At 42.2% G+C, this 111,872-nt stretch overlaps 2 protein-coding genes across 8 annotated transcripts; one reads left to right on the top strand and one right to left on the bottom strand.

Annotated features, from left to right (window-relative positions):
* Positions 1-3,015: 3,015 nt before the first annotated feature.
* On the top strand, positions 3,016-61,798 carry JHY (junctional cadherin complex regulator). 7 transcript variants are annotated; one of them, XM_025465178.3, is made up of 9 exons: positions 3,016-3,120; positions 5,815-6,248; positions 19,588-20,107; positions 36,782-36,892; positions 44,872-45,530; positions 50,243-50,537; positions 57,349-57,429; positions 58,250-58,378; positions 61,341-61,798. In XM_025465178.3, the coding sequence occupies exons 2-9, from the start codon at positions 5,911-5,913 to the stop codon at positions 61,536-61,538; spliced, it is 2,331 nt and encodes a 776-aa protein (XP_025320963.1). In that variant the 5' UTR covers positions 3,016-3,120; positions 5,815-5,910; the 3' UTR covers positions 61,539-61,798. The 7 variants fall into 7 exon arrangements, 5 of the variants coding, with proteins under 5 accessions (XP_025320963.1, XP_025320964.1, XP_048965813.1 ...); XM_025465179.3 differs by having other exon boundaries at positions 3,040-3,148; XM_049109855.1 differs by lacking the exons at positions 3,016-3,120; positions 61,341-61,798 and adding exons at positions 4,901-5,077; positions 60,212-60,837.
* A 14,808-nt stretch (positions 61,799-76,606) lies between these two features.
* On the bottom strand, positions 76,607-80,376 carry BSX (brain specific homeobox). Its single transcript, XM_025465793.2, has 3 exons — positions 80,115-80,376; positions 77,922-78,118; positions 76,607-76,846 (listed from the first exon to the last, which is right to left on the bottom strand). The coding sequence occupies exons 1-3, from the start codon at positions 80,374-80,376 to the stop codon at positions 76,607-76,609; spliced, it is 699 nt and encodes a 232-aa protein (XP_025321578.1).
* Positions 80,377-111,872: the final 31,496 nt, after the last annotated feature.

The raw sequence follows: 111,872 nt of genomic DNA, 5'->3' as shown, positions 1-111,872 counted from the left end.
CTGGGGTATGCATAGCTTATGATTCAGCAATTTCACTTGTGGGTATCTATCCCCCCAACTTATGTGCACCCAAAATGGAAATAACTGAAATGTCCATCAAGAGTAGAATGGTTAATTAAAATGTGCTATTCCATACCCTGGCTTGCTATAAAATAGTGACAATGAATGAAATACAGCAGCAACTGCAAGCTGCTTTGCTTTTCTGAACATCTCTTATTTTTGTGATACTTCTATCTCTCCACTTGCTGGCAGTGGCTCTCCTCTCAGTCCTCGGGTCGTCTTTTCTTACCCTCTTCTAACTTGCTTCTAACTTACCATATACGTCAAGGAACCAGACAATTAAACCTGCTAGAGTAACACACAGGATGACCACACTTCCAAAATACTGAAAATTTCAGCTTCTATCTGTTAATAGGAATTTTTTTAAATTCTTGAGTATATCCTGGGCTTAAGTGATAAATTCTCTAATCATCCTAGTTATGTGCCAAATAAGAGCATATCTCTACTACCAGGCCTAAGAGGGCTACACTTACCTACCCTCTGTTCAAGGGCTAAATTATAAGGGCATTGTGGTTTTGCAACATTTACTGAGCATCTCTCTCTCTCCTTTTTTTTTTTTTAAGATTTTATTTATTTATTCATGAAAGACACACAGAGAGAGGCAGAGACACAGGCAGAGGGAGAAGCAGGCCCCATGCAGGGAGCCGGACACGGGACTCGATTCCTGATCTCCAGGATCACGCCTTGGGCTGAAGGGGGTGCTAAACCGCTGAGCCACTCACTGAGCATCTCTTAAGTGGCCCACACAACGCTAGTCCTTGCTGTCCCGGAGCTTATCATATAGTAAGAAGATGACAGAATTTATACAAGTAATTAATAAGTAATACAATATGACACATGTGCATGTGTCACGATGGAAGCAGGTCCTTGGGTATTTTGGGGCCACAAACCGAGGGCTATTAGTCTAGCACAGGCTTTGTCAAACCCAGAATCATTAACATCTTGGACTGAGTGGGCTTTTGGCTGTGAAGGCTGTCCTGCTCATTTGCAGGATGTTTGGCAGCATCCTGGCCTCTACCCAGGAGATGCTGGTAGCCCTCCCCTAAGTCATGACAATAGAAAACATCTCCAGACACTGCCAACATCTCCTGGTAGACAACACTGCCCTCGGTGCAGAACGGCCATGGTCCGAGAGTCAGGAGGACGGTGGTGGTGGGACTATCAGAAATTCTTCCTGTAGGACATGAAGCTCTGTGAGGTGGTGGAGAGGGGTTCAGCGCAGTCCCGCATTACTAACCTCTTGCAGGTTTAGTGCTGGGTTTTGTTTTGTTTTTTTTTTTATTCGTTTTTCTCGCTTTTCTTGTGTTTTGGTTAGGGTCAGGTTGACAGCTTCTTCTGAACAGATAATGTGCGCAAAAGCACCTTGCAAACCCTGGGTAGTGTTACTCATATGTAAATTATCATTATTACAACCCTAACCATGGATAAAAACAAGGTACTTTATGGCTTTGCTTTGTGCTGTTCTTCACGATTCCTTTTAATTGTATTTATTCATTCATGAGAGATGCATAGAGAGAGGCAGAGACACATGCAGAGGGAGAAGCAGGCTCCCTGCAGGGAGCCCGATGCGGGACTCGATCCCAGGGCCCTGGGATCACACCCTGAACCAAAGGCAGATGCTCCTCCTTGACATTTTTTTTTTTATAAAGATTTTATTTATTTACTCATGAGAGACAGAGAGAGAGAGGCAGAGACACAGGCAGAGGGAGAAGCAGGCTTCATGCAGGGAGCCCAATGTGGGACTCGATCCCAGGTCTCCAGGATCGCCCTGGACCAAAGGTGGTGCTAAACCGCTGAGCCACCCGGGCTGCCCCCTCCTTAACATTTTAAAGATCCCCTCTGTGTTGTTGCTGTATTTCATTCACTGTCACTATTGCATAGTAGGCCAGGGTATGGAATAGCACATTTTAATTAACCATTCTACTGTTGATGGACATTTCAGTTATTTCCATTTTGGGTGCACATAAGTTGGGGGGATAGATACCTACAAGTGAAATTGCTGAATCATAAGCTATGCATGCCCCAGCTAAATTCAAACTATTTGCCAAAGTGCCTGCACCACATAACATTCCCATCCGTAGCCTGTGAGGGTTCTTCACCCTGCATCCTCTCCAAACCCCAGCCCTGTCAGAGATCTTAAATTCTGCTCATCTGATGAGTATGGATAAAGAGATATCCACCATGGTTTTAATTTGCTTTCTTCTGATTATTAATAAGTTAATCATCTTTTCAATCAACCACAAATATTGATCAGGCTTTTGTATTTCGTTTTTAATATTCCTGTCCAAGTCACTTAATCATCCTTTCACTAGATTTTTTTTCTTAATTTGTAGTTCTTCGCCTATCCTAGCAGTATTTGTCGCAAACATCTCCATCTATATAAGTGACCCGTTTTCCTTGCTTTCCAACGTTGGGAGGTCAGGGCGCCCTACCGCAGCCTGGCTCAGAGCTCGCCCGCCTTGAACGCGGGTATTACAATAGGTTCCACCCCCCTCCACCGACAGGTGACGTCACCGCGCCGGCCCCGCCCCCGGACAGCCCCTTCCCTGGGTTGGCCCCGCCCCCGAAGCGGCCCCGCCTCTGGACAGCCCTTCCCCTGGGCTGGCCCCGCCCCTGAGGCGGCCCTTCCCCTTGGCTGGCCCCGCCTCCTGGAGGCAGCCCCGCCCCCAGACAGCTCATTGCCTGGGCTGGCCCCGCCTCCTGAGGCAGCCCCGCCCCCAGACGGCCCATCCCCTGGGCTGGCCCCGCCTCCTGAGGCAGCCCCGCCCCCAGACCGCTCATCCCCTGGGCTGGCCCCGCCTCCTGAGGCAGCCCCGCCCCCAGACGGCCCATCCTCTGGGCTGGCCCCGCCTCCTGATGCGGCCCCGCCCCCGAGCTGGCCCCGCCCCCGAGCTGGCCCCGCCCCCTGCGCGGAGCCCCGGGGCGGGCTCTGTTGGCCGCGTCTCCAGGGCAGCACCTGGAGCGAGCGGGCGGGGCGGCGGGGGGAGGCCGGGCGGTGGCGGCGGCGGCGCGGGAGGATGCCGGCTGCAGGGGTCGCGGTCGCGGAGCAGCACTGCGCAGGTGACAGGCGGTTGCCTCCTGAACGAGGGTGCGCGCGCCGGGGAGGGAAATGGGGAGGAGTGGGACTGGGTGGGGACAGCAGGAAACCTCCGGAGAGAACTGGACCAGGACCAGGAGAACCCCAAGGAGCCGGCGCCCGACAGCATTTGGGGCCCCGGCGGGAACGGGGGCCCAGGGGGCGGCACCTGGACAGGCTTTGGTGCCCAGACTCCCAGAGCAGCCCTGACTTCTGATGATTAAGACCTGCCCGGGGCACCAGACCCCCACCCCCAACCCCACCCCCGCCACCTGTCCCTTCTTTGACCTTAAAACGCCTTTGCTGCCTGGTCTTGTCCATCAGGGGAAAAAAAAAAAAAAAAAAAAGGCAAAGAGAAAATAAACCGACCGCCCCTTATGGGCAGCTTCCGGGCAGTAACAGGGCAACTTTTTCTCTGCCTTTCACCTTGGCCAGAGCAAGCAGGGCTCCTTCTCACCTACAGAGGGAAATTCGTTCCTCCTCCGGGTACAGAGGACAGGACCCAGGGTCTGGAGGGGAGCCCGAGGGAACCGGCCGCGTCTCAGTGCCTGGATACCATTGGCGACATCCCAGTCAGCCTTGTTTTCTTTTGTAACGAGATTGCCAGCCTCTCTGGGTCAGAAACTTCAGTGAAAAACAACTGTGCCACTAGGGAGCCACACTTATTACACTTAAAATGCCTCCTTGCTGATTTATTCAAGATACCAGCTTTTCCTTCATTAATCTCATTCCTCTATACGATTAGGGCTCCACCAAAGCCCCAGCTTTGCTAGTGTTTGGCTTTGTTCTCTCCGCACTATTCCAGATTTCATTAATTACAGCAAAATTGTCTTCTTCTATGGACTTTTTTTTAATGCGTTAACTCTAAGAAACCTTAGTCTATCTCACTTAAGCACCATTGGAGGGGACTGAATGATTTCATGAGCAATCCCAAATTGGAACAGAATGATTATTTTAAGCTTTTTCTTTAACATCCCAAGTACAGTTGTGCTCGCTTCGGCAGCACATATACCAAGTACAGTGACTTAGGCAGTAAAACTCTTACAGATATTTATACAAACGCTTTGCGTTAAAAAGGTCAGTACTTGGTGGCTTTGCTGCTTTCTAAAAACACCCTAAAAAAGCAAGAGTTAATCTACTTAATTATTACTAAAATAAGATAGGGTGCATTATGTATCCTTAAAATGAGATGATACAGCAAAGCAGTCTGTACAGTTAATATATTACTTATATTATTTATAGTTACAACACTAGCTTGGGGAATTTTGAATTAAAAAGAAAACCACTTCACATATATATATATTTTTAAGATTTTATTTATTTATTCATGAGAGATACAGAGAGAGAAGCAGAGACACAGGCAGAGGGAGAAGCAGGCTCCATTCAGGGAGCCCGATGTGGGACTCGATCCCAGGATCGGGGATCGGGCCCTGGGTGGAAGGCACCGCTAAGCCACCCAGGGATCCCCACATATATTTAAATCTGAATGCCACCTTTTGTCTGTTTTGCTATGGTACTTTAAGACATCATTAGCAGTGCTAGGAATAGGAATAAGTTTGTGCTATTTAATTAAAGCTAGCTTTGACAAAAGAATAAGAGCAAGCCCTTAGAAAATGTTATAGGAATCTCTGATGGTCAACGTTTCTGTTGTCTGACCTACAGAAAAAAAAATTGCATAAAGGCCAGTGAGATAGAAGACTGAGCAAAATAGAAATGCTACAGAGAGATGAAAGGAAGCCCAATCCAAAATCCTCTCCTTTCAAACTGATACAAACTTAGAGTACCCTTCCCATAAACCATCTCCTGGGTCTTTATGACAGCCCTCTGAGACAGGGAAGACTCACTTGGAATCACACACTTAAGCGAGTTGAAGGGACCCTAGCTGTTACTCAGGCCAATCTCTCACCCATCCAACATTCTCCAGGATAACATCCCTTTCAGGTAGGTAGATATCCAGCCTCTGCTATGAACCACTAAGTGGCACAAGTCACAAAGTGTCCAAATCTTATGTTAAAAGGCTTTAATCATTGTTCTTTTTTTTTTTTTTAATATATATACTGAGCTGAGGTTGATCTCTGTGTGAGGTCCACCAAAAGTACACATTCCTACCAAGTAGCCACTGGGGAACCACAATATCTTCTAAAAGATGAAACCAGCTAATGTAGATCTAGGAACAAATAGCCTCCCTCTTTACAGTTCCAACTATGGAAGCTACTCTCTTCCTATCTCCATCCTTTACTTTTCAAAAGGTTGACCCTGAACTTGTTTTTCTCTATCCATAAATACTCCTGAACAGGCATATTTATATTGGTGCCCTGGGTATCTGAAATAATGCCATAGAAGTACTGTCCATAATTAACCATTTAGCTTTGTCCAGGCTTGTCTGTAATAGGCCCTTGGAAGGTTAAAAAAAAAAAAAAAAAAAAAAAAGAATCCAGCCATTTGATTTCCTCAATAAAGCTATATTTGATTATCAGGCTGTTTATGAACTCCACATCAGATGTGCTTCTGTAAAGAGAAAAACACAATAGTTTTTCCAATAGACCTTCCTCATACAAAAGGGTACATACAAAAGGCTGCTGCAGATAATGTAACAGGGTTCTGCTCACTTAAGTGTTTGATTAACATTGAAATTAGAATTCAGTAGTTACAAAGTGCATAAATTTTTTTTTTTTTAGGTAATGCTTTTGTGAACCACAACTTCGAATATTCAAGCCAACTGCTCCTAGCATCGAGGATATTTGAATTCACATTTGTATTTGTGTTTTTACAAGATGAGTCATAGTAAATTAATTCCCAAGCTCTCAATTAAATCTCCTGTTCATCATGCCAACTTAAAGGTCCAGTCCAGAGAGCCACCTTTTAAGAAGGACTTACATCTGATTTCAAAAGATTCTTTGGAATCTGATTCAGGAAGCTTCACTCAAGAGAGTAAGTCCCAGTCTGAACTTGAAGACCAAATCCAGGACAACAGTATGGAGCCAGACAGCTTGGAGGAAGAAAGCCCTCAACAGGAAAGCCTGAGTGAGACAGAAGAGGAAACAAGCAGAAAAGTAGCTCAGAAGAATGGCAAGGAGAACGTCCGTACCCAGAACAATGGCATAGACAACAGGTAAGGAATTGGCTTGTGTAAGATAACAGTGTGATCATCACTGGTAGATCACAAGGCCATGGTAATGAATACCTTATAATGTGTGTGAGACAGATCCCAAGCAACTAAGGATGGCTTGAAGCCAGGCTTTTTGCCATGTTTTTAAATAAAAAGATATGCGAAAAACAAGGATAGGTATTAATAAGGGTGTATGTACTCCTTCTGGTCCTTATTTCCTGTCCATATTCCAAGTGTCTCTACTGCTATGACTTGCCTTGGGGAAATCCCAGAAAGCTTGCCATAGAAGAGTGCCATGACTTGGAATCAGGGGGTGTTGATTTGGTCCAGGCACTGCTGTTTAGTGTATAATTTGGAATAAGTCACTTAACTCTTTGGTGGCTCACTTGTGTCACCTGTTAAATTGATCTGGCCTATCTCCCAGGACTGTTATTAATGTCAATAATACACTCTGGGAGTATAATCCTACTGTACTACCTCCTGGGGCTTATACAAAGATTTAATTTCTAATAATCAGTATTTACAAGGTGTTGACATTATGCCATGAGATACCAAAGAATATAAGAGAATATAAATTAGTGCATTACTCCATTTTAGTTAAAATACTAATTATATGACACAGTGTGGAAGAAGTTAAAAGCCATTGATTAGAAAGACGTTTCCGTGTGGTGACAAAGTGCGTAGTCTGGAGTAGACCATCTGGGTTCAAGCTGTGTGAGTTGGCCAAGTCCTCTTAATCTCTCTGTATCTCAGTTCTGACATCACTAAAATAGGATAATAATAGTTACTTCACAGAGTTTTGAGGCTAAAATAAATTAATATATACACAATGTATGTAGGGTGGTGACTAGCTCTTTATAAGTTATAGATGTGTTAGGTTTTTTTTGTGTGTGTGTGTTAGGTTTTTTTAAGATTTACTTATTCATGAGAGACACACAGAGAGGGGCAGAGACACAAGCAGAGGAAGAAGCAGGCTCCCTGTGGATGGCCTGATGCAGAACTTGATCCCAGGAGCCTAAGATCACACCCTAAGCCAAAGGCAGATGCTCAACCACTGAGCCACCCCGGTGACCCGATGTGTTAGGTTTTTCTAATGGGTAAAATATAAGGGAAGTTTGTTAAAAGGCCTAGAACCAAGTTCTAGGCAGGCAGGGTTTGGGAGAGATGGTAAAATTTGGAAACAAGAATCGAATTAGAGTAAAAGTGTGACATGTTCAAGCCCCACTTGGTGGCAGAGGATTTGTTCCAAGCATAAGTAAAGAGGACAGCGTAGGGGCCTGATTATAGGGGCCATCATGTGCAACCAGTGCACAACCCAGATAGGGTATTGAACATAGTACCCTACAACATGTCCCAGCAAGGCGGTTAAAGCAAGAGCACCTGCCAGAGCCAGAATTAGACCCCAGTCCCAATCTTTTTCTTCCTTTCTGCTTTCTCTCCTTGTTCCTTTCACTGCAAATATTATTGGGCAGAATCAAGCTCATTTGCTTCTTAGGGATCTCAAAGTACAGGGCAAGTGGTAATCGCCATGACCAAGGTGCAGCCATAGCACTGGGGGAGGAAGAGAGGCTCAGGGAAGCATCAGCCAGACAGCCACCCCTGCAGGGCCTGGGCTGGGTGCAGCAGGGGGAGAGAATACAGATTCTTGGGGGGTCCTGCGAGAGGCAGCCGAGTTTAGGGAAGATTATCCTGCAAACCAGTGCGTTCTGAATTAGAGGGTAAACTCACAATGGACAAAGAAACTGCCAGATGGTAGTCATAATTACAACAATGACAATAATGTCTCTCTTTAAAGACCCATCTATAATTTCATTTAATTCTTCATTGTCATCCCTGCCAGAAAAATGCTATTCTCATTTTACAGATATGAGAAATGAGGGGAACAGAGATCAAGCAACCTGTTGAACGGCATAGTGCTGGTGGAGGATATCTGTGGTTTTGTTGTTGATGTTGGTTTAAATTACAACCAAATTCTAACCTAAAGAAAAATACAGAGGGGCGCCTGAGTGGCTCACCCAGTTAAAGTTCTGCCTTCAGCTCAGGTCATGATCTCAGGATCCTGGGATTGAGCCCAGAGTGGGGTTCCTTGCTCAGCGGGGAGTCTGCTTCTCCCTCTGCCCCATCCCCCTGTTCATGCTTGCTCTCTCTCTCAAATAAATACAATCTTAAAAAGTACAGAGAAAAATACCATATAACCCTTATTGCCATATTTGTTTCAGATATATATTTTTCATTTATTTATTTTAGAGAGAGTGCACATGAGTGCGAGGAGCGGGGGGGCGGGAGAGGGAGAGGGAGAGGGAGGGAGGGAGGGAGGGAGAGAGAGAGAGAGAGAGAGAGAGAGAGAGAGAGAGGATCTCAAGCAGACTCTATGCTGAGTGCAGAGCCTGAAGTGGAGCTTGATCCCATGACCCTGAGATCATGACCTGAGCCAAAACCAAGAGTTGGATGCTCAACCGACTATACCATCCAGGCGCCCCTCAGATATATATTTTTTAAAGACATAAAACATTACAGATAAAATTTCCATGTTCCTCTTCTCAAACCCATTCCCCTTCATCTGCCTCCTCAGAGATAACCAGTTTGTACACTTACATGGGTGTATATCCTTCTTAGGAATCTTTTATTAATTCGCTGCATAGGTAATTTATTGTTAATGGGGCAGGGAAGGGAGAGAGAAAATGAGAATATGAATTGATAGGGCTTGTTGACAGATTGGATATAGTGGCTAAAGGAAGAAGAGAAGCCAAATGTTATTTTAAGGTTCTCATAACACCAGCTAGCATTTACAGAGTGTTTATCATGAGCCCGTCTCTGCACTAAATACTTTATGTGCATTATCTCATTTAATCTGTATGGCAGCCCTGTGAGGAGACACTAATGGTCCCTATTTTATTTTATTTTTTTTTAATTTTTATTTATTTATATAGTCACAGAGAGGGGGGTGGGCAGAGGCACAGGCAGAGGGAGAAGCAGGCTCCATGCACTGGGAGCCCGATGTGGGATTCGATCCCGGGTCTCCAGGATCACGCCCCGGGCCAAAGGCAGGCGCTAAACCGCTGCGCCACCCAGGGATCCCCAATGGTCCCTATTTTAAAGGCTAAACATGAGGCTTAGAGGAGTTATATGTACACCCATTTATTAAGCCAAGTGAGTGGTGAAGCAGAAAACTCAGGCAGTCGGACTCTATGCTTTAAGCCATGTTTTTATCATAACTCTGATATAAGAGAGTCACAGTCTCCTAGGTAATAAACGGTAGTAGTTTTATTGCTTTCCACCTCCCCCCCACCCCCCGAAACAAAGGCATAGGAAAAATGTTTTGCAGTAGATAGGCATTTTTGTCTGTAGTTTCACAGTGGAGAAACCAAAGCAAGAGTCCATTAAAGCACCTCATTTCCCCAAAGTTGAGTTTTTCACTCTTTGAGTCCAGGGCTCGGAGCAGACTATCCCTGGCGCTTTACCCAAGGACAACGTAAATGCCACTCAATGTATTTCAAAATAAAGAAAAATACTTATAGAAACCAAAACTATGGTGAGGGCCTTCATCTTCTGATTCAGAGATCCATAAACCTTGCTGTTTTCCTTAGACTTATTTGCCTTAGAAATCATTAATGACAGACCATCATCCTCAGGGTTAGAATGGCTTTTAGCTCTAATAATTATTTGGCAGTGTAGTGCTTGAGACATTGAACATGAAGATGACCAGTTCTCCACTACAAAGGAAAACAGAACCAAAGCATTTAGCCAAATAATGCCTCAAAAACATTATTCAGGTTATTGGCCTCTTTCACCTACGTCTTGGCAACCTTTCCTACGTGCATTGTTGCTTGGCTCTGAGTAGTTTATTAGCCATGAAACAGACGAATCGATCTCAGACTCTCAAAATGAAATTCAAGTAGGCTTTCATTTTTGTAAGGTAGATGGCATTCTGGGAATTGTAGTTCAAAAAAATTAGTCAAAGCCTTGCCTTAAAACCATGAAAAATCTCTTTCTTCTTGCTGTTGTAAGCAAGGATTTTAAAAGCTGCCTGACAAATCACTTGAGCCTTACTCTTCTGTTTTGATGTTACTAGAACCTCCTCAAAGCAATTACTCTCTTGTAGCTCACCAAAGTCAAGCCATAGTTCAATGTATATAGATTAGAGAAAACCTTTTACTTAATGGAAATTGGAGCAGCATTGACTACAGTGAATGAATCAAGAGTGGAGAGAGGATCTCCACGTGATAATCCTTAAACCCCACTCCACAACTAGCCTTAGGACACTCGGCGCTGGCAAAGAAAGAGATCAATGTAATTCCTCAAGCATTAGAAATAACCTCTTCAGTCCTAGGCCTCTGAAACCTTATATGTTTAAAAAAAAAAATCAGAGGGCAGCAGTACAGTACCTAGGATATGTGTTTAATAAGAATACTTAAATGTAATTAGCTACCATTTGTAGAACTATTTGCTTTATATGTACTATCTTATTTATCCTTACAAGAGCCTCTTATGCATTATTATCCCTATTTTTTTGCAGATAAGGAACCGAGGCTCTGACATTTGTGTAGGTGTATGTAGTTACTAAGTGGCAGAGCCAGATACTGAACTGAATGAATGCTCCCCTAACCAAAGCCCGAGCCTCTAATTATAAGTCATCTAGCTAGGATGATCAGGGTTGATCTAATAAAGGATTCCAGTTTACCATCTAGCAAAAATTAAGGCTATAAAAATTTTGATATGGACTAAACTGAGGCCAAAGTAAATATTCATGGAAAATTATGACTTTTTAGTAAAGTAATAAACATTTTTAAAGGATACTCTGCCTTCGGAATAAACCAACATCAATCTTATCTTGCTTTGGGAAGCAGTGTCATGGTAGCCTATATTCCCCAGTACCTCTCCTGGGAAAGAGAGAGGTTTTCATTCATTAAGGTCTGTAGATGGCTTTTGTATCATCTGGGAATGATAGCCTTCACCAAAGATTCCAATTCTAATAAACCACCTTGTGCCAGAAATTATGGGGCAGGAAACAGATACAATGAGGAATTCTTCAATGATAATGCTCAGAACGGTCTAAAAGAAGGGGACTCAATAATAATAATCTGCATTTTTATTGTGTTGTGGTACAGGATTTTCCTCCCAAATGCTTCTGTATATATTAGTTCTGATGAATAATACAAGAATCAGGTGAAGGGCTCAAATAGCAGCACTGAAAAACCAAAATAGCTAAGGGATAAAGACAGCCTTCAAAACTCGACATTTTCATTTCCCTTCAAATTTCACATTGTTTTGTAGAACACATTGGAAATAGGAAGCTGAGGGCAGATTTTCTATTACAGGTGTTGGATTTTTTTTTTTTTTGCACTGGTTAGAAGAGTAAAGATGACACCTGAGGGCATGTTGAACATTCTAAGTATTACTAAGAACACTGTGGGAGCTTCCAGGAACCCCCATTCATCCCTGTTGGTATCTAGAAACATTCATCCATGTTGATCTTTATGGACTCTATTAAATATTCAATTTAGGGCCATTGGTCGACCAACCACTTCATATACATTATAACCTGATTGTCAGGCTTTCACATAGTATTTGGGGGGTAGCTGCTAGCATTTTAGTTATTCATTTTTGATCATGTGGGAATGGGTATTATCAGAGAGGTGACTTTTTGTCGGAGGCATTAGTCATTTCTATTTTTATGTTCATCCATTTGCTCACAAACTCTGCTGTAGTTAAACCCTGGTGCACTCCTCAGGGCAGGCATGGTGCCATCACAACAGATGAGCAGTCAGAGACGGAAGTCAAGTGTGTGCGTGGGCATAGATTGTGTCTATTAAAGGCAGAGTCCCCCGCCAGAAATGCTAAAGCCATGGTGCCCTGGGGTTTAATGCCCTCAGAGACAACCACTAGTTCCTTTCTAGCTTATTTCAAAATTGGGATGCTTACTTACTGTGTTAAATTAGTAAATAAAGAGTGAGTTCAAAAACCTCACAAAGTACAATTAAACTTACATCTCCTACAATCCTGTGAGTTTATCAAGACAATTAAGAGGATTGTAACTAAATTATTAAAGGACTAGTTTAATTCAAGACCTTAACTGTATCATTTATTTCTACTCCCTGGCAAGTGTGAAAATGTAGAAAGCTTTAAATATTATACATTTTTTTTCATATACTGAATTTAAAATTAATTCTTTTTCCAATTCTTATATGCCACTGCTGAGTTTTGCATGACAGATACAATCCAATTAATAAGACTACGGATTCTTAGAGCTGCAGGGCTCCTAAAGCACAGCCTATTCCCCTTTAATGTCCAAAGGAGGAATCCAAGGCCTAGGGTGGTGAAGAGATTCACCAAAGCACACACAGCTTGGCAAAATCTGGACTGGGACCCACATTTCAAGACCTGTCCTACTGCTTTTCTCATGACATCACAGCTACCTTGCAATTACAATGCTGTCAATATCTGACTTTTTAAGATTTTATTTATTTATTTATTTGAGAGAGCGCGCGCGCAAGCATAAGCAAGGGAGAGGAGCAAGGCAGAGGGAGAAGCAAGCTCCCCGCTGAGCAGGGAACCCATTGCTGGCCTTGATCCCAGGACTCCAGGATCATGACCTGAGCTGAAGACAGACACTTAACTGCCTGAGCCACCTAAGTGACCAATATCTGGCATTTAAAACACAGGAAATTCTATGGGGCACCTAGGTGGCTCAGTCAGTTAAGCATCCAACTTTTGATTGCAGCTCAGGTCATGGTTTCAGGGTCCTGAGATTGAGACCCACATGGATTCTGCACTCAGTATGGAATCCGCTTGAGATTCTCCTCCACCCACTCATCCACCTTCACTTGTGCATGTGCTCTCTCTAAAAATAAATAAACAAACAAATAAATAACTGACAGGAAATTCTAAAGAAAGTATAAATACTAGAAATTTTATAAATCCAAGTCTCCTTAGCCACCATTTCTGGAGAGTGAAAAAAAACATCCAAGATCTCCATGGAAAATTCCTGGTGTAAGTGTCATAGACTCTCACTGAATATGAGGAATTGTGTTTCTACACACTGGGTCAAACATCATTTCCCTTATGAAGATCTAGGCTTTGTTGCACATAAGTGAGGTAACTAGAATGTTACAATTATAAACATATGTTCTTTGGATCATTCCTTTCCATTCAACTCACAGACTGTCCTTGAATCAAGGCTGTATTTATAAGAACATGGGGCAAATATCTGGTTATTTTGCAGCCATAAATCTGTTGTCAAAGACAAAGAAGGGACTCTGGGTTGGAATTACCCAAATTATATAATTGCTATAAATAAAATTCACAAGGTAACAATCCAGTCCCTTCTCTTGAGTGGGTTTCTGTAGACAGTCTTTGGCGTTCAGTTCATTAAAGCAACTTTTTTCCTATTAAAATGTTTAATTTTTTAGCTGGATGCCTACGTTAAATGAAATTTCCTGCATCATAAACAACCTCCTTAAAGTGCATCAGTGTATTTATGGGACCATTTTATTTCACACTTGCAAAAGTGATTTTTTTAATCCTTTGGATTTATTTCATTTGATTTACTTAAAAGCCATTGATAAAAAGATTAAGATGAGCCTAGAATTCAGAAATCCTTGGAAGTAATTGTCAGTTTTATAGTTCCTTAAAGAAGCATTAAAAACTTTACACTTAAACAAAAATTGAATTTACTGTTCATATGCATAAAAGGTTTAATGGCATATAAATTGGGAATAATTGTTCTGTTTAAAAGGATTAAATTAAACCTAAATCAATAATAACATGTGCAGTTTCAATTTAACTGCCTACTTAAAATAAAGTGGCAAATAAATAACTGCTAAATGATTAATAGCAGTGCTTTTATTCACCTCCTCAACAGACAAAATGGCCAGTTATTGAATATTTTATTATGAGTGCAAAGGATGTTAATTGTACTAGAAACATGCTCTAATTTTAGTAATTTTTTGATTGAATGCTATACTAAATATGAGGCTCTTCATTAAATGGAGATTTTATTTTGTTTGAAGTTGAGTACAGTAAGTACTCAAATATGGTCCATTAAAGCCCGCAAATATCATGGCGTATGCATATGAGACCACCCTCCCCTTTCTCTCTGCATCCATGTCTTATCGAGGCATCTGAAGAGGAGACCTGGCATCTGTTGTCTGAACAGTAACAAAAGAGTTGTGTATGCATTGTCTGTGTAACCTTTCTATCACATGGGGAGGGAAAGAAGTGCATGTTTTGTGTGCAGATGATTACTGATGAAGGAGCACTTCACACTCATTTTGTTCCAGTGTGTTGACCTGGACCACGAAACCTAATTGAGCTTCTTAGCACACAAGCTCAGTACAATGGGGTCCTTCAGTATCATGTTCTATTTCAACCATTAGATTCGTTTCTGTGAAGTATTACAGCGTCCCATGCCCGTGATTTTGCAAAACATAACCTCACATTTGTTTCAATATAGAGTTTCCATCTAGAAAGGGGATGGAGGGGATACTCTGAGATGGTCATTGCAGGTGTAAACAGTGCAGTGTAATTAAAGCTCTTAGAAGAGCCCCATTTTCAGATTCAGATCTCCTCTGTATACATTATTAGAGTTTCTCTTCACACGATTGGTTCAAAAACATTTTTCTCAGCCAAAGCAATTCATTTTTTCCAATCTGTTCCAACACCCTTTGTATTTTCTAGGTTGCACTTAAAACACCAGTCTTTCTCCCATGTGTGATATACTTCTACAGGCATTTAAGAACAGTAATTTGTTGAGGCCAGAAATTACAGCTCTTTCTGAAGATCTAAAGTAATTTAATTCTCCCTGTTTTATCTTCCTCCTCATCCTTTCACCAGGTTCTTAAAATATTTCATCACATGGCTGAAATTTCTTAGTCCCATTTCCGAAACCACAGTTCAGATTGTCCACAGGTGCCTAAGTCATGGTAACAAAAACTGGAGTTTTGAAGATCAGTGTTACTTCCTTCAGGCCACTAAGATGCCACTTAGCGCATCACAAGACAACTTTGTGCCCTAGAAATAACTTAAGCCCTAGGGAGAAAAGAATCCCTTGAGATCCATCGTCAGGAAGCACAATACATGACAACGTTATGTCATGGTGACCGAATGTAACACATGGCAAGCAAAGAACGGTGACAGAGGCTTTCACAGCCAGGCTTCATTGGATCCGTACTCTGTGTCAAGGACACAATTCATTGTAAGCATTCATATGTATTAGGTCACTTAATCCTCTCAAGAGCACTGTGAGACCTATCTGTGAGATCACTGTGAGACTGTGATCCTCATTTTATTGATGAGGAAGTGAGGGCACAGAGAAGTTAAATGACTTGCGCATGCTCACACAGGAACTGGTGGCACCAGGGGTTGAGTTCAGACAGTCTGATTCCTTGTCCCGAGACACTCTGCTGTACCATTTCTCAGAACCAAAAGACACCATATCGTTATTCAGGAAGGAGAGCCCCCCAGAGATTCCGTATAACTGAGGGAAGTCTGCAGTCATGATTAGACATTATGCCATTTTCAGCAGGTGCTGGTTAAATGTGATGACCACTGTGAGTGCCAGTTTTCTGCAGTGTAACTGAAGACACAGAATCAGGGAAACCATCTCCTTCAATCCTTGAAGACTCCCTTTTTTAAAAATAAGATTTATATATTTATTTGAGACAGGAAGGGGAGAGCAGAGGAAGAGGGAGAGGGAAACTCAAGCAGACTCTGTGCTGAGCGTAGAGCCCAACACAGGGCTTGATCTCACGACCCTGAGATCATGACCTGAGCTGATACCAAGAATCAGACGTTCAACTGACTGTGCCAGCCAGGCAACCCTGAAGACTACCTGTTTTTTAAAATAATAAGCATTCTTCAGCCTATTGATTCTTTTGTGGGTTTATCATAGGATCATAGAATAGAACTAAAATGGACTATGAAATATCAACTAGCAATTGAATCTAGAAGTAAGAGGTTAACATAGTTTCTGTGATAAGCTTATGCCCCCTATTTTAAAAACCCTAGTGCTGCATTTCTTTAAACATCTCATTTATTACTTGATTATGAGAGTTGGTGCATAAATCCTATTTCCTTTCTAGCAGGTAAGGTCCACTAGCCTGCTTCTGTTTTGCTCGCTATGCTTCAATGCCCAGGCCCCGGGGAGCTGCTCAGCACATATTTGTTGACTGGCCGACTAATTCACTGACTCACAGACAGGCCTTGCCCACGACCACCTATGGGAGTAGCTGCACGAAACAGGCCAGCTCAGCAGACAGGAGTCAGGGCTGACTGCCAGGGTTTATGTCCTGACTCCACCACTGGTTAGCTCAGTGACCTTGGGAAAGTTGCATAAGCTCTCTAAGCTCCAGTTTCCTCATCTATTAAATAGGGATGATAATTCCTTCTTAGGGCTCTTCTAAGGAAAACACTGGAGATTCACTGTCAGCATTGCCTAATTGGCATGCAGAATATGTGCTGTCTCCCCAGTCGGCGCTCCACATCCCAGCCACCCCCCAAGTAGCAGAGTAGTGATCCCCAGTGGGATGCTCACTTTCAAAGGCTGCCAACCTCTGCTTTAAGGCATACAAAGAAGGCTAGTTATTCTAAAACTTTACCAAAAAAAAACCAAGCAAACAAAAACACCTCCATAGATAATCCCCTCCCCAGATTCATCACTTGGGCTCTCCAGAAGTATTTATGTCTAATATCTCTGCTCTCTAATTAAATTATTTTTGCTCAAAGCCAGACTCTCAAGTGAACTTAGATAAGCCAAGTTCCTTCAGAGAGTTTACAAAGCCTTTCAAGATCTCACACCTGTTTCACCCTGAGCTCTCCTCAATCTTCCTTCCATCTGTACAGAATCTGTTCTTTGAAAGCACCACGTTCTGTTTTACAAGCTCTTCCCTCAGCCTGGCATACACTCCCTGTCCTCTGTAGCCGTAGGTCTCAGCTAAACCATCACTTCCTTCAGAATGCCACCCTCTAACCTCCAGAGATGGGATTGGAGGTCCCTCGTGAGTCTCGGTCACCCATGCTCCTCATCAGGACACTCATCACTCCCATAGGAAATTGCTTGTTTTCTTGTCTGTATTCCCCACCAGGCCATGAGCCCATCACTGTTTCGCCTGGCTCAGTACCGGCTCAGTACACACTCAGCAGAATCACTGAGTGAGCTAGTGAATGAGAGAAGCTACATTCTGTGAAACAGAGCAAATGAAGGACAGGACCGTTGAATTTACTTTTTTCCTTTCAATGTGTATTGGATATGGGGAAACAGCATCTTTCTTTATTTAAAGAACATCTCATGCTTTTATTTGCTTGAAGATCTAATCAAGGTACCCCTTAATCTGTTCTCCCCCACCCCCGCCAAACAATCACAGTTGATCTTTATATTTGACTCATTATAAGATGAACCCTGAAGTTATTTGCTAATTTGGTCCAATGAAAGAAGCTTTTCTGCATGTTTAGATTCTAATTTGCTACTATTGGGTTTTCAAAAATCAATATCTGATGCTACATTTGTGTTGACCTGAGTGATTTTAGAGGCTCACTTACTTAAGAAATGCTCATTAACTCCTCTGTCCGTAGCACGGGGTAGAGGACTAGGGCAGAGGTTAGGGAAGTGTGTAGGTTAGGAAGTGTCAGTGCCTGCCACCCAGAGGCAAAGTTACCATGGTGAAAGGTGAAATAAGCACAAATACAGAATATTAATTAAGACACACTGTCTCATTTCAACGTTTATGCAATCCTGAGAAGTAAACAGAATCTTACTTATCCCTCCTTACAGACAACAGAAACTGGCTCAGAGAAGGCATGATTTCATGTACTGATTAGGAAAGGACAAACCCAGAAACTGAGCCCAGATCTGTCCAGTCCCAAGTCCAGATTGTGCCCTATTGGACCATTCCATGTCCCCATAACATGCCCAGTGAGACCCATAGAGTCAAGTGAAAGGCAAGGCCAAACATAGTGTGAGTTCATGAGCCAAGACATCACACAGGGAGAAACCTCCTCCTCCTCAAAGCCCCAGAGACCAATAACCCTGTGGTGCTTAGGGAGTGGGGCGAGTGGTATAGTTTGATGTCTGACTTCCCAACGAATGTGCACAATCTCCATTCCAGCATTTTGCTGGAAGAGAATTATCATTTTTCTTCCCTCAGTGGAGAAAGCAGCACAGCCTACTCCAGGAAGCTCTCCATCTTAATACGTGAACTAAAAATTCAAAATGACAGTTTAGCAAGGCATGGGAGTTTTGTCTTTCCACTCTCATTTTTGCCTTACATCAAATCAAAAGAAATCTTGGTCCGCATTAAGGGAAGTAAATTAGCAGTAGGGGCACCATTAGTTTGTTTACCCAGCATAAAATTATGTCCTCTGTAAACGGGAATATCAAGTAGCATAAAAAGCCTAGGTGATTTACATTTTCTTTTTGATTAGAGGATTGCATCTACTATACTCAAGGAAGGAAAATCTCTCCCATTTAGCTTTTGAAGATCAAAGGGGCCATTAAATATGCCATATTATCAGCATTTTTTTTCCTTTTTTTTTTTTTTTTTTTGGTTAAGACCAAGAGGTGCTTTACAGATTGAGATTGTCATGAGGAAAAGGGAAGACTTTATTTGGGGTCATAGGCACTGATTGTGGACTAGCCCATGTCCCTATGGTAGGACCATATGTTTAACCTTTTGCTGAAATAGGGCTGTCCTACAGCTTAGAGCACACGCTGACCTGTGTACTGTCTTATGTGCCTCAATCCAACAAAACAAACGAATATGAACGAAAAGCTTTCCAAGTGAGAAACCATCTGATTCTAAAGATTGGGGATCTTTCTACAGCACACATGATAAAATCTACAAAGACACAATGCAAAGCAAAATCACTTAGAAGGAGGATGAACCTAGGTAGGCATTCCACTGGGATAAATCTTGCTTTCCCTTACAGGAGGAGCAGACCAAGGAACGTATTACCCAGGCAATAATGGCATTTTCTTCCTAGATAAGCAGCCAGATGTGTATGTCACCAACCAAAACACGCAGTTTTTTCACTAGCTGAAGTCCTTAAGGTGTGCATAAGTAATAGCATCCCTTGAACCATAGTGATTCACAGCTTGTGTTTTTCAGCTGTTTTCTGGCATTTATAAATTATTCCCCATTTTTACTTCCTAATTTAACAAACTCAGAGAGTTAAGAACTTATGCCCTTATGTATACTGTGTAAGCCTAATTTGAGCCTCAGATATACCTTCAACACCTAGGTAGTAAAAGGAACATTGTAGGGAGAGATTCAAGTAAGATAATCAACTAAATATAACAAGTAAATTCATTTTGATTAAGGACCTGACATTTCCTTTCTGCTTTGGGCAGCCAACGACCACTAGAAGATAAATATTCAGACCTCCGATATGACCCAAACTGGAAGAGTAAGAAAGAAGAGGGGAAGTTGCTGACTATGGATGCATTGCCAGAATCTGTAAACAGCTCTCCTGAAAATCTGACTTTGGATCCATTGTACCCTTCCAAGGAAACGTCAATGGAACTCTCAGAGGAAAAAGGGGAACCCAAGAGTAGCCCACAGAGTGCTGCCTCCTTACTTGGCAGTGAATTTTTAAGCCCAAACTATGAGCGTGGTGCCCATCACAGCCAGCCATTTTCAGAGCTGAGCGACAGTGATTTGGGGGAGAAGTCAAGCAACCTCTCTCGGTACCTGAAGAGTTCAAGTTCCCATAATGAGGTTTTCCTGCCAGGATCACGTGGCCCTCGGCGAAGGAAGTCCAAACAATATTTTGTGGAAAAAAACAAGCTGACTTTGGGATTACCTACTCCTAAAACCGACTCTTATCTTCAACTTCACAATAGAAGAAGAGGGGAAATTCTCCCAGAACAGGTATGTAAGTGCTACTTAATAATCTCTTCCATGCACTAGACTGGAATTTGCCTTTATTTGAAATGGCTGGAGATCACTTCCGTTGAGATGGTGATGTCATTGTAACCATGTGGCTAAGTAAAACAAATGTCCTATATCTCACTCCTCTTTGAAGAATCAGAGGAATTATTCCACTTCTTTTTTTAAGATTTTATTTATTTATTCATGAGAGACACACACAGAGAGAGAGGCAGAGACATAGGCAGAGGGAGAAGTGATATGGGATTCGATCCCAGGACCCTGGGATCATGCCCTGAGCTGAAGGCAGATGCTCAACCACTGAGCCACCCAGGTGTCCCTATTCAACTAATTCTTAAGAGCAAAATCAAAGCCATCAATGTCTTGCAATGCTATAATTCAATTATTATATCCAATATATTTTCATTCATGGGGTAAACGGGTGACGGGCACTAAGGATGGCACATGATGGGAATGAGCACAGGGTGTTATACTATATGAATTTATATTAATATTTATATTGAATTTAAATATTTTTTAAAATTAAAAAAATTCAAGGAACCATAGAATTTTTTTAAAATTTATACTCCACTAAATAAAATATAGGACTGAAGGTTTGATTCCGTGTTAGGAATCGCTTTGTTTCCAGTACAGCACTGGCTTTCAACTCTATTAAAAGTCCCAATACATTGGAGGGGACATGGCACACTCATGTCAGTAACAGCAACACACACAAGTGATTCTCAACTTAAATATTATAAACATTTGGGGTGGTAGCAGGCGGGTGGCAGGCTACAACATGTAGTTGTTTTGTTTTGTTAATTATCCAGGTGATTCTATTACCTTTCCAACCACAATTGACAATCACTACACCACCCTTTATTTTGAGCAAATGATATCATTAAACTTTAGTCACTCCATCTATGGAATGAGAACAATAAATGCCCTCTTTTTTTCATCTCATCATTTCAAGAGTAAAGTCTATCCCTGGTGATGGATTCAAAATCCGCTGGAGCCAATAACCTTAGTTCTATTTTATGGGCACTCATAAAGCTCTTATCAGCACACCTCCTAGTGGACATGTCCATGGGCATAAAAAAAGAATGCTAGATCAGTATATCCACCATCCTTCTTAGAGAAACAACTTGAAATTCATTATTTACTAATATGAGGTCATTTTTTAATATGAAGGAAAGGTTATTACATTAACGGGGATGCCTTTTGACCTATTCCAAATTCAAATTGGTATTATTTAAAATGCCCTAACCTGTCCTACCCGGTAAGTATTTTTTGATAAAACAGGAAAGAGGAAGTAGATGAACATTTGTGATTTGCTCTTAATTCAGAAACTCCCTTTATAAAGGATTATGGTCACACCCTTACTTTTGTAACTAATAATAAAACAGAGGAATGGATGTAGTATATTCAGCTAAATTACCAAAACAGACACTTAGCTGAATGCAAACAAAAATTTTCAACATTTGGGGCCCAATTTTAGATGAAAACACACTTTTCATAAAATATTTGAAATTTTGAATTTTGCTTGGTTGCCCCTTTAAAGATATAAATTCAGCACAGTCCAATATCTGTGAAAAATGTTTATAGCCAGTAATTTCTCCTAGACTAGAACAATATTTTTCATTTATTTGCAAATGTGTTCCCCAAAAAAGCCAGTCTAGAAGGAGAGGAAAATAGTGAAGCCAAAGGAAATTTTAATTTCTAATAAAAGTGAAAATAGCTTTATTCTAAACTCTTTAATTGCTGATTTCTTAATTACTAATTTTTCTTAGTAGTTATAACTTCATTTACAAACAATATTGGTGTGAGTGGACTGTCAGTGACTCCACAGCATAATTTTTGGTTATGCCAGCGAGAAAACTTTAAAGCATTTTTGGCTTGCTCAATCTGTAGGCTCATAAATTAGTCTTTGAAGTGGCCATTGACCTTGTCTACCACTCTCTCCAGGTTCAAACGTCTAAGAGCTGATTGCTAATTACATTCAAAATTGTTTCTTCACCATTGCCCAACATACATTTCCTTCATCTTATTCCTATTCTTTTAAAGATAAAAGTTAGTTTGACCTAACAGTGATAGGACATGTGTAACTGTTTCATTGAATTATAATCAATAGCCTAGAACAATGTGTTCAAGTCATATTTATATATGAAGTATGTGCAAGTCTTTCTGTCAGTACAGATTAGAGGTTTCCTTATGGGCAAGAACTATGCTTTGTACCTATTTTTAATTGTCATAGTAACTAGCCTAACATATACTGTAAAGTCTCAAGAAATATATGAGGAATGAAAAATAGACCTCTTCCATCAACTCCAAACTTATTCTCTTTACTATAAATTTTATATGAGGGGGAAATGGTCTTTCTAAAGCAGTGGTTTGAAATCCTGAGAAACTATATTAGATTCACCTGAGAAACTAATTTTAAAAAGTGATTCTTGGCATCACCTAGACCAATGGGCATTTCTGGGTAAGACCCTGAGTGCCAGTATTTTTCTTTTAAAGATTTTCAACTGATTCTAATGTGAAGCCAGGTTTAAGAAGCAGTGTTCCAGACCAGAGCAGTGATTCTATTCTCATCCTTAGCTTCACAATGGAATCATCTGGAAAATTAAAAGAATACTGATTCCTTGGCCTGAAACCCTGAATTTCTGATTTAACTCATCTGGGATACACTGTCAGCATGGGGATTTTTCAAAGCTCTCCAAGTTATTCAAATGCTTAGCCAAGAATGAGAACCACTACTTTATATCAGGGATTCTCAAACATTGGTGTGCATCAGAATCAAGTGGAGGGCTTGTTAAAAACAGATTGCTGGACCAAACCTAATGGTTTCTGATTCAGTAGGCATAAGGTGGGACCCAAGAATTTGAACTTTCTATATGGTTCTGGCTGGTGCCACTTCTGCTGTTGGGCCCACTGATAGCCTGATTTTTTTCCCCTCAAACTTTATGACACTCATGAACCACTCCAGAATCTCATTAAAATACAAATTTTGATCCAGTAGGTCTCAGGTAAGACTCAAGAGTGTGCATTTCTTTTTTAAACATTTTTTAAATATTTATTTTAGATAGTGAGAGAGAGCCCGAGCAGCGGGAGAGGGAGAAGAAGACTCCCCACTGAGCAGGGACCCCCAACATGGGGCTCGATCCCAGGACCCTGGGATCATGACCTGAGCTGAAAGCGCAGACACTTAACTGACTGAGCCACCCAGGTGCCCTAAGCTGTGCATTTCTAATAAGCTCCCAGGTGATGTCAAGGCTGCTGGTTCATGGACCACACATAAAGCACATACAGGGTTTTTCAGAAACCCAATCACAGTTGTGTAAGTCAGTATCCATAGAGTATTGATGTCGTCAATGGCTGATAGATTATTCTGCTGGTTTGGGAGCAGGAGCTAAGAATTGAGGGTGGCAGGTTTCAAAGGTATTGTTTAACATTAAGCAGCATCTATCTGGAAGGTTTTCATGTTTAAAAGTCTATTTTCTCCTCTTAATTTCATTGAAAGAGATGACCAATGTTTTGTAACTGAAATTTTGAAAGGATAAATGACATCTATTGCCAAATGAATGACTCAATGTCAATTACCATTACACAGCCAAGAAAATCAGCTTTTTAATATATCATTTTAACACAAGTATTTATGCCCAGGGTCTTAAGTATTGCCTTTGGGAATATTTGGGAAGTATATCTAAGAAGTTTACAACATTCCAAGAAAATGTCAACTTTTTTTAAAAATAAAACTCAAAAAGCTGAATAAATTCAGATAAAAAATAAGAGCAGGAATAATAAAGCAAGCTCTGGACACTAAGAATCATGAGAGAATCTGGCACTACTATGTAGTGTATTATAAAGCCTCAATAAGTAAATATTAAGATAATATTTAATGCACATATAGACAGAAAAATGGAACAGGGTAGAAAGTCTAGAAATAGAGTCAAATTACATATGGGAATATAGGATATGATCCAATGATTTGATAAAGCAGTATCTCAAATCACTGAGGAAATGATGGGTTGTTCAATAAAACTGGGTAGCCATCTGGAATAAAATGAAGTCAGATCCATACCTCATATCATACAAGTTCCAGTTGGATCAAATATTTAATTTTTAAAAATTAAACTATAAAAATACTAGGGAAAAAAATAAGCAATTTCTCCCATAACCTCAAGATGGTTCAAAATCCAAAATCTACAAAAGATTGATATATTTGACTACATAAATACCAAAAATTTCTGTAGCAAAAAAAAAGCAAAATATAAGGAAGAAAAATATTTCTAATTTATATCACAGGTAAAACACAATATCCCTAATATATAAAGAGCTCCTTAAAATCAAGACCAAAAATTCCCATATAAAAATACATAAAGGCCATCAAGAGAAAAGTTTATACATTATTTCTATGACACATATGAAAAGATGCCCAACCTCAGTCAGAGAAATACAAATCAATACTACATTAGGATTCTTTTTTTTTTTTAAATTTTATTTATCTATTCATGAGAGACAGAGAGAGAGAGGGAGAGAGAGAGAGAGAGAGAGAGAGAGAGAAGCAGAGACACAGACAGAGGAAAAGCGGGCTCCATGCAGGGAGCCTGACACGGGACTTGATCCCAGGTCTCCAGGATCACGCCCTGGGCTGAAGATGGCTCCAAACCAACGAGCCACCCAGGCCGCCCTATTTTTTTTACCTATAATTAAACCAACAAAATTCCAAACATTTGCTGAACCTTTAGGCAAAAAATACAGTCAAGTTTGTGAGATAATAAATTGGTATAATGGGTATGGAGGACAATTTGTTAATATCCATTTAAAATATAAATACATATGCTCCTTGAAAAAGTAAAACATAATGGCTAAGAGAATAGACTTCAGAGCCAAGGTGGCTGGCACCACCACCTGCTGTCTGACCTTGGGCAGGTAGCTTAACCCCTATATGCCTCAGTTTCCTCATCCTTAAAAAAAGATAATAGTACTTTCCTCACAGGATTATGAAGATTAAATAAATGAATAAATATATGTGTGCAGTTAGATCAATGCCTGCTTTATAGCAAACACTGTATAAGTATTAGCAATGATTATTTTTATTTGACCCCACATATTCCACTCCTAGGAATTTTTCCTGGTTATATATGTGCAGTTTTAAAATAACTCCTGTACAAGATTATTCATTACAGCCTTTTTTTCAGCAAAGGATTGGAAACCACCCAGATGTCTATCATGTGGGTAACACTGAAATTATAGTACATCCATAGAATAAAGTACATTGTAGCTGTTAAAAAAAAAAGGATGTTCTCCATGAATGATTATGGACAACTTATCAGGGTTTATTAAAAGGGAAAAATTAAAGATATAGAACAGTGCAAACTGTGAAAAAATGAGGAAGAATAAAGATATATGTATATTTTTTGTTTGATATGCATTAAAAAACTGGGAGGATATCCAGGTGGTTAACTGTAGAGGTTGGGAGGGGAACAGATTGGGGGCACAGTCTTTCACTTTATACCATTATACAGCTCTTCTTTTTTAAAGCCTGCCTGTGGATTCACAAGACACTACATTTTGTAGTAACCCTTGTAATTTCACACCCGTGACAGCTTAGGGTAAGCCACGTTGCATTCTTGTACTTGTAAATATTGGCTCAAAGCAGAAGCATCAGTTTTTAAATTAAGCTGCCCCACAATTTTTTTTTTTTTTTTGCCATTTTTCAGAGATCTGTTGATGGTACAGGTACACTAAAATGCACTGGAAAAATCACCTTGGAATTCAGGAGATCTTTATCACATGACGTGTGAAGCAAGGAACTGATATAAAAACCAACACACACTAGAGGGCACCTAAGTATCACGGTCAGCCAGGAACTTTGCCGGTGAATATTCAGGACTTACTTTTACTCATGATTTGTTCAGTGTTTGTCTGAAACTCATTAGTTAGAATTTGAGTCCATTTATGATCTACCATTAAAAGAAATCTATGTCTTGAAAAAGGAGCTACCTTTCTATCTTGATTCCAGCATGACTTTGAAGACTGATGAAGGTAAAATCTAGCGTGCCCACAAAAGAGCAGTAAGTGCTTTAGACATGTTATTCTTCCCTTGTCCTGCCCGGAGGGAAAAAAAGAAAAAAATCACAGATACTTCGTGAAAGCAAATATAGAAAGGTTATACGGTCACCTATAGTCTTCAAGACAATATAAAGCCCTAGAAAGAATCCACTACCCATTTTGAAGGTCGACATACATTTGTGGCTCCTGCTGAGACAGCAGGTGTGTCAGCCAATAGACCTTTATTGAGCACCAGCTACATGCTTGGTGCTCAGTGCTAGGGATGTAACAGAAAACAAGGCAAAGGAGCTTGGGCTTCAAGGAACTTCTGTTCCAGTCATGTAACAGAGGCAAGAAATCTAACAAAATAATTTCAAGTGCCAATACATATCTTAGAGAATACTGAATAACTTTACTTAATAACACGATGAAGGGGGTGTAGCTAGGATGTCTGAGTACTTGGGAAGGACCCTCTGAGGATATGTCATTCAAGCTGAGATGTGAACAGATGAGAAAGAGAAAACTATGGAATCTCGGGGGGAGGAGGTTTGGTTTGTGCCAGCCCTGGTAGCACAGGGGCAACCGCTAGGGGCAACACAATGCTATGGGAGAAAAAAATAAAACCAAAACAAAGCACCAATTTGGAAGTCAGACAATCAGGGATTATATCCTGACTCTCCAGCATACTAGGTGGTAGCACTTCCTAGATATTTGAACAAGTGATTCTTTAAGTCTTACATTCTTTATCTATTGTATGGGGTCAATTTCTGCCTTAGAGGCCTATTGGGAAAATTATACAAAGCCCCCGACATGTAGCAGACAATAAAGGGAAGCTATTGTCACAATACTGGGCATTCTGAAGCCCTAGGAAAGGAAAGGAATCATTCTGGGAACAGGCCCTTCGAAACAGATTTTTTTTTTCTTTTTTCAGGTCAATAGTGCCTCAAGATGAAAGGAATAGGACTTCAGGTAGAATAAGAAAGTATGGCTAAAAGAGTAGCATTTCAATGCCTTAGTAGCCCAATCTATATGGTATGACTCCCAGAAGACTGTCCACAAAAGGGTATGTGTAGGCACACTTCGCACTTGCCATGTCTATGCCAGATTCAAACTCTCAGAGTGGTACACAAGGCTCTCCGTGACCTAACCCCTTCCTGCTGCTTCAGCCTTTCCCTTTGTCATCCGCACCCTCAGCGCTGCCCCTTGCATCCTCAGGGAACTCACAGATCCCAGAACCCAGCATCTCCACTGCATTTCTGGTCATGCTGATGGACCACTCTTTCTTGCCTTCTTTGCTTAGGAAAACCTTACCCTCCCTCTTGAGATGCAGCTCAAAGGCCTCTGCCTTCTACCACAGACCCGGGATTATGGGATGACCAAATGAGATACTGTATGTGAAAGCTTTGTATATAACATGTAGCCCTACATATTTATTATTGAACATTTGATTTAATTTAGTCTCCTACTGGATAAGACTAATATTTTAAAAAAATTTTTTTAAAAGATTGATTCGAGAGAGAGAGAACATGAGTGGGAGGGGCTGAGGGAGAAGGAGAGAGAATCTCGAGCAGACTCCCCACTGAGCACAGAGCCTGATGCAGGGATTAATCTCATGACCTATGAGATCAAGACCTGAGCTGAAACCAAGAGTTGGCGGCTTAACTGACTAAGCCACTCAGGTGCCCCTAGACTCATATTTAAGTAACAGATTGCTCTTCTTTACTATAGTTTTAGGTTTATATAATTATCTATAAAATTAAGCTATACCTTTATTTCAAGTGATGATCATTCTATTTGGTTAGAAACAGAATTCTTTTTTTTCTTAGAATTCTTCCAGTTTGGTTATATTTTTCCATCTCCCCTCTATTATATGCATAAAAATTATTCTTCTATAAAGTACTCTGTATCTTCATTGATTGGGTTATTTTTTCCTTTTGCCCTGCATGACCACAACAAGAGCACTTACTTATGACAGCATAATTCAAATTGAACTTTGGAGTTTTTTTCTAGTATAACGCATTTCCTAAGGCATTTTTCTGTGCACACCACTCAGCACTTAGTTGGTTTAACTACCAATTGTATGATCTATAGAGTGACACTCCATTAATTCGGCATTACTGCTGAGGGAATCCATGATAAGACAACTTTCCACGTAACCAAAGCATGCCCTTTCAGAAACCTGAACCTTAACATAAGCAATCATTTCTCAGGATGGCTTTCACAAATGTGCCCAGAGGGCCCCACAGGCCTGGCCATCTTCCCCAGGCCATTGTACCTGCTTATGTGGTAAAGTCCAGAGCCGTGGTAATGGGAGGAAGGATGCTCTGCCTGTTTATTAAATGACCTAGTCCACTAGGAGTCTGAGTCATTTTTACTGCTGTCACTGTATCTGCTCTTTAGGAGCTTACGGCCTTATGGGTAGCAGACATTGGAAGAGTCAGCATCAGGGTGCCTGGGCGGCTCAGTCCATCAAGCGTCCACCTCTTAATTTCAGCTCAGGTTGTGATCTCAGGGTTGTGAGATCAAGCCCTGTATCAGGAAGTCTGCTTGAGATTCTCTCTCCCTCTCCCTCTGCCCCTCCCCTCCCACACTCCAAATAAATAATAAACAAAATTTTTAAAAAATAAATAAGATAGTACCTGTAGAAGAGACACGTAAGGTCCCAAAGGAACACAGAAGAAAAACTGCCTGAGTCTGTCAGGGGAAGCTTCACAGAAGAGGCAACCATTGAACAAATTCTTCAAAAGGAAGGTAGCAGATGGTGGTGGGCAACAAACATACTGCAGGCAAAGGGAGCAAGTGTGATGGCGAGAAAGTGTTAAAAGGATTTGGTGTAGGTGGAGCCTGCTGGTACAGTGGGAACCTCTAGGGTACTACTCAGTTAACCAAATATAGTGGTTAAAGCAGATGTGAAAAATGATGACCCTAAATAGTTGATTTTCACAGAAGAATATAAACGTACAGGAACTCACCAGTCTGTCCTAAGGGGCCGAGACCTCTCCTGTCGGTGTGTGTGATCCTGGAGTACGCTCTTGTCCTTTTGCATCAGTTTGAGAGACCTAGGATTTTTACTTTTAATTTCTTAAAGCCAAAGGGAAAACTTGGGAAGCCTTTAGAGAGGATCTGAGAATATAATCTTTGATTTTTTTTTAAATGACTGTTTCCCCTAATCTCTTATATATTTTCCCCCCTAGCCGTCACCTTGCCTTTTGCTTTTTTGGGTCACTCTAAATTATTTTATTTAATTTCCTGAAAATAACAACTCTGTTCACACTCAGATTTCTCCAAATTATCTAAGTTTCAAATACATTCTTAAAATTTCCACAACATGTACAATAAAAATTAACAGGTTACAGGCACTAAGGAGGGCACGGGTTGTGATGAGCACTGGCTGCGATACTATATGTTGGCAAATTGAACTTATATTTTAAAAAATAAAAAAGTCTGTGGGATCCCTGCGTGGCTCAGCAGTTGAGCATCTGCCTTCAGCTCAGGGCATGATCCCGGGGTCCTGGAATCGAGTCCCGCATCAGGCTCCCCGCAGGGAGCCTTCTTCTCCCTCTGCCTGTGTCTGTGCCTCTGTGTGTGTGTGTGTCTCATGAATAAATAAATAAAATCTAAAAAATATTTTTTTAAGTCTTCTGATCCAACCTTAAAAAACAAATAATAAACAAACAAACAGGTTTGCAAAGAAATGCAAAAGCCTCTTGGTAAACATACCACTCAGCTGGTGGACACAGAAATACCAAGGCATCCTAGAGAGTAGCTGGCCAGCCGTGAGCATCAGCTGTGGGCATTAGTTGGGATATCTTAAAGAAGGACTGGAAAGTGCTACTTAATCCAGTGAGTTGAGAAGATGAATACTTCCATGTTGTACCTGTCTAGACTATGAGGATGGGAGCGTGGGTATTTAGGCCAGAGAAACTGGCAGGTGCCTTCCATGCAGGCCCTTGTATGTCACTGTAACCCAGGAGCTATCAGAATGTGGTCCCTGGAACCTGCAGCCTCCGCATCACCTGGGAAATTGTTAGAAGTGCAAATTCTTGGGCCCCATCCCAGACCTCTTGAATCAGAAACTCTGGGGCGAGGCCCAGCAATCTGTTTTAATAAGCCCTCCGAGTGATTCTAATGCATGCTCAAGTTTTAAAACTGCTGTGCTAAAGAGTCGTGCCTTTCCTCTACATGATGTGTTATCACTGAAGGATTTTAGTAATGGAGCAATTTGAATTCTGTGGCCATCCAGAGGTCACACTTACATATTCTTGGTTGTGTTATATAGAGCTCAGGTTACCTGATTAATCAAACACAAGATATTCCTAAAAATCTCTTTCATATTCTTAAAAATAGTTAACTGCTTCATTCATTGGCATATATTTATTAAGAGCTTATTATGTGTCAGGCATTGTCTTAGGTACTCAAGCTAGATCACTGAACCAAAGACAAAAGTCCCAGGCCTCGTGGGGTTAACTTTCTAGTAGGAAGAGATGGACAATAGACAAAATAGTTAAATCAGTGTATTTGTAGGTGATAGAAGGACTAGGGAGGGAGAGAGAGAGAGAGCAGAGAAATAGGGAGTTTGGGTATATGGGGGGGGGTGGATTACAGTTTTAAAGAGATCATGAAGGAGGTGAGAGAGCTCATCATGCAGATATTTGAGGAAAGAATGTTCCTGGAAGACAGAACAGCACATGTGAAGGGTGAAGGCCCAGTGGTCCTGGGCGGAGCAAGCAAGAGAAAGGAAAAGATAAGGCCTGCTTTCCACCTTATTTTGTTGATGGTTGACAACCTGGCTTTATTATAAACCACAAATCTGGCCAGATAAACAAGTAGGGTCTCCGTATTCTGATTGTAAATGGAGAGTTCAGAGCTCAATGTAGACAGGTCTTTTCACTCAGTAATATTTACAGAGCATGTATGTCCGGGCACTTTCAGGGCCGCCCCATGGCTCCCATGAATACCGCTGCTGGAGCTGGGACTTACAGTCTAGAGGGGAAACAAACCGAGTCACCCAGGCCATACCCATTACAAAAGGGAAAGTACAGAGTGCCAAGGCCGTGAGTTCAGGTGCATCTATTGTAACCACAGAGGTGTCAAAGAAGGCTTCCTGGAGGAAGTTCCATTTCAGCTGAGACTGGAACAGCAACAGTAAATAGGATTGGTCAGAATAAGTGAGGTGAAGAGGTGCTTCCCATCAAAGGATGGCCTACGCACAGACCCAGAGATCCGGGTACCTGTGGCCCAACCACAGAACTAAGAAAACACACAATGTGAAAAGAGCAGGAAGTACAGGAGGCAGGGCCTTACAAGCCTTTAAAGGTTAAAGCAATGGAGAAGCACTGAAGGGTGTTAAAGCGGTGGCCAGCATAATTCGTTTGGGGGTTTCATTTATTTATTTATTTTAAAGAATTTATTTATTTATGAGAGACACATGCAGAGGGAGAAGCAGGCTCCGTGCAGGGAGCCCGATGCGGGACTCGATCCCTGGACCCCAGGATCACGCCCTGGGCCGAAGGCAGAGGCTCAACCACTGAGCCACCCTGCCGTCCCCATTGGAGGGTTTTAAAAGCTGCAGGATCCTATATGGACACTGAATGCAAAAATGCAAAACGTAGTCTGCCCAAAGGTCATCAAATTCTCACTGAGCCCATCCGTGTGAAATGCAAGGTGACACGTTCCTCAGGAAGGGGCCAAGTGGCCAACCCGGAGCCAAAATATTTCATGCGTTTTGTCTCTAAATCGCTGCATCCCGAATACAAATCCCCAGATCATTCAAACAGCTGTGCAAAATACCCATGTTAGAGCCGCACAATGGGGGGGCTCCCTGCACCCCCTCACCTCTGCCTCTCTTGCTGGCCCTGTACCCGCAGTGCTGCCGGGGGGCCGGTTTTGACACGGAGCGCAGCGTATTAGAAATCGCACAGATCGCTCCTTAGCCAAGTCAGCCACCGTTCACTGACTCCAGGGATTGGGTCCCGAAGGGAGGGGGACAGAGGGAACAGATGTCCTGGAGCGATGGGAAGCAAATACTACAGTAAAAAAAAAAGAAAAAAAAAATCAGACCCCTTGGCCTGATTGATTTTGGATACATGCTGGTGGTTAATACCATCCGGGAGTCACAGGGAAACTGATCTGTCCATCGTAGGGCTCTGCATAAAGTCTAACAAGACACAGCATCAAGGAATAAAGGAGCGAAACTTCCAGCGACTTCAGAACTTAAGGATCATATGCTTTCTAAATAGGTTGCAGCGTGTGTCTGTGCAGAGCTCTTCGGGTAAAGCCTCAACTTCTCTGTGCGGCGCCGATCCTCTAAGAACCCGCCGAGTTTCTTTGAGAGCGAAGTAGCCGCCCAATCTAGCTCAGCTGTACTCAATCTGAGTCGCTTTCCTTCCTACAAACCCTCACTTCAAAGCAAGGAACATAATGTACAATTTTTTAATGGCTCTAGACTCAGGCACTCAGGCTCTCTGCTCTGCGCCTTACCTCAGTGTAAACACCTAATCAGGATTGCCCGTGCTTCATCAATAGCAGCCAAATGCAATTCGAGAACCGCAAGCCTTTGAAGTCCTCCCAGCAAAGGCCGGTTTTCTAGTCTGGGATAATGACATGCCATGATTGCTGTCTTTGTTGTATCTTTTCAGTAGAGAAGCAATTATAGGCCTCAATTTAACAGAATAGACATTACACAGCTTATGATGCTCAAAATGCAATTTCATTTGATCATTTTCTCGATTTGATTGGTATTAATAGAATGGTTCGCCAAAGGGAAAAAAAAATAGCTGGCAGAGGTTGTGTCCCATTCCACTTTCAAAGAGATAATGTAGAAGTATGCTTTACTTGCCCTGAGACTCTCACTGGGGTGATTCAGACACTGAGTTCCACCAAAACAGCCTGCAGATGGAAATATCCTATATCCTACTACACTCCCTGGGGAAGGAAGCGGAGGACCATGTATTTGTAATTTGGAAACTTCTCAGCAGAGCTATGTGAGGGATCCCATCACGGCGGTCAAACAATCAGTATCGCCAGGGACAGGCTGCATCAATTAAACCAAGCAAGTCCCTTTTACAAAAGCCAAGGAATCAAACATCCTAGTGGCAGATGCAGGAAATAGCCCAATTTTTTCTCCCAAGCTCCTGATAACATTTTTGTCCAAGACATCACCTGTTTGAGGTTTGAAAAAGGATTATTTCCTCCCCTGCTTAGGCAGCCTATTTAGACTTTTTTCCCAACTCTCTAGGCCTTCATTTCTCATCCAGGAAAGAGATGATTTTCCTTTTAAATGAGTGGCGTTTCTGGGGGGCCCGAGTGGCTCAGTGGTTAAGTGTCTGTCTTCGGCTCAGGTCATGATCCCAGGGTCCTGGGATGGAGCTCAGGGTAGGGCTCCCTGCGCAGAGGGAGTCTGCTCTTCCCTGCTTGTGCTCTCTTGCAAATAAATAATTTTTTTAAAATCTTAAAGAAATAATAAGATAAAAATAAATGAGGGATGCCTGGGTGGCTCAGTGGTTGAGCGTCTGCCTTCGGCACAGGGTGTGATCCCGGAGTCCCGGGATCGAGACCCACATTGGGCTCTCTGCAGGGAGCCTGCTTCTCCCTCTGCCTGTGTCTCTGCCTCTCTCTATGTGCCTCTCATGAATAAATAAATCTTTTTTTAAAAAATTAAAAATAAAAAATTCAAAAATAAAAGATAAAAATAAGTAATAAATGAGTGATGTTTCCTTTTAACATCACGGGAGTAAGGGATAGAAATCTTTGCAATAACAAAGCCCAGAGTTATGAAACCTAATACTTTTACAGTCTCCTCGTGTTTTTTAAACCAGGGCCATGAGAGGAGGGACAGAGAGACGGCATCATGGCACATAGTTCCTGACCTTCGGTGGTAGCATTTGTATTTTTAAACTTCCCATTTCAGAGCAGGTTAAGCTGTTCCATGGTGTTGGGAAGTCTTCCTTTTGCAGAGTAGGTAATCTTTCAAAATCTGTTGAGTATTCCCATTTGTAATCAGGAAAAAAATCCCATAGTCCAACAGCACGTTTTGTTCCATGTATTCGCCATGATAATTCAAGCATGAAGAAGTCTTATTTTCATTTTTTCCCATTTCCAGATCAACCTTGAAGTATCTAAACTTCCATACCATATGTTTGCCATATCTATATATGTGAGTCTAGTAATGAGGACAGGTACACATCCAGGTGGAGATAAGAGTTCACCCAAAATAGTCTTTCTCGTGGCCACAGAAGCCACATCGAGTGGTGAGGAATGAGGTTATCATCGGACTCTGGCTTTTTATTTTTTATTTATTTTTTTTAAAGATTTTATTTATTTATTCATGAGAGACACACAGAGAGAGGCAGAGACACAGGCAGAGGAAGAAGCAGGCTCTACACAGGGGGCCCGATCCAGGACTCGATCCCGGGACTCCAGGATCACGCCCTGGGCCAAAGGCAGGCGCTAAACCGCTGAGCCACCCAGGGATCCCCAAGGACTCTGGATTTTTAATATTAAACAAGTATTTCCCCCTCTTTCCCTTATTGAATAGCAATTTGCATAAATGTGGAGTAATAGTTACAAGCAGCAGGAGAATCTCAACATAAACATGACAGATTCTAAATCCCATGCTCTTTCCAGCATTAGACAGCTTGCTGCTTTTCACACAACACAGCCCACCAGGGGTAATTTAATATAATAAATATATGGGTACCTGGGTAGCTCAGTGGCTGAACATCTGCCTTTGGCTCAGGTCGTGATCCCGGGGTCCTAGGATCGAGTCCTGCATCAGGCTCCCTGCAGGGAGCCTCTTCTCCCTCTGCCTATGTTTCTGCTTCTCTCTCTGTGTTTCTCATGAATTAATTAAAATAAAATTTTAAAAATTATTTAATAAGTGTAAAATACAGAATCTAAATTTAAAGGTCTGTTACAGCAGTTTAGAAAGGAGGAAGTCAACCTTTACAAGCCATAAAGCACAGTGGCCAAACGAGTCCAGTGTGGGTAACCTGTCTCAGGAGGAATGGCAAAGAAATCTTTCCCTGGGTCCTGTAAATAGAGGAGGCTTAGCAAAGGCATCATAGTCAGCTGCTAAGATTTGGGGCTATTGTCTGAAAGAGAGATTGACTTAATTCCATTATTTCAGAAGGCCGAGGGATAGAAATTACAGGAAGATATATTTATGCTCTCATAGGGTGAACTTTGTAACATATAAGTGATTGTTTGATGATGCAACAGTATGTTCACCATCCAGGAAGCAGAGAGTAAGAGAGCTAACACTTTATTCCATGGGATGGTGGAAAGGACCAGGTCTCCCACAGAAAGGGAATATTCATAAACCGCTTTACGCCTTCTCTCCTCCTCAGTCCATGGAAAATCTTTAAACCTTTAGTAATAGTAACATAAACAGGTAATTCCTGCCAGAAGAAGGGACATTGTTTAGGCAGCAAATGGATGCATCTCTACCAGGGATGGTACAGAAGTACTAAGCAGATATACTGGATTACCTCCAGATTCTTTTGCCAACATTAAGATTGTAGGACTTTAGTTTGCTTTCTGAAATGCTTCCTGGTGCCTGGACTTCCATAAAGCACAGAGACAACCTAATTTCTTGATTTAAAATAGGTAGCAGGGCACCTGGCTGGCTCAGTAGGGAGAACGGATGACTCTTGATCTTGGGGTCATGAGATTGAACCCCAGGATGGGTGTAGAGATTATTTTTAAAAATAAACTTTAAAAATAATATAAAATAGGTAGGTAATGAAGGCAATGAAGGGCTTCCATAATTTGGGGACCTAAATCCCGCGTAGCTGCCTTCATCAGTGATTCCCAAACCTGGCTGCATAGTAGACCCACCTGGGGAGCTTTTAAAGTATAATGCTCTCTGGGACACCCCAGAGCTTCTGATTTAATCGGTCTGTGATGGGGCCAGGGCACTGATATTTTGTCATTCTAACATCTAACTAAAGTTGAGAACTTCTGATCTATGTTGTTCAAATTCCCCAAGTGCCAACATTACAAATTCTGTAAGTCAAAGATGATATTTCAAAATTGCTAAATAAGAGGCTCTAGAGTTAGACTGCCTGGCTCCTCCACCTATCAGCTGTTGATTCAGGACAAGTTACTTAACGTCTCTGTCCTTCAGTTTTCTCTTCTGCAAAAAAGGGATAATAATAGTTCATGCATGATAAGGCTTAATATAGTACAACTAATATATGCTAAGTGCTTAGGACAACTACTACCACACTATGAACTTTCAATGTATATTAATATTATTTCTATTGTTACCATTATCTTGAAGCCTAGTGCTATTTCATTTCATTTTATAGACTCAACATTAGTTACTAAATCTGGTTCAGATAACTGTTCTAAAATTGGGTCCCCCACATATGTATTGAACACTTAAAGTAAACACTAGTTTGACCTCAAAGCACCAATTCTCACATCAAGCCTATAGGAGAAAACACTATTTATTCTTGTTTTTCTTGGGAAAAATTCAGGTCCCTGAGGTCTAAGATATATCCTTGAACTGAAAATAAAACATAGCCCTGTAGGACCTCTTTCTAGAGTACATAGATGAGTCTCATGTTTCTAAGACTAAAATGAATCCCACTAACACGCTTTATATGTTTATCCTCTCAGATCTACCCCATCAGTGCAACTGACAAGACATCCATTCAGAATGCCAAAGAGATGGAAAATGCTGCCATCAATCCTGAAGACAAATGGCATCAAAGAGCCCAACAGCTAAAGGTTACCTCTAGATTAAACTCTTAATGGGTTTCAAGAGTTACTGTTAAATATAAGTAATGTTCATGACTCACTTTTTATCACTTACAGGTTTATTATTATGCCTGAGAGTAGTTACCCACCCTTCTAGGGCTAAGACTGTTTTTTTCCCAGATGGGCCATTGCTTGCTCAGCCAGCCAACTCTACCCATTTTTCCAAAGGTTCCAAATTTCCTGGAAGAAAATCATCAAATCACTCTTTAAATTAAAACCCCAAATAGAAGAAAGGCATGAAGAAAATGCAGGAGGAAAAAAATTTCAGTTGCATAATATTGTCCAAATGTGCACTGCTCCCAAGTCTGTTTCCTTATGGAGCTGGCAGTCACAGTGTCCCTAACTGATGGGCAACACGATCCCTAAAAATAGGCAGGAATCCCCCAGAGCATCATTGAACCCTCATTTGCAGGATAAGAAAGCCTACCAACCAGGAATTTAGCATGAAAACATCCTTTTCTGGCCCTGGGCTATTCTGACATCATAATATGACTTTAGGGAAGATATTTGCAAAATAGTCCCCAGTGGCCATTTTTTTAGAAGAGGAAAAGTGCTAGCACATGATTTTGTCTCGAACCAGTGTCTGGAGTTACAGGGAGCAGTCACCCTCGCCCCAGATTTTATCCCTGCTGAAGGAGGGGTGAGCCCTATGAAATCACCCAGCCTAGAAAGCCTACTGACACCATCAGTTAGAACTATGTACGGTGGTAAAGGTATAATAATAAAAATAAAGTTCATTCCATTTTCAGAGAATTTAGAAAAGAGGGACTGCCTAAATCATCTTTCCTTCATAGTGGCTTCCAGTCATTCTCAAAGTTGGGAGAGGGGGGACAGGGAGTAAAAACAATTGTTCACCCAGAACTTCCTGAAACCCAGAGGTTGAGAGGATGGGTACTGAAATGTTTGTGGTAATGGGATATAGAGGACAGGGTCTACACCAGACCTGAGGGCGAGACTAGGGAGCTTGGCTAACAGGATGGAGAGGACAAGGGAAACACTTTAGGGTTTTATCATGTGTTACAGCTAACAGACTGCGTCAGAAAACATGGATTTCTGGACCTTCACCTGTCATTTAGTCAATTGAGAACTTTGGGCAAATCTCAACTTCCCCCAAGCCTTAAGTTTCTTCCTTATTAAATGAAGAGTTGCCCAAAATGAATGACAAGATGCATCCCAGCTGCAAAATGCTATTATTCTATGATATTTTTCTCTAGTTAAATTATTACAGAAAACATACTTGAAGCCTGTAAGCCTCTTGCAACCTAGAGCTTCCATAATTATCGTGACAGAAAATTATAGGATCTCAGTCAATGGTAAAATAATCACAGTGCTTGATTCATGGCATGGCCTTTGACAGAGGAGGTCAAAAAATTATGTGAGGAAGAAAATCAGAAGAAAGCCAAAAGAATGCTGTTTATTCTCTGTGTGGGTACTAGAACTCACTTGTTTATCACCCACTTCTGAATGGAGACAAAGAGGGCCACATATCTAAAGATCATTAGATCTAAAATGATCAACGCAGAGTGGCCCATAGGATGCTTCCCTTTCTTTATTTGGAAAGGATTTGTTAACTCCCTACTGCGTTCTACACACCAGCTAGGCAGGCACTCAGCGTGCAAATGCTCCAGGTTGCCTTTCTTTCTCTGATTCAACTACTCAGATCCAGTGCCTTCTTTCTGGTCCCCCCATCCTGCATGAAGATTTTGCAGCCTCTCCCACCCCACCCTCTGCCCCTTCTCTCTGCTACCACTGTGCCTGTGGTCTGGACTAATCCCTTCGGGTTTATCACATTTGGCTTCACCTCATTAGCTGTTTCCTGTATTCCTTTGGTACCAACTATACTATAACCTCCCTGAACATGTAGATTATTTCTCTACATTTGTTAGCACAGCACTTTATGCCCTCGGGAAGTATCTACTGGTTGGTTACAGAAACATGTAAAAATCATGTTGTGAAAATGGGCCCCTCTGAAATTTTTTTTCTTGAAAGAGAACTTTTAGAAGACTTGATGTGTCCCTCAGTAAACCTACACTAACAATGAGTAGCTCTCACTAATAAGAAGTGGCTTTACATGAGATCAAAATAAATCCCACAATGAATATTTATTCAATATTTATTGAGTATCTACTATAGTCCAGGCACTGGGGGTCAGGTGTCTGGCCCGAAAACCATGGTTCAAGAAAAAGAACTTTAAAAAAATAAGGTAATAAGAGATAATTTTTTAAAAAATGGTTCCTACCCTCCAGGAGCTCAGAGCTTTAGCTGGAAGACAACAATATAATCATTATAATGCAATGATAGGAATGTGGGTATAACATGCGGTAGGAACTAAAAGAGCACCTCATTCTGCCTTAAAAAGATGAGAAAAGTCTCCTGAAAAGAGACAGCATTTGACCTGGCCCTAGAAGGATGAATCAAAATATGGCGAACAGACAAATGGGAGCAGAAACCTGAGAGCTTGAGAGACGGGGCGTGTCCTCAGCCTCACCTGTGGCTCAGCAAATGAAGGAGCATGTGTTGGGGAGGAGAGTGGTGTGACAAGGGCTGGACAGGTAACTAGAGGTAGGGGCCCTGAAAGGCTTTCATGCCAGCCCAAAGATTTTAGATTTTATCCAGTAAATGGCAGGAAGCCACTGGCAAATTTTAAGCAGGTTAATGACACGACCAAGCTTACGCAGTAGGAGATTCATTCTAGCCATGGTCTGAAGAATGGATTGGAGGGCAATAAGATTGCAGAGACGGCAAAACCAGTAAGGTGGCATGTGCTGTGGTTCCTGCAAGAGATAATGTGAGAACTCAGGGCGGCAGCACCTGCTCTGGGTCTGTCCCACACTCCACAGACCATTAGCTCACTTTTCAGTGTGGTGGGCAGATCTTAATGCACCAACTGGATGACACTTCCTGCGGGTCAAGGCAGCGCCTGACCCCCTCAGTGCCTGCCTAGAGATGGTCAAGAAGTGAGAATAACCATTTCAGCAAATTGCTTGAATATGAGGTAAATGGGAGAGAGAGAAAGAGACTGGTTTCCAAGTGTCCGATTAGCGGTACTAATGCCACTGAGGAAGAAAAGGAGGGTTTTTGTGCTGGGGGGAGGGGGAAAGGCATGAGAACAGGGGTGGTGAGTCTGAGTTTGGCGGCGGAATGTGATCTGAGCATAGAATTCAGGAGACACATCTAAATTAGCAATGTACTTTTGGTGGAAAGAATCCACTCCCTGGTGGACAGAGGCTGTAGGAATTGTTGAGATACCCCAGGAATTGTAGGTCATGGGAGAAGAGAGGAGGGTCAAGAACAGGGTCCATATTGTTAAGTCTTAAGGGTATGCAGAGGCAGAGAGCAGGAGGTGAGAGACTATAAAGGCCGCCCAGGGTAAAATAGTGTCATGGAACCAGAGACCTGAAAATCTCTAAGAAAGATGCATCAGTGAATAGGATCAGACTCTACAGGGAAGACAAAAAGGTGCCATGAAAAGGGAATGGTATATGTGGTCTCAAAGGATTCAGAAAAAAACCAAGTAGCAATAATGCACACAATAGTCACAGAAATGACATATATACATGTGTGCGTCCATCTACCTATATATGGAGAGACACGCAGAGGAAGATGGAATGTGGCACAATGTTAACGACTCCCAGTAACAGTATTTGGGAGCTCTCCATGCTCTTCTTGCCATTTTTCTGTAAGTTTGAAATAATTTTGTAAGTTTGAAAAAAATGAAAAGGCAAAGAAAATGGTGCCCAGAGGATTTAGCAAGAGGTTCCCCTGGTGGCAGGGTGGGTGGGCTGGTGGGAGTCAGCGCTCTCTTGCAGGGTGTAGAGGTCAGAACCAGAGATGGGAAAGGCGGCCTACCCTTGCGAGATGCCCGACTGCGGGTTAAGAGATGATGTCTAATCAGAGAATGAGATCAGATGACGGATTCTTACTTTTTTTTTTTTTTTCATAGAAGAGATAGAAATACATTCACAAGCAGCAAGGTGGAGCAAGCAGGGATAGAGCAAGGAAACAAGACAGGCCAGAAACAAAGTCTCAGAGCCAATTTAAGCCTGTGCATCTTCGCTTTAAAAATACTGACAGTTGACAGTCATCACCATCACTTTCCATAGAAGTGCCCCACTCATGCCGAAGGGTTTGACTAAGCCACAGCATCCCTCTTCGCTTTGCCTTGCCACATAGATCTTGTCCTGAATTATTCTGGGCTCCTTTCACGGCTTTTCCAAATCCCAATTCCACTGTGTATCCAGAATGGGACCCAGTACTTAGCTGAGAGTCCAACCTTTGCTGGCCGACGTGAAGGAGCACATTCCCAATAGCAGAAGAACCTGCTATTGGGAAGGTTGGCATGAGCATGTTGTCAATAGCAAAAAGAGAAAGTTCTCCAATTAAGTGAAGCTTCGGAAAAACAAAATAGGATGTTTTCTTTCTTGCCACTCTAAAATTACTCTTGCCTTTCTAGGCAAGGCAAAGGAATGACAGGGTGAAAGGTATGCAGGATCTTTGACTAATTAATATCAAAGTCCTTGTAATCACGTCCTAAGTAATCTTCCCACCTTTCCTATTATTATAAGAATATAAGAGCTGTTATTTTGATCTTGCCTCCACCACCATCAATAGAGCTATGCTTCTTTTATTCATCAGAACAGAGTCCTCTCTTACTGATGCTGAAAATGAGCCAGTTAATATGTATGCTCTACATTTTCTTAATATCATCAGATGGAATTTATAACACACACACACCCCAATGTATTTGCGTTTTATTGTTAATAAGCATAACAGACACTTCCCTAGGTCAGAGCTGATCTTGGAGCCCAGGCACAACCCTCAGGATTGATCGGGGTGGCTTAAGAGCAAGGATGGCTTTTGTTTTAAAGCAGATGAACCTTCAGTTGAGACAGAGCATGCATCCTCCCCTCTGCTCATAGCATGTAAATAGGAAAGTCCTAGAAGAGAAACAGCCTCCGCTCATGGCATGTAAATAGGAAAGTCCTAGAAGAGAAACAGCCAGACCCTGCCTTTCACGGGGTTGGGGGCAAACTACCCGCGGATGGCACAGTATGAACGAACGTTAATAACTAAGTACAGATCTTACTAAGAAATTATCATCCTCGCATTAGGCATCAGGATTCCCCAATGCGAACGCTGTACCAATGGCCACTGCTGTGTGTGTGCTGGGAAAACCTCGTGCCATTAAGCAGTTATTCTGAGTGCATGGAGTATGGACTGATTGTGAGTATTGGTAACAAAAGAACCCCATTGAGAGCAGGATGGAATAGAGGATTTCAGGGCTGGTGGAGATTAAGTAGCCTGAGAATGGCTTTGTATATTAACTTGAGGGAACTCAGGTCTTGCGACCTAAAAAGTGACACCTGATGTCTCAATTGTCAGGTAATAAATCTTCAGTAAACCACAGATCTCAAGTAGCCTGCTCAGAAGGTGAGAGAAATCACATCAAGCCTGTAAATGTCTTCCTTTCTGGGGACTGAAATGCCATCTCTGGGCACTTAGACTTATGTGAATAGCGGATTTAACACTTGAGACAATTGAAGTTTCATAAAATGAGGAGTCGTTGGCCCTGTTGACAAAGCACCCTGTGAAGAGTACTATTGTAATCGGAATTGTCAGCAGCAAAGGTATAACATGATTAAAACCAAGTGGTAACCCAAGATTTCGGGTCTGGTACCCCAGGGAAAAAATTCCTGATAGCTTTCTTTTTCCCCCCTCTTTGTTGGTGGGAATGAGGACAGAGAACTGGGTCATGTACAGTCAGATGGCAGCAGAAAAGGTTCCTGTTCATCTATTTTCCTAGCAATTTTAAAAGGCTAACAAATGTTTTTTATTTTTTAAAGACTATTTATTTAGAGAGAGCGAGCACAAGCGAGGGGAGGGGCAGAGAGAGAGGAAGAAAGAGAACCTCAAGCAGATTTAGTATGGAGTACAGAGCCTGACATGGGCTCCATCTCAGGATCCTGAGATCATGACCTGAGCTGAAATCAGGAGTCAGATGCTCAACCGACTGAGCCACCCAGGTGCCCCTGACAAATATATATATATTTTTTACTGACACTCCCAGCATCAATAAATATTCATATATCATAGCAAAGATGGGTTTTGGGGAGGTTTTTTGTTTGTTTTTTGCCTTCATGAAGACTGATGATGGCCATGAAAAGGGCCACTGTGTTTCATTAACATACCTGATAATATTGTAAAATAGAGTTTTCTTCTAGGTCCACTATAAGGGAGGACACTCTTGGAAATTAGGAAAGGGCCTACTGTATATCTATCTGCAGAGCCCTCTTGCCCACATTTCCCCCATGCAGCTCAATATACTGCATGGAAGGAAGAACCTTTCTTAATTGAAATACAGAAAAGGAAGTTTTTCTTTTTTGGGGTATCACCAGTACACAAAGTGTAGAGGTGTTTCATCAGAACTTGGTCAATGCTCCAAAAAGCTCAAATTTTATGGAAAACATGCTCTAAATTTCAGATAAGCCATTTATACTTAAAATCTGACATGCAATATATTATTGTATTGGACTGTTTTAAATTTAACAATCTCAACCTCATTATAGGGAGATGTCATTAGAAATAGAATACCAGGGACGCCTGGGTAGCTCAATGGTTGGGCGCCTGCCTTGGGCCCAGGGCATGATCCTGGAGTCCCAGGATCGAGTCCTGCATCCGGCTTCCTGCATGGAGCCTGTTTCTCTCTCTGCCTGTGTCTCTGCCTCTCTCTGTGTCTCTCATGAATAAATAAAAATCTTTTTTAAAAAAGAAATAGAATACCATTTAATATTATACAGGAATAGGATGTCTTAGTAGTTTTATCAGAAAACTGAAATAAAAGTTGCACTCATTGCAATAATTTGATCATTCTTTGTAGCAAGCTAAAACAATGTGAGCAAAAATATGATTTATTAACTTTAAGGATTGTTTTTTCCTCGAATTATCCAGTAACTGGCATTTTTCAATTAATGTTGCATAGGTAGAGATTTTTTAATATGTTCAGAAAGAAAAAATATGTTACAGTTATATACCACACAGATGCATATGGTCATATTACTATTTTTACTAAGCATTTAATCATTCTTTCCAAAGGCCTCTTAACTCTGCTAGTTTTTCACAAAGTAATGAGTGCTTTATTCCTTGGAAAATATCTCTAAATGGCTTAGCACAATATAGTTACATAGTGTATCTATTATACCAGGAGTACATTTTGTTGTTACAAGACTTTGAAAAGCATAAAGACCTTTCTGAAATTGAAATATTTCCCCCAGATGTTTGATTGCCTAAGTACAGGCTATATTAAGGAACTGAAGCAAAACAACCCTTGTGGCTTCACAGATGTCCTATCACAGTGCAGACTCTTTTATAATCCTCTGAATAAAATCTAATTTGTTTCATCTGGTGAAGAGGTCATTTCTAGCTTCTGACCTATATGAGTAAAAAGATCTGATCATCTAAATTGTATCTCATATTTGACTTGTACTTTGTTGGTAAAGCAGATCATTGATGTGCTCTCTGGTTAAGATTTTTAAAAATATTCAGCTTAGTTAAAATAAACTTGCATATTTTGATGTATATTTGTACTTTCTTTGTATGTAGCCCTGTAAAGGTAAAGCTCCCCCCACCACACACACACACACACACACACACACACACACACACACACACACGGTAACTCTTCATTTTACATTTGAAGTCAAAGACTTCAATATAAAGCCCATTCTCTCTACTTATTTCTAGATAATTCATAATCTGAAATTGCCAGGAGGAACTACTTAGCTAATCACTCTTATATCCTGAAATTAGGAAAGAGCCTATTGTACTCTTTATCTCCTTCCAATATTGTGGTCACCCTCCCAGAAGTCTCAGCTCCTAGTTTGAGAAATACTAATGTAAAGTGAGAAGAGTTCCAATCACCCAATTTACATTAACCAAAGATATCTTTTTAGAATTATCAGGAACACTTGTCTCAATATGAAAGTGCAAAATCAAACAGCGTACCAAGAGGTCAATCTTCTGAAACAACAAATGGCCAGCAACCTTCCAGAAGACCAACCAAGCACAAGATTCGAAACCAGCATAAACGCCCGCGTGGCCGGAAGTCTTTGGTGACTGAAGAGCTGGCTGTCAGTCACAGAAACCAGAAGGGCACTCCCAGGCAGCAACAAAATCAAAATAAGCCTACCGAGACTTCAATAAAGCATGAAACAATTGGAATTATGAATGCGCCTAACAATGATTTACAACACTCAAGTGCACTTAGGAGCCAGGATCCCACAGTAACCTCCAATAAATTTGCTCCACCACAGCAGGCTTTTGACAATGTGTTGTACAAAAACCCTACTGGATATCACTCGGTGAATGTTAAGAAAGAAAGAGGACACAAAGGCCAGGGAGAGAAGAGACTGTCACAACAGCAGCTACACGTCAACACTCTTTCCCATGTGGACTTGAACTACCTCCATGAGCTTACTCAGAGACCAGTGCCCCTGAGCCAGAAGGGCTCCTGGTCTGTTCCTAACATAAACATTAATGGATCGAAGGAAAAGAAGCAGCAACCCAATCAGGCTTACGCAGAAACAAAATATAAGAACTTAGAAATACTATGGTAAGAATTCCCTTTGCTCAAGTGTTTTCCTAGAGAAGAAATGAGAGACCACTGAAGACAGGAGGAGAATGGGGAGGGGGGGCTATGGGGACAGGTCACGGGGGTGGTCACAGGAGAGGAAATGTCACCTAACAAGATCCTTGGCTCCAATTTCTTTTCTTTTGCTTTCCTTTTTTCTTTTTCTTTCCTTTCTTTCAGAGACAGAGCATCAAGTGTGGGAGGAGGGAGAGGGAGAGAGAGAATCTCAAGCAGACTCCCCACAGAGCACAGAGTCCGACATGGGGCTTGATCTCACGATCCTGAGATCATGAACGGAGCCAAAACCAAGAACTGACTGAGCCACCCAGGCACCCCAATTGGCTCTGATTTCTGCCTCAAATAGTACACTTTCAATGTATTTTTCCTGGTCTCTAGTTTTTCAACTGTAGTTAAGCCAGATGTTTAAGAGGGAAGAGAGAAGGACAGAGGGACTGGCCATTAAAAAAATAAAAAATCATTATATTTTGGGGATTAAAAGTAATGTTTGGAGGAAACTATCTCCAACATTGTATTGACCTATCCTAAGGAAATAATTCAAAATACAGAAAAATGCATATGCACAAAAATACCATCATTTACCAAAAGGACAACAATAACCCAACAATAAGGAAAGGTTTAGGTAAATCATGGTATTTAATATCATGTAACCATTAAAAGTTATGGTTATCAGGAAACACCTCTTAAAAAGAAAATAGTAAGGTACAAATTGACACCTAAGGAGTGGGAGCTTTAGTATGTAAAAATATGCACAAAGGAAAAAAATGCACCAAAATATCAATAGTAGTTATTTCTGGCAAGAAAGGTTGGATTATTTTTAATGTCATCTTCATACTTTCTGAATTGTTCAAGTTCCCTGCAATCTAGATCTATTCCTTCTACAATAAAAAAAAAAGTTATTTAAAAAATCACTTCAGAGGACATTTCCTGATGTCTTTCAGTCAAATGTGTTTATCACAAACCTGATATGCACTAAATCCAGGGCTAAAATGCTGTAGAAGATACAGAAGTAGTATGATGCCCAGGTACCTTCCAGGAGCTTACTTTCAAAGTAGGGAGACAATTTTGCATGTCTGAAGTGATGAGAAGACATTTCGGGGCTGTCTGTGTTGGAGATGTGGAATGTACATTCAATAAAATTCAGATTTAGCTTCCTAGAAGAGATAGTGATAGCTAGCAAGCATCCTGGCCTTTCTTTCCTGACTTTAGAGGGAGTGCTTCTAGTATTTATAGGATTAAAAATATTTAACTTTTGGTAGACAGTGAGGGGAGACAGGAAACTTCTATTCCTTTTGCAAGGAGCTTTTATCACAAATGGATTTTCAGCTTTAAACTACTTACATTTATTGTAATAATCATATTTGGATTTACTTCTAGCATCTTAATTTGTCCCTTCGATCACCTACTGTTTCTATACTCCTATATCTCTCTATATATGGATATATAGATCCCCTATTGAACTAATAGAGTTTTGTTACTTTGTCCCTCTCCTGATTTGGAAATACATATTCTCTATTTTGCATATAGTTGACATACAGCATTACATTAGTTTTAGGTGTACAACTTAGTGACCTGACAAGTTTATATATCATGTACGTTCACTGGTAGCTACCATCCGTCCCATTACATTGCTCTATATAAAGACTATATTCTTTATGCTGTGACTTTTATTTCCATGACTTATTCACTCCGTACCTTAAAGTCTAAACCTCCCTCTCCTTCACCCATTTAACCCAATCCCCTACCTCCTCCTATCTGGAAACCACCAGTTTGTTCTCTGTATTTATGGGACTGATTTGGCTTTTTTCTTTATTTTTTTTCTTTATTTTTTATATTTCATGTATGAGTGGAATCATATGGTATTTGTGTGTCAGATTTATTTCACTTTGCATGATGTCCTTTAGTGCCATCCAATTAATTTTTTAAAAAAACTTAACTAGACTAGTGTTAATATTTCTGTTCTCTTCCAGAACATATTCAGAATTGCTGGATTGTTTTAATCCAATCACCCTGCGGGTCATAGAATTTCTGGCCAGCATCTTGTCCAGCACCTAGAACTCTAAAAATTATTGATTTTATACAGTCAATATTTCACATTTAATTGTTTTTTCATGCCTTTGCCTCACAGTTTTTCTTCCATTTTACTCTTTCTTCTTGAAGCAGACATCCTTTGGAAAGTATTTCAACAAGAGTAGGTCACTGGAAACTTTACCTGAAATTCCTTTACATTCTATCTGGAGATATAGTTAAACTGGTAAAAACTTAAACTCTTTGAAAACATTTTTCTGTGTTTCTGTGTGGAAAGTTTTTTGTCAATATATTATTCAGTTTTGTCTTTTCTGTTACAGTCGTCCTCTTTGTTCTTGGTGTTCTGAAGTCTCACTGTGTTAGGTCTAGGTACGAAATGTTTAATCCTGCTTGTGATTTCTAAATCTGAGGATTCATTTCTTTCATAAATTCCACAAAATTATCATCCATATTATGAAATAGTCATAGGCAATATTACACACCTTATGAAGTATCATTTGCCCTATTTTCCCTCTGGGAATACCAAATAGAGGTATATCAAATTCTGTTATTCTAGACTCTATGTCTCTTGAATTCTGTTCCTTATATTCTATCTTTTAGATACCTGTGCTTTTTTTTAAGATTTTATTTATTTATTTATTTATTTATTTATTTATTTATGAATGAGAGAGAGAGAGAACGCAAGCAGGGAGAGCTGCAGGCAGAGGGAGAGGGGGAAGCAGGCTCCCAGCTGAGCAGGGAGCCCAACGCAGGGTTTGATCCTGGGACCACAGGATCCTGACCCAAGCCAGAGTATTTTTCATGGCTAGAATTTTTATTTGGCTCTGATTAAAACCTTCCTGTTCTATTTTCTTTTTTCTTTTTATTTTTTTTAAAGATTTATTTATTCATGAGAGACAAAGGGAGAGAGGCAGAGGGAGAAGCAGACTCCCTGTGGGGAGAGCCTGATGTGGGACTCAATCCTGGGACTCCAGGATCACGACCTGAGCCAAAGGCAGGTGCTCAACCACTGTGCCACCCAGGCTTCCCTGTTCTTTTTTTTTCAAAATGGGTTTCTCAGGGTTTTGATTTCTTCTTTCATGTCTTTAATCATTTTAAACATGCTTGCTTTAATAAAATTTTAAAAAGATAAATGTACATGCTAAAAAAAATCACTGAACTATATATACAATTACCAGTGGGTGAAATTTGATGATATGCAAATGATACCTTGATAAAGCTATTGAAAAACAAAAAAGAGAATGCTAATATTCTATTATCAGAAGTTCTTAGGAATCTATCACGGATCCTGTGTGTGTGCATGTGTGTCTGCAGACTCTGACTTGATAGATGATTTCCTCATACATTCTAAGATTTTGGATGGTGAATGTATGTTTAGCCATCTTGTCTGTAAACACCTAGCAGGCTTGAGAAGGAACGTATCCCTCCAGAGAACTTGTATATTTGCTTCTGCCAGATATGCAGAGGTAGCCCTCCTCCGGGATCCTTCTTATGTTACTTTTTTTTGGTGTTGGAATCCAGGATTACATGGGTAACTATGAACCTCAAACTCTGTCGGGTGGAGATTCGCAAGGAATTTTTTTTCCAACTGAGAACCTAGACCAAGACAGATAGATTTGCTTTGTTGATTCTCAAGGATGGTGACTGAGGTTTTCACTAATCCAGCTTCTGAGGATGTAGCTTCTCCAAGGCCCTTATACAGGCATCTCAGTGGATTCCCTGCCCCACATGGGGCCAAGATTTCACATACCCTGCACCAAAGTGTTAGAACTCAAGTCTATAGACCCAAAACTCCCACAAAGAAAGCCATAGCTTCAGCTTATTCAAAATCTGCTTTTTCTTTAGTTCCTTTTTTGGTTTTGGTCTCAAAGATTCCCTGCCTGTCTTGTAAATTCACCTATGTGGGTGCCTGGGTGGCTCAGTGGGTTAAGCATCTGCCTTTGGCTCAGGACATGATCCCAAGGTCCTCAAGTTAGGCTGCCTGCTCAGCGGGAAGTCTGCTTCTCCCCCTCCCTCTACCTCTTTCCTCCTGCTCGTGCTCACTTGTGCTCTCTCACACTCTCTCTCTCTCTCTCAAGTAAATAAAATCTTACCCCAAAAAATTCACCTGTGTATTCAAAAGGATGTTTAAATTTAATCCAGCATTTCCAGGAATTTTATGGTAGGAAGATCTTTGACTTTTTAAAGGTTGTTTGTTTTTGATTTTGTTTTTTTCTGAATGTACTAAATGGAAGTTCTAAATAAGAGCTAGACTATCCTAAAGAAAAACCAGGAGGCTTTTAAGAAATTAATATATTTATGAAAAGATTAAACTAGATGTGCCTGGTGGTGCAGTCAGGTAAGTGTCTCTCTCTTGGTTTCTGCTCAGGGTGGGGATCTCAGGGTCATGAGATCGAGCCCCGTGTTGAGCTCCACACTCAGCACAGTCTGCTTCGGATTCTCTCTCCTCTGCTTCTCCTGCTCATGATCTCTCACTCTTTCTCAAATAAGTTTTTTTAAAAAGATTAAACTACAGGTCATTATTTTAAGATTTAATTTGATCTGGAGAGTGAATACATCAAATTCATAAAGACTTTTATGGTAAAAGTCTTATGTATCCAGTTTCCATTAACAGATTTGTGTGTGGGTGGGGGGTGTTTCCCATTCAGGAAATTCCATTCTTCCTTGGACAGCCAACCTGTTAGAGCTTCTCCAGATTCACAGCTCAATCAGATAATGGAGCAGCACCAGCAAGCCTTAATACAGCTGACCGAGGTGCAGCCCAGTGAAGGGGCCTCATCCAGCATCACACTTCCACCTATATTGTCAAGGGTAGAAAGTGAATCCCAACTCAGTTCAGAGAGAAGCCAAAGACACCCAGTGAAAATTAGCCGCAGCAATTCCGAAGGCTATCTGCTTCAACTGGAAAAAGGAAGAAAGCACAGGAGAAGCAGCCACATCAAGGTAATGCAAGCATTTTACCAAATAACCTTTTCATTCGATAATATAGATGGCCCTTGGGTTTCATTTCCCCACATCAGATCTACAATAGGGATGGAGGGATGGTCATTACTGAGCCGCTGCCACACTGGGCAGCCCCAAGTCCTCAGTCACTTCTGACTTGATCCCCTGCTGCTGCCTGAAAGGTCCCTCATTCGTGCTTCATCTCAGGGAAGAGTCTACTTTAGCAGAGAAGCAGAGTCCTCCTTTGGGCCCAGGTTAAACACCACACCCTCAGAAATGCTCCTCACATCCTGTCTCAACCCCTAGTCAAGGCTGAGTCTCTCAGCACATTCTCCTATCCGAGGAGACAAAGTAGGGCTGAGCAAGGATGCACGGTGGAATCTTTCCAGGCAGAAATGAAGGCACATGAAAGGAGTCTTTTTTTTTTAAGGTCCTGTGCATTTCTCTACTGTTACAAGAAAAAAAAAAAACCCTCAGGAAAGGTCATTTGCTTCTGTCAAATGATAAGGGGGGAAAAATGGAAAATGCATTCTGTTTTACAGGGCAACTGGGAAAGAGCTGGTCAGAAGCAATGGCCCTGTGGTGATCTGGGTTCCCCAGGAATAGACTCTGAAATGGAGGCCCCTGGGGCAGGAGGCTGAGGAGTTAGGGGGCAGGGCTGGCTGAGGGACAGTGTGCAATGATGCAGGTGCAACAGGAGCCTCTAAGAAGCCCATGAGGCTTGGACTTTGGGAGGGTCTTTGAAGGTAAAGGGCCCAGGCTTTTGCTCCATCACATGGACCAGCCATTGGCTACTGCTTCTCCCTCTTACCCCTCAACCCAAGGCTTGGAACTTTGGGCACAGCGGTTCCATCTGGCTGAGGACAGTTCTTAGGAAGGGAACTGATGGAAAGCCAGAGCACACAGCAGTCCCAGCAAGTGGAAGAACCAGTGTCCCAGCCCAGAGGGACATCCACTATAAGGTCGTTTTAGGGAATCAACCTTAGTTCAATTCAACATAGGTGTTGACTTCCTAGTAGGAAATGCGGTAGGTGCCAGCATGTAAGGAGGATGAGCCATGACCCTTCCTCACATAGACACACATGAAAATGGCTTCGGTATAACATTGCAGAAAAGGAAAAAAAAAAAAAAGAGGTATGTGTGGGTTGCACAGAGGAGCTTGGGTTGACATCCCAACCTGGGGGTCGGCCAAGCAGAGCTTCAGGGGATAATTCTGAGCTGAGTTTTAGATGATCAAGAGTTAATAAGAAAAAAACAAAAGAGTATTTCAGGCAAAAAAGAAGAAGAAAAAAAAGCTTAGTCCCTAGAGAAGAGGAGATCATCAAATGTTAGCTTCCTTTTCCTTCCTCTCTTAGTAATGTAATTCATGTCTCACAGAGAAGAGGTGGAGAAACGAACCCCAGTGACAGGGCATCGCCGGAAGTCTAAGAGCATGAGAGGGTAGGGAAGGGGAAGGGGAAAAAAAACAAAAAGAACTTCCAGTCACTGCTACCCAAAGCCCCTTTCCAACTCAGAAAATCTCTCCCTCCTTGCTTACTTCCAGGAATGTTACAACCCACCAGCATCCATTTGCTCGGTCCAACACCTTCACCCTACATCTGACAAACGCACAGAAGTGCTCTTTGTCCCTTGAGCTATTCCAGAAGCTAAAATGATTTAGAGCCGAGCTATTTGTATAGAACAGCAGGTAGCCAGGGCCCCAGACAGGGGGAATCATTATCCAGGTCATGCCCATTTGCTAGTCACAGCAAATCTTGTGGTTTCCAAGGGAATCGACTTGAATCGCATTAAAAATTTGAGGATTTGTAAAGCTAACAGGCCCAAGCTCCGTTCCCCTTCTCCTGGCAGCTCTGATGGGACTGATTTATGAACACGGAGCATTGTCCACGCTGTTAAATCCAGACGTCAGGCAGCAAGGGACTGATGCAGCATTAAGGGGTGACCAACCGCATAAAAGTATTGCACCCCCCCCCCAGAACAACTGCTTCAGGAGTTGTTGGACAGCTGAGCCACAGTAATTAACTCATGTGTCTGTTGTCACAGACAGTCTGGGTATTGCTGCTTGACGGCTCCTAAGAAGAGGTTTATTTGGATTAAATTTAGCAACCACAGAGCAAATTTCCTTCACTCGCTGTTCCCCAGTATCTGAGGCATTGTTTTTTGCCCTGCTTCTGAGTCACTCTCACACTCATACATCTGAGGAATGTTCTGGAGGAAGGCCCTCCCGTGTCCCCCACAGCAGGGTACAGCATTTCAGAGTTGAAACAAGTCCTCCGGGCGCCTGGGTGGCTCAGTTGGTTGAACGTCTGCGTTTGGCACAGGTCATGATCCCAGGATCCTGGGATGCAGCCTGGGGTCCAAGCTCCCTTCTCAGTGGGGAGCCTGCTGCTCCTCCTGCTTGGGCTTTCTCTTTGTGTCAAATAAATAAATATTTAAGAAAAAGAGAGACAGAAAGAAAGGGAGAGAGACAAAGAGAAAGAGAGGAGGAAAGGAAGGAAGGAAAGAAAGAAAACAGGTCCTAGCAGGGCCAATCAAGGCCATTTTCAATTCAGGCACACTTTGCCCCAAGTTCACAGTAAAAGCCACTCCTCTAGCTTGAGAGGTGGGATTAATTACCGGCAGAAACGTGCCATCAGGAAAGTCTGGTGCCATCCTCTGCTGAAGGGACCATCAACCTTGAACACCAGTTCAGGGGGGTGGGTCTGGTCTTCCAAATCATCAGCCCGGGCCCAGGGATGGTGAAGGGCAGTTTGTGCAGGTCTCCTGCAAGGACCAGCAGCGCGCTCCATCAGGGGTTTGCTGAGAACAGGACTATATTTTCCCTCTGTTCTTGGGGACCTAACAGGACTATCATTGTTGATTTAATTTTCAGGGGAGAGGAGGCATGCTACTGTGACCTTTTAGTCTTGTAACAGCCAAGGAAAGCTAAATCAAAGTAAATTCTGAGGATTATTTTTCTATAAAAGCCTTTTGAAGAGGCAGAAAGTAGATTAGTGGTTGCCTAGGGCTGGAGGTAGAGGGGGGCGGAGGAGTGGCTGCTAATGGGTACAGGGGTTTCTTTTCAGGGTGATGAAAATGTTCTAAAATCAGATTGTGCAGATGTTTGCACAACTTGATGAACATACTAAAACCCAGTGAATCGTACAACTTCAAATGGGTGAATTTTGCGGTATGTGAATTCTGTTTCAGTAAAGCTGTTAAAAAGACTTCTGGTGGAAAGAGATCAAACGAAATTACAGCACTGAGAGCCAATCAAGATTACTTGTGGCAAACTCAAGTAAATCCAGGATTTTTCATTGCCAGTCACCCAGAACAAACTCCGTTAGGAGCCATGCTCTCTCTGCCTTGAGAAAAGGTCTGTTTGCTAGAAGGCAGCTCACCCTGGAAAGGAGTTAGTAGCATTTGGATACTCAACTCGTCCCCTTCTTAGGCCCCAGTGTTTACTGTGTATCACTATGTGATGCGAGTCCCTTTGCTGTCTTCCTAAGATAGCCAAGACCTTTATTCTGGTTATTCGAGGTGATGGTAGAAACTGGGACAACAGGGGGCAGGGAGCAATTATTTGTGCTTCACACGGTATCTTTTGTGTCTGTGCAATGATTAAAGTTAAGCTGCTTCACGCTAAGTATGTGATTTCTGGACACTGATCATTTCTCATCAGTTTAGGACAAATTGGATTTATGACCTGGATCTGAGCGAGGTCCTCTCCTTTCTCATTCTTGGTTTGTTCTGGCAAATAGAGAGCAACTCAGCGATTGCAAAAACAGCAGTACAGACGGCACGCCCAAGACAAGGAACAGATTTGCAGTCGCCAAGTAGAAGAAAATCCGAGTTTGCTCACCTATTAACAATTAGTGGAGATTTTTTTTTTAATGTGATCATACCTGGAGTAATCAAGGTTTGGACAGAAAGGGCATTCTTAGGCATTGCCAATGCAAGTGTTCACTTATGACCTTAAGTGTGTTTGTGATTTTTGTCTCAACAATTCTGCTTCGATGAAGGGATCTCAAAGCAATCATCAGAGTAGCTCACAAACAACACTCGTCCCTGGGACATCTTAAATGTTCAACATTTAAAATGTTACAAATAAAAGTCACATTTTTGAAAAATATTGACAGGGAAATACAGCATAACGCTAAAATACTTAGTGGGGGGAAAAAACTAATTTGTAGCACTCAACAATTTTATGAAAGTATGAACAGATAGATACCAAGGGCATAGAAGCCGCTGGAGTGGTTTTGCCAGGTGATTGTTTTCTTAAAGGAGACTTAGGATTTTGACAAGTCTTTAATAAACAGTATTTTTTTCCTCTACACTTTAATATTTTTTAATGATTTTAGTCCAACTTTTTTTTTTTTTAAAAGATCTTGATGGAGTAATTGGGTGACGGGCACTGAGGAGGGCACTTGATGGGATGAGCACTGGGTTGATGTTGGCAAATTGAATTTAAATTTTAAGAAAAAGGATCTTCTCTCATCTTTTAGCAGTAGATATACTGAAAGACTTTAAAGTTTTGAACATTCTGATCAGGGAAATTCTATTTACAGAACTCAATCCTCGCAGCATAGAAATGCTGCCGAAACAGGATTCTGGCTCTCTGAAGCATCGAAACGTTAGAAATACTGCTTTCAGCTACAAGTCACAGAATACTATTCACAGCAACTTTAAAAAAAATGAACCCATATTTTTGAAGATTTTATTTACTTGAGGGGTGCCTGGGTGGCTCAGGTGATTAAGCTCTGCCATTGACTCAAGTCATGATATCAGGTCCTGGGATCGAGTCCTTGCTCGATCAAGCTCCTTGCTCAATGGGGAGTCTGCTTCTCCCTCTGCCTCTGCCCTTTCCCCTACCCCTGCTCATGCTCGCTCCCTCTAGTAATTTTTTTTTTTAAGATTTTACTTATTTGAGGGACGCCTGGGTGGCTCAGCAGTTGAGCGTCTGCCTTCGGCTCAGGATGTGATCCTGGGGTCCCAGGATCGAGTCCCACATCGGGCTCCCTGCATGGATCCTGCTCCTCTCTCTGCCTGTGTCTCTGCCTCTCTGTGTCTCTCGTGAATAAATAAATAAAATATTTTTTAGGAAAATGTTTTACTTGAGAGAGAGAGAGAGAGGGCAGGAGAGAGAGTGAACAGGGGCGAGGAGCAGAGGGAGAGGGAGAAGTAGGCTCCACACTGAGCAGGGAGTCTGACAAGGGGCTCAATCCCAGAACCTGGGTATCATGACCTGAGCCAAAGGTAGATGTTTAACCAATGAGTCACCCAGGTGCCCAGCCTGAGCTCATTCTTCTCACATACAGCTACTCCACAAGTAGACAGGAACTAGTACCGGTGATCCACAGCTCGAAACATCAGAACCAATATTTGTACGGTTCTCTCATTCCTTTCTTGACACAAGATTGCTGCGGTAGCTCCAGCTATCATATCCCCATTCAAGGCCAGGAAAAGGAAAGGGAAGGGCCGCCCCAGCCTGAATAAAAGTGACAATACACACTCCACCCTATCCAACTTTCATTTATGCCTCACGGGCCAGAGCTCAGTGCTGAGGATCTGGGAAAGGAGTACCCGGCTCCAACCCTCTATGGTGGGGAATGGCAAAGGAGAAACTACTGGGATGAGCTACGAGCAGTCAGCCAGTAGGCCAGTGGAACCAGAACACATCCTTGTAACCCTGATACCATGTTCATTAAGTTCACTTTTAAGATCTGGGTGTTATATGTAGTAACTATATCCAATAGGATGAGAATCTTTTTAAATCTCCGGACTATCTGCCAAATTGTCTTAAAAGCTCATTAGATAAACTGCATATCTTAGGACTTGACATAATTTAGAGGAGCTTTCAAAACTTAGAAAAATACTGAGCTTTCTCATTAGCACATAGACAGGTAGTACCATGTGCAGTTAGGATGGCTGTTCTTTTTCTGTGTTCTAAGCACCCACTTAGATTTGTCCAAATAGAATCACTGTCATCCACCCTAGCTCTTTGGGGTTGTGCTTCCTACCCTTCCCAAAGGGGAAAACCAAATGAATTCACAAACTCAAAGGATTTGGTATCCCCATAAGAGTGTCTTCCCCAAGCAGCAAGTCAGTTTTAACATTGAAAGCAGCAGTTTGGGGGATGGGGTATCTTAATCTCTCCTACAGTCAGGAAAGCATTAGTGTTTCTCCTGCCTGTTATCGTGCTCAAGTGTCATAATCTAAAAACGAAATTGCCTCATTATGTTACTGTCCCTTTCAATATTCCACACTAATATGTTGTCTTATGTAAACTTCAAAATATCCAAAATCACATTGAATGAAAGGAGTTTCTCAGTAGATCTTGCCTAGACTCTCAACCCTTAAAAATTATGATCTTTTGAGTGTTATAACATCATTAGACAGGGCACTCTCATTTTGAAGCAATGTTTACCTGATTTCAATTCCCTCTTCCGGGGAAGTCATTTTGTTTAGTGAACTATATACAAGACCAGACAATAATAACAGCAACAGTGAAGTGGTAACATATGTGTCATTTAAAATGTTAATAACGAAACAGCTCTTTATTCACTTGGAAATTTTTATTTATAATTTTCAGAATTCCAATTTGTTGTTGTTGCAGAAGTTGGAAAAGTCAAAACATGTTAGCTGACCAGCTGCAAATTACCCAAGAAGTTATTATCAATAACTACCATTAGAGCAGAATTGTCAGGAAAAGCAGCCCACTCTCCCAACGGTCCACACAGGCTTCCATTCTTCCCTTATGCGGCTATAACAGCATGGTGGGGGGGGGGGGACACGCAATTCCTTAAAAGAAACTGTCTCTTTGTATTTGTAGAGCTCTAAGCTGAAAGGTTATCAGAAAAGAGACATGAAGCTTGGAGGCCTTGGACCTGACCTCGAGTCCATCAGAGAGAAAGTGAGTGTGATGTACATACAGCATTTTTTAGGCTTGGATTTGCCCACCTGTGTTTTAGCAGAACTGTAAACATATCCCCCACCCCACCCTCCAACACACACACACACACACCAGAACCAAGTCGTAATCCAAATGTCTCCCTCTGAATAGAGACCCTTCTGAAATAGCATTGGTAATAGAGACCCAGATACTCCTTTTCCCATAAGATAAAATTACCTAGCCAATGTTGTTTTATGTATCCATCTTTTAGTTAGTTTTGAAGGCCTGTGCAGAGAAGAGGGCCATGTGCACATGAAAAGAGATGTGTGTGTTATACGGTCGTTGGCCTTTCCCAATAGAGTGATCTTGGTAATTTTCAAGAGTGACTACAGAGAAGACACTTAGGATAAGAGTTTCCCAACCCATGAAAAGTGCATCCACTTTATTTCTTTTCCTCTAGTGAAAGAAGATCTTCACTTAATGTGTTTTAACTACAGTTGCACTCAAGGCATAAAAAGAGAGTATAGTTCAAAGTTGGAAGCCAAAATGAAAATAAATTGGGTAAATGCAACAAAGAAGGAGCTGAATGTGATTTAGACCCTGTTAAGGGAACACTGGGTGGTGCTATGGCAGTGATGCCCCCCCTCAGAGAGAGACTGTTTCTTGGAGAAACATTAACTTAACCATCTCGCTGCTGTTGCCTTACACACCGTAAATCCCATTTCCCCTCTGCTGCTGCTGATACAATAGGCCCAGCTCGCTCCAATGAGTCTTGCTTTTAAAGAGAGAACAGAGATCTCACAGGACCTGTGCGCTGTTGTAACTTGGTTTCTCTGAACAGATGCAGAAATTAACCCAAAAAAAGGAATATGCGAAACAAATTAAGGAGTATAACATGAAGACCCTATCCATTCTGTCAAAACCACAAACAGCAAAAACTGAAAGTAAATCTACCGTCCCTCGGCAGAAGGTAAGAAATCCCCACCCAAGGAGGTTAGCTTTTCAATTAGAAAGAGAAGGAAACCTCTGTTACCGCTGAACAAATTCCCCAATTTTTTTTAACCCAGGGGATGCCCTAGCTACTGCCGTTCCTTGCAGGAAACGTTCCTTTATAAAGCTACCATCATTCACAGATATTGATATGCAAATAACACGTACACATATGATGCTGTAAGCTCAGCCTGAAGTTCATCATGGTCTTTAGCCCTCCACATGTTTTCTTCATAGTGTTTCAAGTTTGTCACACATAAAAATGGACATAGTAAGGCTAGCAGACAGGAAAAGATAGTCAACGTCACTCATCATCAGGGAAATGCAAATCAAAACCACAAGGAGATCACCTTACACTTGATCAGAGGGCTAGAATCAAGACAAGAAATAACGAGCATTGGTGGGGATGTGGAGAAGGAGGCAGGAACCCTCATGCACCACTGGTAGGAATTTAAATTGGTGCAGCCACCGTGGAAAACAGTATGGAGGTTCCTCAATAAATTAAAAATAGAACCACCATACAATCCAATAATCCCACTACTGATTATTTACCCAGAGAATACAAAAACAATGTTTTGAAAAGATATATGCACATGTGTTTATTGCAGTATTCACAACAGTCAAGATACAGAAGCAACCCAAGTGTCCATCTACAGATGAATGGATAAGATGTAGTGTGTGTACGTACACATACACACACACAGGCATTTTACACAGCCTTAAAAAAAAAGGATAAGATGGTGCCATTTGTAACAACATGGATGGACCTAGAGGGTATTACGCTAAGTGAAACAAGTCAGACTAAGAAAGACAAATACCATACAATTTCACTCCTATGTGGAATCTGAAAACCAAATGAACAAAACAAGCAGCAGAATCCAACCTATAAATATAGAGAACAAATTGATGGTGGCTGGAGGGGAGGTAGCGGGGTAATGGGCAAAATGTATGGAAGGGGAGAGGGAAATACAGGCTTCCAGTTAGGGAATGGTAAATCATGGGGACGAAAGGTACAGCACAGGGAATACAGGCAATGATACTGTAATAGCATTGTATGGTGACAATGGTAGCTGCACTTGCGGTGAGCGGAGTATAACACAGAGAAGTTGAATCACTAGGTTGTACACCTAAAACCAACATAACAGGTGTGTCAACTATACTCACATTAGGGGCACCTAGGTGGCTCAGTCGGTTAAGCATCTGCCTTTGGCTCAGGTCATGATCTCAAGGTCCTGGGATCAAGCCCCACATCAGGCTCCCTGCTCAGTGGGGAGTCTGCTTCTCCCTCTGCCCCTCCCCCCTGCTCATGCTCTGTCTGTCTCTCTCTCTCAAATAAAACTTTAAAAATAATTTTTTTCAATTGAATAGTAAGGTGATTTCTTATAGGAAACTGGCAATCCTGATAAGTCCTATTCATTTCCTTCTCTACCATTAAATTTTAAGGAATCAGTGTCTCCTTGTCATTGATGGGTACGTATGTCAAAGAAAAGTCCTTCGTTGTTTCTTTCAAGTTCATGCCCTTATATTATTCCCAAGGTACTATAATATATAGGTTCCTGTAGCCACAAAAAAATGATTTCATAAAATACAGAATGTTCTCCCACTCAGAGGTTATCCAACTATAAATCAGGATGTGAATGAAGTACATTTGGCAGAGACACCAAGCCTTGTAGAGCTGTCTGTCTCAGCCCCAATAAGAACATGGGACCCTTTGCATGAGGGACAAGTGACCCTTTGGTGCTTTTAGGAATTTGTACTTCATGTTCTCTCTCACAGACCATCATATTTTCTATTTATTGCCATTCTTCCTCAGACCTTGAAGACCTCAGGCCACTTGATTGAGTTTCCATGGTGCTACTTTTTCTTTTTTCTCCAATCCATTATTTTTTCCATGAAGAGATTGAAGACAAGTCTGTAATTACAAATTCCTACAGAAGTCACCTACACACACTGAGAAATTTGGACTTTTTTACCCCTTCCAGCACCTGAACATACCATCTAGTCCCATCTCAGCTATCAAGAAACTTCTTAAAATATAAAATGGATATAAAGACAGATTTAGAAATCATATTTAGTGATCTCATTTTTATTGTAGTGTCTTCTGGAACTGACATCACTGAAAAAAAGAAAGACTGCTTTTTCTAGTCTCCAGATTTCTATAGATCTCCTAAAGAAAAGGATAATTTCCAACCTCTAATAAATGGTTGCTAGAGTTCCAAGAGCCTGGGAACAAGAAGAGTTGATGTAATAATGGAATCTCAATTTTATATCAACTACAGTGATGTCTTTGGTCTCAAGCTGTAGCAAGTCCACTTTGATTGGAATAGTCTGTGAATATCTCCTTAATAGAAGTTTGGTTTTAATAAGACTGCCAGAAACTAAATAGAGCCCCCATGTGAGAAATTGATTTTCAAACACTTGAATAAAACTTCATCCCTTCAAAAAAAAAAAATAAATAAATAAAAAAATAAAACTTCATCTTATAGGGGCACCTGGATAGCTCAGTGGTTGAGCGTATGCCTTTGGTTCAGGTCGTGATCCTGGGGTCCTGGGTTCGAGTCCCACATCGGGTTCCCTGCGAGGAGCCTGCTTTCTCTCTCTACCTGTGTCTCTGAGTGTCTCTCTCATGAATAAATAAATAAAATATTTATTTAAAAAACTCCATTTTATAAAGAAAACACCCAAAGGCACAACTTTGTTTCATTTTTGAGCTCTTTTCCTTAGCATACTGCTGTGTGGTTAACTTACTTTGTTCAAATTGTGTGTTATATTGCATGACTTTCATTTCCCATCCATTCTTCATTCCCCTCTGCATCTTATACTTAATGGTAGCCATAGTGTCCACTCATATTACCAATAAACATTTCCAAAGATTTGATTTAATTTAAGGAATCCAGGACTCACTTCCCACTTCAAATAAAATTTTATCTTTATGCTTTTAGGCTTTGGAGTATGCTAAGACCATCCCCAAACCCAAACCTCCAAGTCTGACTGATCCAGCATCAAAGGAAAAGAAAAATCCCACCTATGCTCGAAAAGAAGACACCCTGCCTGAAATCTCACTGCTTGAAATACTGCAGAGCAGACACGAAAGAGAAAAACAGGCTGTGGCTGCTTTCAAAGTCCTTCACATTGTATAGACAACACATTTGTCAGAGACCAAAAATGCCCAGGGACTGGACGTAGAGAAAAAACTCCAACCAACCTCTCTACCTAGAGAGGGATGACACTCTGTCCTCTCGCTGCAGTTCACATTTGCTTTGTACAGAATTTAAAATATGGGGACCTTATCACATTACAGGGCTATATTTTACTTTCTAGGAAGATTTTTCTATTATTATTTTCAAATCAGAATTTGGGGCCGAATAAGGACTAGGGAATAAAGTCTTTTAGTTTCATACTGGATCTTTTAATTTCTTAAAAAATCTCTACCCTTCCTTGCATAATGAAAACTTTGAAGAGACCCAGCAAAAAAAAAAAAATTGTATCTAACTTCTCTCTTACCTTCATGATAAGGAAAGAAAAAAGTATAAACACTTCAGTTTCGAATTAAGTGAATGTAACCTGGACTAACTGCTAGTACATTTGGAGATACTGTTTCCAAAATAGTTCTAAAATCCGAAAACTTAAAAAGTAAAATCTCTAAATTTAGCAAAGGGTTTATATATAAAATTGAAAACATGAAAGCATATTTAGCTTTGCCTATTCAAGTATAACATACCCCAATGTTGTTCTAACAGAGCATCGAGACATAAATTAGAAATCCAACAAGTCCAGAAACATCCACTCAGGAAACTCTGAGTGATACACCTTCTCAAAGCTACTTGCTCCAAGTATGTAAATATGCCAGGCATCTTGCCATCACAAACATCTTAAAATATTACCACATCTGTGCTTTCTCACACACACACACACACACACACACACACACACACACAATGTTAGGTAAGATGAGAAAGCATTCCATACTTTAGTACTGAGTGTCAATAATAATTTTTTTTATTTTTTCATCTTTTGAAACTGATTAAACACTGTAAAATTATCAAGTCTTAAACTAATTGTTGAAGAACTTAATTTTTTCTTGTTTATATTAGACAGGCATTGCATTCTTTGAGAGCCATATCCTGAAATGGGCAGTTTTAACACTAATTTAAGGAAAATTTTGTTTACCTATACAGGCGGCATAAGAACCAGCTTTGGAGAGTTAGCCCTTTGTTACAAATATTTTACATAAACCATGATGTGGTATAAAAGCTACCAGCACATAATTTTCTCTTAAACTAGAAACAATTAGAATTGAAAGTCTGGGGGAAAAAAATCACACATATCTGAAGATAAATAATAAATTTATCTATAGTAAATCATGTTTCTGTAGTATTTTGAAAATTATATCATATGTGAAGCACGACTTTGGGAAAATCATAGCCCAAACTGCTCCTAAGATGTATTTGTAAAAGAAGAGGACCCTTCATGGTACATGGTGAAGACTTTTCTAGAAACTTAAGAATTATTCTTTTTTCCAAACAGCCTTAAATTTAAACTTACTCTGGAAGATTAATGCATATAGAGACATTTCCAAATTTAAATGGACAGAGCAAATTTTTAAAGTATTGCATTTCTATTAGAGTACCTTCAAAAAATTCAGATCTTGGAGTGGACTTATCTTGTTCACCTAATTTTTCAGAAAAGGAAATGGAGATCAAGGTCAGATAAATGACTCGATGTCTGTCCGTCGGCGTACTGATAGTAATGGGAGAAGGAGTTAGCCAAGTCTCAACTTCAGCCTTTCAACACCAAGGACAGCGCTCTTTGATTATTTGTAGAAAGGGGTAGTTTTTGTTTTCCGTGTGGGAAAGGAGCATGTTATTACCATGAACTTCCATTTTGGATGTGAACTCCCATTGTTTCAGTTTTAGAAATATGCATTACTACATACTTGATCGTATTTTAACACAATCTGGCAATTTCATAACTACATTGTTAAAGTCAAAAGAGACACACATGAAGTAGCTCAGATGTTGACTAGTGAAAAACACTTTCGTTTTTGAACATTTAAAAAACCCTCTCCCTAACCATTTCCTTGGTAGCTAAGCACTGTTAAATCCTTCAATCCCTTCACGCAGTGTCAAGAAACACACTTCGCTGAAGCAGGTGGCACAATTCAGTCTGTGTCAAACATTTCACAGAATCTACTTCCAAGGCAAGTCTGTACCATCCAGTATATAAACCATAGAACATCACAATTCTTTGTCCAAAAATATTGAAAGTGACAAGTGGCATCTAAAAGGGCTGTAGCTACAGAAATAGAACATATTTGCTAAAAGCTGGGGGTTGAGATCAAAGAATGAACCAAAATAAGCCTTTGGGCCCACCTGGTAAGATCTAGCAAATCACTAAGCTACAATGATACTATGACAGCACAGAGATTCTGTAGAAACAGTGAATGACAAATACTTCTTTGCTCCTCCTTGAAAATAAATAGTACCAATAGCAACAATATTGATCTTCTGTAGACCTAAGTGGATCAGTGATCAATTTTTACAGTATTTCTGCTTCAGATATTCAAGAAGTAAACAATCTGCATATCAGAAAGCAAGGGACTTTAAACCTGAGTGATAGAATGATAGAGGGCCTGCATTTGACCAGATGTTCTATATGCCCAATGAAAGACAGAGGGCCTAATCTGCCTAATTTCTGTGAACTCATGTAAATAAAGGCCCTTAAAACACATATTTTCTCTTATTATAGACTCCTTTTTTATGGTGTTTTTCCATCTTGAATTGCGAAGGAGAGCATCCTCTTAAGAGGAAGCTTTGTTCCAAGTAGCTGAATTTAATGACAGCTGTCTTCATGATATTGTTTTGTGTATCAAGGAGTCTCTTGGGAGTTATCTAGAAACCAGCCCAAGAAAAGACAATATTGAGGAACAAAATAAAAGGTAAGTCTAGCAAAACACCAACGCCTAATGGTTCCAATTGGGGCCTATTATTGGTTAACGAATCATTGTCAAAACCTCACAGCAAGCATGAGCGTGCAGTCTAGTCTATAGTGAGAAAATGACTCTTCATCCCAACAGTTATTAGCTGGGAGTTGTTTGAAAACACATCCAGTAATTATAACAACACTGGAGCTAATTGAGAACTTTGAGTTGATAGCAAATGGTCTACAATAGCAGACTAGATAAACTCGGGGTTGGGGAGGGAAGGGAGGGATTCTTTTTTACTTATTGACAAACAGCACAAAATGAATAGAATTTGGGTCATAGTCTGAAGATATCAGGACATGTTTAGCTAATTATTCCCAACATATTCTTGAAAATGTAGATTATCATCATATTCAAAGAAGCAATTTATATTGGAAAGTATAAAATTTGTAAGAAAAAAATCAAAGTTACTCATCTAAAAATGCCTTTTTAAGATTGACTTTATTAGAGCAAGAATAAATCCTGAATAATACATATTTCATCCAACTCTCAAGTATTCATGGGATGACGACAGGATTTCTCTTCCATAACTCTTTTCATAATTTCTATTCCTAATATAAATGGAGACAAAAAGATACACAAATACTCCATTTACATCTTTCATTGTCACAGTGAGAGAAGGGTTTTAAACTATACAAGTAAAATAGTTAATTACTGTGGATTTTTTATCCAGAGTGTCTTGCTCCCCTCTTACCCTGACTCTAAGGAACTGTCTATATTACATCAGACAAAATTTGTATATTATAAAGGCAATATAAAGGAGAAACATTATAATAAAAATTTTATTTTGATATTCCACTCTTTAAATGCACTGAAGTAGGATTCCAGAATAGCTAAAATCTAATATTCAAAATCAAATTTTAAAAAATTTTCTGTCCCCTAGAGGTGTCTGTCTGGTTCAGTCTGTAGAGCATCAGATTCTTGATCTTGGGGTCAGGAGTTCAGGCTGCACATTGGGCCTAGAGCTTACTTAAAAAATATACCTCCAAAATGGTCCCCTCAACCCCACTGCCTCCAGGCTAAGTTCAATATTTGTTCCTATCTTTTCCCCTCTAGCTTTGTTGAGCAAAACCACATATCTGTTCACAAAGGTACTGAGAAAACATCTCAATTTTCTTTTTTTTTAAATTTTTATTTATTTATTCATGAGACACACACAGAGAGAGAGAGAGAGAGGCAGAGACACAGGCAGAGGGAGAAGAGAAGCAGGCTCCATGCAGGGAGCCCGATGTGGGACTCGATCCCGGGACTCCAGGATCACGGCCCTGGGCTGAAGGCAGCGCTAAACCACTGAGCCACCCAGGCTGCCCACATCTCAATTTTCTAGGTAAATATCTGGTCAATGGAAAGCACAAGGTTTCAGAAGGCAGAGTTTTCATTCATTCATCCATCCATTCATTCATTCATTCATTTTATTCCTCAGTCTTAAAAATTCCATTCTTTATGTTTGGGGACTTAGTTTTATCTCAGTGAAATAACTGGAATGTTGGGGCTTCCCCCAAAATGTTGTGGAAACATCACATCGCAAGATGAAGCTGCAAAATAATAGATTTTTTTCAGTTCTCTCTACCCCTGAATATAGCGAGGGCTCTTTGGGTGACATGAGGAAAGGAAAAAAGAATTTGGTGGGCCAGGCTTATCTCCCTTGCTGCCTCTCCACTGCCTTTTCATTTTCCCTGGCAAACCTGAGCAATGGAAGTAATTAATTTTCAATAAACTGAGAAAACGGTCTTCCGCTCTTAAATAACTCTAATAGGTCGAGAGGATTACAATGACATGAACATTTCAGGCAAATATAGTTAGTGAAGCCTTGGAGATGTGGGATAAGATTTCATAAATACCCTTTATGGAGTTGACCGCTCATCCCTGAGACCAGCTCTAATACTGGGACTGCTAGACCATCTTCCCAAGGTCCCATGCTTTAGCAAGAAATTTTTAAATAGAATATCCTTACAATGCAAATTTAATAGTGGGGGAATAATCTTCAGATATTTAAAATCCAAAAAGTGTGATCAGTTATTCTTTCAGAAGCTACAGAAAAGGAAGTAGATAACAGAATATTCAGATTATATATATTATTTTATCAAATAAAATCAATATAGCTCTCTCTGTAGAGAGTATAGCTAAATAATTTGTGCCCCAAGCATACTCTTTCCTCTGTGGTGAACAGGTCTCGAATTAATCTTACACTTTTTTTTTGCCATCTGACAATCACTAAAGTCACTGTCATGAAGCCTGGATGGCCTTACCTTGTATTTCCAACCCCTCACCTGGCAGAAAGGTCTTTCCCATTGCCCTCCCTCCACACAATGGGGACACTGAAGCAGTGTAATGAGGTCCCCAAATTTGTTGTTTCTACTTAAAATTGATCATCTCCAATAACACAAACCTCAAGCACCTATTTTTAATGAATCCTTTAGATGAATATCAAAGAACTATTTAGCCATGTCTAATATTTTAATTAGATTATATTCTCAATTTAACCCATTAAACCTCCTTTGACAATCCCCATATTTAGTGTTTAGCCTCAGATGCACGAGGTAATGAATACTGGACCTTTTGATTTAATGAGAATTTCAGCTCTTCCAGCCTGCGCCTCATTGTATACCTTTTATTTTGCTGGCTATAGAATTCAGTTAATTGAAGGAGTCTCTTACCATCACACATTAAGGAGGATAAATTAGCATCCCCATTCTGATTGGAAAATGCAAGCAGACAGTTTTGCTTTGATCTGAGGATTGAACTGAGTAAGGCAGCAGCCCTCTGAAAATGAGCTGATGGTCTTGTTATCAGGGCAAAATGCAGATGCGTCCATGTGTCACAAAACACTTAATGTCTTAATTGATCACCTTCCAATTCTCCCTGTCCTGTTTGTCTCATTCTCTCCAAGAGCTTGTGTGTGTGTGCATGTGTATGTGTGTGTGCGTGTGTATGTGTGTGTGTGTGTGTGTGTGTGTGTGTCTGTAGCTCTGTCTTGCTTTCTGTTTATCTTGTTTCTCTACTTAGAGAATTAGGGACCTAGGTTTCAGTTAATCTAAGACCAAGGAAAATGAAACAATAAATTCCTCACCTTGAAATTTCTAAGGATATCCTATAAAACTAGTTGGACCTTTCGCAGACCAAGATTCTTAAGGACTAACTCTAACTTCCAATGCCCTCAAACTGGTAGATCCCATGCCATCTGTACTGCATCACTAAATAGGAGGCAAGAAGGAAGGGCTATTATGTATTTTTGGCAATGAACCTTTCAATCTGTTCTAATGATAATGCAATTCTCCTGAACCTCAACAAATGCAGTTGCATTAAAGCATTAAGGTAAAAGATCAACACCTCCATCACTCACTGTAAGAGCTAGAAGAAAACAACATTAAGTTCAGACTATGAGACTTCTGGGTAAATATGTTAGGCTAAACACATGAACGCACACACACTGACTTCACTTCCTTGGCAAATCCATGCTAAAAATTACAGTAAAGGGTTTTTAGAGGGCATAAACAAAAAAACAGGAGGAGAAACAATAGTAATAGAAGTGTGAAACCAGGAAAGCAGATCAAAGTTGAAAAAGACTCTAACCTAGTAAACTGGAAACTCAAGAATCAATGTGATTTATACTCCAGAATATCCAAAATGCTCAAGAATGATGAGGGCAAATGCCTCTGAAAATAGGGGTATAAGGGCGTGAGGAGGCTAAAAGAAGGACAACTGCCCTTTCACTACTTCCCAAAACATTCTCTCCCTTCTGTAGAGGGTAGGACAATGTCTCTAGAGTGAGGGACAAGTGGCTCTGTTGGGGGGCACAAAGCTGAATCAATACTGAACATGTGCGTTCTAAACTCAGAAGCCTCTATACTCAGACCTCTGATCTACCACATGGCTCCCAAAACACAGGGCCTCATCTTACAAGCAGGAGTTTGAAAAAGCCTCCTCTGGAGAATCCGACCAGCCTAAAATAAAAGCCTTAAAAATTCTGACTTTAAAAAAAAAAAAAAATTCTGACTTTAGAGGGTCTCCAAATGAAGAACTCAACCACATTATCATAGAGGAAAGCTCACAGTCAAAAGTACACACACGCACACACACACACACACACACACACACACCCTGCCGCCGTGTATTCAGAGCTTCCTTTTAGCCTTTTCTCATAAACATGAGCAAACAATGGAGAAATGCTATGCATCTGAAGAGATCACTGAGGAAACCCACTAAAAAGGAGGAGAGGAGAAGAAAATTAAAAGAGGTCTGGGAAGTCAGAAATGTAAGATACATGGCACCCCGGTGGCTCAGTGGTTTAGCATCTGCCTTCAGCTTGGGGCGTGGTCCTGGGGTCAAGCCCTGCATCCAGCCTGCTTCTCCTTCTGCCTATGTCTCTCTCTCTCTCTCTCATAAACAAATAAATAAAATCTTTAAAACACACACACACACACACACACACAAAGAATAGAAATCCTTGAAGAATTAATTCAAGAAAACTTTACATAACAAAGTTTTCAGACTCAAAGAGCGTATGGAGGATCCAGAACAATGGGTGCAAACAGGCCTCCAACCAAGGAACACAACTGAAAAATATCAGTCCATTGGTTACAAAGAGTATCCTACAAGCTTCCAAAAAAGGAAAACAAATTAATAAATTCAACAAGATACACAAAAGATCAAGAATCAAAATGGCTTTAGACCCTCACAGCAGTAATTGGTAGCCTATTAATAAAAACAAATCAAATGATATTTTTTAAATTATTCAAAAGTATTCAAAAATAACTTCCAAACTTAGAATTCTACACTTAGCCAAAATACTAAGAAAGCATGTGACTAGACTCAAGATTTTTTAGAGAAGGATGAACTCAAAACATTTACCTTTCACAATCAGGAAACTATAGGAGACAGTGCTCCCCCAAAATGAGAGGGTAAACCAAGAAAGAAGAAAATACAGGAAACAAAAGTGAAAAGGAATCCTAGGATGGAGGGGAAGAGAGTGACAGTGACATAAAATCCAGAAGTGAGCAGACCAGAGTCTCTGGGAGAGATTCGTTCAGGAAAACAAAACCTTAGCAAGAACAATTGGGAGTCGGCTACAGACAAGTGGTGAAGAGTTTGGAGTTAAGTTGGCCACAAGTACATTAAAAATTAATAAGAGCTTTAATTCCAAGAGGAAAAAAAGGAAGCCTTTTTTTTCCTAAAGATTTTATTCATTTATTCATGAGAGACACAGAGGGGCAGAGACACAGGCAGAGGGAGAAGCAGGCTCCCTGCCCAGGACCCCAGGATCATGACCTGAGCCAAAGGCAGATGCCCACCACTGAGCCACCCTGGTGTCCCAAAAAAAGGAACTCTTGCAGGAAAAATACGTGGCTGAATGGAGAGTCAGACATATATACCGTAATAACAATCTAAACAAAACCCTGACACGGAGGAAGAGATGAAGAGGGTGCACATGTATGTGGTGGGAACAGGGAAGAAATAACTAAATTTTCATCTTTTATGGCATGAAGTACTAGATAATTCTTAAAACAAAAATACCAAAAAGCAGCAATTAAACAGTTACTTAGAAACACGAAGACAAATATGAAAAGAATCACACAGTACTGGAAAGCAGTTGCCTCTGTAATAAAGAGAACATAGAGTGGCCAAGGGACTGCTTCTTTTTAAAATAATTCTCCTACAACTGTATGACTTTATACATAATGTACACCGGTAAATGATGAAACCCAAATCTTTAAAATTAAATGGAGAGAACTTAAGGAAATAAAAAAATAGATGGGAAAAGAATAGAACAAGTATGAGTTTTTTGCCTTTAGCATGTAAATTATTCCCATTTGAGAATCAGGCTAAAGAGCCACCCTTCTATCCTTATTCCCATTGCTTTCTACAGTTTATTTTGCTTTCCAAATCAAGCACTGAGAAAGAATAAGGACTATCTGGCCATTCTTTAACTTTGGGCTAGAATATTGGCAAGTGTACTTAATTACTCTATATCTGTAGCAACGAAAGCTAGGGAGAGAATGAAGGTCACAAATATTCAAATAATCCCTAAGAATTCTGTCAATTTTTTTAAAGATTATTTATTCATGAGAGATACAGAGAGAGGGGCAGAGACACAGGCAGAGGGAGAAGCAGGTTCCCCGTGGGGAGCCCAATGTGAGACTCCATCCGGGGATCTGGGATCACACCCTGAGCCAAAGGCAGACGCTCAACCACTGAGCCACCCAGGTGTCCCCCTATTAGTCAATATTTTTAAACAACTTTTATTCTTGTTACAGAGATACAGTCTAAGGTGTGCCTTTTTTTAAACCAAAAATTTTTCTTAAAAGCTTCAGAAAAAAAGCTTAAATATTGGATTTCCCTGGTAGATCCTTTACTGGCAACTCAGTCTCTTAATAGGGCACCCATAGATTTGAATTATATACCGCCCCCCATTATAGCATTTATATCCGCCAGGGAGAACAGAACCCCTGGGACAGGATGGTGGCAAGATAGAAAAGAGGGAGAGAAAGAATATTCTAAATGAGGTACCCTCAATGCAACTCTGTGGCCCTATATGGCTCTATTTCATCCAAAGCCACCATGCCCTCGCTTAGTCCACACAGGGCAATGACAAAGAGAAAATAAGATGAAGTTATTTTAAAAACTACTTAGAAAGGGACATGGTAGGGGTGCCTTGGTGGATCAGTTGGTTAAGCATCTGCCTTCAGCTCAGGTCATGATCCCAGGGTCCTGAAATTCAGCCAGGTTGGGCTGGGCTCCCTACTCAGTGGGGAGTCTGCTTCTCCCTCTCCCTTTGCCCCTCTTCCCCCCAGCTTGTACACTCTCACTCACAAATAAACAATCTAAAAAAAGGAGGGGGGAACATAATAAACCCTTGTAATGATAGTGATGGAACACAGGACTAATACCTTTTAGTTACCCACATTATTACTGTTGTAGTTCTATGAAGTATAGGATCAAGAACCAACTGGATATGTTCAGATCTATATTGTAATTCATTATCTTCCTCCAGCACTTTTCATCCAAGATCTCACAGTAGATACTTTCATATCCCATATTTCACATCTCCTCACCATTCCTAACTTAAAGGACACTCTCCTCATATTTCTGATGCCAAGTAAGAGAAATTATATAATCCTGAACAAAAGGAAGATTAGAATTGAAGTCTTCAAGCCAAATCATTTAGTCAGTGGCTATGATGCTAAATCCAGCTGCAGCTACACAATTTTGTAAAGAGAGTAAGAAAAGAAGGCTCCGAGAATTATAAATGAAATCATGGAGGGAACGTTTCCTAGTGTACACCCTGGGAATTCTAAGACAGGAGGAGTAAATAAAATGGAAAAAAAATATGTGTCTTTAGGAGGAGGAATTAAAACCAGAAAGTACAATGGAGAGAATCTGGACAGAAAACAGGAAAATCATATCAATTATTTTTATCTCCTAAATATTTATTGGAATGATCTCGGACCTCTACATATATTAATTTTGTAACTCAGTGAGCAAGTTAATCTCTCAGACTCTCAGTTGCCTTGTATATAAAGATTAGGCCAAATTTTTCGTCATATTTTTCATCCTACTCAATGTATGAACTTCTTTGAAAACATCCCAGCACGTAGTTATTCAACTTTGGCTTGAATGAAAAAGGTGAAGGGGCTCAGTACCTCCTCAGAGAGCCAGTTTAAATTTTAGATTGCTCTTCGTCAAAAGTTTTCCATAAATTGATTTAAGATTTTACTAGGTAACTTCCAGCTAATTTTAAATTTTTACAACCAAAATTACTATGCAAAATCTTTTCCTCTACATAATACAATGACAAATAGCAACCCCCCCCCATCACTTTTATCATAGTATAAATTAGTGGTAAAAGAGGATCATGAAAATTGGCTTCTAGTCTGAATTCTATTTAACATTGACAAGGCATTCATCATACCTGGATCCTAATTTCTTCACTTATAAAATGAAGGGCTTAGATTTTGTTAAAGGTCTCTAATACTGACCAGTCTTCCCTGACTACCTATCAGTCCTTAACTCCGGGGATGTCACTTTGTTTACCTTACTTTCTGGAATGGGATGCTGGAGACTTCCTTAATGAATAAAAGAATAACCTTTTCATTTTCTTGTTTCTCTTAATTCTTCTAATTGTTATGGATATATTTCTTTAGAGTTCATGAATTGAAATCTTCTTAGTGAGATGACAAATAACCTTAATAAGTTGGAATTTATAGTTCTTTCCTACAAGAAGGAGATCGGATACTAGGCTCTTAAGGATTAGAAAGAAACAAATCGATTTACCTTCTCACTAATGAAGAACCATAACAGAGCCTTTTGGCACCTAGTGTTTTGCTTTCCAGCTTCTGTTCAAACTTTTCTAGTGAAAGGTGTTTAGGATTTTCTGGACTTAGGTTGTTCTATTGAAGGAGGGCACACTATCTGGCCTATGGGAGGTATGCAAATGTTGTTCCAAAATCTGTTTCCCTGCACCACCCATTGGTTCTGGTTCCACCTCCTTTAGCAGAGCTGCTTAGATAGACCCCTTGATACTGAGTAGCCCTGCAACCACTCCAATACAATCATCCTAGCTAATCTCCTCTCCCACCCCTCCCCAATACTTGGCTTCTCTAAGCTAAAAAGCTCACACTCCTTTGTGTTTTCCACACCTTTTACCACCCAGGTTCTTGTAGACTGTATGAATTTTAGCTTGTCAACAGCCTCTTTAAATGTGATGCCAAGAACATGACATAAATGTAAAATATTTCCTTTGCTCGTTATTTCCACACACGTATTGAGCCCAACTCAAGAAGACCAGGGAGTCACCGCTTCAACTAAATGTGTTTATTGCACAATTCTCTTAGCACCAAAAAGCATTCTTGCTTGCTCTGTGCCTTCACATATCTTTATCTCTAGTTACCAAACAAATGGATATGAGCCAATCCTCTACCTTTTGAAGTGGTGCCATGGATTCCAATTAATTATTTCTTAGTGCTACTATCTGCTAATACTGGAGAGAATGGGATGTTGTCCATTTCTTATGTTCTTAGGTCATGTGAGCAGAAATAATATCAAGAGTCCCTCTCTGAGAGGCTGTGAAATGAAGTCCAATCCAAACAGAATTAAGAACAAATCTGGAAGAAATTATTTACTACATTTGGGATTACATGTAAGATGATGTGCCCACCTTGGCTATTTTCAGATGTCTTTGCCTCTTGAGAATCAGGCTAGGTCTTTAATATATCATAGTGAATGTGGCTTCGTCAGATCTTTACCACCAAGTCAAGCTGAACTGAGGCAAAAGCCTAGGTAATTCAGATAAAATGCCTCTTCAGCCTATGGAGGCTTTGATCGGTATTGAAGGCCAAAAACAAACACTGCCATCATGTTACATTAAATTGAAACTAAATTGTGTCTATCCTCTACTATCATCACTAACCCGCTGAGCATTAAAAAAAGAAAAAAGCAAAAGAAAGAAAGGAAAGGAAAGGGAAGGAAAACCAGGAGAAGTTTGCTATTGAATTGTTTGCCATCAATTTCAGGGAATACGGTCTGATGAGAAAACCGTGCCACAGTGAGTGTGGCTGGCACTGCAGGTGTGAGCTCTTCCCTTCCCACTTACCCTGGCCAGGAACAGCCACAGAGGGCAGAACAAGAATCTTTCCACGTTTCACACTCATAAATCAAAGACACAGCCATTCCCTGGGCTCCAGGATTCATTCTGCCTCCCATCAGGCAGAGCTGTGCCCACACTACCAACGCTATTTCCTTGCCTTTCCAAAAGATCATGAAATGTGCCTAATCTCTGCTCTCAGAGCCAAAAATAAAACCTGGAATCTTCTTGTGAAGACAGGAAAAAGATCTCAATGTCTGGAGCTTTGGGGCTTGTGTTAACCATCTAATTTAAATATTTTTAAATGTCCTCCAAAAACGCATTACTACTCAGCTTAAAGATTCTCCCCCAAATCCCTTTAAGTAGCTCTTCTTCCTAGTATTAGAAGAATCTGAGATTCCCCCCTTTGTGTAGTAGTATCTACTTTCCCTTCCAATAGTCACAAATCACTTTTTCCTCTCATAACCAAGTCTTTTGTCTTATTGTAAAGCACTTGCCAAAAACTCCTACCTTAAAAAGGTACTGTCATTATCTGAACAGGGAGAGAGGAGAAATCTCTCATCTCCAAAACCTAAATCAATGGGAGAGGTGTTCATACAAAGTGATAGGGGCAAAATGCCAACCAGTGCATTGTTGCAAGAAAACAGTGTGTTGGACAAAGAAATGAACAAGGAGTCAAAAGAGATTGGGGGTGGGGGGGTTCCTGCTTTGGCTGTTAGCTAGTACTAAGTTCATAGGTGGATCCTTCAGTCTTGCCAAACCTCGATTTCCTTAACTATAAAAGGAAAAATTAATCTTTGTTGTCTAGGACTCACAAGATCTTGATTGATAACAAGCATTTTGGAAAATCCAAACAGGCTATACAATGCTTATGTTTTTAAAGCAATAACTTGATCACCTAAATGATGCGGACTGGATAGGGGTCTCACCCTGACACTTATCCTTGCCTAAGTTAATGTTTCCTGGAACACACCTGTAGAAAAGAGAGAGAGAGGGAAAAAAAAAAAAAAAAAGAATTCCTACAGCTACATTCATAGACTTTAGAGGGATATTTAGGATTCTCTTTTAGAAAAACAAGGAAACAAAAAGATTAAATGTAACCCAAGCTCACACGGCCATTGTCTCTATAATTATTATTCATCATTGGAACCCAAGGGTCAGGACTCCACTTAGCCACACACTCTTTGCCAACCTTCCTGGGCTCACTTACCTAAATACACAACCAGAACCAAAGGAAGATCGGAAGCTGAGGTCGCCTCTGGCACGGCCGCTAGCTCTGATAAGTGTCCTGGGTGTGCAGCGTCATCACACAATTTATTAGCATAATTTCAAACTCTAAATATCAAGGGATCTCTGTCCCTTTGGTATTTAAAAGTAAAAAAAAAAAAAAATACCATTTGGGTGACCTTCCCCACACAGCTGGAATCCAAGACTATTAAACGATTAAAAACAGAAAAACCGGGGTGGGAGTGAGGGGATCTGTCAACGAAAGGTTATTAGCCCTGTTCACTCCTTTCGGGAACAGGGCGCTGCCTGGGCGCAGGGGAGGGGGACGCGCAGCAGGACGCGTTAACCAAAGATGCCCCGGAAACTCGGTTCGTTCCCAGTTTTGCGCCGCGAGCCCTTTTATTCTCTAGAGAGACTGCAAGCCCCGGGGAGAGCGCCGGAGACCTCCTAGGGGAAAGGGAGGGGGGCGGCGCGCTGGGCCAGACTCTGCCGCTCCTCGAGAGGCCACGCACAGGTGCGCGTCCGAAGGGGGTGCGTGGTTAGCTGGCATCTCGCTACAGCTCCGCATTCCCTAAAACGCGGTGAAAATGAGCATTTCCGCACGCAGCCCGAGGAACGCTGATTTTTAAAACCTCGGCAGCGCACGGGGGTGTAAGAAGAGTTGCGGGGCAGGTGCAGCGCGGTCGGGAGGCCGGGATTGCCAGCGAGCTTTTCCCGCCCGCGTGGCTGGCCGCGCGTGGGCGCCGCTCGGTCGGGAGCCGGGGTGGGGGGTGCGTGCGGGGTGGACGTGCCGGGGAGCCGAACCGCAGGCTCTGGAGGGGACCCGTGACCCGAGCGGATGGAAGCGGCTGGAAGCGCCGCCCTCCTGAAGAGGGCCTGTGGCCCGGGCTTTGAGCTGGAGATGGGGGCGGGGGGACCCCAGCGGGAGGGTAGCGGCCGGGAGCGCGCGGGACCGTCCTGCACAAACATCCTAAGCATCTGGCTGAGGCTCCACCTGGACGCCCGCCGAGCGGAAGGCCCGCGCTCCGGGTCCCTTACCTGCAGCCAATCGGTCTACGCAAGGAAGGGCAAAGGGTCCGGGCGGCGAGGTCGCGGAGCTGGACGGCGGAGCGGGGGCAGGTGGCGGAGGAGAGGGCCGAGAGGGTCTGCGAGCGCGGCGGCCCTGGGGAGCCGGGAGCCCGGGGTCCAGCTGGCGCCACGTACGACGCGGAGCGCGGGAACGAGCCGGCGCAGGTGCACGCGGGGCCGCGGGGCGGGGGCGGGTTCGAGGGTTGACAGGTGTGTTTTGTTGGTGTCCCAGGAGCGGAGCTCCGAGGCCCGCCCGGCCCGAGGCCCGAGGCCCGCGGCCCGGAGCCCGAGGGAAGCGCGCCCCGCCCCGCCCCGCCCCGCCGCGTCCTCCCGGGCCCCCGCCCCGCGGCTCAGAGCACGTGCGGCCCGGGGCCCAGCTCCCCCTCGTCCCCAATGTCCACCTCGTCCTCCGGCTCGGTCAGCACGAAGGGGCCGGCGGGCAGACCCAGCCGAGCCTCGGCAGAGGCGGCCTCTGGGCCGCGGGGGCTGCCCTCGGGGCTCTCGGGCCCGTCTGGCGCTTTGGGCTCATCCTGACTTTTCCTCAGCTGCTTTTTATGCTTCATCCGCCGGTTCTGGAACCACGTTTTCACCTGATTTCAGGGAGAAAAAAATAAATAAATACAACCGTGTCATTCCTTCAGATCCATAGTTACCAAGATCTGAGAGATGGCTGGCCTTAGGAAAATGGGCCGCAACCCATTCACGAATTATCCAAGAGCTGTGACAGTCTCATCCTCGGGTGAAATCAGCCCTCCACCGCTCGCAAGGGATCGTGTAGGTTGAACGAGAATCAGGCATCCTAAAGCTCCTGGAAGCAACTGTCCAACATAACGATAAAGGCCAAAATGGTGTGCTTTGTGAACACTAATATTGCTGTTAATTATAATTACTAATGGTAGGTGCGACTGGACGAGTGGCCTTTATGTTTAACTTACATTCTCCCCATTGGGGCCTCTGAGCACCGGATCCAGCAGGAGGATGAGAATCAACCTTGCTGGTTCTCATCAAAGAGAAAAGTCACGGGCACCTGGCTGATGATTTCACAGCAATCTGGGCTCCCGGGTACAGAGAATATAAGACAGAGGAAGCGGAGGGAGTTTTAAGGTTGCAGGTGAATAGCATCTGGAAGATGGAAACAGTCCTCCTCCCGCTCAGGACAGGGCAGTAAGGAGGAGGCCTACATTACAGTGGGGGAGTGGGGAGGCTGGATCTGAGGGCTTGCGGCTGTGAGAGACAGTCAAATAATAATAATAATTAATAATAATAAAATGCTTCCCTGCGCGGGCCTCTCTCAGGACAAAAACCGGTCTAGTCTCTTTATTTTCCGGCCGCCCAGGCTTACAGCCCCGATCGATCGATGGATCGATAGATCGGAGGAGAGGAGTGGGGGGGCGACAACGGATGGTTCTCAAACTAAGAGTGATCCTCGGGGTCACCGAAGCACTTTCTCCTCCCGGCCCCGAGCTCCTGCAAGAGATGATGCTTCGGGAAGTCTGACCTGAGGATGGAGGTGTCGGTACTTTTCCTAAGGATCTTTGGAGAAGCCTGGAATAAAGGGGAGAGGGGTCGCCCCCACTCGAGAGCTCCAGCTCCGCACCGGGCGGAGGTGGAAGGGGCCCGAGGAAAGAGAAGCGGGGCCCAGGAACTGCCCCGTCTCGGGCCCACCTGCGTCTCGGACAGGCTGAGCGCCGTGGCCAGCTCCACCCGCTCCGGCGTGGACAGGTAGCGCTGGATCTCGAATCTCTTCTCCAGGCCCGAGAGCTGCGAGTCCGAGAACACCGTGCGAGCCTTGCGGCGGCGGCAGTGCTTGCCCGGCAGCTCGCTGTGCTGGGGGTGCGGGAAGAGCGCGGGCACCGGCATCCCTGCGGAGAGAAAGGCGGCCCGGGGGTAGAGCCGGCTCCCCGCGCGCCCCGGTCCCGCGCGCCTCCCTCCGCTTCTTGCCTCCGCCGGTCCCCTCGTCGCCCCCACGGCTTCTCCAGCCCCTTCTCCCAGGAACCGCAGGGCGGGGGGAATTTTAAAATCACAAGAATAGCGCTTGGGGATCTTTATCCGGCGGCTCATCTAAGACGTACAAACAATAAACAGTAAGTGGAATGGAAAAGAACATTTCAAGATCGGAGGCCTTAAAAAAAATGTGCTCTTGGAAAGACTCTGCCGGCGTCCGCCAGCTAGCATGTCAGTCCTTGTGCCCCTGCCCAAGTTTTCTTGCAAACGTCGGCTGGTCCAGGAGCTGCTCCACCCAGCCACCTCTCCTCCATACCCCCGACGACACTCCGTCTAGTTCTGCGGCTAGTACAACCAGGAAGGTGGCCTCGCCTCCCAACCTCACTACAAAACACCTTTTTTCTCTCTCTCGAGTTGCCCCCAACCTCCCGCCTGCTGCCAAAGGGAACAGATCAAAACTCTCTCCTGCGGAGCAAGAACCGAGAGGCAATTCCCGCCTGGCACGTTCCTTATTGGTTGTGGGGTCCTGCTGGGGACCCCGATCTCTAATCGAGTCCTCATTCTTTTCTTATTCTTTCTCTCCTACCCTTAAGAGAAGGATGGAAGCGCTTTTCCCCCTGACCAGGTCGGGGGAGACCTGTCTTGTCCTTCCTGACCTCCGCATTTATTACGGTGTCTGAGACACACCAAGTAAACTGCTACAGACATCAATTTCTCCCAATAACCCTGGGGAAAGGAAACGAGCAATTGTGGCATCGAGGGTTTTGGCCACTGCTACTTGGGGGGGAGGGGACATGGGTGCAGCCCAGAAGGGACTGTCCTGAGTCAGGTAGTGAGAAGGCCAATACCAAGATGCCCGCTTCAACGTAGCTTGTACAATTGCCCTGCCAATCTAGTGCCTCAGAATCTGGGTTTTACAGCTTCATAGAAACTTTTAGCTTTTGCCATAGATTCCGGAGCACACATTTCACAACTGTCTCATGTGTTTCCATGGCTTTCGCCTGGAGAGGGTTGTTTTCCTGCCTGAGCTCTGCATTTGGACTCAATGAATTATATTTCAACTGGAATGAAAAATGCCGAAGAGGGAAGCTATGAGTGTGGCCTTTCAGAGAGCGGCAGGAAAAGTCTGGCCTCACATCTCCCACTCCCAGCCACCTTACTGGCCCCCGGGTTTTGTCATTCATGGAAAATCAAAATGCTATGGTGTGGGGCTCCTGCTCCAGCAGCAATCAGGGCAGAGGAGGGCAGCCGAGCCCAAGATTATGAGTTAGATGTTGAGAGCGCAGAGGGTTAAAGTGGAGCAGCGTCCTTCACTCTCCCCCTCCACCCCCCACACACTTTTTTTTTCTTACCCTTTCTCCCCTATTCTGGCCAGGTCAAACCTTCAGTCCTGGGAATATCCCAAACCCTCATTCACTTCTAAGCCCCTGCACTATATCCATGAAAGCTCTGCGCAGAGGTGAAGAGAGCTGGCCCTGCTGGAGCCTTTGGAGCTAATGAGCTGGAAAGTGGAGTTCTGCTCCACAGGATGGGGTGGTCAGGGGTCTCCCTCAGAGCGAAGACAGAGAATCAGAATTAAGAGCTGGACCAAAGTGGCCCGGAGGACCAGGAGGAAGCAGACTGAGCACTATCCACCAAGAATGTTGTCAAAACCTCTAGCCACCTTTTGGATAGGAATGTTTCCTCCATTATAAAGCGTGTGGAGGGACCATGACTTATCCCCCATGGGTTGGCATGCCTCCGGGGAGCTCTGCATGTCCTCAGCCTTATCCCCAATGTTCCACTGTCACTTAGGGAAGGAAGGCACCAAGCCAGGCCGAATCAGCTCTGGCCTTTCCTCAGCTCCATCACAGGCATACGTCTATGCTGGGAGACCTGCTCTCACTCCCCAAACCTGGAGGCCCCTGTACTTACCCGAGGTGGTGAGGAAATAAGGGTGGTGGTGGTCTCCCTTATGCAGAGGGTGATGAGGGTGAGGAGCCAGGAGGGTGGGTGTGGGCATGAGGGGGTAGCCATAGTCTAGCAGAGGCACCCGGGAGGCCAGAGAGCTGGCGAAGTGGTCAGGGGCCATCTCCCTTAGCGGCTTGGGCTTGTGCAGCAGGATGTCCTCAATGAAGAAGGACGTGGGCCTCTGAGAAGACGCCGGGTGTAGCGGGGAGGTGAAGTTGAGATTCATCTTGAGCCAAGCGTCTGCCACAGGGCGAGAGCCGGGGACGAAGTGTAGGAAGCAGGCAGCGTCTCAGCAAGCCTGGTGGAGAGCGGACGACCCTCCGAGGCTCGGAAACCCCGAGGCTCCCTCCCCGGCCTGGGCTACCCCGGGCGCTGGAGAGGCGAGAAGACGAGCTCCTGGGTAGGTTGGGTCTATGTGTAGAATTGGCAGCTTCAAGAGGGGAGCTGGGAGAGCCAATGGCAAGGCTGCCAGCGGCGAAGGGGAGGGTGCGGTGGGCTCGGGGCGGGGCGGGGCGCTGTCCGCGGTGCTGAATACGACCGGCCGGGCCCGGAGAGAGCGCAGCGGACCCGCGTCCCTGCTCCTGCCAGGTTGGTTTTTCGACCTCAATTTGAGCTGCTTCTGCTTCTTCTTCTTCTGTCAGGCATTTTAAAAGAAAGCTAAAAAGAAAACGTCTCTGTCATTCGACAGACTCTTCTTTAAGAGAGCAAAAAGCATTTAAAGGGCCCCAAAGCAATAGGGATAAGGCACTTACTTTGGCATTTAGGCCTGGGTTTTCCAAGTTTAGAGACACGGTAGCGGGATGGAAAAGGGGAGAAGTGAAGAGAAAATCTGTATCTGTTACACCCAACTTCAGTTGCTGGCTGAGGCACGGAAGAACTATTGAGGAAAATAAATAAAATGCGGATGACCATTACATTCTTTACCTCAGTTAGAGAGGGTGGTATGAGGAAAGTTCTAGCTACATTGGTCAAATAATTTGGTCTGTGTAAGTATGTCCAGAGCTACTTCTTAATGCCAGCTTCCAACTCCTCCCAAATTTCCCTTACTTCCTCCTCACACAGCTTCCCATTTTGCCATACTACCACCTTCAACCCTAACCCACCAAAATAATTGTACTAGATTTTTGTCTCCTGTTCTTTCCCAGCCTTTCATTCTCCTCCCTCCCAATCTTTTGTTTTTGGTTGTCTTTTTTTTTTTCCTGTTTGTCTCTTTCTAATCTGTCACATTTATTTCCCTGGAGTCAATTTGCTAAAATTAAGGTGATCATCTACAGCACAGCAGGGGTAATTTCAGCTCGCATCTCTGAAAATTGCTCTAATTATTGATGTTAAACTCAGGGAAATTAAAAGAAGCCACTTCTCTTCCATCTCCCCATTTTTAAGCTCTAATTTGTTGAAATCTAGTCGTCATCACAATTCCAATCACTACTGCTAATAGTAAAAGTGTTTTAATAGAGACTGAGTCCTCACAACCCATGCTATTAGATAATTAGAGGAGGTGTTAGAAAGCCAAGTGCTAATCCTTGGGCGCACGGGTAGGATTTCCATCTGATCTAGCAGGTAGAACAAATTAATTACCAGAATCAATTAGGCCCCAAACTACAGTGGTCCAGGAAGTGGGAGCATCGTATTCTATACGGATGAACCAGTAAATGGTAAACAGATGAGGAGAGTGAGAGGACGAAGGAAGAAAGGGGGGGGGGAAGTAACTTTAAAATAAGATCTTGGCAAGTAGGCATCTAAACGAAGTCAGAACGCTCTATCTGGGAGTCTGAATTGTGATTTCTTTTTTGAAATGATGGTGATTAAAGACTGATAAACCCCAGAGCAGGCAGCCATGGAGGGGGGAAAGGAGTGGACTTTGAGGAGTCGATCCTCTCTCTGTAGCCCCTCTCTCTGTAGCCCGGGTCTATTGATCTTCCGCTAGAGGGAAGATCCTCTAGCCCCTTCCCGGGGCTAGAGGGAAACTGAAACCAAGGGAACTCGTAAAGTGGTGCTGAGGGTGACAGTCTACACTATACTGATGCCCACTTCCCTCTCAGTGAGAACTTACCCGGCTGAGTGAAAGCCAAGAAGTCCAGTCCCCTAAGGCCCTAAAGGCTGAGCACCTGCTAAGGGCGTAACAGGTGTACAACCAGACTTTGGCCTCAGTAAAGAGCCTAGCTATGCCCGGCGCTCCCTAGGCTCCGTCCCTACACACACCATGGGTACAGATTTGCACCCAGCCTTGGGGTGGGATTTAAACTTCTTTCCAGAGCAGAGACTAACTTCTGTCTGGGAAACAGAAATCAAGATTATTGAATGTCCCTCTGGGAGCAGGAGTAGAAAAAAAAAGTCTTTGGGTGACTGCTACCTCTGAGCCAAGGCACTGCAAACCCTTAGAATTTAGCCCTACACATGCACCAGGGGGTTTTCGGGGTCCAGAGAAGGGGAGGGAAGGGTAGACCGCCCGCTCGGTCCTACCCTCCCCCTTACTTCACGTACGCTGGACTCCGCTCCCTGCTCGACCCCAAAGCTGAGGCTAGGTCTTCGGCCCCGCTCCCTGGAGGAGACGCCTCGCTTTTTCTAGCTCTGCTCGCACTGAGCTCGCTTTCCGGAGAGCCGAGCGCTGAGCGCCACCGAGGGAGACTTCAACGCATTTCCCTCGGGAACCCGGTTCTGCTGCCTTTGCCTCGGCTCCAGCAGGAACCTAAGACGTAAAAGAGGAAGGGAGGAAGCTGGATAGCTATGGAAAGGAGCAGGACCTCAAGGATTGTAGGACTAGGAAAACTTCCCCTTCCCGTGTTTCTGCAACGAAGAGAAACAAAGCTGGGAGGCGGAGAGGACCAGCCGCCCACACCGAAGCAGGCCCCTGGGGATGCGGAGGCGGGACCAGGGGATCGGAAGTGGAGGCGGAGACAGGGATTCCTCAGTCGCCACCCTTTTTCAAGGAGGGAGAACCCCTTCTCCCAGGATGCTCAAATAATCACAGCTGAGGCTTGCCTTGGGAGCTCTGGGACGTGAGTCCTGCCTGCGAGTAGGCAGGCTGTACAGGCAGGTCTTGTCCTGGAGAAGTGCCTGTTGGGTCCTGGCCGCAGACTCCTCCTGGAATTATTGCCCACCTTCTCGGGGAAATGGAGATGTCAAGAAAGCTGGCAAGTTTCTCTGCAGTGGTGGGGCTACTGAGCAGAACCCCCGGAGAAACGCTAGGGTTACCAGAACCCAATCTCTATCCTCCCCCTCAAGGCCCCGGGCATGGCCCATCCTACTGCGTTGGAGTGAAGGAGGCCCCCAAAGATGTTCAGCCTCCTCTTAAGGTTCAATTCTGGCCTGTCCTACGCGGGAGGAGGAAGAGGCATTCCAGAGCCTACAGGGTTTCCCAGCCACCTAACCCAGCCCCTTCAGGGCCCAAACCCGGAATGAGTAAAAGTTATATTTTTTCAGATAACTTGTAAACAACTTGCCCATTAAAAGCAGAGATGTTTTGGGGTGCCTGGGTGGCTCACAGGTGAAGTGTCTTCCTTTGGCTCAGGTCCTGATCCTGGGGTTCTGGGATCCAGTCCTGCTTCCCGGTCCCCTCAGGGAGCCTGCTTAGTCTCTGCCTACGTCTCTGCTTCTGTGTGTGTGTGTGTGTGTGTGTGTGTGTGTGTGTGTGTGTGTGTGTGTGATAAATAAATAAAATCTTTGAAAAAGAAAAACCAACAACAACAGATGTTTCATTGTCTGGATTATCTCTAAAGTAGAGACCAGCACTGGCCAAAAATGTGAGTCACATAGGTAGTTTTTAATTTTCTAGTAGTCACATTTAAAACATAGGAAGAAACAGGTGTAATATTAATGTATTTCATTTAGCCCCAATATGCCAAAAAATTCAACATCTAATCAATATAAATATATTAATGAGATTTTTTGTATTATTTTTTTAAGATTTTATTTATTCATGAGAGACACAGAGAGAGAGAGAAAGAGAGGCAGAGACACAGGCAGAGGGAGAAGCAGGCTCCATGCAGGGAGCCCGACGTGGAACTCGACCTGGGTCTCCAAGATCACACCCCAGGCTGCAGGCAGCGCTAAACCGCTGTGCCACAGGGACTGCCCTTTTTGTATTATTTTTTAATACTAAATCCTCAAAATCCAGTGTGTATTATATACTTAGTGTACATCTCAATCTATACTACCCATATTTTAAGTGCTCAATAGTTACACATGGCTACTGGTTACCTATGGGACAGCACATGGCTAGTTAATTGCCATAATCCCTTTTACCCCTTTCCAATGTAGATAGGCATACACAGAAAATGGAAAGCAGTTGCAAAAGCCAGCCTAGCACTTTCTTATGCCTGCCTTTTAATCATGTATTACATTCAATTATTGTAAGCATTCATTGAGCATCTACAATATACCAAGCTCTTCACTACACACCTTCCCAAGCTTTCTCCAAGCTTTAGGAGATTAAATGATGTACTCACATTACATTTATTGTTGATTCTCATTTGACTAAAATCTGTCACCTAGAAACAGCAGGCTGGAGCTGTATGCTGGGCAGACATGTAAAACAAGATCCTGAACACTGCTCTGAGCAAAAAAATAAAGATCAAATGTATTTCTGCCCCCACCCAACCCACAAGACCTGATAGAGCTCCTACTATGGTCTTAACTGGAGAATTATGAATTCCAAGAGGAAAAAGACATGTTTTTCAGGGAGAGAATAATTAAACAGTCCTTCTCTCTTTCATGTCTGCCTCATCTAAAACTGTCATCTGAGCTGGGACTTAGTTTCCCAAAGAGACAACTCTATTGACGATCAAAGGAAGAGACTGGTTCCATTAGCCAAGGTGCCTATACAGTGGCCTTCAAAATAAGAGAAAAAATGTATTTTAGAAGGATCTGAGTAACATACTTTACTCATAACATTTTATATTATATTGCTTGTTGTCTGTTTCAAGTCACTTTCTATCTGAGTACTTTATTTTAAGTACTATCAAAGTGGATGACATGTCCAGAGAAAGAACAGGAGTCACTGAATGCTTCCTGCAAATGCATCTTCAAATAATGCTTTTTTCCCCCAAAATAATGCTTTTACACCAAAAATTAGGATGTGAACTCACATGAGAACACATCCAAGGATAGGATATCCAAATCACAGTATTCTTAACCTAATGACAACTAAATGCATCCTGTTTGCCATCCAGGACGAAGTCAGTCTATAAGGATCAAAATTTTCTTTTCTCTCTCAAGGCTTTCTATGCTACTTTTGGCATCTCATTTTAAAACATGCTTCAAATAAATAAATAAATAAATAAATAAATGCTTCATAAAGCAATAGGAAGAAAGACCTGGAGCTGGGAATTAAAAGTTTGAAATACAAGAGATCATATATTGTTTCTTAATCATTTAAAATGTATACTGTGGAATAAGAATGATCCCACCATTTTCTTCATCAAGTCCCAAAAAAGTAGCTCAATATATTACTAGAGAAAAACCAATAAGCTAACAAAAATGCCTTTTAAATATCATTTTGTCCCATCCTAAACCATCCAAATTCTATTTTCAGATTTAAAATTTGGCACCTATTGATACAATGTACTTCAAAGAATAATACCAAATTAGTATGCATAGCTTTGAAAATAATGGGGCATAAAATGCTACCATTATGAACTGTGAATTTCTGATGCGAAAGATTGTAAAACCTTTTCAAACTCTATTATGAGGTATAGAGATGAGCTTGTAAACATTTCCCAAGAGGACTGTGCATAGAACTAAATATTTGGTATATTTTTGTTAAAATGATGGATCAGTTATATTTTGTTTGAGAATACTCTTCACAAAGCCAAATTGATTTTTGTTCTTCTAACTTTCATTGCTAATACAATCAAGTTAGTGGACCAAAAGAAATGGAAGGTACAAATGATTGCAATATAAGTGGATAATATTGAATTTGTCTTAGCAATGACCAAGATGGTAGATAATCCTAAAAGGAAACAGAGTAAAAAAATACTTGAAAAGTTTTATTAAATAAGCTGAAAATAAGAAAAGTCATTCTATGTATAACATAAAAGTCTGGAAGCCAAAGAGGAAAATATTGATAAAATTAGCTGTATTAAACTTTTTAAAATTCTGCATGCCAGAAATTACCAAAAGCAAAGGAAAAAGATAAACAACAAAATGATAGGAGGCATTTGCGATTTATACCCCAGACATGGGGATAATTTGTTATATATAAAAAGTTCCTACCAATCAATAAAGAAAAAGACCAAGAGCACAATTTAAAAATTGGCAAAAATCAGGCTCCCTGCTCAGTGGGAAGTCTGTTTCTCCCTCTCCCCTCTGCCCTTCCCCTGTGCTCTCGTTCTCTCTCTTGCCTACTCACTCTGTCTCCAATAATTAAATAAAATTTTAAAAATAAATAAATAAATAAAATAAAAATTGGCAAAATATAGGAAGAAACAGTTCACAAGAAAGAAAATATAAATGACTATTAAACATTTTAAAGAGGCTAATCATAATACTAAAAATAAGCCTAATGAAAGATCAGCTACAGTGAGACAACATTGTTAATATGTGGAATTAAAAAATAAAAAATCGAATTACCCACTCTGTTGGCAAAACTGTAGGGGAAAGAATCACTCTCATATATTGATGCAACGCATGCAAACTTGCACAATCTCTATGGAGAACAATTTGGCAATATATATCAAAATTCCAAATGCACACTGAAATTCATTTAACAGATATGATTTGCACATCATGGCTAAATTATACAAACTCAGAATGAAAGGAACTCTAAGATACACTTTGAAGTGAAAAGGGCATTTGCTTTAGACTGAATGCTAACATTTGTTTTAAAGGGGGGGAGAAGGAGAAAAACATACAAATTTGATTATATATGTTAGACATACCTCTGGGAAGATACATAAGAAACTCACATTAGTTACTTTTAAGGACTGAAGTGCTGGGGTCTTGATGAGAGGATTTTCCCCATATGCCCTTTGGGTTTTAGTTTTTTGTTTTTAAAGATTTATTTATTTTAGAGAGAAAGAGAGTGTGAGTGCATGTGAGTGGGCGGTGGGGTGTTTGGAGGGAGAGGAAGAGGGAGAGTCTCAGGCAGAGTCCCTGCTGAGCATGGAGCCTGATGAAGAGCTTGACCCATGACCTTGAGATCATGACCTGAGCCAAAATCAAGAATCGGAAGCTTAACCTACTAAACTAGCCAGGCACCCCTCCTATATGCGTGTTTGTACCTTTTGAATAAGAATCATATTCATGCAATGTTTTTTAAAAATCAAGTAATATTAAAGTTAAAACATAAAGGAAAAGGAAATTCTTTTACTTTAACCCCAAAATATCCAAAAATTACTACTTTTTTTAAAGATTCTGTTTATTTTAAAGAGAAAGAGGGAGCACAAATGGGGGATGAGCAGAGGGACAAGCATACTCTGCACTGACCCTGACACAGGGCTCAATCCCACAACCCTGAGATTGTGACATGAGCCGAAACCAAGAGTCAGATGCTCAGCCGACTGAGTCACCCAGGCATTCTTCCCTATGTTCTTTCAAATTATTATTTTAGCCCTTCTCAATAGGTTACTGAACCCAAATTATTACAAAGTGTTTTCACTGAAATTTGCCTATAAAGGACATTAAAGTTTTATTCCCTAGTAAAGGTTCTACAACACTTTGCTTTCCTATAAATTATATGTGTTTTCAAAGAGGTGATCACACACCCACTCCCATCCACAAATTAGGGATAATATGTATCTAATCACTTAAAGAAAGGAAAGAATAGTTTTTGACTATTTCAATGACAGTGCTATGAATAATGAGGTGAATTTCTTGTATTTATATTGTACATTGTGTACTTTAAGCTGCTTTCTTACCTGAACATCACATCTCTTCCTGTCCACATACATAAAGACACAGAGGATCACATAGGTAGAATCATGAACTCAAGATCACTCAGCTTTGTATGTCAGGATTTGAACTCAGATTTATCTGACCTGAGAGTCCGTAGTCTATTCATTATAACCACATTATCTTTGAATTTGAAAAATTAGCAAGTAAAGCAATAATAGATGCTGCTTATCTCTCATCTGGAGTAAAACTTTCAACTATAGCCCTTGATTTAAGAGGCCAGTCTCCCCAATTCTTCTCCTTGGAGGATTTATAAATTCATACCATTACCTGCAGTAACTAGAACCTAAAATACCAGAAAGGATGTTTTTACTTTGGAAAATGAATACGCACGCACGCACGGACGTGCACACACACGAACACTTAGCATCATCACTTCAAGGTGAAGAGGGCAGGATGCAGGATATATTACCAGTGGTAAATTGAACAGGGCTTGGAGTCAAACAGACTCCAAGGTTAGAATCTGGATCTATTACCATTGCATACTAGCTGTATGACCTTGGAAATTGTATTTAACCCCTCTAAGCCCTACTTCATAGGATAGTTTGGGGGAATAATTAAGATAATGTGTATACCCCAAACATACACAATGTCATATGTCAATTATATCTCAATTTTAAAAAGATAATATATGTAAAGCATTTTGCTCAGTGCCTGGCACACAGCTAAATCTCAGTAAGTAACTGCTGCTGGTGCTGCTGCTGGTGGTGGTGGTCTGACAAACCAATACAAGAGACCCCAAATGATCAATGGTGGGACCCTAGGGATACCATGGACATGGGTGATTAATAAATCCAACACCATGCTGTTCTATAAAAGCAGGCTATATAATCCCAGAAAGAGATTCTTGCCAAGAAAAAAACAATGTATTGGGAAGGAGGTGATGGTACTAGGTAGTGCTCTTCTGTGTACAAATGTGAAAAAGTGGGGAGTATCTATTTAGTTCTAGAAGATACCTTAAAGATGATTTTAAGAAAGATGACATCGTCTAACTTCCCCCAGCCAGAATTCAAAAACACTAAACTAGAAAGTACTTTTTTTTTTTAAACGTTACTTATTTAATCATGATAGACACACCAGGCAGAGACACAGGCAGAGGGAGAAGCAGGCTCCCTGCAGGGATCCTGATGTGGGACTCAATCCCAGGACTCCAGGATCATGACCTGAGCCAAAGGCTGATGCTCAACTACTGAGCCACGCAGTTGCCCCTAAATTAGAAAGTACTTTAAGATCAACACCAAGTCTGGTTCTCCCTGCCTTCTACCAGAAGAAGACAATCAGGCAAAGGGTATTTATTGTTTACCAGGTATCCTACCTTTGCTAGGCTCTGTATGAGGTGTTTTGGAGAGATAGGATAGAGGAGAGCAGGGAACAAAGAAAAGTATAAGCCTTATGTCTGCTTCAGACACACATATACACACACCCCATACATGTAACCCAAAACATGCAAAGCAAACAAAACCAACCAAGAGCTTCTCTGTGTATTTTACTTAATTAGGAAAACATCACTAAGATGATATAGGCTCACTTGTAATTAGGATAGAAAATAATATCGGGAGACAGTGGAGCCAAGAGCTCTGTGATTTATTCAGTTTTTATCTGCAAACATTTATTGAACTTGTACCTTGCAAAAAGGTGGGTATGTATTGGAGGCCTTTTGTCATATGTATTTATCTTGCTTCCACTTTTAAGCCAAGGATTTCATTTTATCTACTGTATCTTAATATTTTCCAATGCGTAGTAGACTCTTCCAAAACTGACATGAAAATACTTCTATAATTGATTGCCATATTATTTGGCAGTTCCCAGGTAAAAGAATAATTTTTTAAAATTTTTTTATTTATTTATGCATGAGAGACACAGAGAGAGAGAGGCAGAGACACAGGCAGAGGGAGAAGCAGGCTCCATATAGGGAGCTTGATGTGGGACTCAATCCCAGGACTCCAGGATCATGCCCTGGGCCGAAGGCAGGCACTAAACTGCTGAGCCACCCAGGGATCCTCAATAAAAGAATAATTTAGTGCTGGTTACCAGATCCCTCCCTATTGGCTGATAGGCAGGCAGCTCCTTAAAATGCTGTAGTGATATCATATGATTTTTTTGAGAGAGAGAGAGCATAAACGGGTTAGTATGTAGGGGCAGAGGGAGAAGGAGGGAGAAAATCTTAAGCAGACTCCATGCCCAGTGTGGAGCCTGATACAAGGCTCAAGCTCATGACCCTAAGATCATGACCTAAGCCAAAATCAAGTGTCAGATGCTTAACAGACTGAGTTACCCAGGTACCCCTACCAAATGCTTCTTTTTTTTTTAATTTATTTTATTTATTTATGATAGTCACACACAGAGAGAGAGAGAGAGAGAGAGAGGCAGAGACACAGGCAGAGGGAGAAGTAGGCTCCATGCACCGGGAGCCCGACGTGGGAGTCGATCCCGGGTCTCCAGGATCGGGCCCTGGGCCAAAGGCAGGCACCAAACCGCTGCGCCACCCAGGGATCCCCCCAAATGCTTCTTTTAAAAGAAAAACACCATGTGGGGGCACCTGGGTGGCTCAATCAGCTTAGGTTATGATCCTAGGGTCCTGGGAACAGCCCCACATCAGGCTTCTTGCTCAGTGAGGAGCCTACTTCTCCCTCTCCCTCCCTCTGCCTGGTGCTCCCTCTGCTTTTGTGCTCTCTCACCCGCTCACTCTCTCTCTCTGTCAAATAAATAAAATCTTTTTTAAATTTTTAAAAATTAAAAATAAAAAAAAACACCAGGTGGTTTGGTGAGGGGAAGAAATGTGGACTGTTGAATCTGGAGAAGTCTCTTCAAACCAAACTAAAACAGAACCTTCACTTGGCACTCTGCAGTTTTAGCCTCACCAAATTCAATTATTAAAAATCACTTTCATCTGTCTTTCTGGAAGGATCATCCTTGTCAGCCCCCATCTACAGAGATAATTTCCATTCAAATCTAGATCCAGTTCACTCCACTCTCCCTCAGAAAACCACTCCTTTCTCCAGCACTTAATACACAGAGATACCACTGACTGGGCATTTGGAAAAAAGCTGAATACTACGTTGATATGTTTTATCTCTTGTCATGGCCATGTTCTGTTTTCCAGCTAGACTACTGTGTTATAGGCAACATATTCAAATAATTCAAAAGTCAAAAATTAGAAAAAGTTCATGACATGAAACATCTCCCCTTTCCCTCTCTTAGCGAATTCTCCCTTCAGAGCCAATCACTGTTACTGCTTTCTAAGTGTCCTTTCACAGATATTTTAAAGTGTGTACAGATGATATATATACATGAACACACATACACACATGTAGCTGTGACTATATCTGTGCATAAATAAATGTATAGGTGAAATATATATGTATATATATTCCTCACTCATATACACATCTTTTCTCCCTCTTTTGATACAGAGGGTGAAGGGGTAGCACACTATGTATCCTTGGTTTTTATTTAACTTTTTTTTTTCGGTTGCACATTGATTGTGACATATATGGATGCACCAAGATTATTTAGCCAGTTTCCTTCTATGGTATCTAGGATGATTTCCTAAGATATTTAGGATGCTTTCAATCTTTTGCTATTACAAACAATACTGTATTAAATACATGTAAAAAAAACCCTGTAAACATATTTTATACATGGGCATTCTTAGAGGATGAATTTCTAGGTTAAGTTTGTAGTTTTGGTTGGTTTTGCCAAATGGTACTCCAGAAAGGGAGTTTATCAGTCTATTCTCCTATCCACGGCAAATTAGATAGTCTCAGGTAATTCTCCTACAAATAATGTAAGTACAGTACTCTTGTTTTTACGTCACTTAACCCTTGAGAATCTTAGTTATTCTATCTGCAAAGTGGGGATAATGTCATCTACCACAGAGACCTATCCTAGGGATTATTTTGTGAGGAAAATATGCAGAAGAGCTATAAAAACTGTCCAACAAGAGGAAAATGTCAATTACTATTGAGAGTAATAGCTTCTAGGGGTACCTGTGTGGCTCAGCTAGTTAAGTGTCTGCCTTCGTCTTGGGTCGTGATCTCATGTCCTGGGATGGAGCCCTGAGTTGGGCTCCCTGCTCAGTGTGGAGTCTGCTTCTCCCTCCTCTCTACCCTTCCCCCAGCTTGTGCTTTTTCTCCCTCTCAAATAAATTTAAAAATTTTTTTTAAAATGTAATAGCTTCTAGCACTTAATCTATGATAAATATCATATCACATGCTTTAATATAGTCTAATCTACATTACAAAGTAAACATAATTACGTTAGATTTATATTTCAAGAAAATGAAGCTCAGGGTGCCTGGGTGGCTCAGTCGATTAAGCATCTGACTCTTGATTTCGGCCCTGGTCTTTGATCTCAGGGTCATGAGATTGAGCCCTGCCTTGCACTCCACACTCAGTTGGGAGTCTGCTTGGGATTCGCTCTCCCTCTCCCTCTGCCCCTCCTGCTCCCTCTCTCTCTCTTTCTCAAATAAATAGATCTTTAAGAAAGAAAAAAAAAAGGAATGAAACCACAGCTCAGAGAGTGGACTTATCAGTCCACATCTGGCAAGTGGCAGAAGAGGGACTAAAACCCAGGTCTGCACAGGTTCAAAGACTGGGCTCTTTCCACTGAACCTCATTTTGACTTACAATTTATTTTTGTTAATTCAAGTAAAATGAATGTACGGTGTTCTATTAGTTTCACAATAGTTCTATTAATTATACAACATAGAGATTTGACATTTTGACTTATAATTTAAAAATTAAACTATCACTCCTTTAATTTGTATGAAATTGTATTTGAATCAAATATAATGAAGGAGTAAAGGTCTCATGCAAGACACAACCTGGACCATTAAGTATTGGTAGAATTTGGACAGGTGGAGGGATGTGAAGATACTCTTCCTGTAGCAGAGAATGGCAAATACAAGTATTCACAGGGCAAGTAGAACAAAGTGTATTTTGAGAATACTGAGATGATCATAACTAGAGTGGAGCCTTTGAGTAGTACTTGGGAATGTGGTTTAGGGGACGTCCTGGGTAGCTCAGCAGTTGAGCGTCTGCCTTCAGCTCAGGGTGTGATCCTGGGTTCAGGATCGAGTCCTGATCCCGCATCAGTCTCCCTGTGAGGAGTCTGCTTCTCCCTCTGCTTCTCTCTCTGTGTCTCTCATGAATAAATGAATAAAATATTTTTTTAAAAAATGTGGTTTGGGCCTTATTAACAAGTACTTGGAAAGATAGTCAGAGAGCACCTGATGGTTCAGTGGTTGAGCAGCTGCCTTGGGCTCGGGTCATGATCTGGAGTCCTGGATTTGAGTCCCACATCAGGCTCCCTGCAGGAAGCCTGCTTCTCCTTCTGCCTATGTCTCTGCCTCTCTCTCTGTCTCTCATGAATAGGTAAATGAAATCTTTAAAAAAAAAAAAAGAAAGAAAGATAGTCAGAAGACATTATGCTTAATTTGGAGGAGAGCAGCTTGAGGGTAGGGGCCAGTAAAGCTTTTCTGAGCAGGGCTGTAACTGTGGATGATAGTGCTTTAGGAAATTTTATATCAAGTCTTTATGTATGAGGAATTAGAGAAAAGGCACTAGAAAGTGTGGAAGGTATTGGTGTTTCCAGAGAGGAGTCCCTTCAGCCATTCAGTCAAAAAACAATCATTCATTCACTCAACAAATAGATATTAGTCACTTTCCATGGACATCAGGCATGGTGAGATTAGCTTAGAAGCTGTAAATACAAGCACCACACAGGCTCTGCTGTTAAGACTTTCAAATCTGGGGGAGCCTGTGTGGCTCAGAAGTTGAGCATCTACCCTCAGCTCAGGGCGTGATCCTGGGGTCCTGGGTTCTAGTCCTGCGTTGGGCTCCCTGCATGGAGCCTGCTTCTCCCTCTGCCTGTGTCCCTGCTTCTCTCTCTCTCTGCATCTCTCATGAATAAATAAATAAAATCTTTTAAAAAAAAGAGACTTGCAAACCTTATGATAATATCAGGATCTTAACTGCTCACATCTTCTCTGTTCCGTTTTATCCCTCCCTGTAATCCTTTCTTCAGGAGCCAGAGTGCTGATTCAAAAGCACAAATCTGATGAATTAGTCCATGTTCAAAATCCTTTGGTAGCATGTTATGTCACCTTCCATGCCAGGAACATGTGTTGCTCTAACCACCTCCCCAACATTGGCTTACCCTTCTATGGTTCTCAGAACAAATGGCTTCCTCCCTGAAGCCTTCCCTGATGCCTCCAGGTGTGTTAGGTGTCCTGCCCATGTGCAACCACACACTTCTGATATTATCATATTTTTCTCACTACAATGCAATTGTCCCTTCCATCGTTTGTCTCCTTCTCTAAACCATAAATGCTATAGAAGGAAGACCAATGTTACCCCAAGCGTCTAGTCCAATGTCTGGCACATGGTAAGGTCTCAAATGCTGACTAGCAGACTGAACCTGTGAATAAATAAATAAGTGCATAGGTAAAATAACCACTCAGATGATCCAGCCGGGTAGATTTTACTTTACTTGGGAAAGAAAGCAAATGTTTTCGTTGTTTACAAAGTGGCATGAAAGCTAATCAATCCCTGGTCGCCTTTCCAACTCAATATCGAATGGGACAGAGACTGTAGGTAGCAGTGGAGTTAGAATGGCTGGGTTAGCAGATAAGGAGTTGTGGAAAGGGTGGTCGTCATGACAACCTGTAAGCTTATTAGGTACCACAAGCCTGTAGTGCACCGGAAGAACCCAGATTCACATGGGTTCAAGATCTGCAGGCTCCAGCTACCTGGCCCAAATAGTTCTATTTTTTGGACTCCTAGAACGCTATGGCGGTAGAACCTGTGAGATTGTTCCTTTCTGTGTTGCTTGTTGTACAAATAACATCCGGAGAAGGTGAGTGATTTGTCCAGTCACACAGCAAATTCTTGACAAGGCCGAGGTAGAAAACATGAGTCTTTCCACACCCAGGGGAGTGTTACCATTTCATGATTCCCAAAGATGTTGGATTCTTTCACCAGTTTATCAGTCACAGGTGGATTTGCAGAATTTTTCATCATGTTAAATTTTTCATTTTATTCACTCAAAACTTCACTTTTTAAAAAATTTTTTACTCATTTGAGAAAAATTGTGCAAATGAGAGGGCATGAGTGGGGGGAGGGACAGAGGGAGAAGCAGGGAGCCTAACTCAGGGGCTTGATCCCAGGACCCTGAGATCACGACCAGAGCCAAAGGCAGATGCTCAACCAACTGAGCCACCCAGGCTCCCCATTCACTCAAAACTTCATGAATCCATCCACTCATTCATTCACCCCTTCAACCTGTCTCTTGGAGTGTTATTACCTATCTTGCACTACTAAGTGCTGTGGAAAATAGGACACTCTGTAATGCAGGGTCCTTGGCACTCATTTGATTCTGCTGTAAAATGGGGGGAAATGGATTTTTGCATGGTACCAAAGTATTCCCCTACATGTTACTTGCTGTTATAGGAACAAGAAAGTATAACTGTGTGTGATGTGATCAGACTGTCACCACTTCAGCCCAGTGATCAATCTTACATCTCTTATGGCCAGACAACCAGACATTCATTATATGTGCCCTGCGGTGATGCTAAGTGAAGTACACACCGTCACCTCCAAAGTATTCCTGCCAAATGTTTAACCTGAGTCTAATCAGATTTACACCCTACTTATTTCGAGCCACAGAAACTACAGAGGGTAAAAAACAAGCTACAGTATACTATGTGGAAGCAGACAAACCCAAGCTGTACGCATTGTATGAGACAATTCCCCATTTCCTTCAACAATGGCAATGCCATAAGGCATACTTTATTTACTTAGGGACTTAAGACACGCTGTGCACAGTCCTTTCTTTAAAAAGAAAAAAAGTGGGGGAGGGCACTTGGGTGGCTTGGTAGGTTGAGCATCTGACTCTTAGTTTCAGCTCAGGTCATGATCTCAGGTCCTCCAATCTAGCCCTCCACCCTGGGATGGGGTCCTGGCTCAGCAGGGAGATATCTTGGGATTCTCTCCTCTCTCTCCCTCACCATCAACCCCTCCCCACTCTATCTCTAAATGAATGAATGAATGAATCTTTTTAAAACAAACCAAAAAAAAAGAAGCACGATGTGCATGGTCCTTGGCTGGATGCTGCTCTGAGCATACCATTAAAAATACTTTCAGAGAAATAGGAACGTTTGAATACGGACTAGGCATTAGAATATGAAGGAATCGCTAATTTTGCTAACGGTGATAATGGTATTGTGGTTATACAGGAACATGTCCTTTCAAGTTTTTTTTTTAAAAATGTATACATTTAAGTAATTTGGGTGAGACATCATACTGCCTGAATTTACTTTAAGTAAACCTCAGGGGTGGGGTAGAGATGAAATAAGTGTGACAAAAGATTAGTAACTGCGACTCAAAGATTAAGAACTGTTGAATTTTAATGATCAATACACGGAAGTTCCTTATTTTGTTGTTTCAATTTGTGGAAAGTGTCCATAATAAAAAGACAAAAGCAAAAATATTTCAAAGGCTTGGACATGGCCTAAATCAGGGTATGCTCAGTTCCCAATGTCCAGAAAGCAACACAGGAAAAGCCCAACAGCTAGCTTTCCAAGGAGGCTGGAGAAGAAAGATGTCTTGGTCCCAGAGGGGGAGCCGGTGAACCGAATGGAAATGCGCGCGGGCGGAGCGAGGGTCTGAGCGGAGCCTTAGACACCTGCCAACTTAGAGACCCCCTCGCCTCCTCTCTCCTCCCACGCGGACTGCAGGGGAGACGCTGGCGAACCTACCTCTCAGAGATGCCCGGCCTTGCTGCCTGATTCGACCTTCAAAGTGCCCTGGCAGTGGGTCCAGGGAGCGGACCCAGAGCCCGACCTCCCACCGCGCGCCGCCCGATGCTCCCAGCAGCAGAATAATCAAAGCTAATTACGAACACAAAGGGATGCTCATTTGCAAAGAAATGACCTGCAGCTACTTGTTGCTCGGGTCGGGGGTCAACTCGGCGCGACCCAATTAGTACTTGCCCCGAGAGAGATCCCTGATACCCTTGCCCATCCATCCCAGCAGCAGGCTGGAGTCGGAGCCCCAGCAAAACCACCCAGAAGCCTTTGAAAGCCCCTGGACGGGGGTGTTTTTTCTCTCAAGCTCAACACTGACCAGTCCTTACCTAGCCCTTATCCCTTAAGAACAAATTCAGCGAGTCCACATCAAACAAAACAAGGGCAGGATGGATGATGTTGCCATTTATACGCTCTGACTAATGCAGTTCCTGATTTGCCTTCCAAATTAAATGCATCTCGCTTAGTACATTTTCAACAGACGTTACTCATCTGCTCGATTAATGAGTTTGCTGTGAAAGCGTACTTTGGTAGCAATTTGAAACAAAAGCACCTCAACGTGACTGTAGCTTTGCTTTTCCTTCTCTCTCCATCTTCGCCTCCCTTCCTCCCTCTCCCTCCCCAGGGCAAATGCATCACTGAAGCGAGGGGCCGGGAAGCTGGAATTGGCTGAGGGTTCTCTTCTGTGTCACTACACTACATTAGGAATAAAACCTTCCACTTAAACACTTAAATGAAAACATCGAGAAACTAATTTACTATTTGCAATCACATGATTTAAACCGAAGCTGCCTTAATTTCCTCCCCATTTTGCTTCATATTCAATATGAGCGCACACTAGATTGGTCTATGAAAAGGCTGTCTTCGAATCACAACACTTAAGACCTCTTTCATTTTCTTTTTGATTAAATAATTGAAATTCCTGTCAGGGCCTGCACTTTACTGACGCACAGATTTGGTGTGTGAGGATAAAGACCACTTTTTGTTTGCTGCCTGGGTCTTAAAAGCCAGCGGGCTTCACTTCATTGAGGGGCCGATAAGATGGACCCACGCTATTCACCCATTTCGCAGAAATTTTCTGTGCCCATTAAGTGATTGTCTGAGACAAATTATGGAAACGTCTCCTCTCGTTTGACCACCCTCATTCATCTAGAGGCTTCTGTTGCTGAGAGCTGAGCTACTCTCACGCCAAATTCATCCACTAGGAAAATAAAAACCCACATGCATGTAGACATACAGCCGCCAAACACAAACACCAAAAAGAAAGAAATCACAGAAAACTTCATTTGCTCAACTAAAGAAATCAGAGGTTATTTACATCTCATGGCAAGTCAAGGCAGTACAAGTAAACAGCACAGCACAGCAGGGCCATGGGCCTCTGGCATCCTCAAGGTTGAGGTAAATAGGTAAAAAAAAAAAAAAAAGGGTAGAAGAGACCCTCACTCGGAAAAGAAACGAAACCACCCCCTCTTCCATCCCATCATCTGATGAGCCAATGATTGAACTAGACAGCAGCAGGTGTTTGTGTGGCCGTACCCTTTGAAAGGTCTCATAACACATATATGGCCTTAGAATGTGTGTCTGTGTTTAAATACAAATCACACATTCTCTTTTATGAAAGTGGTCATCAGACATACCTGAATGTTCAACGTAGGTCTACTTACGTTGGGCATGTTATCTGTGACCTCCTGGAGACCCAATCTCATCTGAAGAATGGGGACATAAATAAATGGTCCCTCCTTTCTCTCAGGATGGTTAGGAGATTTAAATAAGACAGTGCATGGAAAGTAGTTAGTGCTTCTGGCACATGGTAAGTGCTTAATAAAAATTAAGTGATACTGTATGTGCTTATGTGTCTATAGGTAAATCTACCTATGGTCATGTTCATGTTCCCTCAAATAGTGTACTTTCACAGAAAGAACAGTCACACTCGTTAAAAACCAACCAAACGGGGGGCACCTGGGTGGCTCAGTGGTTGAGTGTCTGCCTTTGGCTCAGGCCGTGATCCTGGGGTCCTGGGATCGAGTCCTACATCGGGCTCCCTACAGGGAGTCTGCTTCTCCCCCTGCCTATGTCTCTGCCTTTCTCTGTATCCCTCGTGAATAAATCAATAAAATATTTAAAAAAAAAACTGAATAAAATCTGAGTACAGGAGGAGAGCCATATGCTGTATACACACGCACACACATATACAGGGGTTAGGTCCCATGCAGTCACAAATCCACATATAACTTTGACTCCTCCAAGAAGTAACTACTAACAGCCTACTCTTGACCCAAAGCCTTACCAGTAACTATGCAGTCGATCAACACATGTTACATGTTATATGTATTATATACTATATTACAATAGAGTAAATTAGAGAAAAGAAAACGTTATTTTTAAAAAGATTTATTTATTTATTTTAGACAAGCAGGGGTGGGGGGGATGGACAGAAAGAGAGGGAAAGAGAGTCTTAAGCGGACTCTTCACTAAGCATGGAGCCCGAGGCAGGGCTGGATCTTATGATCAGGACCCTGAGATCGTGACCTGAGCTGAAACCAAGAGTTGAAGGCTTACTCAACAGGGCCACACAGTTGCCTCAGAAAAGAAAACATTAAGATAATCATAAGAGGGCAGCCCTGGTGGCTCAGCGGTTTAGCGCCGCCTTCAGCCCAGGGCCTGATCCTGGAGACCGGGGATCGAGTCCCACGTCGGGCTCCCTGCATGGAGCCTGCTTCTCCCTCTGCCTGTGTCTCTGCCTCTCTCTCTCTCTCTGTCTCTCTCTCTCTCTCAGGAATAAATAAATAAAATATTTTTTAAAAAAGATAATCATAAGGAAGAGGGGAGCCTAGGTGGCTCAGTTGGTTAAGTATCCACCTTCAGCTCAGGTTATGATCTCAGGGTCCTGGGATCGAGTCCCACATTAGACTCTCTGTTCAGTGAGGGGTCTGCTCCTCCCTCTCCCTCAACCCATCCCCACTACTTGTGAACATTCTCTCTCTTTCTCTTAAATAAATAAATAAAATCTTTATTTTTTTAAATTTATTTATTCATGAGAGACACAGAGAGAGAGAGAGAGAGAGAGAGAGAGAGGCAGAGACACAGGCAGAGGGAGAAGCAGGCTCCATGCACCGGGAGCCCGATGTGGAATTCGATCCCAAGTCTCCAGGGTCGTGCCCTGGGCCAAAGGCAGGCGCTAAACTGCTGCGCCACCCAGGGACCCCTGTTTTTTGAATATTAAAACACAAACAACAACAAAAACATTTTAAAAGCTCTACTGTTGGGCACCCCTGGGTGGCTCGGTGCTTTAGCGCCTGACTTCGGGCCAGGGCATGGTCCTGGGGTCCCGGGATCGGGTCCCGGGATCAATCCCATTTAGGGCTCCCTGCATGGAGCCTGCTTCTCCCTCTGCCTGTGTCTCTGCCTCTCTCTCTCTCTCTCTGTCTCTCTCTCTGTCTCTCATGAATAAATAAAATCTTTTTAAAAAAATAAAAAGAAAAATAAAAATAAAAAAATAAATTAAAAAAAATAAATAAAAATAAAAATTAAAGCTCTACTGTTTTCTCTGAGCATCCTCTTCCCCAGAACGTGCACAGCCTCTCATAACACATGATTTTTAGCCCTCTTACCATTATGGGACTCTGAACTTTTTTTAAAATTTTATTTATTTATTCATAGAGATGCAGAGAGAGAGAGAGAGAGAGAGAGAGAGAGGCAGAGACACAGGCAGAGGGAGAAGCAGGCTCCATGCAGGGAGCCCGACGTGGGACTTGATCCAGGGTCTCCAGGATCACGCCCTGGGCTGCAGGCGGCGCCAAACCGCTGCGCCACCGGGGCTGCCCTCTGAACTTTTTTTTTAAAGATTTAGTTTATCTATTCATGAGAGACAAGAGAGAGAGGCAGAGACGCAGGCAGAGGGAGAAGCAGGCTCCCTGCCCAGGACCCCAGGATCATGACCTGAGCCAAAGGCAGATGCTCAACCACTGAGCCACCCAGGTGCCCCAGGGCTCTGCACTTTTAAAGACGCCTGCCTCACTTGCACATAATAGTCCGCACGTGGTCTGAATAATACTGGATAGAACTACATATTGCATTCTTCAGCATGGTGACTATAGTTAATAATATTATATTGTACACTTGCAAGTTGCTAAGACAGAAGATCCTTTATTTTATTAACTTCTTACATTTTGATCCCAGCATAGTTAACATACAGTGTTATATTAGTTTCAGGTATACCATAGAGTGATTCAGCAATTCTATATATTACTCAGGGCTCATCACGAGAAGTGTGCTCTTAATCCCCTTCACCTATTTCACCCCTCTCCACACTCACCTCCCCCTTTGGTAACCATAAGTTTGTTCTCTATAGTTAAGAGTCTACTAGGGGTGCCTGGCTGGCTCAGTCAGAAGAGCATGCCATTTTTTTTTTTTTTTTTTAGATTTTACTTATTTTTTCATGAAAGACATAGACAAAGAGGCAGAGACATAGGCAGAGGGAGAAGCAGGCTCCTTGTGGGGAGCCTGATCCCAGGACCCCAGGATCACACCCTGATCCGAAGGCAGATGCTTAACTGAGCCACCCAGCTGCCCCCAGCATGCCATTCTTGATCTCATAGTTCTGAGTTCAAGCCCCATGTTGGGTGTAACATGGGGCTTGAATAAATAATTTTTTTTTTAAAAAAAGAGTCTGTTTCTTGGTTTGTCTCTCTCCCTAAGAGAGAAGATCTTAAAAGTTCTCATTGCAAAGGAAAAAAAAATCTGTAATTATGCATGGCGTTGAGTATTAACTAAACTTATTATGGTGATAATTTTGCAATGATACAAATATGCAAATAGTGAATCATTCCAATATACAAATAGAAAATCATGATATCACACACCTAACACTAGAATATGTCAATTATATCTCAATAAAAAATAATAAATATTCCACCCCCCAAAATTACCTCTTTATTGTGCAACATTGAAGATCATCCATGACAAAGTATCAGTCCCAAGGATGTTGCTCGCATTTCAGCCATACTTCCTGGGATTCTTCATTTTGTTTTCAATTATTAGGGGCTCAGAGACCACAAATCCATCCTTAGCCTTAACCTAAAGAATAAAAGGAAAAGAGATGCCTCTCCTTCCTCAAAGTTACTTCATACCTCTCAGTTCCAAACAGAAAGATCTTTAAAGATTTATGCAATCTGAAGAGAAATCAGAGTATTTTACTATATGTTGGCAAATCGAACTCCAATAAAAAAATATACAAAAAAAAAAAAAAACTAGAAAGATCTTGGTATTGGCCACTCTTGTATCACCCAGTCCCTCTTCTCCATCGCAAACAGCACGAGTGACTGAAAATGAACATGTTAATGGAGAAAATGAGATGACTTATCCAAGTAAGACTTGTGAATGCACCACAGCCGAGGAAGGCTTCCACAGGAGACTCACCTCGAGGAAGGCTTCCACAGGAGACTCACCTCGGGTGGGGTGGGGCATGTGGGGTGAGGAGCAAGCTGCAGAGGGGACAGCAGTACACCCGCTGCGAGCCCATCCTGCAAGTGGTGGAGGGGGAGGGCATTGCTGTTTTAGAAATCCTGGAGTGGGGAGAGGGACAGTCCTGGCTGAAGCTGCGGTAAATTGGGAAGAGCATATTCTGAGCAGGTGTTTGGATGGAGGGGACCAAGGGCTTACACAGCTCAGGCAGGAGGGAGAGGAGAGGGCACAGCCTAATGGCAGCCACCAGGAATGATGCAAACACAGCCCTGCTTGGAGGCCAAAGGAGAGACCTGATGTCCCTCAGAGATCTTAGCTAAACAAGAAGAGAAAACAAACCAAGTTGTTGTTGCAGAGGCCTGGAGAATATGCTTCCAGCCTTTTCTGTTCTGAATGGAGATGACTCTCTGACTTGTCCTGTGAGGAGATCCCTACATGAAAGCAGAATTACTGGGATTGGTCCTACAGCCATTTCTGCCTTGCTAGATGGCCTCCTCCTGGAGCTCAGTTTCCCTAAGTGTAAAATGAACCTAGTCTCCAGGAGTTGCTAATGAGCTACCATGACCTGAGGCACAGAAAGGTGCTAAGGACACTTTGGAGGATTTTCACAAACTTACTAGTGAGGGTGTAGACAAAGCAGACAAAGTGAGGTGATGTGGAAAATGCCACTTTATCAGTTTAAACATCAAGAGTTGTGTTGTGCTCATAGACATCTGGCTCATACTACCCAGTGGTACCCACCTGAGCCATGAATCCTAGGCCCTGTGAGAACCCAGATTGCATTTACATTTCATTCAGATTTCTCTCCATCTGAGATAATTTAGGCCTCTGTCCCTGGAAGCAGACAAATGCACTAGATCCAGAGTTCCCAAATGCTGGTCTGTGGACCAATGCTGACACTTGAGGTTTTCATTAAGTACGATGAAACGAGTTCGATAAAGACACTGCAATGAATCATTCATACACTTCAATTTATTTTACTTGAAGAATTATCTTTTATTCTGAGATTATGTCACTAGAATATAATCTCTAAGAGAGCAAGGACTCCAGGGTTCTTCTTTTCTGCTTTTTCACCAATACCAGAAGAAATTTGCACATATCAGGCACTTGATACGTATTCAATGAATGAATGAAGGAATGGATTATTTGCTTTCCATATTCCTGAAGAATATTTCACAGAGTATCTTTTATTCTATGAAATAGTATGGATAGAAAGTGTCAGGGTTTTTAAAAATTTGTTTCCTTGGGAAAAAAATCAAAGTATATAATTATCTTTCAAAAAGTTTGTTGATCTGTTATGTTTAAGTTTAAGAATCTCTAGACCAGACAATGAATTGAAGACCATTCAATCCTGCTATCTAACAGATACTGAGTGGCAATGTGTTCAAAGTCCTTTTTTTTAAAGGATTTTCCAGCAGCATGAAGGAAAGGTCTAGAAAATTGTCCTAGTGGTTGCCTGAAGATTTTTTTAGCTGTCTCCAGGAAAGATGTTTCCCCTTCTCAGCTGGTACCTTGATCCCTCTAAAGACAATAAGAGCAACATTTGCTTCTAAATTGGGCACGTTCTTGCCAGTATGAGGGGAAAGTGGAGCAAATCCTAAGGTGATGAGTTGAGAAAAGTGATTTTTTTAAAGTTAAATACATTTTATTTTAAGGATTGTTCTTTATGGTGTCATTGGTGTATTGATGTTTTTTATTCTGTTATTACATCAGGGTAATAATAGATCACAGTTGTTTCTTTTTAAAGTCAGGGTTTGTTTTGTTTTGTTTTGTTTTGTTTTGTTTTATCCATACATGAGAGACACACAGAGAGAGGCAGAAACATAGACAGAGGGAGAAGCAGGCTCCCTGTGGGGAACCTGATGTGGGACTCGATCTCAGGACCCCAGGATCACAACCTGAGCCGAAGGCAGATGCTCAACCACTGAGCTACCCAGGTGCCCCTTAAAGTCAGGGATTAACAAAATTTAAAATTTCCAAAATAAAAGACTGAGAATCTACACTCTTGTTTCAAACTGACCTAAGACAACATTGGTCATGCACAATTACTGGGTTCTTTTTGATAGATATTGGTCCAATAGTTGACATAGAAAAAAGATCTAGGATTTTCCCCCCATAACTTCACCTCATATATATATTGTGTATATTACAAAGAGAAGCACAGGCTAAATTTTGTCACTTATACAAACATGAGCTGTTTGACATAAAAACAGCCATATAGCCAGTTCTGTGAGCTCAATGAAGTTGAAACTCTCTTTTTCTAGGATTTCTTGCCACTGTTGACATTCAAGGTTGGGTCATTCTTGGGGGAGGGGGCTGCCCTGGGCACTGTAGGATGTTCAGCAGCATCTCTGGCCAATATCCACTAGACACCAGTAGCACCCCACCCCAAACACACATACATATACATACAATTGTGACAACAAAAAACATCTCCAGACATTGCAAATGCTTCCTTCTCTCATCCTCCTCACTCCCACTCTCCCATGGTGAGGAGGGGCAAAACCGTCCTCAGCTGAAAACCCTCACTCCAACAAGTATCTTCCAAGCAAGTTTCACTCACAGTAGAGTCACATCAATTCTTTTTTTTTTTTTTAAGATTGTATTTATTTATTCATTAGAGACAGACACAGAGAGAGAGGCAGAAGGAGAAGCAGGGAGCCCGACGTGGGACTCGATCCCAGGTCTCCAGGATCAGGCCCTGGGCTGAAGGTGGCGCTAACCGCTGAACCACTGGGGCTGCTCAAGTCACATCAATTCTTAATCAGAGCCTGGCAACCAGATCCTGCATAAGCTTCCTAACATATGACCAGGGAAATTTCCAGGCCTAGGCAGTGTTCCAAAGGGTGTAGGCTACCCAGTATGTTTATAGCAAATTCCCTGTACATTCATGAAAGAAATTGGCTGATTGATATTTCTAACCAATCCACATATCCTGAACACCATTCATTCCCCCAGTAAAAAAACGTTTCTGACACCAAGTGTCCATATTAACAAAACTCTGGTGTTCATAGGAGATGAAGATCATTAAAGTGCCCATAGTAGCCATTTGCCAGATACGGACTTTTTTCTCTTTTTTTAAGATTTTATTTATTTATTCATGAGAGATACAGAGAGAGAAGCAGAGACATAGGCAGAGGGAGAAGCAGGCTCCCTGTCCAGTACCCCAGGATCATGACCTGAGCCAAAGGCAGATGCCCCACCACTGAGCCACCCAGGTATCTCCAGGTATGGACTTTTGACTGGAGACTTCCAATTGCTAATCAATTAACTAATTGATTAATTAATCAACTGTGAGAGATGCACCACATTCTTTATACTGAAGCAATTTTAAATGAAGGCAATATAATAGTGCAATATGACAGCTCCTTAGATATCCCAAATCTTTTTATTATTATTATTATTATTATTATTATTATTATTATTATTATAGGGATGTTATTGATCCACAAGATCCAAAAGACTGAAAACCATTACTCCCACATCAACCTGCTTCTTTGTGAAAGGCTATTCAGGTGGAAACTAGTCCCTCCAAAGGGACTCTTGCACTCACACTGTTCCTGCATGTGATTTGTAGCCAAATTTTAATGAAAACCAACATCCCCAGCCACTTTTCCCAACTGACGGAAAAGATGGTTTCGAACAGAAGTCAGCCTAGGGTCCATCTTAGGGGTGAATTGCATGATTGCCAACCAGAGTTTGTTTCTCAGGGAGTTTGTGTGTATAAGAATGCACAAGTTGCAATTAATTCCCAGCGAAGTCACTCCTCAAGTTAATTAGAAATGCAAAGTGTGAGTCTAAATGTTATGAGATTATAAAATGGCTTAATAATGGGAACAATGAGATTGAAGCATATGCATTCTGGCCATGTAAATATTTCATAACAGTGCCAATCTGATTTCATTTGCCTAATCATGCCATTGATATGCAGCCACCAGCCTGCAAATAGAAAGGCTGAATTGCAGCAGATCACCCTTCTAATGTCATAATTATTAATATTGGAGAAAAATGGAGCTGCTCTACTCCCATGCAGACTGCTGGGCCTTTGGAATTGAGATGGGAGCGGCGCAGCGGTGGGAAGAGGAGGAAGATGGTAGGTACACCAGCCCCAACATCCCCGCCTGTTGGTCAGAAGTATTTAGGGAGTAGGCAGCTCAACAAATGAAAAGTGATGGGCATGCTAGGGAGCAGAGTTGCTGGGCTGAATTACCCAGCCCTTAATTAAAATCACAGTGAAACACACAGGCAACTGGAGATGAGGGAAAAGAAGCAAGTTTAGTGGGAATTCAGGATTCTCGAGAGTTCAGCTAGTGCTGGATGGGGCAATAGGGCTGAACAGGGCTGCCCTCCTCTCTCCCCTTTGGCTTCCTCTATTGGGTTAGCATCCCCCATATATTTTGTGCACAAATCTCTTTGATATGCGCAGAATCTGACTCCCCCGTGACATTTGAGAATGACTTTCCCTTCATTTCCAGCTGAACTGCTTTGAGACATTTCTTCTATCATTAACTCATTGCTCCTGAGACAGGGTGTGTTCTGCCTCTTCATCTGAAGCATAAGGGGTGTCTGATTCCTCTGTGGCATGCGGGATACAATACAATTCCGCAATACAATGCAGGAAATACAGTGGCTTGACTGACTCCGCACCGCGTAGGGAAAGGCTGCTGGATGGATATTAGTGAGATGCATGTAGGTTTGAGTCCCAACCCTGCACTTATCATGGGCAAGTCACCTAATCCCCCTCTCAGTCTCAGTTTTCCCATTTGTAAAATGAAGATCATTGATGCCTAGCTCATAATTTCATTGTGGAGGATTGTTCAAGAAAAAGAATGTGACATCACTATCTGTTTAGTTACAGAGTGCCTTGTTTTGGGGCGTCTGGGTGGCTCAGCGGTTGAGCATCTGCCTTTGGCTCAGGTCGTGATCCTGGGGTCCTGGGATCGAGTCCTGTGTTGGGGTCCCCATGGGAGCCTGCTGCCCCTCTGCCTATGTCTCTGCCTCTCTCTGTGTCTCTCACAAATAAATAAATAAATTCTTTTAAAAAAATAAAATGCCTTGTTTTACAAAGGATTTGGGACAACCTGAAGCTTGGTAACAAATTGTCAGATGCTGGCAGAAGTATAAAATATATATCCTCAAGGCTCCTGGGTGGCTCAGTCGGTTAAGCACCCAACTCTTAGTTTCAGCTTAGATCATGATCCCAGTGTCATGAGATCAAACCCCACATCGGGCTCCATGCTCATCAGGGAGTCTGCTTGGGATTCTTTCTCTCTCTTTCCCTCTACTCCTCCTCCTCCTCCTCTCTCTCTCTGTAATTAATAAACAAATCTTTTTTAAAAAAGAAAAATAATACAGGGTGGCTTGGTTGGTTAAGTATCTGCCTGCCCCTCAGGTCATGATCTCAGGGTCTTGAGATCAAGTCCTGCATCAGGCTTTGCCCTCCCTCCACTCATTCTCTCTCTCTCTCTCTCTCTTTCTCTCTCTCTCTCTTTCTTTCTCTCTCTCTCTCTCTCAAAAACAAATAAAAATCTCTTAAAATAATAAAATAAAATGCACATCCTCAGCTTTAAGTTTCTCTGCTTCCTTTTGCTCCAAACAAGTGTCTCCCTAGGCAAATAGGTCATTACCTAGAAACAAGCACCAGACAAGTTTCCTTTGAGAGCACAGTCCTTACCCCCCAGTGCTTCTTGTCCCTAAGATTCACAGACATTGGCATGGGATTATATTAAATCTTATGCAGCACATTTTGGGGGGTACTTTTTAAAAACTGAGCAAATTATGGAACTTCTCAAAACCTCAGTAACTTCATCTGTGAAATGGAGGTGGTAATTAATAACTCTTATCATGAGGATTAGTGTGAAGACTGAGGTAACACATATAGAAAACATTTAGTATGCTGCCCAACTCACAGGAGGCACTATGTGTAATCTATTACTATGCTTACTTTTATTTTCTTCTTATTATTAATATATAGTATGATATGACAAGTAATACTAAGAGCATTACTAATTATTTGTTACTATCAATTATAAGTAGAGCTATAACAGCAGATTCTAGAGAACCGGGAAGCTAGAGATATTGCCACAAATCTAACTCTTGAAAGACGCCTGGGTGGCTCAGTGGTTGAGCATCTGCCTTTGGCTCAGGGTATGATCCTGGGGTCCTGGGATCGAGTTCCGCATCGGGCTCCCCACAGGGAGCCTGCTTCTCCCTCTGCCTGTGTCTCTGCCTCTCTCTCCCTGTATCTCTCATGAATAAATAAATAAAATCTTCTTTAAAAAATCTAACTCTTGGTTACCTTCTTTCTGTCAGACCCCATAAAGAATTGTAGGTTATCACTAAATGTCCGCAGCATCCAGAACTTGTGAAACCTGTACTGTAGAAAGAATCGCTAAAACGTACATGGCGCTAAATATGTGCCAGCCACCGTTCTAAGCACTTCACGTATAACTCATGTAGTTCACACAGTAGCTGTCACGACATGGTCACTTACCATTCTTCCCATCTTACAGATGAAGACACTGAGGCAGAAGGAAGCATATAACTTGCCCAGAGAGAGACACAGAGACAAAAAACAGTAGAGCTAGGGTCAAGATCATGCAGTTGGCCTCAGCATCCAGACCTGTCCAGTGTGGGAGGCCATTCTGCTGCTTCCTTACTGTAAAGAAATTCATAGGAAAGAAGAAATTAGGAGTCAGCTCCCATTGCTGGCCCCCTTGGGAGCTAAAAGCCAGCAGCGATGGACATGGAGGGGTTGTCCTGGTCTTCACAGTGCTCTTTTTACCATTTTACCCTGAAAGCCTTTAGGCAAAATGTGTGCTCTTCAGGCTAAGACAGGCTTCCCCACTCAGGACAAGATTATACCCCTGGTATCTGTTTGAGCTGCCTGGCCCATGTGGGCATGTTGATTAAAAACGTGCAGCCCTGTGCTCTCAGAATCAGAAGGCCTGGAATCTGAAGTTTGGACTTGTACTCCAGAAAGGGGGACATTGGGCTTTGCCGGTAGCATGTACATGAGAAGAGGCTGTGTCATAGCGAACAATGTCTTCTTCTCAGTCTCCAGCGGCACCCTAGGATGGGAAGGCTGCCAGAAGCCACCTGCATGCTTGACTCTGGAGTTGGGACTTTGGGTTTCAAGCCATTCGTCCCTAAGGGCAGGGAGTAACTTGCCTTTGCTTATCTCCATCTACACATCCTGCTTCCCCGTTAGACCGGGCTTCCCAGAGACTGCTTCTCTGCAGCCAGGCTGGTGCTCTGCACTCAGGGACCACCCCTTACCTGATGCTCATCCAGGCTCTCCCAGCAGATAACTAGGGGATCACCAACACGGAGGCTTGAGGATTCCTCAGCAACTCCAACGTGGCATCTGACCACCGGGCTCTTCCAGGACAGCAGTGGGCCCCTGAGGTGAGGAGTGGAGCAGCAGACTGGCTGTGAGCACGGACGCAGCAGCAGGAATGGCAAGACCCCAATCTTGACTTCTCTTCCATCTAGTTGCATTGTGAGGGTATCTACCTAACCTCTTTGTGCCTCCATTTTCCTCAATGTCAAGTAGGAACAAATGAGAACACCTAACTTACAGAGTTGTGATGATTAAATCTGTTGATCCATATAAAGCATTTACAATCATGTATGGTGCATAATAAGTGCTCAAGAAATATTCTTTTATTACTCTTCACTGTATGTCAACCAGCCAGCCAAATGTCTAGGTAGCGTCTCTGTGGCTGACCTCTGACCCCTTGCCCCTATCACCCTCTCTCTTGATTGTAGCTTTCTAGGCTGGAGACAAAGGAAGGGCAGAGCCCTGTCCCCCATCCCTCCCTCCCTCCCTCCTTCTCTCCTCTTGGGGCTACAGCGAACAAATGATAACAACACAGGTTCAACTCAATTAGGACAAGACCCCAAAGCAGATGCTGCTTATGTGCAGAGGATAGAGTAAAAGAATTGACTCCAGAAGGCTTGGGATGCACTCATAGAGGATGTTAATTGGTTTCTTGCTGATAATTTTTCACCCCTAAGTGAACAAGAAAGAAGGCATCTCAGAGGCTCATCTGCTTTGCAGGTGATCAGGCAAATGAATGTCTGTGTCCAGGGAGAGGTGAAGATTGTCTTTTTTTTTCTCTCTCCAAAGGGAACATAATCTCATTTGTTCCTGGCAAAGATTTAATTCCTGGCAGGTCTGCTGAGCTGGCAAAGGATAAAAGTTGCCTCCAAGATGGAGGCTCTGAATCTTGCATGCTCTTGGGAAATCCTAGGGTCACAGAGGCTTGGGTAGAGTTGATAGGTCATTTTATCAACAGGGAGCTGGGAGAGAAGTATGGGGATGAAACACGAGCCTCAGAGACTATGAAGAGCTTGGCTGTCAGTGGGAGGGTTGAGGTTGAACAACACACAAGTATCCATAAGAATCATGCCCCTTTAGAACTCTTTCTGTGCCTTTCATAAATGTCTCTGGTTCCAGCGTCTTGATGGACTGGATGAACCCAACTACATGATTGTGACCTGGAGGGGAGTGCCTTGTCTTATATATAACACCAGTCACTTATTACATACACGTCAGGCCCTGTTCTATTTGCTTAACCTGTATTAACTCATCAAGTACTTAAGCAGGAGTTACAAACAGATGGAACTAGGAAGCCTGATAGAATCCTACATATCTGTTCTCCTTGCATCCCCAAACCCTACCGCCTTAAGGTATTCTATTGACTTAACCTCAAAATACAAAGTAAGCACTGCCGCTAATGTCATGAGCGTATAATACTAAGTGCTCCAGAAACATGTACCAAGGAACTGAGTAGCCATCTGCTCTGCCAGGATGACTGGTGTATAGCTATAGTCCTAAAATAGAGGTTGCTACCCACCTGGAAAGAACTGTAGGAAGAGGGAAAAAGCCATCCACACTAGCTGCCTCACCCAGTGGGGGCTGCAAATTGATCTCTGAGCTTTATCTTGGCTCCCTTACTTGGGACCATTGAGTCTACTCTGACATCATCCCTCCTGTCCATTCTTGTCACTGCCTCCATTCCATTACTGGATAGAGAGTGCCGCAGCACGCTGAGCACATAGTCATCTCTTGTTAAATGGAAATGGTTTTGGGTGCCTGGGTGGCTCAGTCAATTCAGCATCTGCCTTTGGCTCAGGTGATGATCTTAGAGCCCTGGGTTCAAGCCTCACATTGGGCTCCCTGCTCAGCAGGCTCCCAGCCTGCTTCTCTGTCTCCCTCTGCCTGTTGCTCCTCTCTTGTGCTCTCTCTCCTTCTCTCTCTCTCTCTGTCAAATAAAGTCTTTTTCAAATAAATGTAGTAGTTTTTTCCTTTCAAGTATTTCAAAAGGCCTAATAAAAGATGTACATTTTCTACCTGATATAATGTGGGACAGAAATGTCAAGTTTCTTTGGTTTCAACTGCCAAACTCAAAGAGTTCCCTGAAGGAAGGGCTATATCTTCTCTATTGACGTACCTTGAATGTATTCCAAGTACCAGGCACAGCACTTCACACAAAGAAGGTGCTAAATACTGGTTGGTTGAATGTTGGCTAACGTGATGATTAGGAACTTTAACCAAC

Source organism: Canis lupus, chromosome 5 (assembly GCF_003254725.2).
Source record: "Canis lupus dingo isolate Sandy chromosome 5, ASM325472v2, whole genome shotgun sequence".
Classification (NCBI taxonomy): Eukaryota; Metazoa; Chordata; class Mammalia; order Carnivora; family Canidae; genus Canis; species Canis lupus.
Note: the sequence above shows the minus strand (reverse complement) of the source record. Positions and strands in the feature narration are given on the sequence as shown.

What these genes read in the sequence shown, in the direction of transcription:
- BSX (XM_025465793.2), bottom strand. Translation starts at nt 80,376, where the DNA reads ATGAATCTCAACTTCACCTCCCCGCTACACCCGGCGTCTTCTCAGAGG. An exon ending in TTATTTCCTCACCACCTCGG is followed by an intron (nt 78,119 to 80,114) that starts GTAAGTACAGGG and finishes TTCTCTCCGCAG; the next exon opens with GGATGCCGGTGCCCGCGCTC. An exon ending in TCAGCCTGTCCGAGACGCAG is followed by an intron (nt 76,847 to 77,921) that starts GTGGGCCCGAGA and finishes CCCTGAAATCAG; the next exon opens with GTGAAAACGTGGTTCCAGAA.
- JHY (XM_025465178.3), top strand. Translation starts at nt 5,911, where the DNA reads ATGAGTCATAGTAAATTAATTCCCAAGCTCTCAATTAAATCTCCTGTT. An exon ending in GGGAAATTCTCCCAGAACAG is followed by an intron (nt 20,108 to 36,781) that starts GTATGTAAGTGC and finishes TTATCCTCTCAG; the next exon opens with ATCTACCCCATCAGTGCAAC. An exon ending in AAGAACTTAGAAATACTATG is followed by an intron (nt 45,531 to 50,242) that starts GTAAGAATTCCC and finishes TTTCCCATTCAG; the next exon opens with GAAATTCCATTCTTCCTTGG.